Source organism: Musa acuminata, chromosome BXJ1-6 (assembly GCF_036884655.1).
Source record: "Musa acuminata AAA Group cultivar baxijiao chromosome BXJ1-6, Cavendish_Baxijiao_AAA, whole genome shotgun sequence".
NCBI lineage: Eukaryota > Viridiplantae > Streptophyta > Magnoliopsida > Zingiberales > Musaceae > Musa > Musa acuminata.
This window is the reverse complement of record NC_088332.1, coordinates 1,983,596-2,105,962: the sequence shown is the minus strand read 5'-3', so window position 1 is coordinate 2,105,962 and position 122,367 is coordinate 1,983,596. Positions and strand designations below refer to the sequence as shown.

The 122,367-nt window shown below is 40.6% G+C and overlaps 14 protein-coding genes and 1 pseudogene across 19 annotated transcripts; 11 read left to right on the top strand and 4 right to left on the bottom strand.

Moving 5' to 3' along the window:
- Positions 1-8,087: 8,087 nt before the first annotated feature.
- Positions 8,088-9,071, top strand: LOC103986557 (ethylene-responsive transcription factor 4). Its single transcript, XM_009404574.3, has one exon. The coding sequence runs from the start codon at positions 8,157-8,159 to the stop codon at positions 8,874-8,876; it is 720 nt and encodes a 239-aa protein (XP_009402849.2). The 5' UTR covers positions 8,088-8,156; the 3' UTR covers positions 8,877-9,071.
- Positions 9,072-10,513: 1,442 nt separating this feature from the next.
- Positions 10,514-11,813, bottom strand: LOC135677614 (ethylene-responsive transcription factor 12-like). The gene has a single exon (XM_065189979.1). The coding sequence runs from the start codon at positions 11,185-11,187 to the stop codon at positions 10,669-10,671; it is 519 nt and encodes a 172-aa protein (XP_065046051.1). The 5' UTR covers positions 11,188-11,813; the 3' UTR covers positions 10,514-10,668.
- Positions 11,814-13,809: 1,996 nt separating this feature from the next.
- On the bottom strand, positions 13,810-17,177 carry LOC135584468 (protein C2-DOMAIN ABA-RELATED 7-like). The gene is made up of 3 exons (XM_065189978.1): positions 16,957-17,177; positions 15,416-15,511; positions 13,810-14,263 (listed from the first exon to the last, which is right to left on the bottom strand). Exons 1-3 carry the CDS (start codon positions 17,065-17,067, stop codon positions 13,973-13,975), a joined length of 498 nt encoding a protein of 165 aa, XP_065046050.1. The 5' UTR covers positions 17,068-17,177; the 3' UTR covers positions 13,810-13,972.
- A 1,486-nt stretch (positions 17,178-18,663) lies between these two features.
- On the bottom strand, positions 18,664-26,982 carry LOC108953189 (uncharacterized; annotated as a pseudogene).
- Positions 19,530-21,129, top strand: LOC103986553 (pollen-specific leucine-rich repeat extensin-like protein 3). 2 transcript variants are annotated; one of them, XM_009404569.3, is made up of 3 exons: positions 19,530-19,669; positions 19,757-20,680; positions 20,990-21,129. In XM_009404569.3, exons 1-3 carry the CDS (start codon positions 19,582-19,584, stop codon positions 21,019-21,021), a joined length of 1,044 nt encoding a protein of 347 aa, XP_009402844.2. In that variant the 5' UTR covers positions 19,530-19,581; the 3' UTR covers positions 21,022-21,129. The 2 variants fall into 2 exon arrangements, with proteins under 2 accessions (XP_009402844.2, XP_018683480.2); XM_018827935.2 differs by lacking the exon at positions 20,990-21,129 and having other exon boundaries at positions 19,757-20,718.
- Positions 26,854-29,073, top strand: LOC135675571 (uncharacterized). Its single transcript, XM_065185850.1, has one exon. The coding sequence runs from the start codon at positions 27,024-27,026 to the stop codon at positions 28,887-28,889; it is 1,866 nt and encodes a 621-aa protein (XP_065041922.1). The 5' UTR covers positions 26,854-27,023; the 3' UTR covers positions 28,890-29,073.
- An 8,486-nt stretch (positions 29,074-37,559) lies between these two features.
- LOC135675570 (phosphoglycerate kinase, chloroplastic-like) lies at positions 37,560-41,077 on the top strand. The gene is made up of 6 exons (XM_065185849.1): positions 37,560-38,221; positions 39,142-39,219; positions 39,306-39,566; positions 39,787-40,104; positions 40,302-40,460; positions 40,607-41,077. The coding sequence occupies exons 1-6, from the start codon at positions 37,805-37,807 to the stop codon at positions 40,814-40,816; spliced, it is 1,443 nt and encodes a 480-aa protein (XP_065041921.1). The 5' UTR covers positions 37,560-37,804; the 3' UTR covers positions 40,817-41,077.
- A 1,046-nt stretch (positions 41,078-42,123) lies between these two features.
- On the top strand, positions 42,124-52,538 carry LOC103986550 (G-box-binding factor 1). 3 transcript variants are annotated; one of them, XM_065185846.1, is made up of 14 exons: positions 42,124-42,452; positions 42,534-42,901; positions 45,378-45,528; positions 45,614-45,798; positions 46,205-46,315; positions 46,417-47,335; positions 47,463-47,549; positions 47,683-47,822; positions 47,900-47,957; positions 48,280-48,325; positions 48,406-48,584; positions 48,837-48,914; positions 50,767-50,892; positions 52,018-52,538. In XM_065185846.1, the coding sequence occupies exons 6-14, from the start codon at positions 47,102-47,104 to the stop codon at positions 52,111-52,113; spliced, it is 1,044 nt and encodes a 347-aa protein (XP_065041918.1). In that variant the 5' UTR covers positions 42,124-42,452; positions 42,534-42,901; positions 45,378-45,528; positions 45,614-45,798; positions 46,205-46,315; positions 46,417-47,101; the 3' UTR covers positions 52,114-52,538. The 3 variants fall into 3 exon arrangements, with proteins under 3 accessions (XP_065041918.1, XP_065041919.1, XP_065041917.1); XM_065185847.1 differs by lacking the exon at positions 52,018-52,538 and adding an exon at positions 50,392-50,485 and having other exon boundaries at positions 47,662-47,822; XM_065185845.1 differs by having other exon boundaries at positions 42,126-42,452; positions 47,662-47,822.
- LOC135677928 (outer envelope pore protein 24, chloroplastic-like) lies at positions 42,300-46,285 on the top strand. The gene is made up of 4 exons (XM_065190334.1): positions 42,300-42,452; positions 42,548-42,703; positions 42,761-42,901; positions 46,205-46,285. Exons 1-4 carry the CDS (start codon positions 42,300-42,302, stop codon positions 46,283-46,285), a joined length of 531 nt encoding a protein of 176 aa, XP_065046406.1.
- Positions 52,539-53,739: 1,201 nt separating the features above from the next.
- Positions 53,740-55,153, top strand: LOC103986549 (remorin 4.1). The gene is made up of 4 exons (XM_009404566.3): positions 53,740-53,794; positions 53,842-53,939; positions 54,005-54,625; positions 54,728-55,153. Exons 1-4 carry the CDS (start codon positions 53,755-53,757, stop codon positions 54,917-54,919), a joined length of 951 nt encoding a protein of 316 aa, XP_009402841.2. The 5' UTR covers positions 53,740-53,754; the 3' UTR covers positions 54,920-55,153.
- Positions 55,154-56,394: 1,241 nt separating this feature from the next.
- Positions 56,395-62,199, top strand: LOC135675569 (inositol-phosphate phosphatase-like). Its single transcript, XM_065185844.1, has 12 exons — positions 56,395-56,583; positions 56,700-56,761; positions 56,868-56,918; positions 57,863-57,943; positions 58,044-58,147; positions 58,227-58,311; positions 58,917-58,971; positions 59,127-59,170; positions 61,394-61,462; positions 61,530-61,630; positions 61,705-61,761; positions 61,865-62,199. Exons 1-12 carry the CDS (start codon positions 56,505-56,507, stop codon positions 61,959-61,961), a joined length of 885 nt encoding a protein of 294 aa, XP_065041916.1. The 5' UTR covers positions 56,395-56,504; the 3' UTR covers positions 61,962-62,199.
- A 3,446-nt stretch (positions 62,200-65,645) lies between these two features.
- On the top strand, positions 65,646-77,005 carry LOC103986547 (DUF21 domain-containing protein At1g55930, chloroplastic). 3 transcript variants are annotated; one of them, XM_009404563.3, is made up of 14 exons: positions 65,646-66,288; positions 66,423-66,520; positions 66,629-66,722; positions 67,278-67,360; positions 67,472-67,570; positions 67,822-67,903; positions 68,898-69,037; positions 69,113-69,191; positions 69,297-69,360; positions 69,649-69,740; positions 72,142-72,207; positions 73,257-73,373; positions 75,017-75,193; positions 76,078-77,005. In XM_009404563.3, exons 1-14 carry the CDS (start codon positions 65,767-65,769, stop codon positions 76,357-76,359), a joined length of 1,995 nt encoding a protein of 664 aa, XP_009402838.2. In that variant the 5' UTR covers positions 65,646-65,766; the 3' UTR covers positions 76,360-77,005. The 3 variants fall into 3 exon arrangements, with proteins under 3 accessions (XP_009402838.2, XP_065041914.1, XP_065041915.1); XM_065185842.1 differs by lacking the exon at positions 66,423-66,520 and having other exon boundaries at positions 66,175-66,288; XM_065185843.1 differs by lacking the exon at positions 65,646-66,288 and having other exon boundaries at positions 66,433-66,534.
- Positions 77,006-80,474: 3,469 nt separating this feature from the next.
- Positions 80,475-92,364, top strand: LOC103986546 (transcriptional adapter ADA2). Its single transcript, XM_009404562.3, has 13 exons — positions 80,475-80,743; positions 84,277-84,332; positions 84,549-84,727; positions 87,326-87,391; positions 87,482-87,607; positions 87,713-87,788; positions 88,629-88,692; positions 88,781-88,836; positions 88,982-89,047; positions 89,311-89,530; positions 90,221-90,431; positions 91,208-91,552; positions 91,969-92,364. Exons 1-13 carry the CDS (start codon positions 80,691-80,693, stop codon positions 92,173-92,175), a joined length of 1,725 nt encoding a protein of 574 aa, XP_009402837.2. The 5' UTR covers positions 80,475-80,690; the 3' UTR covers positions 92,176-92,364.
- A 4,528-nt stretch (positions 92,365-96,892) lies between these two features.
- LOC135675568 (transcriptional regulator STERILE APETALA-like) lies at positions 96,893-106,424 on the bottom strand. The gene is made up of 2 exons (XM_065185841.1): positions 106,108-106,424; positions 96,893-99,285 (listed from the first exon to the last, which is right to left on the bottom strand). The coding sequence occupies exons 1-2, from the start codon at positions 106,363-106,365 to the stop codon at positions 98,152-98,154; spliced, it is 1,392 nt and encodes a 463-aa protein (XP_065041913.1). The 5' UTR covers positions 106,366-106,424; the 3' UTR covers positions 96,893-98,151.
- A 9,085-nt stretch (positions 106,425-115,509) lies between these two features.
- Positions 115,510-117,251, top strand: LOC135675567 (leucine-rich repeat extensin-like protein 3). Its single transcript, XM_065185840.1, has 3 exons — positions 115,510-115,666; positions 116,157-116,238; positions 116,361-117,251. Exons 1-3 carry the CDS (start codon positions 115,655-115,657, stop codon positions 117,062-117,064), a joined length of 798 nt encoding a protein of 265 aa, XP_065041912.1. The 5' UTR covers positions 115,510-115,654; the 3' UTR covers positions 117,065-117,251.
- The last annotated feature ends 5,116 nt before the right edge of the window (positions 117,252-122,367 follow it).

Sequence of the window (122,367 nt, the reverse complement as noted above, 5' to 3'; positions counted from 1 at the left end):
ACTCATTGGTATGACCTAGATGGTCCGGTGGTGGTTGTCGATTGGACCAGATATCAGTTGGTACGTACTGGTCCAACCGGTCTTTGATCCCTTATTCTGAACTTGTATAGGTGCTTGTTGTCATTATTATCTGTGCTTCTATAGGTGCACCCCTGTAAACAAGTTTGACTTGATGTAAGTAACCAAAATATCTTTGGTTTCGGATAATTATAAATCAGATCAGAAGTTATTCCATGTATCAACTCTTACATATCCAAAATATCTTCTCATCTTGCCATCTACTTCGACTGATCTTACTATTGCTGCTGAATGTTAGAAATTTGAAATGGGTTGATAAATATGCCAAGGTAGCATTTTTTTTTAATGTGCCTATAACATGTAATCAATTTTCTTAAAATACATTATTAAAAAATATAAAATTCACCTTTTTCTCATTAGGAGCCAAGAAAACCACAATAATCTCAGTTAAGTTTGAAAATTCTATATTTTCTCTCTTGGGAGTTGGTTTCTTGTTTGTAGTTAGTCCCCTTGGTGATGATTGGTGGTTCTTCGTCATTGTGAATTTCCCGTTCTTTCATCTAGATATTAGCAAAAAGCAGGGAGCTGAAGTCAGTTTCTTTCAGCCCCGAGTGATCATACATCAATTCAATGAATTTTTTGTGTCAAAGATGTTGAGGATGACAACCTTGACAACAATTGTCCATCTAGGTCACAAAACAAAATGACATCTGGAATAAGTGGTGAAGATGGCAGGTATGGACTGGATGAACACCATTTTCCACTTTGAAATACGTTTCCGATCCATGATTATTCTTAACAGTATAATGTTGAAGCTCATGGTAGTGGTGTCTGTTGATACTGTTACTGTCATGGATATTAAATTTATTAATGTCCATGAGGACAATTCTGCTGCAAAGAACATGAAGACTGATTCTAGTAGTAAGAAATCTGATGATTATGTGGAAAAGGAAGCATTGGATGTTTCACACCAAAAATGTTCGTCTCCAGAGAACTTGAATGTATTATGGTTGGGGATAATGCTATTTGTAATGCCTACTCCTTATGACCCTATTTAGAACTCATAGTTCACAATATGTTAGGTTGTTTCTATATATATCTTTCACTTACTTTTCCAATTTCAGGTTATCTGCATATCATATAATCATGTTATAATCCATTCTTCTTTTTCAGCCACAAAGGGGACTAAGGAGCTCATTACCTGGCACCGAGAATGAGAGTGTGAACAAAAAAGGCCTGCAGTAATATGCAATTTTTTTTGCTAGTGTTTGGTGCATCAAGGGAAATTCTTGTAAGTTTCTTCACGAGAAAGATGGGGTTGGCTGCACTTGTCAAGTTGCCAAGGAAGATTGGGCTACTAGTGGAGATTTCATTGATTGCAAGGTATCAGAATATCTTTCGCTGTGGAATTTCGTCTTAAAGATTAGTTGGAGGAAAACTTGCCAGTAGCATCCACGTAATTACCAGGTTCACCAGAAAAGTTTGAAAAAATAAGTGTATCTGCTTCACTTGGCTTGATAGACTTATCAAATGTGGAGAATTCAAGAAAATCAAATCTTCTTTTACAGAGGTCCCTTATCCGGACCTGTGGTGGGGAGATCCATGGACTAGCTCAGTTTAGGAATGATGATAACTTGCTTGCATCAAAGAACTCTTCTAAAGAACATTTTCAAGTTGATGTTTCATGCGGCAATAGGACATCTTATTCTGCAGTTGATAAGTCAAAGCAGAGGATGTTGATCCAAGAAGAAAACCAAAGAACTTATGGGCTAATACATTGTCTTGATTCTATCAATGGTAGTCACTCAGATAGTAGTTAATTTCTATCAAGACAGTACTCAAATGAAGGAAATATATACAAAAAAAATGACTGGTGTAGAGTTCAAGAACTTTGCCTTTCACAAAATACCTGTTATCTTCAGGATCTAATTATTTCTCTGGTGGATCATCTGCAGCCCCCAATGTCTATAAGGATATCAACAACACCTATTCTTTTGGAAAAAGTCCAGGTAACAGCAAAGTCATTTTCCACTTGATGATTCCTATAGTTCTGGTTTAACTAGTTCTGTCAGTTTTAGCTTTGACAATTCTCTTCATTCATTTTGGAGTACACCACGAATGGAATTGCTTCATTTATTTTCTGAAGCAGGGATAATGTTAACTTATGTCTCTCCACCATTTGGTGCTGAGCATGGTGATACCCATGGAACATCAAACGTTGGTTGAGGATTTGGTGGTGCTACATCTGGACAGCAAAATATTGCTGGGAATACTTTTAACCTTTTCTGAGCAAAAACCAGAACTTGAAAAAAATACTTGGGAGCCTTCTGTACCTTTTCATCACCAGTGATTAAATCATCCTCTGAAAGCCAATATGATCCACTTGTTGACAGCATTGGACCTCCCAAAGTGGGGATTTTAACTTCAGTTTCTCCAAGAGTGATTATGAACACTTATGTCAAGTCAACATGTTCTTGGTGATCATATACTAGGTTATATTGCTTCAGGGTATAATGTCAAGAAGTCTTTGAACTCTTCCGATCCAGGATATGAAGGCATGCTAGGTAAATCATGGCATGAATATTGTGGCTATTTTAATGGAATGGCTCCTCCTGATCGTACAACTGTTGATGAGGAAGGTCAGACAGACCTTAGTAGTAATACAAATCTTTCATACTGCTTTGGTGGATTTTGTGAAGGAAGAGTAGACAAAGGAGAAGACAAAGGAGAATACAAATATTTCATACAAATCTTGATGAGGAAGAGTAGACAAAGGAGAAGACGTTAAGGAATCAAAAGCAGTGAAAATTTTTCATACTGCTTTGGTGGATTTTGTGAAGGAATTGCTAAAGACAATTTGGAAGGAGGGTCACTCGAGTAGGGATGCTCATAAAATGATAGTCAAGAAGGCAGCTGAAAAGGTTCTAAATGCATTGCAACCCCATCATGTCCCAATTGATAGAGTTGATAAAGGATCATCTTTCGGCATCCAAACCAAATCTTTAAAAGGTTATGGAGGTCAGTTTCCCTAATTTGGATTGCAAAATTCTACTTCTTCACGGTATTCCTCAAGTTTCAACGTGTTCAACTATTTTACTTGCAGGGTTATGTAATCAATCTCTGTAGGACTTCAGTTTTGCACACAAATATCTGCTCATGTATCTAACCTAAATGTTTGGTGGGCCTACTTAAAAGTTAAAACTACTTCGTAAAAAGTTCTCCAAGATTATTGGCATGGTAAGCTTAACATATTTCACCGTGTGTTAATTACTTAAGTTCTCTGATGGATTCTCAAATTTGTGGGTTTAGTTGATTAATGTTAATCATAGCGGGTGATAATTTTAAAAGTTTATATTAGATTCTGACTTTGTTATCTAGACAATGGCCTAGAAGATGGTAGGTAATGACAGCCTTGTTTCTAGGGATAAATGATGTCAAATGGTAGGCATGATCGAGATGTTGTTATTCTATCTAAAAGTTCAAAAAAATTATTCATACGACTGTCATCTATACTATAGATTCTATAGCCTCCGAGTAGAATATCTCATACTTCTGTTAGCATTATTGTTTTTATGATGGAGTCAGTATTCTAATTTACTCCTTGACTGACATCAATAACATATCTTGTTCAAGAAAAAAAAGAAAAAAATTATCTTTGTTTCTTTATTAGTACTTTTAGATATAGTTTTTGCGATTTTATTTTCAATTGGCTTTGATGATAACACCTAAAACTACTATGTGGTAACCATCTGGTTTTCTGCTCATGTAAAAAAGATTACTAAGTAGTGGGTAAGTAACTACTAAGTGCTGGCTAAGTAGACCTTCCATGGGAATGACTTGGGTACTGCTACAGGTTCAAAGAAAGAGGCCTAGAAGATAATCATACTTGGCCATAAAGTTAGTGACTTGTTTTTTTCTGTTTATCTGTGTTTTGCAACAAAAGCAACAACACTGTAAGGCCTAACTTGTAGTCATTCATCAAGCGTCAATTTCTCCTAGATGCTTCTTTCAGTTGGAGTACATAGGCGGTAGAAGCAGAACCAGTTTTCTCCATCGATCTAGTGGTCCCAGCAGATCTTTTAGTTTCAATGCCGATGTATACAGCTGAAGCTTTGGAGTAAAGCATTTAGCGAAGGCAATGTTATAAAAGGTCGTCACAAAATGTGGGCGGTCACCTCATAGCACACATGGTATGTGAAAGCATATGATGCTGCATGTTTTTCAATTAGAAAAATTCAAAGTATTTGATTGGGTATAAATCAAGATAAGATCAAGCATAGATTGGTATTGGTCAATTGTATTCATGTAAAAGAAACATACATTTTTAGTGATCCGAAAACTTATTTAAGTGACAAATTATAAGAAAGAAGTTTGAAAAGATAATTGTTATATTATTATGAGGGCATGCCGGTACCATAAAAAATTATGTTATCCTTTAAAGATGGATAAATAATAGATTATTTACTAATCATGAGAAGATGGTTAAATAATTGTTATCCTTTACTAACCATGAGAAGATGGAGAAATGTGAGACCCAATGGGAGGCTTTTGCTCGGGGGTCTTAGTGAAAGCTAATTCCGGAAGTTACGAAGAATTCTTCGTATATTTCAATTAGTATCCTTGAGAAGAAAAATATTGGTATACACTGACATGATCACCTAGTATCCATGTGACTTTGGATTGGTACTGTAATATCTAATATGGATATGCATTTATTATACTTGGTCCCTCCATCATATAACATTCAGGATTGCTGTGCATCCAACTGATGGTTGTTAACCCTCACATCCAAAGTGCAGGACATGAAGGTCCACCACAGAAAAGCCACATGGAAAGAACATTTGAGCACCTATAACTTGCTGTGAATGGATTTCAATGTCTCGAGCTATCTATTTGCTTGCCTAAGAATTTTTGAACAGTTTGTTTTTCATTTCGTTGACCGACTCGTTCACCCTTTCGTTACCACTTGCCTAGGAATCTTCCAAAAAAGGTCCTTTTCCATTCAATTGACTGACTACAACCTAGCCTTAGAAATCGTCCCAATTAAACCACCTTGGTGTTCTCCATCGTCAACAACAGCAGTGCAAGATTGACGAGGATGGCTTCCAGAAGAGTGCATCGGGAAGGTTTGGAAGAGGCCAACACCAGAGAGTGGTTGATCACCCAGCTAGAGAAACCACTAAAGTAGAAAAGAATGTTTTTTCTCTCTCTCTTTTTTTTTTGTTTGTTTGTCTGGACATGTTTTAGTGCATGTATATGACTAATACATCAATGAGAAGGATGCTCAGAGAGGATTTCTCTGGGCAGGTTAGGCCACTTTATTGTCTGTGATTGTCACTGTCCATGACTCTAAGCTGCATCTGCCTTAGAACTGTCTTCGATGGATTTGCACTATATGCTATATCCTCACATGTAGACATTTGCTTTTACGAGGGAAGTAAATATGTTAAATGTTTTAAAAATGAACAAATGAATGATAATGATTTTGCATTGTGTGATTATGGTGTCATATTTGCTTGGTAAAGAAAAAAAAAACAAAATGGAAGTTAATTGATGAGAATCAAGATGAGGGGAACTCCTGTATCTCATCAATTTCTCTTTAGCTGCAAGCCTACTTCTGTATTTGCCATGTCAAGGCATGCCATGTCATGATTTCTTTTTTCTGTATCCAGGTGCAAGCCTGTCACTGGATAGCATTTCTTCTGTTAGTGATGGGGAGATATCATCTTGGTTTTTGTTACAGCTGAGCCCAGAACATGAACTACTCTCCGCAGCAGCAGCAGCAGCAGCAGCAGCTAACAGCAACTCGGGTTTGAATCCTGCAACTATACGTGCTTTTTGTTTTGGTGCATCATCCAATCTCCAAATTCCATGCATATTATTATTCTCTGCCTTGCATTTTTGTTGTTCAATCTGCAATTTCCCTTTCTTCAGTCATCTTTTTTGCAGACGTTAATGTTCTGGATCTTGTCTTTCCATTCTGTTGACTAGCCACATTTCTAGCTCGCTTTCGCCTACCCTTTCGAATGGTTCTAAATGCCAGTAGATTGCGAATGGTTCTAAATGCTAGAAAATAAAAATATTGAACTGTGTACAGTTGATTTCCTGTTCTGTTGGTATCATGTTTTTATCAAATTTATTCATAAAATAATGTAGGAAAAACCATAATTTAGGAGAGAAGGGTAAGGAACCTAATTTTCTTTCCTGTTTATAGGAAGCAACCAAACAGTCACAAACTCATCAAATGCAGCGTGCAAGCCACCTACCTGTAGTATTGTAGAACCGAACCAAAAAGAATCCAGTTTGACACACTACCAAGCCACCTCTGGCTGTGTTTGGAGTACCACCCCATACGAATGCCTCTTACCATCTCCGCCCGGGAATGCCCGGCGTGCCCACTCTTGGACGTCGCACGCATTGACCCACCCCTGTCATGTTTGGACCACATGCCGAGGGCGTGGTCCATGTTTTCCGTTATACGTAGCACCTGCCACGCCGGTCCCATTCCATTAGCTAGCTGCTTGGTAAATGAATTAGATTCCCTGAATCCGAAATGGAAGGCTGTGGTCCTCGCCCTTGTCTCAAGGCGTACATTTCTGGTGGGATTCAACTCCACTGCATCAATACATTAAGTCTTTAATCTCCATCAGGGCGGCTCCACCTAACACGTGGACCCCTTCCATTGGTGAATATCTTGCTTCTTTAGAAGTCAGCCCATTCTTAGAGGGGAGGGGAGGGGAGGGCAGGGCAGAGCAGAGCTAGAAATCTTCTCACTAGTGGGGAGACATCGACAGCAAACCAGATGGGGGAAAACAAAATTCAAATCAGAGGTCTGTCACCCGAACGACCTATCGGAACCTATCGCTATATAAATGGCACGAATTGTATCTACACTAAAGTGACTTGCGTCACAAAAGGGAGGGAGGGGTGGGGCGGTCGTCCTCCGGCACCGCATGCGTGCGGTACGGTACATGAGAGGATCGGAATTCAAATCAATGGTCCATCACAGACAACGACGAGCACGCAGTATGATCCGTGTGATGGTTGTCTGTCGATCACATCACATCGACCCACTTACGTAGATTGTGTGCAACAATGTCCGTCCGCATATACGTTGCGAGCGACGCGCCCCACCGCCAGCTACCCCCCCCCCCCCCCCCCACACACACCAGAAATCAATTGGCGGCACGTAAAGCCGTTCACACTCGCTGCGCCTTGCGCGTCAAGCAATCCTTCCCTCCTACCCCCGTCGTCACCCGCTTCTCTCTTTATTGCTGCCGTGTGATTATTGCAAGATCGAGTCCGTCCGCTCCCGATCGACTCTTGGACGCGTGGCGGTATCTCGCCGCCCCCGTCGTAGTTAAGCGTCGGTACCAAGGAGCTGTCCGGTTATCGTCCGTCCGTCGTGTGCGGTCGTACAAACACTCGGCCACGAGGAGTGCGGCCCATTGGTGCAGGACAGTGGGCGCCGACGTCAGAGGAGCGTGACCCGGTTCTGCTATCCGAGTACCGCAGCGAGGAAGCGGTCGATGCCGACAGATGGTGCGGGCCCGGACGAGGGGAGCAGCCGCGGTGACGCCGTAATCGCCGCCGTTCCTTCTGTCCGTAGTCGGCAGAGGCAACCAGCCGTTGCCTGTTTAACGGCTGTCAGTTAACGGAACGGAATGGGAGAAAAGCCGCTCACCCTGTCCTGACTGGGATACCTCTCGTCGCGCCACGTATCTCCTCATCAAAATCCACGAAAACACCATTAAATAGGCCACCGACCCAAAGCACACGAATACCCGGGTAAGGCCGTTTTGGACCGCGGGTCCCACGGATCTCGCGAAAAAGCGGTGAGGAACTTGGGGTTGTTAGTCTGGGTGGAGGTTTCCGTGCGTGTGTGTGTGTGTGGGAGGGGTGGGTTTGTGGGTGACGGGTGGGGGCGGCGCGCGGAGGACAGTCAAATCTCTGGTTGACTGGCCGGATCGTTCTGTTTCTCCGCTGCACCGTCCAAATCTCGCTGTAAATTGATGTGTGCACGCTATCCACCCGAGCTATAAAGTGTTTTTGTTGGAACGAGAAGGCCGAGCAATAAGAAAACAGAGAAAGTAGAGAGAGAAGACGGACTCCTTGCTGTGGCGCTACGAGAGAACCCGATGGCCGGCGGCGGTGGGAGGGCTGGCGGTGGAGGAAGAGCAGGGGGGAAGGAGACCCATTACCGAGGGGTGAGGAAGCGGCCTTGGGGGAGGTACGCTGCGGAGATACGAGACCCGGGGAAGAAGAGCCGGGTCTGGCTCGGGACCTTTGACACGGCCGAGGAGGCCGCGCGGGCATACGATGCCGCCGCCCGGCAGTTTCGTGGATCCAAGGCCAAGACCAACTTCCCCCGCCCGGAGGCGTACACCAGGCCGGGCCCGGCCGAAGTCGTCGCGATTGCGACCCCGGCGGCGGGTGGCGGCAGCCCCAGCAGCCAGAGCAGCACGGTGGAGTCCTCCAGCCGCGAGGTGCCGCCACTCGCGATCCCGCTCCCGCCCTCGCTCGACTTCGATCTCCTCCGCCGCCGCGTCGCGCGGTTCCCATTCCAGCCCTACCCCGCGGTCGCCGCCCCAGCCATGTCGGCATCCCGCCCGTGCTGCCTCTTCGACACAATCGTCGAATCCGAGAAGGCGTCGGCGGCGGTGTCCATGAACCGCCGCCGCTTTTGCCCGCCCATGATCATCGCCGATATGCACGCTCCAACGGCCAGCGGCGTTTTGAGCGATTCCGACTCCTCCTCCGTCGCCGACGTGCGCCTCAACCACCGCTTCCGGGGGCCGCACAAGATGCTGACGCTCGATTTAGATCTCAACCTGCCCCCTCCACCCGAGATCGCCTGATGTGCTTTCCTTGTCGCTCCATGCCTCATCCCACGCCTAGCTAAAACAGTTCTCTGATCGCCACTGTCGACGATTAAGAAGAGGCCGTAGCAGTTTGTTTTTTACGTCTATGTATCCCTCGGAAGATGAAAGCGGCGGTGTTGGAGAGAGAGATTTGTACAATAGTAAACCCTTAATTTCTTGGTTTTTCCCTTAGCTTGTTCTTGGTTTTTCCACTGAGGAGAAGGGTGTCATCAGTTCAGAGATTCCTATCTCGGTGTTGTTATCTCGCTCTCTCTTGTCCATTATGTTTACTATTGAAGAACAATTTATTAATGCTTTTGGTGTTATTATTATCGACGTCCACCGAGGAGGAAGAGCGTGGGTGCCTCTGTGTTAGCCGGCAGGCCTCTTGTCCCTTTCTTCGTCCGACCTCTTCCCATTCCTTTTTCTCGCGCAACCTTTTTTGCCTTTATTTTAAATATTTATCATTGCCTACCATTTCAACTACCTAGTGGTTAAAGGTAGAGCCCCGTGGGGCCGCTATTAACCCCAATCAGCCGGCGGGTAAGTCGGTGGGCAATTGTTTGAAGGGGGGGATGCAGGAGAAGGGTAACTGATCGTAGTAAGCGTGTTGACGACGCCTGTCCCCGGATCCACGAGCGGGGCCAGGACTGGCCGACCGACGTCCGTCGTCCTTCTGGTCCAAAAAGCGATCGCAACCCATCCCGGCCCGGTCTCCTCCCACTGGTACGGGGCGGCTACTGCTTGTGGAGGGGCCACAGCGGGCGGGTCGCTGGGCAGCGCACCGGAGAAACAGAAGAAGAAGAAGAAGAAAGAGATGGGTTTGGTCCACTTGATTTGCGCCGGAGAGGTGTGGTGGGGGTCCAACGGGACGTCGGCAGGCTGGGGGCCGCGGGGGAGGGTGGCAGGGTCCCCGCGTGCACTTACTCCAGGTTCACGCGCGGTGCCCCTCGCGCCCCGCTGCCTGGGTTTGTCGGGTCCTGGTGGACAGTCGGCACGCGCGCCACGGCCCGACCGACGCGCGTTTCTCCCAGCCGATTCCGTCCCAAGGAGATGAGGGCCCGGCTTGACCCAAGAAAAAGGTTGTAGAGCCCCCGCCGGGGATTGGGCCCGCGTTTTGCTACGTGAGCGGTGATGCAGGTTGTCAATCAATATGGCACCATCTTCTGCTCCCTGCCTGTCACTACGGGCCACGGCAATAGGCGATGACACCCACCCTTGGACGGATGGGCAGAGCCGAAACAATTAAGTGCCCTCTCCTTTCTTTGCTTCTTTTCCTCTGCATCACGGGCAACGGAGGACCCACTCGAGCTGCCGAGGCTGTCCTAAAGAAAGAGAGAACGCAAGGGGAACATCGAAGGAGGTGCATTAACTGCACCACCCTGTGGCCGCCGCACAAGTCTACCGTCCGCCGCTTCGCTGCCTTCTTTTCATTGAGAAGTCCAAAGCAAGCAAGCGCGCACAGACACACATGCTAATACGAACAACTGGACGTCCAAGACAATTATGAAATGAATAAAATAATAGTCCCAAAGCGTCGTGCTTTCCGCCATGAACGATCGTGTCTCGAGCTCAGCGGCCTCCATTATCAGTGGCAGCCTTTCTTTCGTAGCATGTAGCGTGGAGGAAAGAAATTGTTCGAAAAGAAGGTCTCTAATTACACGGTCGTCTGATCTTACATCTAAACAGAAATATGATTCCAGCGCAAGAGGTAGACGGGGGAAAACAACTTTGCGGGGGAGAGATGAGCAAAGAGTAGACGGAAGAGAACAGTAGTTAAAATAGCTGCTCAACCAATCAGCAGTGACGATGCCGGCGGCGGCTCGTTGAGATCGAGAAGCAAATCCCTCCCGACGTCCCGGAAGAGGGAGGCCGAGGACGACGCCGGCGTGTCTGGAGCTGCCGCGTTCCTCGCTTCCGGTGACGGAGTCTTGGCGGGGTCATAGAGTGCGAAACTGCCTAGGACTAGCGCCGTCGACGGCGGGGGTGGCGGAGAGGGAGGAACGGCCTGCGGTGGCGCGGGGACGAGCCAGCAGTGGCACGGGAGGTTGAGGTCGAGAGTGGCGGAAGGCGGGAGGTGCAGCGGCGGAGGGGCCGAGGTGTGGTGGTAGGGGAAGTTGGTCTTGGCCTTTGCGCCGCGCAGGGAGCGGGCGGCGCGATCGTAGGCGAGCGCGGCCTCCTCGGGGGTGTCGAACGTGCCGAGCCACACCCGGGTCTTCTTCCACGGGTCCCTTATCTCCGCCGCGTACCGCCCCCACGGCCTCTTCCGGACCCCTCTGTAATGATGCCCGTCTCCTCTCGATCCCATGTCGATTCTCCCTCTCTCGCTCTCTCTCTCTCTCTCTCTCTCTCTCTCTCTCTCTCTATTCCGTATCTTCTAGCCCAAAGAGACCGAGGAGGACGGGAGAGGAGGCGTGCTACTCTCCTTCAAAGAGACAACGAAAGAAAATGAGAGCGAGCCGCCGTCTGATTTGACGTGTCGCAGAGGGCGTCATGTGACTACTATTCTCGCCAACGCTCTCACACTACCAGCCACCAAATCCTGACGTCAGCCCTATACGCCTCTGCAGCCCTCTTCCCTCATGTACGGACTGTCGACGGCGCCTGACATGATTAATTTTTAGTCACCGCCTTTCTCTCTCTCCGTCCCCTCGCTGCCCACGCACAGCAAGTCTCTCTGAGCGTAGATAAAGCGGAAGGAATAAAGCCAGCAGGAGAGAGAGACAGAGGGGGAGTTATAGCAGACGAAAGGACGCAGTCGGGCCATCGGGCGGCGGCGTGTCGAGCGGTGGGTGGAGGGAGAGGTGGGGCGCTGCTGCCGCCTCTGACACCCCCACGTGGAGCGCATCGCTGCCGTGTCGTGGGGCGGGGAACAGCACGGTCACATGACGAGTGTGCGCGCGTGCACCCTCCTCCTCCCGTCCGCGCGAACGCAGTTAGGCGCGAGAGAGAGAGAGAGAGATGGAGGTGGCGTTTTTAACGACTCGCGGCAATGGCTTTGACAAAAACACCCCTTCCCTCCCTCATGCTCTACTTAATTGCCACAGTAGGGTCGTAGTAATGGTTGTCATCGTCGTGTTGTTGGGGGAGTGGGGGGCGGTTGCGGGTGCCTGCCGCCTCGTCTGTCCTCGTTGACGGTGGTGGGGCGCACCAACCGCAATAGTAAATGCCGTGGAGCGAGCCGGGGCAAACCCGTGAGGTGAGAGGGAGGGGAAGGCGCCCTCGGGAACGGCCGCACTGATGAGGTGCGTGACACGTAACGTGGTAGTACATCGGGCAGCGCGACATTTCTCTGGGACGCGGCAGGTGTTGTGTGTTGGCTGTGGGGGAGCTGATGGACTGAGAGAGACAAGACGCGGTGAGGAACGAATGGGGGCGGTTGTGAACGAGGGAGGAGGGCGAATGAGACGCACGCGTGTACGCCACGTGGAACCTGTATCGTGATGTACGTTGTCGCTGGCGATGACTGTGAGTACGCCACCACAATGATCTTGGCCGCTTGCTGCAGCAGCAGTAGTGGAATCTTCATCATCTATTGGCTAATTACATATCCGTATAGTTGGTTAAAGTTTCGATTCGTATATTTTAACAAATTATATTTATATCCTAATATTTATAAAAATAAAACGTCTAGATATATTTAATTTTATCGATAAAAATAAAAATATTAATTTTAACGTTCGATGGTGGATGACGATGTCGCTGGCGTCGATACTAACATAGTTGTCCGATCGTCTTTGACGATGATAAGGTTTGCTCTCACTATGATACCACCCGTCTCTATGAGGAGCCTCTATGAGGAGCGCACTATCAACCCCATCACCACCAACCTCATGTTATTATGCATCTGTGTATACGACGACATAGTTGTCAAATGGTTTTTTTGTCGTTCGATAACTATATCAACGTCGACGCAGAACGACGAAAAAGTTGCTATGCGAGAGATGGTGCCAGAATTAACGTAGCAGCAAGAAGAGCGATAGGAACTCCGACGACCTTAGTATCGAGTTGAGCCTGGAATTCACTCAATGGGTCATTAGTATAGTAGCCACCATCTTCGCCATAAACATCGTGACGATCACGACCATATGTGTCAACGTCGGTGCAAAGTGGTAATGAGGTTTGCGACACACTTCTCATAAAGGTGGGTGGCATCGCAATGCAGCAGCGAGAAGAGCGATAGAAGCTTCGATGACCTCAGCATCGAGTTGAGCTTGGAATTCGCTCAATGGGTCATTAGTAAGGCAACCACCATCTTTGGTGTAGACATCGTGACGACAACCACCATATGCGTTAACGTCGCCCCAGAGTGGCAAAGAGGTTGGTGACACGCTTCTCATAGATGTAGGTGGCATCGCAATGAAAGTGAACCTTATCGTCGTCGGAGACGACCATGCCAACGACATCGTCGTATGTCATTGAACATTAAAATGATATTTTGATAAAACTAACATTGTTAAGATAAATAACATACATATTTCACTTTTATAACTTTAATAAGAATGTGAATGTAACTTACCGATCAAAACACTAAAAGTAGTTAACTAGGAGTAATAATTAGCTCTCTAATCGAACCTTTTAAAATCTAAATCAAATATAAAATTTTAAGATAATTTTAAATCTAATTCAAATATCTTATCTTGTGTATGACACACGATAGAATGTCCAATTTAAAGGATCCACCTGTAACATAAACCATTGTCATAGAAATGTTGAACCACTAAACAACCAATTCTAGAGTGATGATTCGACGAAAACGATAGTAAGTATCCGAAAGCCCGCTGGTATCATGGAGTCAAACAAATCCATCGTGCCATGGTGGGATGACTTCCTACGCTGGACAATCAAAGTCAAAACTATAATGTTAAGAACACATCTGAATCTTTTAATATGTCAAACCCAAGCATTTATATTTAACCTTTTGAATAAATAATAAATAACAAACAAATATATAACGTGAAAAGAAAGTTGAGTTTAGCACGACTCGAGTCCTTATTGCGCATAAATCAGAAGGATAGTCTCGAGCTTCGAGAGAGAGGACAAATCCTGGATAACAATTGAAGAGGGAAGTGTAAACCTGCAGAAAACACATGCTAGAAATCTGGCGCGCAGGGAACGCTAAGCCACAGCAGCTGCAGCTCCACCTTGCCACTCTCCACGTTTCTGAGTTGAAGGACAACATCTTGAGCAATCGCACCATCTTTCGAAGTAATAGTGCTGTCTCCAGCTAGACAGTTTTGTTGACTTGGCCTCATAGTTTCAATCACGAAACCATTCGGAAGATCTGCCAAACCCATCTTGACAGCTTCCATGAATTGCTGTATATCCAACTCGGCATCGCCCATCTTATCATCTTGGGTTAACGTGTCTTTGTCATAAATTTCCTGCAAGTCCTTGTTAAAGAGATAAAATCGACTCGTAGACATGGTTTTGCAGTAGTCAATTCTTGCCAAAACATTAGAATAAATGTATAACAAAAATATCAGTTTCAATGCTTTATGAACAAAAATACACAATAAAAAACCCTCCATCAAAATGCTGAATATAAACATGGTTTCTTTCTGATATTTTTCTATTGCATTAGTGAAAATGAGAAAGAAAAGCATGATTCTAAGTTTTAATTATATGAAATTCTAAAAAAATTAATATTCCACCTTCGGGAAAATAGAAAGCATGATCTTTTTTCAGACCAAAGACTGGAAAATGAAACTATTGTTCTTTGGTGGGAGATTAGTACCACATAGTAAAATTTTCTAGGTCACTGATCTACCATATGATGACATCCGAACTACCAAGCTGGTTGGTTCGAGAAACCAATTTATGAACAAAGTTACCATGAGTCATAATAACCAGGACAGAATTTGCCAAAGTAGAAATAAAACAGAGTAGGGGTTACTAATCCTAAAACTAAATACTGCACCCATATGACAGTAATAGAGAAAATTGTTCGACCCAAGAAATATAATCTTAGTGTGATTCGTTCCTGGACTGCATGAATCATGCTGGCCATCCAAGACAGGCATTGCAGCATAGGAATCTGTCAGATAATGCCTACTGAGAAATTAAAGAAAAAAAGACTATTTGACAACTTGCTATTCATGCATATTGATTGCTTTAGATATGTGAACTTTGTGTAGTACAAGTGTAATCAATGCCTAAGGGACAACAAAGATGCTTTTGTTATCTAGAGAGATGACCTTAAAGATCAAGGTAAGGTCCATCACCCAAACATTCAAAGCTAATAAACCAAACAGTAAGAATTTAGGGACAGGTGACCTTACCATACAAAGCAAACTTGAGCAATTGATGATGGTGAAGCAACTAAATTTAATATGATAAGGAAGCATAATTAATATGTGCGGTGAGACTAGGGGGTTCTAAAATATGTAGGTTATATTTCTCAAATAATATAGATACAAATTATGTTCTTCATGTTGTTTGTTGCATGGTAAATGATCTCTTTGCTCAAAAGACTAAAAGTAGGAACATATTGATGCAATAGAGCAGCAGCATCTCAATGGCGAAGAAATACTTACAATCTTAAGTGGTTGAGTGGGATCTGAGACACAAAAGTTCAAGTCTTCATTCCACTCTGGATTCAGACTATTCTTTTTTACATTGGTCTTCAATTTCTACCCAAATAAAAGATAGCACAACAGAATCAGTTTCACGATATTGTACAAGGACTCAGGTATTTAATACAAATCAATTATTGCACTACTGATTAAAGCTGTACAAACAAAATTAATGTGTTTTTTAATGTAGATCGAGGTAGCAATACCACCATCTTTAGCGACGAAATTTCCATATGTAATGGCTAATTTATAGAGAATAAATCTAAATTTCTAACTCCCACACGACAATGGTTTGCATGAGCAATAGCCAATTTCTGGGCAATTGATTGTCCCACAAATCTAAATTCCTAACTTCCACATAACCATGGTTTGCATGAGCAATAGCCAATTTCTGAACAATTGATTCTCCCACTTGCTTTTCACTTTAGTGGTTTGAATACGTCCTACCACAAACAAGAGAGGACTGGGGTCTCCATTCACCTCATTCCACACTAAATAAATTTAACCCAGTTCATGAATTTGTGAACATTAAAAAAACCAAATGAAAAGAATCTATTTCCTTCTCTTTATAACAATGCTTGTAGTTAATGCCTGCATTCCAGTTGCTCATCCATAATGTATTTAGTTGAAAGATTAGTAACTAATCCGGAAAAGGAATAATGACTTCTCTTAAATCCTCTGCTTTGTTCCAAATTTAAATGGAGTATTTGGATGGCCATCCCATTTAATGAGTTAACAAGCACTTAAAACTCACCTGTCTGGATGCAACTCAATGCGCTTATGTAGATATGGGAGAAATCCAGAATCTTAAATGAACCTCAAAATGTAACCAAGAATTCGATGCTGTAATTTACATTAAAGAACCAATGTAACACGTCCGACATATCTGATACATGACCATGATTTTTCTCGTCTCATGTTTCTTCAAAGAAATTTTACTTTACTAGTACAGTCTTCGTAACAAGTAGAGGGATCCAACGGGTTGCAGAGCCCATTTTTGGACCACATTCCGATCTACTAGAATAATGACACCAAATAAACATCGGGGGCACCAATGAATTGGACACCAATAATTCAACGAACTTTTTCTGTCAACAGATGATCACGATCAGTTAAGTTGTTCGTATCAAGTTGGTGCATTGTCTAGGTTGATCGATGCATATCAATGGAGAGGGGAATCAGTGAATCCCTAGACAATGCAGCAATCAGAAGCTCTGCATTCAAGAGCCAATCGGGGGCAACTCACTCGTCCAACGTTACACTCCCTAACATCGGAGAAGCAACCAGCACAAAGAACGCATAGATTCATTCGACGTCCTTTCCTAACCTAGGTAGGTCTCAATAAATCAGAACCAAATCAATTGATCAAACGGTTGTGGGAGATGGGTAATTCAAAACTAGTACGAGGAGAATTTAATATCGAAAAGTAAAACGATCGAATCCTGCAGGAGAAGAAGCAATGTGGTATGGGAGGAATAAGGGGTTGAATGAGTGGTGATTACCTGATCGCCCATGAGGACGACGACGTAGGCGTCGCTATCTCCAGCATCACGCTTGGCGAGGTTGACGCCCCTCACTACCCTCACCCGGAGAAGCCCCGTCACGTTCTCCATTCCTTACTTGATCGCTGTGTTCTCTCTCGATCTCACTCGCTCGCAGAGGAAACACGACCCGAAAGAAACGAACTGAAACTGCCAGGCAGGCGCAACTGAAGGGGGCGATGGAAATCGTGCCGTGTATGTTCACGAATCAGATCGACTGGGTGGACGGCTAGGATCATCTACAGAGAGAGCAAGAGTGAGCACTGTGAGATTATTGGGTTTTGCTACCTTTTTTATACCTCTGGTGGATTTATTAAATTATTATTATTATTATTATTATTATTATTATTATTATTATTATTATATATACCTAAAAAAATTATTTTATATATATATATACCTCGCATGAGTTACCATCGTAGGCATGACAGACTTGTCTCTTTCCCATTCCATGGATGTTTCTTCTTCTTCTTCTTCTTCTTCTTCTCCGCCTTGCTATTGTCCTCTAAGATCAATGAAAATAACTCAAAGCTAGTTACATGGGCAATGATCTCTCGATAGATCCCATAACAGCCTCACGTCTCAACATCACGAAGGAGAGAATCCTACTTGCTCCATTGTACTCTTTGTTGAAGAAGGAAGGCCAGTTACTAGCTTTCTGAAATATTGACCATCTCATGGCGTACGAGACCGATCTTCTTCCCCAGAGTCTTTGCAGTGGTCCAAACACAATCGATCCCCCGAGGTTCATGTAATGGATAGGCCAAACACAGGGCCCCGCAATCGATGCGCTTCACTCTTGCCCGCTGCAACCGGGCAAAGGACGGGGGCCTCGTCTTTCTCCGGGTTATACAGGAACTCCAGCGACGACTCCCCAGGCCCGCTTGCACGTGCCAAGATCGTGAGCCATACATGGGCTGCTCTAGAATTAGCCCATAACTGAGCTGTGTCGGCCCGAATCCTTTTCGGTTTTGTTTCAGCATAGATTTGGGCTAAGATTGGCCCAGTAATACTATAATATAATCACAAGCTCAACCGAACGGGTTTGACGGATTATGATCGGATTCCGGACCAATATAGATCGGTGGCACCTAGAAATGTCTTTGTGTACATAACACTTGATGAATAATTCTCAAAGTATTGCTACAAGCCGATAAAACCTGGGTTTACAAGTGATAGGAAATCTACCGTTAGTTGACGTATGATTATCACGTGAGATCAAGTCATCGTCTACTCATCTATCTTCATCAAGATTCAAATCACGAAGAAAAGTATAATCTTTTTTATCCTTTATGATAAGAAAGATAATCACAAACTTTCTTATCTCCGACATTATAAACTTTCTTTTCCAGATATAACGACACATCTTAAACAAGAAAAAAAATAAATTTATCTTCTTTCTCAAATTACTCGAGTTCATATTTAGGAATTTTAAATTACTAACTTGAGTGTCGGAGGAATCGGATTAAAAAAATCTCTCCCAATTTTAATGCAAGTGTCATCTCGAAAGTGCAACACTTTCACCTTGATACTACAATACTTCCACCTATGAGCCATCTTTAGAGATATATAACCATGTCACACTAATTAAGACGTTAATAATGTTTTTTTCCTAATAATATGTATTCCAGGAATATGAGCATTAGAATTGTTAGGCAACAATGAGAATAGCAAAAAAACCACTTCAACAAAGTTATATTGAAGATTGACAGAGTTCATCTGCTCTACCAAAGAAAGACAAGTAAACAAAACTACATTTTGCCTAATTTTTTCCCTGAAATATCCTCATAAGTTTGGGTCTCAATGACCTGTTGGGTGGCAGCAAATGTAGTTTTCACTTTCATAGCTATGTATTATGATGTGAGCGACACAAATTTCTCTCGACCCTTTTCCTGTATCGTTTCAACCTTATCACAAGCTAAGCAATAGAGTAGGCTTTATCACATTCTGTCTCAGCATTGCGAGACTGACCCTCGAATTTGATGAGCAAACAGGGATCACATACCTCTAGATTATGTACACTGGATCTCAAACACACCATCACTAACAGTGGATTGATACCTTATCATGTGCTCCGAGTACGCTGAATCATTTGGTTGGTTTCCAATCCGTATAAGAAGATTAGAGTTCCATTGAGTAGGACGGAAGCAACAGAGAAAGGCCACGGGAGTTGTCCTTTGATTTGCTCCAGCGACAAGCAAGAACATATACCAAAACTGAGCATGGAGAAAGGAGGAGGAGGAGGTTGCCCGCACCAACATAACCAATCCTTACTGCCGCATCAGCAGCACATAAAACAAGTCCACCATCCCATCCTTTCCGAGACTCGGCATTTCTTTATCTCCCTCCAGAAGGCGGGTGGAGGCAAAAGCAACGCCGCTAAAGCTCGGTGCTCCACTTTATTGCCGGCCTCCTCTGCCACCCACCCCTCCCCCCCCTCCTCATCTCTCATGGCCACGACACTGCCATATATTGAAGCTGGCTATAACTACCCCGCTCTCGCTCTGATGCCTCATGAGCATAGCGCGCATCATCACCTAGGAGGAGAGAGCTTGGGTTCAACAGCCGAAGTAGGGCAAAGTTCTCATGGATCTTAGGAAAGAACTCCATGCTCTTGTTTGCCTTCTTCTCATCAATCAACTCTTTGCAGCAGCAACACTTGTCGTCCGATGTGGTGAGTACATTGCACTTCTTTTCCCCACTGCTGATAGTTATCTGCGAACGACAACACCATGATATTTGAATTGATGTTGCTGAGTAGAGGGTAGAAGCTTAAGGCAGTCCAAGGACTCGTACCTCCGTGATGCCGTTGCAGTGAAGCACCAAAGAAACCCACAGATGAAGGCTCTCAAACGCTTGGACACTCATTTTGCTTCCTCGGATCCCTTCTACTACGTTGGGTCGCCTGTCTCGTTGCCACCCTATGATGATGCCATGGGCCCATCCTCCTCTCCTGAAGACTACCCTCCCTTCTGCGTTTACCCTCCGTACACCCCACTTCCGCCGTCGACCACGCCGTCAACCCCCATTCCGATCATTCAGCCCCCACCACCTCCACCTGAAACCACCAACCCTCCGGTCCTCACCCCCAACCCGCCGGTGTACATTCCAGGCACACCGGAGGTCGTGCCGAGCCCACCGGGGGCGGTGCCGAATCCGCCAGAAGCTGTGCCAAGCCCACCGGGGACGGTGCCGAATCCGCCAGAATCTGTGCCGAGCCCGGCCACCAATGTCCCAAGCCCACCTGAATATGAGCCCAGCCCGCCAACTTACGTTCCGAGCCCAATTGGCTTCGTACCAAGCCAGCCGCCGCCGCCGAGCCTTGTCCCGAACCCACCGGTGTATGTGCCAAGCCCACCGGAGTTTGCGCCGGGGCCGCCTATTTTCCTTCCACCGGTGGTGTATCCGCCGCCGATCGCGCCGCCGTCTCCTGCGCAGGGGTCGCGGAGCATGTGGTGCGTCGCGAAGCCCACCGTGCCTGACCCGATCATCCAAGAAGCCATGAATTATGCTTGTGGATCAGGAGCAGACTGCGACTCCATTCTGCCCAATGGGTCCTGCTACCAGCCAGATACGTTGATAGCTCATGCCTCCTTCGCCTTCAATAGCTACTGGCAACGGACGAAGGTGGCCGGCGGGACGTGCGACTTCGGGGGGACTGCCATGCTTGTGACCAGAGATCCAAGTAAGTCTGCTCATGCATCGCTCAATCCCATTTGCTAATTCTTCTTGCATGCTCCTCAAACGTTGTTGGATCATTTTGATTGGATGAACAGTACAATATTAAATTGATTATTCGAAGAATAATCTCAGAGGTTGACAGCCCAATAGTAACTTTGACTTTAGTTTATGAATAACAGATTACTTTTTGTATTTTGTGTTGGAAGTAAAAGAAGATTGTGCAATCGATCATGAAAGGACTATGGAACATCAAAATTCTTTGAACCTTGTACAAAATCTCCCGGCTCGAGTTAATTTTCCTTATCTTCTACAGGTTATGATGGCTGTCATTTTATCATATACTAAGGATGTGGAAGATGCATACAAGAAGTCAATTGGAAGACGAACAAGAAAATGCAGTTATCCAGTCTTCTACAATTTTCTTTCAATTTGTTTATTTGTTAGCCATATAATTTTGTTTTTCCCATTTGGACTAGCATTTTTGGCTAGACATATATAGATTAGTGAGTGATGGAATAGCTTGTGAATCTGTGATGTCTGTGCATGAAATACTACCAACAGACTCCTTGATATTCTTGGTAATTAAATTGGCAATACTATATTTGTTTGCACCTGATTGCATGGATTTTTAGATCAGTTTCAGAACTTACCTTTGGCTTCTTTTTAGATCTGGTTCTATTGATCGCCCTTCAAACCCTCCGGAGGAATGCATGCGTAGTCGACAGCTCCTAATAAGAAGTAGATTATGTGTGTACGTCAAGTCATTCTCCAAAGGAACAGTTTATGGTAGAACAGACTACAAGTAAATTAGAAAGAACAATAAAACAAGACACCTTTAACGAATACAAGGTAATCTTATGTGGAAACGAACTAGATGGAGAACTCTTTCACGATACAGTAAAAAGATAGATGGAAAAACAATTGATAGAATAGAATATTCAGAAAAGAGATCCTGGGTAGACCTTTGCCAATAGAAAACACAAGTATTTGTTGGAGCTACTCTCCTTGTAATGCTACTAAAAGAAAGAAATAAAGAGAAAACCAAAGCTTTGCCTTGGTCTGGGAGCAACTCAAAAATCATTCTATAGTTTAACTATTAATGGAAAAGTAATATGAACACCAACAAATATAAGCACAGACACGTCTACTACAGAAATAGAGTCATTAGTCCCCACCAGTTCGACCATTGCTCTCCCAACACAAAGTGTTTGAATATTATCCGTTTTCAACCATACAGTATTTTGCTAAATATTAACAACTGCAAAGGACTCTATAACTGACACCAACTTTAACTGTAAAAGTTAAATAAGTTCCTCCGAATGAACTGGTGTTGCATCACATCATCATCGGTAACAATAGTAGAAAATAAGAAAGCCATTCGGCGACAACTAAAGTTCACTAGAAATTCCATCACCAAGAGTTCTGGTGAAAGCTGCTAGCATTTGCACAGGACTGACCAAAGCCGATGTTGATTATGGTGTTAACACGAGTGACAAACTGAGCAAAATGTTGTCGTATCCAAAAGAATAATTTTTGTGGCAATCTCATCATGGTTTCAGTGACTCAATATAGTGTCGCCAATTATCGTTTTAGTGACAATTAAAAGCCCTCATCAATTACTCTTAGGGGACAGAATTAGCAATCAGATATTTCTAGATCAGTGACACAGCAGGGCCATCACTGCTCTTTCCTGATAACCTATTGGATTAGCCATAGAATTATTTTCACTTCTTCTCATGACAATTCCAATCGGTCACAGAAGATGTCTTTTCGAGACAAGTGTTGAGAAAAGCAAGCATTAAATAGAGAATACACATGCAAAACTTCTAAAAACAGAATTTTACATCCTATGCTGCAACTTCTCAATTTTTTTAGGCTGTCACATTTAATATAAATTAAGAATATCTAGTTAATATGAAGTACTAATTGGTAACTATATCAATATCTAAAATTGCTACATCTATCATAATCGACCAACATAAACACGTAGGATCCAAAATAGACTGAACACCAGACAAAGATATTCAGCTTTCATAACCAAAAAGGGGGAGAATTCTGATTTACAATATAACATCATTCTTATAGAACAAAATCCAATTGAAATAGGTGATGGATAAAGGATCCTCATATGGATGACAAAACACAAACATGAAAATGAAATAGACTTACGGCAAAGCAAGGCTCCAGGATCTGCTGGATCTAGGTAAAAGGCAACACATGTGCCTTGGTGAAGAGGCACACATCTAATGATGTCCACCCCAATTTAGTCTCATATTGGATATAGAAGAATAACTGAGTTGGTTACAGGGCTAGATGGCTCTGCTACTACTGGCTTGAGCTTAACCATTTCAAATATGTGTTTCAAACTCATCAAAATAATAGGCTAGTCATTCCATCGACTCAAGTTTCTTAGTATTGAGCATGGTGGACTCAAGTAGGAACTGACTATCCGTGGATAGAGCTAGAGGTGCATCATAACATAAAATCACCAATTGACTAGTTCTCATGTGCACCATACACAGGTTTGAGGGTCTCAATGAGGATGTTAAGCCAAAATTAAAAAGATTAAATCATTCCAAGCTTAAACCTTATCAAATGTGGGAAAAGAATTGAGTTGGTTTATAGGGCTAGCAGGATCTACTCATCATCTTGAGCTTAATCATTGTGGAGTAGTGGTCCAGGCTCATTAAGTTAATGGGTGACCCATCAAGTCAGGTCATGCTAGAAGATTAATTAGATCAATCATCAAGATAAAATAGATGAAGATGAACAGACACTTGGGGTTCATTTTACGGGCTTTTCTTGGTTAGAATCAAAAGCAAAGACATTGGTTTTCTTCACTTCAGTTACCTAAGTCAACCATCAACAGATCTGTAAAACTTATTCTTGGTTAGAATCAGAAACAAATATGCTGGTTCTTTTCATTTTGGTTCCCTAAGTCCTCCATCAAACATATCTGCAAAGCTTTTACATGATGACCTACCTCCTTAGTTTCATTTTCTTCAATATCCACTTCATCAAGGTCATATAGCAAACACATTAGTCATTGTTGATTTTTTCCATAGCATATGTTTCTTGAGCTCCTATACATATTGGATGCTTGGTGCATAGTTTCAAACTTTGAAAGCCTCCTAAAGTATGCTAAGCCAAAAAATTGTCTCTTGTGGTTGATAATTTACAAAAATTATGCATAGCAAATCTCATGAATATAACAAGCAACAATGAAATGGTGGCCAAGAAAATAAAAAAAGTAGAATGAGGTGGAAGGAAAAAAGAGGAGGCAAAGAGGAAAGTAAAATAAAAAGAAAAGAAGATGAATTAAAGAGAATCATCAACAAGAACAAACTAAAGTGGGACAAAAACGGAAATAGAGAAATAATAAAATGAAAAAAACAGAGAGAAGGAATAACCGGAGGTCTTTAGAGGCCATCATGAAAGTGCAAAAAAGGAGAGGAAGAAAAGAAGAGAAATGGCGTAAGTAGGAATAAAAAAGAAGAGAACAAATGGAGAAAAGAGATAGGTGAAGATAGGTTATAGAACAAAGCAAGAGAATAAATGGGACTCAATTCATATTAACTACTTAATGATGGCTAATTACATATTACCCCTTGCAGTTAGCCACCTTTAGCATCTCGATCCCTACACTTTGAAAAGTTACATTGGCATCCCTATAGTTACAAAAGTGAAACATCTAAGGTTATTTACCCTAACGCCGTTGGTTTTACCAATGGAAAAACAAAAAACAAAGGATAAAATGATAATTTTAATGTTTCAATTAGTGGTGACGGAAGGCGTCGACGACGGCAGACGACGATGCCGCAGGCTGTTGTGGATGAGAAGAGTGACGATAAGAGGTGAGGACCGCTCAGTATCTCCGTCGACCCCGACGTAATTTTCAAACGACAACTGCAAGGGCCGCTCTACATCTGCGTTGACCCCAACACAATTGCCAAGCGACAACTGCATCTGCGTCGACGCCGACGCTGACACCGAGCAGCATTTGCATCGACGTTGTTCATGTGTCAACAACTATATTTACATTAACGCCAACAAAATTGCCGAGTGGTTCTTTTGTTGTTCTACATTTGCATCGGTCCTTTCGCCACTCGGCAACTACATTGACGCCGACGCAAATGCAGAGTAGCGAAACTATCACTCGATAATTGCGTCGACGTCAACGCAGATGCAGTTGTCGATGCATGAACGACATTGATGTAGATGCCACTCAACATCTGCATCGGTGGTCCTTTTGCCGCTCGACAACTGCGTAGACGCATAAACGATGTTGATGTAGATGCTGCTTAGCAACTGCGTCGATGCTGACACAGATGCAAAGCAACAAAATGGTAGCTCGACAACTACGTCAGCATTTGTGCAAATGCAGAGCATCTCTTACATAATCGCTCTTCTCATCCACAACAACCACCCACGGCCCCCAACGACGCTGTCATCTGCCACCATCAGCTGAAACGTTAAAATTATCTTTTTACCCTTTGTTTTCATATTTTCGTTAGTAAAACCAACAATGTTAGGATAAATGGACCCAGATGTTTCACCTTCGTAATTACAAGGATATCAATATAACTTTTTAAAATGTAGAGATCGGGATGCTAAAGGTAACTAACTACATTGGTAATTTGTAATTAACCCACTTAATGATCATATGCTATAACTTGAAAATAAGCTATCTTAATAAAGATTACATATTTTTGCATGTCATAATAAGAGGATTGTTACACAATATTGCATTCTTAAACAAGTAGTATTGAAATGGATTTAACAAGCAGCAATGTCTTGAGTAGCTTGAAACAAGAATCAACTAATATTAATAGAGAATATATAAAAGTGCATATTATTTTGGATACTTAGCTTATGAAAAAAATGGTATGATAAAAAATTGTATATAAAAAGATTTTGTCAAGCTATCAAGGAATTAAGTTATTTCTCAAGAAAATGCACATTAATTTATATCAGCTATTATAATAATACTGGCACACCAAAAGAACAGTCAACAATACCAAAATTAACAAAGAAAAAAATTCAAGGGCACAGAAATCACTTATATTTGAGGTCATCAATAACTGTAGTTTTTTAGCATGCTCTTTCATGCTTCCAGGATTGAGAATGGTTCACCAAGATATATTTCAATAGTAAAATAGCATCTGACATATCAAAATCACAAGTTACAGAAGAAACTAAAAGAGATATCGGGAGGTTTTTGAGGTTTGCATTTTAATCAGACCCCATCAGCAGCTAAATATGAATATTTTTCAATGAGAAACAAATACGAATATTTGCAGCTACAATTATAGCAAAGAATGCTGCAACTAGGACTTGAAAACCTTTCCTTTTTTACATTCATAAATTACATGACTCTATCATTTCAAATCAAGTTATTAAAGCAATGGTTGTTCCTCAAGAGGAAACGAAGAAGCAACAAAGATGAAGATAAAACGAGAACGAATAGTTACTTGTGCATACAACTTGTTGTTCACTCATAAGTTTTCCATCTGAATGGAACTCTTGAGCGGAACGTGCTCCCCCAGATAGCCACCCAGGTGATCATACAGTGCGCCCTTGTCGATCTGCTGGTGGTAGCAGCTCTTGCACACATAGAACACGCTTTGCACGAGCAGGCCGACAAGGCTGACCACAACGAGCACCGCGACAAGGGCACCACCGATGAGAACCTTGATGGACACGCTGGTGACTACGAGGCTGCCCTCCTCACGGAGGCCCTTGACGACGATGGCACGGAAGAGAGCGCCGATGAGGCCACAGGCACCAAGATAGTCGAAAACTAAGGCAGAGGCCATGCGGGCGCGGCCACGGAAGAGGTCGCGGCTCTTGGCCATCGCGGCGAGGTTGCAGAGGGGCTCAAGGACGGAGACTACACTGGCGAGGGGCCAAAGGGCGGAGATGTAGACGTGGACAGCGAGGAAAGCGAGGAGGACGAGGGTGAAGAGGAGAAAGAAGAACAGGGAGGGCGGGTCCTGAGGCTGGCTGAGGGACGGCGAGGGCGAGGGAAAGCAAGGCTGTAGAGGAGCATGAGGAGGGCGACCCAGAGGAAGGTGCGGAAGAGACGGGGGAAATGGGGCAGACGGCGGTGAGGGAACAGGAAAAGGATACGGGCTTCGCGGCGTAGAGGGATGCGACGATGAAGACGACGGCGGCGTTAGAGAGGAGGGAGAAGGTGAAGAGGAAGAGGAGGTAGGCGAACTGGTAGAGGAGGAGGAGGAGGAGCCATTCGGAGGCGAGGGAGTCGATCTTCTGCAACTGGAGGAGCCCACGCGGTTCTGAAGTTAATTGTTAACGGGTCGGGCTTGAACACGAATAGCAAATCTTAAATGAGGCCGGGTCGTAAGCAACACCAACTATTTAGGAGCCGACGCGGTTCTAATCCTCGAGAAAACCCAAAACCCTCGGTGATGCCTCCGCTCGTTTTGGTCCTCCCAAAGCCACCTTCCTCTCCATGTCCAACCTGCCACCAATGGACGGGCCTGCGGATAAGACCTTCCCTCTCTTCTTCACCCACCTTTCCCCTTCCCAAAGCCCAGACCTTGTCCTTGACCCCGTCCCCTATACGCGCCATCTCCCACCAATTCCCATCCCGACACCCCCTTCTCCTCCCCCGCCGCCCGATTCCCACCACCGTCGTCTCCGCCGGACGGAGCAAGAAGAAGCCCGGCGGTCCATCCCCCGGCCGCATCGAGGGAAGCGGCGAGGTCCGCCGCCAGGCCAAGGCCCGCGCCCGTCTCCGCAGCCGTCGCCTCGCAGAGAACCTCTTCTACCGCCGCAAACGTCGCGCGGCAGCCACCGGCAACCAGGCCGACTCCTTCACCGACGACGAGCTCCAGGCCATCGGCCTTGGCTACGACCGTGCTGTCCGCTTCATGTCCAAGGACGACCCCAACCTGCGCCACCCCTACGACTGGTACAAGTACGGCGAGTACGGGCCCTACTCCTGGCGCGGCATCGTCGTCGGCCCGCCTATCCGCGGCCGCTTCTCCGACGACCGTGTCACCCTCATCAGCGAGGTCCGTGACCACGAGGAGTGGGAGGAGATCGAGCAGTTCGACATGTCCACCGAATACTGCCGCCGCCTCGATCCCGCTGCTGGCCTGCGCTACTACTGGGTCTTCGTTCGCCACCCCAAGTGGCGCCCCACCGAGCTCCCCTGGCAGCAGTGGACGCTTGCTGCAGAGGTGGCCCTGGAGGCCGGCACCCAGCGGCTGGATAAGTGGAACCTCATGGGCCGGCTCGGCAACCGGGTGCGGTCCACGATCACCCAATGCGCCGCCTGGATGCGGCCGGACATCATCTACGTGAAGCGCCCCGTGTACCAGTGCCGGTTCGAGCCGCAGGACGACTTCTTCAAGCTGCTCGGACCGCTGCTTGACCCGAGCACCGAGAACGAATACCCCTGCGAGCTACGGCTGGAGGACGGCAGGGTCGAGGCCTGCACCTACTTCGGCGGGCTCTGCAAGATCGTTAAGAGCAGCCCCAAGGCTTATGTGGACGACGTCGTGAAGGCCTACCAGAAGTTAAGCGACGAGGAAAAATCTCGGTGCCTGGAGTTCCTGCTGACTAACCATCCCATGGAGCTCCTCCACCCCTACACCAAAGAATGGAAGGCCAAGCTCGAGGAGTTGGAGCTGGGCTGCGATGCACCTGACGACAGCGAGGACGAGAGTGACAGAAATGACGGGTCGCAAGTCACTGATTGGATCGAGGACGATGAGGAAAGCGACAACGAGCAAGAGGATGGAGTGATTGATGTGGAAGAAGAAGAAGAGGATGGTGCCGAGGAAGCAAGGACGAATCCGGAGGAGACACAGGAGTACTGGGATGATCAGTGGAAGAAGGCTGTTCGGAGCACCGATGAGATGGCGAAGTTAGTGAAGAGAAGCATCGAGTTATCAAACACGCACTACAAGAACCAGATGCTGGAAGAAGGGCAGCAGGGGAAGGAGATAACCGAGGGTGATGAGGACACCGTTGACGAGAACCTGGAGGAGAACAAAGAAGACTGGATTGAAGAAGAATTGAAAAATGCAGGATATACGGCATCAAAAAGGAGGGTCAGGAGCAAGATACCGCCGGAATTGTTTCTGAGAGCCTCGGTCCGGCCATTCACGTACCGAAATCTCGTGAAAGAAATTGTTCTGATGCGGCATGCCATCATCGACGGAGATATCACCGTTGGTGGATGAGATCCATATGCTCGTTCCAACTCGCTGATCTTAGTGCAAAAGAAAAAATAATTTAGACTGCTATCCATTTCATAAGGAAGGTTAAGATAAACCTCATGACTTACTCCGTTGTCTGAACACCCTTTGGCATTGTTGTCTTGCAGAGTTCCGACTTAGCCAGAAATGCAAAGTGGTTGCTGATTGACTGTGTGCGCCTCCATTATGGCCATTGCTTTGAGTTGTACTACTGAAGTGTTTCAGGAAAATCAATATATAAATTGGGAGATTGCATGCATGGAAAATAAATGGTGAGCAAGAGTAGGTATAACTACTGAAACATTTCCCTGTAAGTTAGTTTCCAAGCTAGTAACTGATGAACTGTGAAACGTTCAAGGAAAGCTTACAACTTGATATGATCATTGAAGGACAAAGACTGTGTAGAGAACGATCATATCTCATTGTTCTCAACAATTCAAGTGTCGTGCTACTTACATTGATGCCTCGGCCTTTTGTTTCACTAAGGCGTATCTTCTGATGCAGTGGTAGAGCAGCAGGGCCCTTAAATTGCATATTGTTCATCCAGAGCCCAATCTGATCATCTGAACATGTATCAAATCTATGTTCTAGGCTTGGCAAAAGGTAGGGGAGCTCTACATATACTAATGTTATGAAGCAAACCTTCGAGTAGGAGCGAGGATATCCATGTCAATGAAATGGATGCACAGCATCGTTTCCTCTATTTCCTGCTGTCGAAGCACTTAGTGAACGGATTCATCTGTTGGGTCCACTTTGACTTTAAAGGAAAGAACCAGCAAATTTTTATGCACTGGAGCAGCAACCAACCTAAAATTGTGGATGAACAAAAATAATTAAAATAAATATTGAATCATAACTCGTTAAAAATAGAACTATTTGATCATCTAACATTGAATCTAATCTTGCAAAAATATAGATTTCATCATGTACCTGTAAAACTGCTCCTCAAATTGAACTTGAGGAGCAACTTCAGTGTCACCCTTAGCAACCCTTTTTTGATGATTTCAGGATATTACATCAATTGTGCAGTATTTTTCAGATGAAAACTCTTGTAGAAATGTGTCATAAAGCTCGAGAATAAAATAATTTAATGGATTAAGATGTGAAACTATTAGCTAAGACGATAATTACTGTGTTCTGAATTAAGGAAACTCAAATTAAGGAGACTTCATTGAAGAATTGACATTACATAACATTACATGAAGGACATCAACCTGGTATAAAATGAGTTGTTGGGCACCAAAGGGCTTTTCAAGATTTCTTTTCAAAACTGAATGCTCACTTTAAGTAAAAAAAAAATGTCTCATTATTAATTGATCACCGAACAATATTATGTCGGACTATGAAGGTGCAGAAATAAATCATCTACAGAAGCTTGATTCCTATCTGACAATCCAAAAATGGTCACACTGGATTCTAACTGCAGCCTACCACTGGTCCTCAGAGATCTTGTTATTAATCAACAGGAAAGAAACTATGATTGATGACACTAATAAAAATTTGTCAATTCTTAGCAAACAATCATCTGTCAGAAAGAATATTAAACCCTTCAATGTGTCTGCCTTCAAGAAAATCATTTAAGACCAACAAAATGGAGGAACTGACAATCCAATGTCCTGCCAGGACTCATAACCTTGAACTGATAATCCACTGCAGGATAAACGTTGAGTGATTGATAACAAAAATACTTGCTGACAGGTAATGGTCCATCCTGAAGAGCAAAACAAAGATCCAAGGAAATGATTGTTCATGAAATGTCAAATAACAGACAACAGAAATCCCTAAAGATTTAATGTCTACTATTTTCATATTGTGCCAATATCCACAGCTTTGATGTAGCATTCGCTGCTATCCACCTTGTCAAATTTATCAAACAACAGGATTCCTGGCATGGTTTAGCTCAAGCAAAAGATATATTTTAGTCTTGTCCAGGATTGGGTTAGACATTAGTGTCCAAAAGACAGAGAAGTTCACCTGTAAACCAAAGGAATTGTAAATTTTATGGAGTGGGTGTAGGTTTTATCCCAAACCTGTCTCATATCACAATTGGGTTTTCCTACATGTTGACCTGGGTCAAATCAGGTCAGTAGTCAACCTCAAAAGGTATATTATACTTTTGCAAATAGAGTTTCAGATAAACTTGAACTTGATCGGTTAAGTTGGCTAGTAGAGCTCAAATTTATATATCTTCTTTGCAAAAGTGTTAGTTTCTGTCTTTGCAGAAGGGTCAGAGAACCCAGAGTACGACCTCATACGAAATCAATTTATCAATTTGTCAATAGTCAGGTTTGATCAAACAGACTGAACCAATTGAATGTAGAATCAACTTAAACAAATAAAGTTTGTATTGATCAATAATAAAATCACTATGTCCTGATTTTTTTTTAACATAAACTTTTCAATGAATATTTAAATACATCACAAATAGTAATACCCAAAAGAGAGTAGCAGTTATTGATTTAGTATAATCATGATATTAGATTATTCTCCTAAAACTAATTCTAGTAACAAATGGAGCCTTAGCTATCAAGTATTTAATTACTGCAAGGCAAACTGAAACAAAGTTACAAGTGAAATTTCATTTAGTCATAGTTCTTCGATCTCTTTTTTCTCTTGTTCACCATACTTTCATTTCCTTAATTATGCATCTACCATTTGCCGCAAATTCATCTCAACATCTGTTATATCAAGTTACTTATGATAGAACGGATCAAATACTCTACTAGAAATCGAAGCTACTAATATGTACTGGATAATGGGAGCTAATATGACATACACCAAAAAGAATGTGATCAAGCACGACTATTGTAGGGCCACTTATATATTATCCTTTGTGGTTAAACCTCCTTAGCGTCTCGATCCTTAGACCTAAAAAATTTACATTAGAATCCATATAATTATGAAAGTGAAATATTTAGCTCCATTTATCCTAACGTCATCGGTTTTATCAACTGAAACATGAAAATAATGGACAAAAAAATAATTTTAATATTTCAGTTGGTGGCGACGGATGACGACGCCATTAGGGGCTACAGGTGTGGATGAGGAAAGCGATGACGAGAGGTAAGGGCCACTCTGCATTTGCGTCGACACCAATGCAATTGTCGAGCAACTCTTTCACTGCTTTACATCTGCGTCGACGTCGTCGCATATACAAAACGACCTTCACCTCTTGCTACCGCTCTTCTCATCCACAACAGCCACGCATGGCCCCCAACAGTGTCGTTGTCCGCCACCATCAACGTCATCCGCCACCACCAACTTAGATGTTGAAATTATCTTTTTGCCCATTATTTTCATGCTTCCATCGGTAAAAATCGACGACATTAGGGTAAATGGAGTTAGATGTTTTATTTTCATAACTATAGAAATTTCAATATAAATTTTTTAAGCCTAGAGACTGAAATGTTAAGGAGGTCTAATTACAAGGGATAATATCTAATTAGCCTATTGTTATGGTATCCATATTTGTGAGAACATGCATTTAGAGCACCTGATGCTGCAGGGACTGAGACTAGATAAGTGCACCAAAAAAAAGGGCTTAAATAACTACATTGCAATAAAGACAACTACACTGCAATAAGAGAGGCATTAAAAGTTGCCTATCCAAGAGAAGCAGCACTAATTAATAAAGCTGCCCGAGGAGTTTGTCATATTGTCATATATAATGTGATTGCGACCAACAAAGTGTCTCCCTCCTTGCCAAAAAAAAAACAGTGTCTCGCATATATTTTTCATGGACAAATTGTGTGCCACAGTAGGACTCTGTCATAAGATCTTAGGAAATTCTGACCATGTATAAGGTCTCAGTATCCATTAGATACCTCTCGACAACCTTGACCGACAAACTTCGCCCATAAGGGGCCAGGAGGGAATGTAATCCTTCCGAATCTCAGCATCTCAACAATTAGCCACTTATCCAAGTGAGTTCGAAAACTAGCCAATCATAACAAAACCTTTTGTAACAAAAACTAGTACTAACCAAGTTGAACAAATTACATGGTATAAGGGAAAAAAATATACAAACTCATGCAAAAACTATAGTTTGTACGAGTTCAGAGGGGGAAATTAAGATTACCATCCAATGAATAATAATTGAAGATGAAAAATAAATAATAATTCAGGTCAAGAAAGAAGTCGATCACCATCTAATGCACTCACTTGTTCCACATCAAGAACCCCGGCGCCAACTTAGATCTGTAACGGTCCACCGCCTCCCGGGCCTTCTTGGCAGCAATCCGGGCTCGCTCGCTCGGCGGACTTGGAAATTGCCGCTCTTAAGATCGAACCCTGTCTCCTTGAGGTGCTCCCCCGAAACCGAAAACGCACCGCGGCTGAGGGAGTCGGAGAAATCCTCCGACGTTAACCTCGCCGACCCGTCTCCGGCTCTCGGGGGGAAGCTAGGAGGATCGTCGGTTCTTTGAGAGCGCTGCCATCTTAAACGGCGGATTGGAGAGCCGTAGGAAGCCGAGGAAAAAGAGGCCGTGAGGGTTCGAAAAAGGAAGGCGGTAGAGGAGACGGAGATGGGCGACGAATGAGCTCGAGGCCGCACGCTCGAGATTCGGAGGGCGACGACGTAGGCGATGAGTTTGGGGTCAATTAATGAGGTTTATTGATAAATTTTAATTTAGAACCTCCAACATTCTTCATATTATAATTAGATTTATATTTCGGCAAAACAATATTCTTCCACTGAATTATCGCGCCTAACTTACCAATAAACCATTTCGAAAATTAGCAAAAAGATCCTTTTAATTTCGTGTACATATTATCAGACCATAACACTTTTTTTGCTCGATGGCTTTCTGTTTGTTTTGGATCTCATAAAATACATTTATTTAAGTTGTTAGGACATGATACAAAGGTAATTTCTTTAGAAAATATTTATATTTCAGGTATTTCTCAAACAAAATATGGTATTTTGGTTTTTTCCAATCAATACCTTTCATTCGGAAACTATCCAACCTTTTTTCGATTAATTATAAATTATTCATTATAGTTAACTATGATTAATATCCGGATCCTTATATTTAAAAATATAACATTAGAGTCCAAATATTTAATCCCAATTCTTCTTATATCATTAATTTCATCGATGAAAAAAATAACGTGTTGTCACTTCAAACAAAACGCCAAAGGATAAAAGCATAATTTTATTATTTTTTAAATTATTAAATTTATATCCACTTCTCACTCGAACCGATTTCTCTTCCTCTCCTTTGATCTACTTACCCGTCGCTCGCCCACCACACATGCTTGACTTGCAATGCTCACCGTCATCGCACCTGCACCACTCATCGTCGCTGCACCTGCTTGACCACCACTCCTACATTGCTCGACCGTCGCCACACTTGCACCGCTCATCACCGTCACATTGGACCCAGCTCGCCCACCGCACTCGCTCGATCGATTCTAAAGTGGAGATGCACAAGCAATAAGCTTCTCTAACAATAACGAAATCATCGTCGGCCAGGGCGAGGATGACGGGGCGATGGGTGAGCAGGGTCCAATGTGGCAACGATCGAGTGAGTATAGTGCAACGGGGTCGAGCGGTATAAGAGAGTACGAACACGAGTCGTCAACAAAGAAGTCATGAGGGTAAGGTCATTAGTTAATAGCTTGAGTTTTTAAAAAGTATCAAAGTAAAGGATATAAGTAGAGCTACCTATGTTAATAATAGCATTCTTTACTCGAGTGTTAGTCATACACACAAAAACTACCAAGGTATTATTATGATTTGGGTTAAGATACGCCATCTCTTCCTCAAAGGTTATCTCCAGGTCATCATTTGTCCTCGAGTAATTTTCAGTGGTAAACTCGAGCATAAGCCTTACGACTCGAGTTGTCTCACCTTAAGGTGGGTCCACCAATGATAATATTAATCTATCTCTCCACCGACCCCTAAGGTCGGGGTGAGAGTTCTCGATGTTTTCGCACGAACCGCCCGAGGTATCCTCAACATATGAGTTCTTCAATCTACTCTTTCAAATCACGACAATCCTTTATATCATGGTCATAATCCTGATAGAGCTGGTAGTATTCGAACTCGTATCTTTTCGCCAATGGAGTCTTCATCGAGTGAGGGCCTTTTAAGAGCCATTCACTTTTGTCTATAGGAAAACTTTAGTTAATAGACATTCAAGAGGGTTAGCTCAGACCTTAGGCGAGGTAACTCGAGTCAATCGTTCCTCCTTTATAAGTGTTTCCTTTTTCTCTTGCTTGAGTTTTAGAAAGCATTACTGCTAATGGTCTCGAGCACACATTCCTAAGAAAGTGAAGTTTGAACTCTCTCGTAAGCTAGGCAAAAGTGCAAATGGAAAATGACTTTATGAGGGAATAACATTCTTGTGCTGAGCCTCTTAACGTGGTCAGAAAGGTGCGGCACATCAAAATATCTAAAGTGTCATACAATAATATTTAGGCACATAAAGCTGCAATATGCTCTATCGGATTGACATTGTCATCAAATGCCTCCAATGATATGAGGTGAAAGTTCATTGGATTTGGTTCCTCTTGAATTTTCTAGGTGAATGACCACTGACCCAAGGTGAGGTCGACCAATGCTTCTCCTTTGGATTGTTAAAACTCTTATCACATCTCCTCTGAGCGTCGGTCAATTTATCGTAATTGGGTTTGTAAGATATCCTCTATTGAATTTACCGATTAGATCTCGGATTCAAGTAAGGTAGAGTAGTGGTGTAGTCTAATAAATTCTATGATTAGAAGAAGAAGTGCCCCCATCGGTCGGTGGTTCGATGGGCCTCGATAGCTCGTGGGATGTCAACACCATGTTGGGTGGGGGAACCTCAATGGATGATGATCATGGTTGACCCGATGATTGCAACTGAGCTAGTGGCATCGCCTGTTGGGCTAATTGGGGCAAAAATGGAGCGACAGCTTGTATCATGCTTATTAGCATCTGTACTTACTAGATGAGATTCAAGAACACCTTAGTTAAGATGAATAAGTAGCTCAAGATCACTCTCGGGGGCAAGAAGCCCGAGACATTGAACATACGCTAATGTCACATCGACGTGTGCGTCAATGTTGATGCATCAACGTGTGGAAAGGATAGTTGTTGCTTCCCCAAGTGAAAGTACTAGATGTTAGGGGTAAAGCCTCCTCGTTGAAGCATTCGTTAAGAGGGTTAGTGGACAAACATTCTTATGACATCGGAGTCTCCTTTTAGTTTCAAATATATTAGGGAAAAAGTTATTGATGTCCTTATCAGCCCGATGCAATCCAGGCTCGTATGCATAGGATGCCCGAGGTATTTCCTAGGTGGAAATACCGAGCTCTCAATGTGCCACATATATGAAGATCGAGGTGAGAGATGTTTCCCAACCCAGTCCCTCAAATGCTAAATTTATTAACCAAAATTTGACAGATGTGAGTCGTAAAAAACAGTCTAGTCCCCTCTAAATAACTTCTATGAAAGCTTTCATTCAAGTTATCCTTCTATTAGATTAATAATTTTTGAATAATGAGAATAGTGAAATTATTTTTTATCCCTTTTTTATGTCATTCCTATATGTGAAAATATGTATTTTATCTTCCATCGATAAAATTGATGGCGTGAGGAGAAATAAAATAAAATTTTATTTTTATAATTATAATGATATTAATATTTTTTTAAGTCTAAAGATTAAAATATTAAAGATAATTAACTATCAAAGATAATATATAATTAGCTCGTTTTAAAAAGAAATGAGGTTAATATAAAATCGTTGACGTGAGAAGAAATAAGATTAAAAGTTTTACATGTCAATATAATTTTTTGAAGTATATAAATTGAGATATTAAAGATGATTAATTATAAATAATAATGTATAATTAACCCGTTTTATAGGGTCACCTCTTATATGTCGGATAAATGAGATAAGGTATGGATGAGGTGTGCTGAGGTGTGCATGATTGCACACGTTCTATTTCCCTCGTCTATATAAAATCGGAATACAAAACCGTTGGAGTACTACAATCTACATGACCTAGAAATTTAGGCACTTAATTTATTTATAAGCTTACCTTGAGATGAGATGCAGATATTAAATATGCAAATGCAATCGAGTCGAATTTTTTTACACAAATTATAATACATATAATTAATTATTTAATTGATTCATCCAGCATGAGTTGGATCTATTTAGATGAGAATCATGATAACCAAAAATAGCTAATGACAATTGTGATGGTCATAATTAATTATTAATTTTAACCTCTATAGTTAAATAATGGGCGCTCATCTTCTTGAAAATTTAAATGCGTTAAAATTGAAATTTTAATAATCCAATTATAGAATTTAATATAATATACTTCTTTCTCCAATTATATAGGTCACTCTACCTTTAACATCCATCTAAAACATTCGCTTGATCAAATTTAGGAGGAATACATAAAAATGTAAATTGGAGTTTCAATGGCATATAAAACATATAGTTGATGGTAAATGTAGAACCACTAACTTTTGAGGAAATATGTGTATATATAAATATGTATGCAAATTTATTTTTATTGGATTTAGTTACTATTAAAAATACAATTTCGGAGGTTTAAAATAAGAAATGTTACGCAATAAACCCTATTATATTGTGGAGGTTTATGATTTATGTAATAGAATATTAGAAGGGAAGCCATGCTAAATTGAGTCCACGACTTCGTCATCTCCACCTTCCTTTCTCCCACCCCACGCCACAAACGAAGCCCAAATCTTCTCATCGAACCCCCTCGCTCTCCACCGCTCTTCAGCGATAAGAAAAATCCACGAATCCCCGCTTCTGCTCCACATCACATTCCCCCTCCTCCTTACTTTTTAATCCATCACTCGTGTCTCCGCGACCTCCTTGCTTGGCTTCTCTCTCTCTCTCTCTCTCGCTCTCGCCTTTGCGAAGAGTTTACGATCCATGGCTTCCACCGCCGCCACCTCCTTCTCCCTCCTCCCAACCTCCTCCCGCAGGCGGTCGACGACGGCGGCGGCGCTACTCTCCGGCGCGGTAGCCCTCCGTTCGCCGCTTCGGCGGCTGGGTTTCGCCGGGGCCGCGGCCGACCCGCTTCTGGCGGCTCACGTGGCGGCGAAGATCAGGTCCGTGGCCGGGAGGAGCGGGAAGGGGTCGCGCGGGGTGGCGTCCATGGTCAAGAAGAGCGTGGGGGACCTCACCGCCGCCGACCTCAAGGGGAAGAAGGTATTCGTCCGGGCGGATCTGAACGTTCCCCTCGACGAGAACCGCAACATCACCGACGACACCAGGATCCGGGCGGCCGTGCCCACCATCAAGCACTTGATCAGCAATGGGGCCAAAGTCATCCTCTCCAGTCATCTGGTGAGATGTTCCCGTTCTCGGTCAACTCATTTGTTTCTTGATTATTCGGAATTATGTCATTGGCCGCTTGATATAGTGATTGCCCAGAATATGGTACTTCATATGATCATTTAGTCTTTGATCTTCTTCGATGTTATGGCCTCAGTTATCCAACTTGTTATGCATGGCACGAATTGCCCTTTGGTCCTCTACCCTTGTTAGGATATCAGATTTTGCATCATTCAGTTTTCTGCAAACATACTACCACGACAGCAATGGGAACTATAATGCCCATTACTTCTCTTCAGTATTACTACAATCCACAAAGCATTTTTGTATTTCTATATCAAATTAATCTGAAAGGACAGAATTTACTAGGAAACTGCAGATTTTTTTTCTTGGTTCTCTTATATTTGTGATGAAACTAATATAATTTTTTTATTATCCTCCCCCCTCAATTCATACATTTTATCCACATGAGAAATATATATGGTTGCTTTTTGCTTATTCTTTCGGATATAGTGTAGGCTTTATGCATGAGATACTTGATTAAGTTTCTGCCTTTGCACTGTGGACTAAATTTGTCCTCGTACCTGGAGATATAGTAAATTATGCCAATTAACTGTCGCTTTTGAAGTTTCTGGTGTATTATTTAAGCTTCCATCTGTTTTGAAAATTTTTCGACAGTGTGGTAATCCATGTAGACATATTTGTAAGTCTATGGTTTCAGTTAAATACCTAACTTTTATAGGTATGAAATGTGACAAAAGCATACAACTTTAAGTTGATTGCAAAGATTCTGGTTATGGCTATCTTTTTTGTGATATATGTATCACAATGCATTTTGGACTTTGATAGATAATGCTTTAATTTGTATTTTGTTCTTCAATTAGCTACAACCATTGACTCTGAACTCACATTTTTGTTATCTGCCAAATCAGGGACGCCCGAAGGGTGTCACACCAAAATTCAGTTTGAACCCAATTGTGCCTAGGCTTTCTGAACTACTTGGAATCAAGGTATGTTCATGTTTTAACTTGTATGTTTATGTGAAGTGCATAATTGTAGTGTCTTGTTTTACTATGAATTCCTTTATGACAAACAGGTTGAGAAAGCAGATGATTGTATTGGACCAGAAGTTGAAAAATTGGTTAATGCTCTACCTGAAGGTAGCGTTCTACTTCTTGAAAATGTTAGATTTTATAAAGAGGAAGAGAAAAATGATCCTGAATTCGCAAAGAAGCTTGCAGCACTAACTGACCTTTATGTGAATGATGCTTTTGGAACGGCCCATAGAGCACATGCATCAACAGAGGGTGTCACCAAGTTCCTGAAGCCCTCCGTCGCTGGTTTTCTTTTGCAAAAGGTGACTATAGACATTAATACCAAATTGTCAGGCATGTGTACTTAGGAGACCTATATATTTTCTTTGGAAGTCCTGTATACGCTGATATGATTTTGAATTCTGCAGTTCTGTACTTTAATTAATGCGTGTTGCTCTAGATTTGCAGACTTCAAATGGTTACCATTTTTTATACTTGTTGTATGTTTGTTTTCCTAACCTTGATTCTTCCATGTAATTGTAGGAACTTGATTATCTTGTTGGTGCTGTTTCAACCCCCAAGAGACCGTTTGCAGCTATTGTAGGTGGCTCAAAAGTATCATCTAAGATTGGGGTGATTGAATCACTGTTGGAGAAGTGTGATATCCTTCTTCTCGGTGGCGGGATGATATTCACATTTTACAAAGCACAAGGTTTCTCAGTGGGTTCTTCTTTGGTAGAAGACGACAAACTTGAGCTTGCATCATCACTTCTTGCAAAAGCCAAAGCGAAGGGCGTGTCTCTTTTGTTACCAACTGATGTCATTATTGCAGATAAATTTGCAGCTGATGCAGAGAGCAAGGTTTGCTAATTTAATATCTTCATTAAAATTCATAACTGGCCTTAGGAAACTATCGATTATCACACATCTCATGTAGTCTAAACTTAAAGTTCTCACTATAATGGTTTGTGGATTTCAAGTTAACAGCTTCAACTATATTTTACTAGTGAAGAAAACAACAACAATTGGTGATGAAGGAATGACGATTCTGTTTGCAGGTTGTGCCAGCGTCTGAAATCCCTGATGGTTGGATGGGGTTGGACATTGGACCGGATTCAGTTAAGACATTTAGTGATGCATTGGATACAACCAAGACCATTATTTGGAACGGTCCCATGGGAGTTTTTGAGTTTGACAAGTTTGCTGTGGGAACTGAGGTAAATGATAATTTGTCTTCTACTCAATATGGTTTGACCGATGTAGGTTTTAAATTATTGATAATGTTGAATAAAGTTTCTATAACTTTGCATTTAACACTTATACACCTATAAAGAAAGCTTGGCTGATTGTGTTGACATGGCAGTCAATTGCAAAGAAGTTGGCAGAGCTCAGCGGGAAGGGGGTGACGACGATCATTGGAGGTGGAGACTCTGTTGCTGCAGTCGAGAAAGTTGGAGTTGCTGATGTGATGAGTCACATATCAACTGGTGGTGGAGCTAGCTTGGAGTTGTTGGAAGGCAAGGAGCTTCCAGGAGTTGTTGCTTTGGATGAAGCAGTTGCTGTAGCTGTATGAGACTAAACTTTGTTACCAGAGGTGCTGGCTTATGTTTCCCAATAATAATTGTCAATGTGATGATCTCTTTCACCTCTATTTCGCCCAAAAGAGGATGGATAGAGATTTAAGAGTTTGCCGCTGTCAAGTTCCTGGGATCACTCATAATAAGTGCATTCCACCCTGTTGTAGTTCATTTTTTATTCATTGAGATTGTCACAAAGTATGGCAAAACGAAACGTTCTTGTTTCGAGTGGGTCAAAGATGCCGTGTAGTTTGTTATGCCTATTGCCTGATTTTGCAATCTTTTCTCTGTTGCATGATATCCTTTACGGTTACAATATTGAATGCTCGATCAAAATCGTTTGTTTGGAAAAATACAGTTCACCGAATTGCTTTAGTTATCATAAAGGGATTAGTTATAAATCGTCAACACCGATGTAGTTGCCTATCGATGAAAGAATCGTTTGACACTTGTATCGATGGTTTTTTCGTTGCTTGACAACTACATCAACGAAGTCGGGGTAGATGGTGTTAACTATTGAGGCATTTAGGACGAAGATGGTGGCTACCTTGTTGTTGACTCATTGGACGGATTGCTCGACCCGAAGTCAGGATTGCCAAAGCTTCTATCGCTCCTCTCATTACTGTGTTAGTTTTGACATGAGCATGAAAAAGAGGAGATGAGGGGCTCGTTGGAGGAGTTTTATTCTACACGATTGTTATCGATAAAAAGAAATGCTTTGAAAGGTTGGTAGGCAAGCAGTTATCGAGCTCTCGATGGACATCGTCATACTCGTCGTCAACGTAGTTATCGAGCAGTCCTCATCTCTTATCGTCGTTCTCTTCATTCACGATAGCCACCATCATTTTTTATCATTGTTCTCTTCATTCACAATAGCCACCCACAGCTTTCAACGACATCGTCGTCCGTTATCATCGATGTTGTTTGTCACAATTAACTAAAATATTAAAATTATTTTTTTACTCTTCGTTTTTATGTTTTTTTGAAAAAATTGATGATGTTAGGATAATTAAATCTAAATATTTTACTTTTATAACTATAGAAATATCAATATAATTTTTTAAGTAAAAGTATCGAGAAATTAAAGATAACTAACTGCACAGATAATCTATAATTAGTCGTATCGCATTTTTGAGTTTACGATTATTTTTAATCAACGTTGAGTCATTTGTATTTACTGTAGTATTATGACCAAAGAGTGCGCGGTTAACATTTCTACACCAAAAAAATCTGTGGCGTTATGCCGCACGTTTCGATACATATCTTCGCTCTCATTCTGCGCAAACCTTGAAAACTATGGGTGACGATAAATAGATAAGTAGAAGAGGCCATCGACGCACACGAAGACTCACAAAGCGCGCTTCTCTCCTGCCCCCATGTTGTAGCTTATCAGCCGGCGGACTCCACATAGCAACCTCCCCTCTCTCCGTCTCTCCTTATCCCAAACCCTCGGAGAGGAGTAGGAGTTCGAGAGGAGTGATGAAGGCTACGCTGAAGGGCCGATACGAGGTGAACGAGAGCGCCATCGATGCCGGCGACGTCCGCCTCAAGGCCTCCATATCCGATGCCACCTTTGTCCTCTCCCTCGAGAAGCCCGGCGCATTCATCCTCGACTGCCACCTTCCCACCAAGGTCCATCTACCAGTCCATTCATTCCATACCTTGATCGATTTATCGACCGCTTAATCCTTTCTCCCTTCCCTTCGTCTTTAGATGTTCGGTTCCAGTTCATGAATTCAATCCGGCTGATGGAGAATACGGTGAATCTGACCTACACCCACGCGCCGAGGGACAACCGGGCGGCCCTCGATGGTTCCGTTGCCCTTGATTTCTCCAACAAGGTCTCCGTCAGCTACTCCTTCGGCACTCCTGGCGCCTGCAAGGTCAAGTACGTCTACGCACACGGGGAGCTGCGGCGGACTGTGCTGGAACCCTGCTAGGACGTGTCCAAGAACGCCTGGGACTTCGCCCTCACCAGGAAGTTCGAGGGGGAAGACTCCCTCGAGGCCACCTACTACACCACCAACAAGAATCTCGGCATCGAATGGAGCAAGGACTCCATTGTCAACGGCTGCTTCAAGGTAATCCACGATCACCCCTGCCAAAATTCTTCTCCTTCTCGATTTGGAGAAACATATCAGTGGAATGTGTGTAGATAACTAGTTAAGAGTAAAGGCGTATTCAAGAGTAGAATGGGATATGCAGTTGGATCACAAATGAAGATGATCTCTTCTCATATGTACTTTTCTAGAAATAGCCTATTGATTCTGCCCTTTTTTTTTACCAGTCAGTTTCTCACTTGTGATTATAAACAGTGTTTTAAGTAGATTATAAGCTGCATAAAGCATACATCAACTCACCGAACATGATTTACATGGACAAAATAAGCTAAAGCCAGCATCCACACAATTCGAGAAGTTTTTTCTTGTTCATCAAGAAAAGGCAAGTAAAAATGAGCATCTAGACTATTAATTCTTAACAATGTTAGACCGTGTATACCTATCTAAATTCACCTTGTTTTGATGGTTCTAGATTGTTAATAAAATTTGTATGTTGTTAAAATTGCTTAACTTCACACCTGCTTGGTACTTTTTTTTCTTCATTTTTAGATCTCATAAATATCACACATCATGTTTAATTTAGCTGGTATTCAATTTGGTCCTATCATTTTCGTTTTTTGGTCGGTATGCTTGAGGCCTCAATCCTTTGGGTAAGGTAATAGCTCAATTATTGAATACATGAATCTACCTATAGGAATTGAACTGCTATCCTATTGGAGGAGCAATGCTCCAAATCATGATGGACCCATAATCCCTCTATCATGTTTCCTTTTGTGATGCTTCCTTTCTTGGCCTGAAAAGCATATAGTTGTACTGATTTATCCTCTTTTCAATTCATTGATTAGATTGAGATTGGTAACTTCTATACTTTTCTGCCTAATACTCAAATGGCAAGCTAATAGTGAGTACAGATCTGCTCAATGGATGCTTTTGTTTACATTTGTTATCAAGGAAGCCTTTTACATTGATTTTGCTATACCCTGTAAATTGGGATCTCTGCTTTCTGAGGCTCCTTGTGAATTGTCTATGTTGTTTATAAGTTGGTTTCATAATTTAAACAGCATGGGTCTCTTTGGACAACATTAGATAATAATAATAATACTGATGAAATCTTGGTCTAATTTGTTATTTGTGTTAGATGGTTCAGATTTCTTTATTGATATGTTCACAAACAATTTTAGCTTTTCTGAGTACAACTTCCAGCTAGAGCATTGATCCTACAGGTAAATTGTTTCTTATTCTAGTGTTTTTAAATTTAACTCAAAGAAATCTATTGTGAAATGGTAGGTGTAAACTGTCTACGGAACAACTTATTGAAAATTTGTCACATAATTGCTTTTACATGGAATACTTCCTGAATTGGTACACTTTTAAAGGATTGATCACCTATAGCATCAAACTTTCAAGTTATATTAATGTACAAAGTTCAGACCATCATTTCTATTACTAGCATAATCATTCACGAAATGACAAACTCAAAGTGCACTTGATGAACTATGATTTGGTTCTTAAGCTATCATGTTCTTAACATATGTTACACCATAGTGTTCTTGTGACTTTCTATGGTCTTGGACTCCAACAGTGCAACTTCTTTTGTTTGTTTGTCCATCTGTAATGCTTTTTATTATTTTAATATCTTTTCTGAACCACTGGTTGCAGAAAGGGTCAAGGCTGTTTTCCATGGATTTATTTGTCATAGTTGATCGAATGCTGAAAAAGAAATGCAAAATTAGTAGATCATTTTCAGACTGATATTGAGTTACCAGCTACAAAGGCTGCAAGTCAGACCGTGGGAGAAAGCTTGAGTTAGATTCAAGTAACTAACATAGAACAAACATGTCGATAGACTTCCCTAGGATATGAGTATTAAAATGGCTCAAAAACAACTCATGGAGACATGAAATTTCTTGGATTTTATGAAGAAAATTATGGTGACATTTAGAATGGCTTGAGGCTAAATGGGTTGACCTTTCACCTGATGATGGATATTTGGTGTCTGAATTAAGTTAGGATTCAATTGGGTCTTTGATTATTAAGGTTTATTCTAGATGGGCTTAGATTCTTTTCATTCGATTGTTGGTTTTTCAGGTTTGATCTGCTTAGAGGTGACCTGGTTATATAGGTAATAACTCTGATTCCATTATCTATATCTGAGATCTGAACCCCACAGAGTGCATATCCTTGTCAGCCAAATGTCTCTTCACAAGTAGTTGGAGAAAATGTAGCTGACCATTAGAAGAAGGGTCCTAAATTACTCAAGAAACCAGAAGGAAGATTTAGAAGAAGAAACACCAAAAATAAAATAGGGAAGTGGTCTACTGTGGTCTAATTTCTTGGGATGTTTTAAGCTGTATATAATGGTAGAAAATATTTTGATGAATTTATCAAGTTTGCTGATCAAGTAAAAGTCGATTGGTCACATGGAAGCAACTAAAGTTTTTCTATCAAGTCCAAGTCTACTTTTCTTTTTCATCTAATTGGCTTCAATTTGGATCAGGTACAAAAGCATGACAGACATCTGCACCGACAATTGTTCAATCTACAGCCAACCAGATTGGTGCTTAAAGTGCCATGAGACCATTATGTTATATGGTTAGTAGAATGGATTTTGATGAATTTGTCAGCTTTGGTGATCAAGTAAAAGTCAGGTTGGTCACATTGGAAGCAATTAAAGTTTTTATCAACTCTTAGTCTACTTCTGTTATTCATCTAATTGGCATCAATTTGGGTCAGATGCAAAATCTGCATGATACAGGTCTGCACTGACAATTGCTCAATCTACAGCCGAGCGAGAGTGCCTTGACCTCTCAGCGAACTGGCTACACCACCACGTGGCCCTTAGACATGCACGGGTGAGCGCATCGTCATGAAGGCGACAGATTGGCATTTATACTGCCATGAGATCATTATATTATATGGTAAACTTCTTTAGTTGTAACGATATCAAGTATCTTGATAATTTGCTGCCCTTGTAGTTTCATGTACCTCTTGGAATCCTACCATGCTTTTATCTTTATAGTGTATTGTTCAATTTAACTAGTCTTCAGCTCAATTTTCATTTTGATGATTGTTGAATCATATCTTATCTTACAAACTAGAAGCTCCTTGTTCATCAAATAATCATCACCTCTGAATTTTCATGGTTTCTTTTTTCTGCTTCTTAAAAGGTTAGTGTAAAATTAACAATATGTTAGTCATTTAATCCACTTATCTCTCTGTTAGTGTCGCACCGCCATTCTCTTTATTGTATAACAGATATCTTGTTCTTTTAATTTGCATGTGAAATGCCATTTTGCTGGTCTCATGATTGATTTTGCTGTGCAGATATCTGCAACTGTCAATTTAGCAGAGCTACAAAAAGTTCCAAAGTTGATTGCTAAGAGTACGTGGAATTACGAGATGTAATATGATTCTTTTACTTGGATGAAATATTGGGTATGTTGATCAAACAATTATTTTCGTTCCATCTTGATAGCTTTTTCTAATTTCCTCTTGAATTATTAATTATTCACTGATTATGTCGTAAATACATGAAGGTATTGTCGTAAATACATGTACATCAATCGAGGGGAAGAACGACTCGGCGGCAGGTACGCATATATTCCATCAGTTCACGCTCATTCCCACTCCATCTCCATTTTCTTTCCCTCTGTTTCCAAATCGAGCAGTGTCGTAAGTACACGCAATAAAACACGCGCTTTCCTTACGCCTACAAGAATAGAGACAAACGTTTCCCACCCGTTTCTCTTGCTTCATCGGCCCGTCCCGCCCTCGCGGGAGTTGCGGCCAATGAGAAGGGCCTCTTTCCTGTTTGGTGCCTTAGCGGTGACAGATTGAACGGGACCCTCAACGCTGCCTGTTTTTGACGTGCCCCTCAGAGGTGATGTCAAGTCCAGTGGAACCTGACCGGCGTTTGGGTCCCACGCGTCGTCTCGAGGGCGCTTACTTCCATTTAAGCAGCAATTTCCAGTTCTAACGCCGCACTCGTTGACACGTCATCGAGTATGATATTCCCGTAACGATTGGGTGTAAAGTTGTTTTGGCTCTTTGTGGATGCCTTCTATCCCCGCGTCGGACACACTCTTAAATGAAACCCTAGCTCAGATCTCTCTCTCACGTCGTTGCCAAGTCAAGCTCCTACTCGCCACCGTCTCGCCCCTCCTCCCGCTCTGCATCGCTGCTCGTGTGGTGTCCACGTGTCGCGATTAAAGCTTACCCTCAATGCCCATGGGTTCGCCCAAGGAAAAGAGGACGACGGGCGCCAGCTCCGCCTCCACCTCCTCCAAGGCCCCACGAGAGGCGGCGCCGCCGGCGACTGCACTGGTCCCCCCCGAATGGTCCGCCTCCTTTCAGGCATTCTACGACCGGGGAGCCGCCGCTGCCGCCGTGATGCCTCAGGCTTTCTATTCCCCGTCACCCATCGCAACCGCGCAGCCTGTCGTTTGGGGAGCTCAGGTTCGTTGCTTAATCTTTCTCGGTGCGTGGGTTGGTGGGGGTTGCACAGGAAAAAGTTTATCTGCAGATTAAATATCAATTATTTACGTATTTTTTCGTGGTTGTTTTGGGGTAATTATATATCCAGCAAGTGATGCCGCCCTACGGCAGTCCGATTGCTTACGCTTCGTTCTATCCGCAAGGGGGGTTTTATGCTCAACCTCCGATAAACGCGGTAAACCTATCTCGAGTGTCTTTCCTTAACCCTTTTTTGTCGTTACCCCTTGTTGTCAAATTAAAATTGGGTTCGTGACGGAGGATATTTTTTCGTGCTGATGACTTCTTAGGGCGTGGCTTTTCGAACCCAGGAAATTGAAGGGAGGCCGACAGAGGCGAAGGACAATCAGCCGACGAGCAAGAGGACTTCCAAAATTTTAGAGGGATCACCAGGAAAATCAGGGAATGATGGTAAAGGGGCCTCTGGTGCTGGTGAGAATGCCTCGCAGAGGTCAGCTTTGCTAGCTGAACTCGTGCTAGTTGTATAGTTTGTTGAATTTTTTATTAACTATCTGATCTTGTGGGCAGTGATGACAGTGAAACAGAGGGGTCATCAGATACTAAAGAAGACGATGACCAACCAAAGGTAAGCAAATCTCTCAGTTTTATTGTGGTTGTTATCTTGTTGATTGTTGACCGGTCACCTCATTGGTGGTGACACTAAGAAACATATAGGTTCTTTCCAAATTTGCACCACTTGATGGACAAATTCTTTAGGCAATGTTACATGCTGACATATGTGGCTGATTTTTCTTTTTGTTTATGTGTCAGTATGTTTCTCTTGTGGTTGAGTACAGCTCTAGCTTGGTTTCTTATCAATAATCTTTCTATTTGGGTTCTTTGTTTGTTGTAAGTGTGTGGAGTACTTCACTCATTTTTCTTAACACTAAGCTTTCTCGAATATTTAGGAACATTCCCCAAACAGAAAAAGAAGTTATGGAAATACAACTGAAGGTAAGTTCTGTGGTAGATGACTATTGTCTTCATCAATTGGCAACTCTGCGATGATTCTCATTCCTACAGGTTTTGCTCAGGTGAAGGTTCTCATTCCTTTGACACTGCTGGTAATAGCGGTACTGCTGGAAGAGTGCGGACTGCCAAAAAGCTTCCAGTCTCAGCCCCAGGACGAGCAGCATTGCCTGGTCCTCCAACTAATTTGAATATCGGGATGGACTTTTGGGGTGCTTCCCCTGCTGGATCTGTACCTAGAAAGGTGGGGTCTAGTGCCTTGAATTCTGGACCAGTAATGATAGGCCGGAGCAGGTCATGCATGAACAGCAGTGGATCTAGCAAATGACTAGTCTATTACATCATGGACAATGTCTCATGCTTGATTTAACTGCATATCTGAAGTATCTAGCATCCAGCAAAAATTGTCACCTAAATGATTATCCTCTCTTTCCTTTCCTTTTGGTTTTTTTTTTTTTTTTTTTTTCAATTTTCACTGATCAGTAGTATGTTGCAGGACGAACGTGACCTGAGGCGGGAGAGAAGAAAACAGTCTAATCGGGAGTCTGCCAGGAGGTCAAGGTTAAGGAAGCAGGTATGCTTTAGGCAACTTAAACATCATTTTATGTACTGAAAAAAGAAAATGAATCACTTCTTTGTTTTTTTAATCTTAATTTTTATTTCCTAGTTTCCTGCTAAGGTGAACAAGAGGGTTTGACTGGCTTGCTTATGTGGAAAGTACAACATACATTTTCACTAAGTGACATATCAGGGCTTGCTTAAGTGGAAAATATACGACAAATGTTTTTTACTTATTGACTTGTCAGGAGAGCACATCTTGATGGCCTTGATGTGCTTCAGGTAGCCAAGATTATAATTTGTTGACAACGAAACTGATATGCTTGTATGTTTTATTAATTTTTAACAGAATAATGGAGGGTTTCATCTCCCTCCAAGATAATTACTTGGGCTAAGTGCTTGGGTCATAAAGGGTAGAGAAATTATAACTATGGTCATTCTGTTAGATTAGGTTAGGGTTTTATTTTTTTTGGCTCATCATTTTTATTCTTTTCACCCCTTCTTTCTACCATTTTCTGGCTGCTTGTTTAGAGAAAGAAAATAATACTGCTAAAACTCTTTGTAGGGAGATTCAGAAAATGCTTCCAATTGTTTTGATTGTATAGCAGATAAAGCTTCATATCATCTATTTTTCTTATCCTTTTTATGTTCTTGATATTCAGACATTATTTCCATTACGTGGTATACATTATGGTTGGTTATTGTTCCAGTCAACATGGTCATATTGTTATTTTCTTATTGTAGACCTGGTTCTTTGCAAAATATTTAACAACTGGCATGTGTAGATAAGTTTGTATTTTTTATAACATTGTCTTTATTCTTCTGACTCAATTTCATAATGTTATTTTGTCTCTGATTCTTTAAATCTTTTTTTATTTATAAAGCCTACTTTGTACCTATATTTTTTTAATCTTGGTTCAAAGTTGCATAAACCTTTTTGGTTATGTGATATGTTGCTCTCTGATGTTTTCTCTGTCAATGGTTTTTCAGTAGAAGTCCATGTTCATGTTTGTTCTAGTGAAGTTTGATGCAAGTTGTCATATACCTAATGCAATCCTCCTCTCAGCTAGTGCTCCGTTCTCTAAAATTGCGATATGTTAAGAATTACCATTATATATGTTACAGCATTTATGCCCCAAAAACAAAAAGGTCCATTTCTTTCACTGATCATAACTTTTAGATTGGTCAATGTCCAAGTATAACATACATGTCAATGCATTTATACTTACCTGCAACTGTTTGTTTGAGTGGTTCTAAGAGTTTTAGTAGTTCCACTCTTATGGTTGTCAATGCTTACCACTTAATTGTTCAACTGTTAGGATAATATATGGGATAAAGCTGTATTAGTTCAATAAGATGCATCTGTTTCTATTCAACAATTCTAAAAACTACTCCCGTTTACAATGTAGTGAAATTTGGCTTAGTAACTAAGCCCATTAGTTTTCAGTTCTGGACTTTTGATTCTTTATTTTTCCTAATATCTTTGGTTTTAGATGTTGGATAGAGCCCATTATGCGTTTTACTCGGTTGTTGAGTATCATCTCTGTTATAACTGTCAATAACGATTCAAAGGGGACTTTTACACAGGTAATGCTCTTCTTTAGACTATTGTTGAGGTATATTAACATGATGTTGATATAATAACTTGATATATGGACTCTCTGTGCAGCTTCACTTTGAGATTTTTTCTTTTTTTCATGATTCAGTAGTTGTTCTTTAGTTTCTTTGGTCGCTGTATGGTCATATTTAGGTGGTTTGTACTGAAAACAGTGTTTTGTTCTTTTTCTTTAACCTTGGAGTGAGATGGGTGCATGATGTTGTAATCATCTGAATACTAATCTCTTTTTTTTATCATCCTCCTTTGTCAGCAAGAATGTGAAGAGTTGGCAAGGAGAGTGACTGATTTGAACAATGAGAACAGCGCACTCAGAGTAGAACTTGAAAACCTCCAGAAATTGTGTGGGGAACTGGAAGCTGAAAATAAATCAATCACGGTTAGTGGTTTTATTATTGGTAGTGTATATGTGAATAAGACTGTCATTTTACCTGTTGACCTGGAATAGACCCAAATATCATCCAGACATGTCATATACCTGTCAGGTATAATCTAAATTGTTTATAATTGTTAATCCGGGACACGTTTGCTACATAATACATATATCCTGTATCAGTCCTATGGACCAATCATGGCCTCCAAAAAGAGTTGGGCATCTTTTTGATAGTATATTTTTTAAGTATATCAGATTATAGTCTCCTACGTATCATTTAAAATTCAATTCTTATGTTCTTGATCAGGCATTTTACAAGTAAAAAAAATTTATATAATGTGCAATGTGGATGTAATAATCATTTGTTGTTCTGTGCCAACAATTAACATGTGGGGGTGGGACTGACACTATCCCATACACAATCTTAGTAACAGTCTTTGTGACCAGAATATGGCACGTGCATAAGTGATTCTTTCCGTATACAACATAATGTGCAATCTTTTTTCTTTCTACGTGCATGTGTGTTGGTTCATCTATTCTTTAATTGTTAAGACTTTTGGAGGCTCTAATCTAACTAGCATTCCTTCAGTCCCATGGTAATATTATTTTGGGTATGCATAAATTTTTTGTTATTATACAAGTATCAAATAAAGCCTGTTGCTCATGAAGAATTAGGTCTCATTGGGTTGTTCTGTATTTAACTCAACCCCATATATACCCTTTCTCTACAATCAGCTTTTGTTATTGTAAAGTTGATTTTACTAGTAATTCTTATTTTAATTATTTTTCGACCAATATGACTGCGGCTCTGTGCTTCCTTTTTAAGCTTCAATAAGCAACGTGTATTATCATGGTCATGGAGAAATTTTCAGTATGCAAGCCTTATGGTTGCATGGTATTGAGCGATTATGGCTTGTTGGCGCATTAATTAAATCTATTTGTAATCTACGATTATTTTTGTGAGCCGTTGCCGTATATGTTGGCCCAAAAATCCCTATCATGGTTTTCTTTTTCTTCCTTATTTTTAAAATGATATGGTGCTTGTGTTAGAAATACATTTAATCTTTTTAACTTCTCTCTATGTTGTGTATATTGCTTTTAATACAGCTTTGAAATTCTTTACTGGAACAGGGAGATTTGAAACAAAGATACGGGCCTGAATTCTTATCTGAATTGAGCAGCAGCATTGACGTATCAAAGCTGCAATCAGATGTTGCCAGCAGTTGACCCTTTTTCATCAAAGTCAAACTAATTCTAACTTGTTATACGAGGCTTCCAAGGTAGCCTTTGCCTTGTTCCACGACCACTCCACTGGCCTTGGGCTCTCGACACTTTTAGTTGATGGAGAGGGTCTGCATAGCTGGATGTATACTTAAAGATCAAATTAAGTAGTTTTATGCCATCTTTTTCCTTCTCGATGAACCAGTTTCAGATTGGCCTTTGGAGTGAGCTACATTAGATATTTAATAACTGGTGTTGCTGGTGTGAAAGATTACGGAGGATAGAAACAGCTCAATTGATGCTCTAACTGTCTTAATATAGTCAAAAGTCTGATATTGATTTTTCTTATAGTGTAAATTGACTTGAATTATAGCCACAGTGTGTCAATATTATTACGCAAAAGATTGATGGTTGTGCCTGATTTATCTTGACGCCCATAGACTCTTGTTGCTTTGCAATTTCAGATCGATATCTCTGAGTTTTGGATGTATCATAGTCTCGATCTTTTCCGTGCTGCTTCAGTCACTACTCTACTGTGCTAAACTCTTCTGCAAATGTGAATATGATCCTCGGTTTCTGGGTTCTCCTTTAGCATTTGGGTGTCATGTAGAGCAAACAAAAGCCCACAGTGTTTCTTATGTTTTGATTGTGACAGTTATCGAGATGACTATATCAATTTAACTGCAAAAGGAGAACCCACTCATGAAGTATGCACGGGATAACGATCTAAGCAGAGGTGGCAAGTAAAATAACCACTAGTGTGTTCCAAGTGTCGCGCAGACCAAGTGATGATCACGGACAGAGTAGAATTCCACCTGAGAGATGTGATGCAGACCACACAGGTACGTCGTAATTCTCAGTCGCAAACTCGCAAACTGGTCAAAGTGTGACAAATCAATAGGAACGTAGTAATTCTCAGTCGCAAATCCGCAAACTGGCCAAAGTGTGTAACGTGATAAGTCAATAGTACCACTGACGGTGATGGCAAGCGATTAAACCTTCTACTCGGTGCCACTCCACGCCAAGTCGTGTCAATGCTTCCTACAGATGGCAGCGAGGTGGCCCTCTCGAGTATGTCACAAGGGAAACGTGTGACAAGTACGTCTCCCGAGTCGGTGTACACGTATTCGCACTGCACTCGTTGTTTATTATTTCCGACGTTAACACCGCACGCACACGAAGCGCACATCACATCGAACCCCTACCCAGGTGGTCCAGAACTATTGGGTCTGCAACAAACGGACGAGAGGAGGAAGAAGAAGAGATAAGCGATCCCTACTTCGTTGTCGCGAGCCATGTGGCTTTCTGTCACGGTGGGGGCGGTGGAGCGTCGTGCGCCGTGGGGCTGCTTCCGGAGACGAGAGGTAGGTGTGCGCGTCCGAGTGCCCCGTTTCGACAGCCATGGCGTCACATCCCACCGCCCTTCCCCGGCGAACGCAGCACCACCCCCCTTGCGTGCACGACCTGCCCTGGTCCACACGCGCGCACGCACGTACAGAATGGGAGGGGAAAGACACAGTTATTGCAGTCAATTAAGGAGAGGGATCCAATAAATGAATCGTCGGCCCACTGCAGCTAATTAAGGATGAGTACTGATTCCACCGACAACGCAGTGATCGTAAAAGTAATTATAGCAGACGAACGTCGATGTGTCCAATGAACAAGACAATGTCATTGAGCTCCTCAGGTAAGTCTTCCATGGTATATATATATATATATATATATATGCTTCAGTACCTTCGCTGCAGGAAGCATGCAGTTGGTTGATTCGACGCCATAAATCAACGGCTCCACTGGTCGTCTCCCAACAAAGAGGCTACGGGAATCTAATGGTTGCTCAGCCACGACTTATCCACCCGCTATTCCTATACTTCCTACTGATCTCTTCCCTCTGCAGGATCCTGACTTGGACATGTTGAATGATCATAGGCACCGCGCTTCCGCAGCTGCTGCTGAGCATGAAGAACGCCCCAGCGACAGCGCCGAATTCCGCGACATCCACGCGTTAACACCCCCTTCCCACCCCAGCCGCGGCCGCCGGAGAGAGCTCTGGGAGGGCGGCAGCCACCGATCATCCTCCCTCTCCATAGGGAGCGACGCCGCCAGCGAGGGCTTCACGACCATGAGCAGGGAGTTCAACGCCATGGTCGTTGCCGGTTCCACCATGCCGAACGACGGTGGTAACGGCGGCAACGTCGACGACGGGCCTCAGAACCAGCTCGCTAGGATCGGGGAAGACGAGCTGGAGGAGACTAACCCGCTGGCTATCGTCCCCGACAACAACCCCTTCCCGTCCCCCCGTCGCCCTCCGCCTGAGATCGACTCTGCCGCCTCCAGTTCGGCCGACGAGGTCCGGGTGCATCTGGTGAAGAAGGAAGAGGTAGACTCGAAGATATCGGCGTGGCAGACCGCGGAGGTCGCCAAGATCAACAACCGCTTCAAGCGCGAGGAGGCGATCATCAACGGGTGGGAGAGCGAGCAGGTCGAGAAAGCCACGGCTCGGTTGAAGAAGATCGAGGTATGCCATCAATCACCAACCCTGATCACGTTCTGCTGCTGAATCGATCGAGATCACGCAGCTCTCAGCCGACCCCATGCTTCCTTTTTCTTGCATGAACAGAGGAAACTGGATGAGCAGCGGGCGAGGGCAATGGAGAAGATGCAGAACGACGTGGCAAAAGCGCACCAGAAGGCGGCGGAGAAGCGGGCGTCGGCGGAGGCCAAGAGGGGAACCAAGGTCGCCAAGGCATTTGAACTGGCCAACTTTTTGAGAGCTGTGGGAAGAGCTCCATCCAAACGCTCCTTCTTCTAGTTCTGATCACATCGCAGCACTGTTTCTCCCTTATCCTCCTCATGTTTGGCGTTGGATTGTAAGCTTTGAAGACTTCCAGATGGAGACTGTTCCAGTTCTGTGCATGAAGTTGTTGCCATCAGATAGATAAACAGAGTGAGAATTGAAGTCTAGAGGCTGATTTGTGCGTTGTAATATAAAGTCATATACTCATGCAGCTTAAATGAGATCGTTGTTGATCAAGTTTGTTCATCAGATATCTGAATTCCTTGGCAGTCAAGCTCAGGTGTATGCACGAACAAGGTGTGGTGGATTCTGCTGTTTCTTTCCTGTTGTTTGCCCAAATCCAAAGAGGCTGTCGACAGGGAAGAAGGGGGTGAGGACAGAGGACAAGATGCTGCTCTCGCCACCTATCGACTGCAGTCCCTGCATCAGAGGGTGTTGCAGAGAGAATGATGAACTGGCTGTGGCATGGAAACGAGGGTGAAGGGAAAGCCATGGACATTAATTGAAGGCAGAGCTCCACCTCCACAAATGAACATTCATGTGGGGAAGGAGATCATCAGCAAGCAGAATCTTGCGGGCATCACTAGAATTGTCTTTAATACGATTATTTGGACCAATTTAAGAAGGTCATATTGAAACAAGTAACAAATTTAGCTTAGATCAAGATTGGAAATTAGATCTTTGAAGTGTGTGGGAGGAGTTCACAGCACCCAATTCCCACATTTCATGATGGGTGATTCAGCTGTACGTCAGGATCATGTGCTGCAGCACATGGCTGAGATGAGCAACGATGATAGCAGCGATTGTTACATTAATTTTGTAGGCAAAGAACCGAATTATCATTATTCGGTGTGCATGCATCCATGACGATGAACGCAATACGAACTTATCAGGTACTTTATGGGGATTAGATTACCCATTCGATATCTGTTCCACGAAATGATGCACAGGACACGTGGCTTCAATCGTTACACGTTTATGGGGACTCTTGGGCGCGTGAGATTGTTCGGGAGATCGGGCATATACTTAATTTGCATCAAGATTGGTAAGTTCTGGTCTGGAAGTGGGTTGGACGGCCGAGATGGGTCGAGACCTCGCGTGCGAACAGGCGACGGGATGGGTCGAGGAGGGCATATGCTTGGGAGGTGGGTGGGAATTATGCTGCGAACACGGTCCGCAGGAATCATGCGATGGAAAAAGGCGTCATAAAGAATCATGCCCCACGAAAACGACGTGTCGAGTTGCCTGCCGTCCGACAACCGAAGCACTCGGAGCAGGCCCAGCGCGTTGGTTGTCCGATCGACGACAGGGTCCGGCTTCCTTCACGTCATAAAGTCCGTTAGGCTCGAGCGGGGCCCGGTCGATCTCTGACGGAAAAAACTGTTCGCTGTTTGAACATGAGCAGGAGGATGCCTGGACGAGGCCTCTCTAGTGGGCCCCAGCGGAAACGTGAGGTCGTGAAAGCTGGACGCTCTTTGACGCGTCACAGCCGAGCCGGACGGATCTCCAACACAGCACGGGAATATGCGCCGCCACCCTCCCTTCCGGTTCCTCTCTCGTCGTCGCGTTTCTTTATTTGAGGCCATTCACATCGAAGTAAATGGTATCGCTTCCTTCTCGCTGCTTTAGTTTCTCGCAGGCGAAGGCACAAAACGACTCAACAATGGGCGAGAGCAACGGTGCGCATCCCACGCCCTAATCCCACCCCTCTCCCCCTTCTTTTTCTTGAATCTTGGACGTCGTCGATCCTCTCTTCTGACGCATCGCTTTACTTTGTTCTTGATTGGATTTGCAGACGGTTCGATCCTCGCGGAGTTCCTCGCTGTGGCGGTGGACGCCGCAAAGAGCGCCGGGGAGGTGATCGATCCCAAGAACCCTCGATCGGCCCGTGGTTTTTCGTATCATCGTCTCCTGTCCGTGTCGTAGATATTTAATCTTTCTCTCTTCGGGAATTCTTGATCAGGTCATTCGCAAGGGGTTCTACCAGACGAAGCATGTGGAGCACAAAGGCCAGGTGCTTTCTCTTTTTCATCTTAGTCCTCTCCAAGGGCACAACGAACAAACGCAATAAAGAATTGCTTGGATGTGCAATAATCGTGGATGCTGCAATCGAACTTACGAGAATGTGTGGGAAAATTGGTTCCCACCTATTTACGGGTCATTTGCCCATTGTCCATCAACAAAGTCTCGTCATGCAAGGAAATCCAAGACCGCAAGTAGGATACGAGATCCATTTAGCTTCTTCAAGTCCACAACCTACAAAAGGGGCCTAGTCGCAGAAGATAGGGATTGAATCCTGGACCTTCTCATGGGGGAGAGATGCTCCACCATTCACCATCCAATGGCGATAAAATTTGTGTATCAGTTTTTAGCATTTCGGTCTATTCTGATGTGGGAGCTAGGTAACAGAAACCCACGGAGAGAAAAAACCAAGAACATGTTACGCAAATTAAAATGCAGGTGGACAATATGACACCTAACCAAAGCGTTCATGCAAAATGTTATTTCATCTTTGTGCATGTCCCTAGTGTTTGGGACCAATTGCATTGCCATCTTGCATATAAATTTACATGGATACATATAGTGATGTAGAAACATGCATACGCATATGGAGATTCATACTTTCATTTCTAAGGCAAGTCAACCTCTTTTGCCTCCCAAGTAGAACCCCTTGACCCAAGCCCCATTACATCCTTGAAACAGTATGTAACACGTTGAAAAATCCAAGATTCAGAGATTACATCACAGAAAAACTTCTGCCTAAATCGTTTGATTATTTTGAAGGAGAATTCTGTTTGGGTGTCAAGAATCTTATGGTAACTACTGGTGTCTGATTCTTGAATAATATGTGGAACTGGGTCTGTCAATCGTCAGCCAGGATTGAAACATTTAACTTCACAAATCTTGCATGTGCTTGTAGGAGTCTGAAATGATGATGAAACCATTGGTTCAATGCAGGTGGATTTGGTTACTGAAACGGATAAGGCGTGTGAAGAGCTCATCTTCAATCACCTTAAAAAGCACTACCCAGATCACAAGGTATATCTCATGTGTGTTTGCATTATTAAAAGCACCCTGTTTCCTTTCCTTTTGGGACCAAGTGGAACATCATGGCACATGATTATTTCCTGTTGTCCAGTTCATAGGTGAAGAAACATCTGCTGCCTTTGGTACCGCTGAGCTAACTGATGAGCCTACCTGGATTGTTGATCCACTTGATGGAACCACTAATTTTGTCCATGGGTAATATTTGAAGCAGCATAGCTATTGATCGTCTCTCATTATCGCTTGTTTTCTTTCTTTTGACAGTAATTACCTGCAGGTTCCCCTTTGTCTGTGTATCCATTGGTCTTGCTATTGGAAAGGTTCCTACTGTTGGTGTTGTTTACAATCCAATAATTGGTGAGGTATGTCATTTTGCACTAAAACTTGAATAAAAGAGAAGAAGAAAGGAAGAAATTATTTTGTTTTGCTTATTAAGTTAGTGACACCCTGCTTGTGATATTTGTTGTTGTTATTTTTCATCAATATAATGGATAGACGTATGATGTTTGTCCAACAACATTGTTATAGTTAGGGTTCAAGATCTTCAGATGAGATGCACATTTTCCCTTTTTAGATGTGAATGAAACAAAAAGCAGGCCTTTTCTTTTATTTTTGAAATCATGTAGCTAGCATATAACCTTACATAACTACTATTAGGGAAGCAATATAGACAAATCACATAGTTGCTAAGACCTGCGACTAAAAATTTATTGAGTCTTGTTACCTGATATGTCTTTGCAAAGTGTTGAATGCATTATTAACACTATATCATGTCTTGTCACTAGCATGTCAGACTTTAAAATTTCTGACATATTTTTATTAGGCTTGTACAACTAATTTCATAATCCCCAAATGCCTTGATCATATCTATCAGACACTGGACACGAAGAATAGTTGTAAACTTTGCATCTACTACGCCTCTAACAGGAGAACATGTAAAATAACTTGTATCTGTAATTATATGTAGCTGTTTACTGGAGTTCGTGGACAAGGTGCTTTCCTCAATGGAAATCCTATAAAAGGTATATCTCAATTTTTGGTTTGGAACCTTCAAAAGCTGGCTTGATTTATTGCTATCATAGCCTTTGTTTTTCCAGATTTGAGGAATACTAAACCTTAAACGAAATATACCATATTTGATATTGAGTTGTGAAGCTAAAGAATCTGATTTTTGCAGCTTCATCTCAAAGTGAACTTTTGAAGGCTCTCCTTGTGACGGAGGTATGTAATGCTTGTATGATCTTACTTGTATTGTATCCTTCAGCAATGGAATATATGTTTGTAGCTACTCTGAAAATGCATACCTTTTGTTGCTTATGTACACATTTTCTGGCAAACCTTGTTTCCACCAATGGTTGATGCCAGGTTCTGATGTGAACTAGGATAAATAATCATCTTTCTCATGGCCGAGAACAGAGCAACACACTAAGAAGTAGCTAAGAAGACAGAAGGGAAATTGTTTTGGCTGAGTGTAAAATGTCTATTAACTATTTAATTATTAGTGTCACTAGGCAATATTTGGTTCAACATGCATCCTAAACTTCTCCAACTCCTCAACATTGTTTTCTTTTTTATGACTAGAAAGCAAATCAAATGATCCTTACATATTGATTACTGGACAAGTAATGCTCAGATCTCAAGTTGGAACTATTATCAATGTGGGTTTACTGCACGGGAAACTGTCTGAACTATATAGTAGGTGCTTCGATTGTTTCCCTTTTTCTGTTCAGAGATCATCAAGCAAATTATTTACGACAAATTATCCGCTACAATCAAACTAGTGTTGGCATGGAAGGAAACTAGGAGATGATAAGGTTAAATCAGTAACTTCAAAATTTTTGTCTAGGAATAGTTAGTGAATTGAAATTTATAAAGCTCCTTAAGTAGATGGATGAATGAGAAAATTATCATCTGTACAAGGTGCAAACTACTATTGAAAATAAATTTGGCATTTCGATCACCAAATTGCCAGGAGGTTCATCTTAACACCAATTGCAGCTACTTTGTTTATTTGTTAATCATTTAAAATTCTTCAGTTTATGTTTGGAAATTTAATTTCTAGATACGAGAATAATTCAGGTTAGTGTTTTAAGACTTACATACTGTTAGAACTGATTACTTTTGAAGTTGAATTGTTGGAGACAAAAGAAATTAGAGTTTTTTTAAGGAACAAGAATACAAATCTGTTATGTTTAAAGAATGACCGGATGCAATGATTTTGAGTAACGTTTATTTAGGGCAGCCTGGCTGCCGGAACTTGTTATGGTGGAACAAATGCAAGGGCATGTTAGTAACTGCTCGTTCACACAGTTTAATAACTTGATAAATAATTCTGAATACAGCTCTTATATCATTGGTACATATTGATTGCTCATCGACATTATGGCATAATGCTAGTGGTGATGAATAATTTTAATTAGAATATTAAGTAATGAACAAGTTTTTGAAATTCGATGAGAAAACAAATGACGCCCAGGTGTCTGAGCATTATTGATATATGTTTTAGTTCATTGCATGGGAAAAGATGTCCCAAAAGATATATTACAGTTATCTAAAAGGAAGAACGTTTTAGGTTTTGGTGAGAGAAGGATGTACTACTTGATAGGAGTCAGGTGATAGAACAAATAAACCTCCTACATAATGAGCTTCTGGGTCATGCTCAACTGCTTTGCAAATATTCTACATGGTAATAGGGCTGAAAACCAACATACATATAGAATGTGTTTAGAAAAGTTCATATAGTTTTGCGTGAAATGATCTATTTCATGAAAAAAGTTTGGTCTGCCTGCTACTTTCACTCCTGTGATTGTTATTATCTAAGTCAGTTGCTTTGGTGAATCATGAAGCTAACTACGTTTTTGTTCATTGCATTCCATAACATGGCCCAATGAAGTAGATGATATCATGCTCATGCCAGTCAGCTGATGTGCCATAGTATACAATGTTTTTCGGTACCATACTTTCATATTATATCTGCAAATTAAGTGTGAAATGTGTCCTTATATGTTATGCTTATACCATACATTTATATTTTTTGTCCTTTTCCAACTTGATAGGATGATAAAAATCAAACTGATGCCGTGTGTCTACTGAAACATAAAAAAATGTATTAGATCATCTGATATGTGGGTCCAGAGATCTTAAAAGTAACAATCCATTCTTTTCTGTTCTTTTGAGTTTTGATTATATATGATGTGTGTATGTATTTTCTGTCACTTCTCCTATTGTCTCTCTTACAGGTAAGATTTTGTTGGACAATTCATGATCACTAGCTATGACATATTAGATTGTAAAAATTTAATGGCATGGGTTTACTTGTGACAATTTAAGCTTATAATGTTGGGTGTTCTTTCACCTAGTAGTTGATAAGTTGTGTATCGTATACTATAATCATGTAACTATTTTGCTCGTGCAATTTGATGGACAAGACCAACAACTTTGCAGGTTGGTACGAAGCGTGATAAATCAACTGTTGATGCGACAACTAACAGAATCAATAACTTACTTTCCAAGGTAAATGCCATTTATTCTAGATGTATCTGGTGAATAGTACAATTCATTCAATTTTTTTGTTACTCAGGTAAGGTCTCTTAGGATGTGTGGTTCTCTTGCTTTGAACCTTTGTGGGATTGCGTGTGGGAGGCTTGATCTGTGCTACGAGATTGGATTTGGTGGCCCATGGTATTCACTGCAATAATCAAAGCATTACAAATTGATGTTAAACAAAATTTTGTTTGATCAATTTCTACCCACAGGGATGTGGCAGCCGGAGCTGTAATTGTTCATGAAGCTGGTGGATTAGTGTTCGACCCGTAAGCACTTCAAAAACTCATACAGAACCGCCCTCAACTTATTTATTGTTCATCGGCTTGGTGTAAGTTAAGCTGAGTTGTTCTTTTTTTATGTCTACGTCAGATCTGGTGGGGATTTCGACCTCATGTCTTGCAGGGTGGCAGCTTCAAACCGCCATCTGAAGGATGCATTCATCCTAGTACTAACGGAAACCGAGTAGGATCACTTTTACTTTACTGAAGAGGCTGCAAAATCTCCATGTCTCGAAGCAAGAGTTTAGAGAAGTCAGGCAATAGGATGCCATTTTTTTCAGACAACTCTGTCGTACCTGCAGAGATAAAATGTTCAATTAATGATTGATCATTACAGCAAATCAGCATATAAATTTGTAGGTTCAACTAATACCATGTAAAAGATCTATGACATTGCCACAATGATCATGGCTTTTGGACGACGTACGTTTGGACTTATGATGACACGATAATTGATGTCTGGTTGTGTATTGAGTCGGCAAGTGATGGGGAAGAGTAGCCTCGACGCAATCGCCAACATTTCTTTGATGCAGATTTATATAAGATATATAGCTACATTAAATTTTATTTACTTTCTTTATATTTTCAAAATTCACTTAAAATTTGCATCTAATTTGTGCTTTTGTGCCTCCCCAAAACACACCGGAGTCCAAAAGCTGGCATGCTTCTTCCTGGATGAGTATATTGTTTCTAAATAAATATAAATTATAAATATACAAAATTATAATCATATTTTTGTAAAAAAAATTAATATTAAAAATTAAAATCAAATAGTTATAGATCGAAGTTTAGGTGTGTATAAAATTTTTATTTGATCAAAAAGTATATTATCATTTCATTCGAAAGTAACAGCAATATTGATTTATAATATTAGAGAAGAGAGTTCTTTTATTATCTTTAGTGGTTTAACAATTAAGTTAATCTTATCAAGTCCCGAGATAAAATAATTTTACAACAATAAAACTTGATTTGTGGCTTGAAAGTGGACTACCTATTGCTAAAGCAATTTATAATTATCATAAATTTATTTTGAGAATACAATAAATAATTACTTTACGCTTTTTCAAGAAATTATTTTTTCAATTAAAGTGGACTACCTATTGCTAAAGCAATTTATAAAATTGAATATTTCATTATTTTAAGTTAATCTGATGTCCTATTTATGAGCATGTAAACTTTAATCCCATATATATATATATATATATATATATATATATATATATATATATATATATATATATATCTTTCTTTATAGCTTTCTAAGGTGTCTAGATTTTTCTATTATTTATCCAACATTTAAATTACAAAAATAATATATGGTCTCGTATACAAATAATAGATTTTCAATTATGCATATATAAAGAATATTTCTAAGTCATTCTTAAGGTACCACTAGAATCTTTCAACTCTACTAACAAGTATATCTAATTGAATTTCTATAAGACTCAGATCAATATATCCTTTCGTCATAGTAATCCTTAAGATCTATCCTTAAATATTTTAATACCAATAGTATAAGCTGTATTATTCATGTTAACTATATTAAAATTTTTAGTGTATATTAACCAGGGATAAGAGGGGTATTTATAGGCCTTGATTCAAACTTGAAGCCTAAAAATATCTCAACCCGGGTTTCCTAGGTATGGGCGGTACCATCGCCTATGCTAGGCGGTACCACCACTAGTGTCAGTCTGACATTGACACTGCACTGGACGGTACCATTGCCCAGACTGGTGGTACCATTGCTTGGCACTGGGCCATTGGGTAGTACCACCACCCAAATTGGCGGTACCATCGCCTAGCACTCTGCTAGGGGCGGTACCACCACCTAGACTAGCGATACTACTGTTTGACATAGTCTCGAAGATTGTGCCATGATGATGCCATCTCTTGGGTCATTATTTGGACATTTCATTGGGCCTAACACAGTCTTTACATGGGCCAAACTAGCCCATAATTGGGTTGACCCAAATCCAATCCCAATTATATGCTAACTACGAAATCTAAGACATTTCCTAAGCTAAACAAGTCTGTAAGTCTAGTTTCTTCCGGTGAGCTTCCGGTGAACTTCCGACGATCTCTCGGTAATGTTCCAACGGACTCTCGGCAAGCTCCTGGACTTCATGACGATCTTCTTGGCGAGTTCTGACGAGCTTCTATGGCAAGCTTCGAGACTTTTCGGTTTGTTCCGACAGAACTTCCGACGAACTCTCGAACTCCCAACGAAATCATGTTTTTGACTCCGGGACTTCATTTTGCTTTATGCATTACTATCGTAGTTAATCCTGCATATGTAAAAACACATTTCGATCTAGACAATTAATACTAAGCATAAATCATATTGTCCGGCATGTGATTAGTCCCTCGACACTTCGTCTGATTCTTCGGCGCATCGTCCTCTCTTGTAGCTTATTGCCTAATTGGCCAGTTGACTCCGCAACTTCGATATCCTTGGCGCAATATCCACTCTTCTTGGCCCGATGCCCGAATCCATAGCCCAAAGCCTTCTGTCGATACGTTAACCGATCCTTCGGCTCGACGTCCAATCTTTTGATATGTTTTCCTTCGGCCCAACATGATTCTTCCTGCTTTAATTGTCTCATCTTGATCAAAGCATTCCGCGTCACTCAAAATACAGATTAAATCATAAATACTTATCAATTGGTTTCATCATTAAAATTTGAGATTCAATAATTATATCATATATTGAGTCTCTAGGAAATTCTATCTATTTATAGGAGTTAGAGAGTGTAGGATAAGTAATTATAAGAGTCCCTCCTATCAAAATAATTTTATAATGAATTCTACTATAGTTGCACTTCCTTTCACATATGCTAATTATAATTATGATAAAACATAAATCATATCTTATATGAAAAAATAAATATTATTTTATAATTTTAAATATATATATATATGAATAACTATACAAATAATTAAGAACAATAATTAAAATTTAATTATCACAAGTAAATTTTTTATCAATATGTCTTATGTCTTATGAGAAAACTATAAAATAAAATCATAATTTACATATTTTTTAATTATATAAATGATCTAAATGGGTCAATTAATCTGATTTAATTCAACATCTCAAAATTGATCCAAAATTTGACTACCTAGATTAGATTGAGTGGCCAAATCAACCGGGATCAGCCAAAAATCTAATTTTAAAACATATAGATAAAAAATTAGGTTTATGTCATAATTTGATTAAAGTAGGTCAAAAGGATTAGGATTTTTCCACCCATTAAAAGATTATTTTACCATTCTAAATTCTTTTAATTCCAATCAATGTCCCCTTAACAATTCTACCTTATAGCCATCACTCGTGTTATTGGCCTGAACTCCCTTTGTAATCGATCGATGACCTTTACGATCATCACGTAGTCACTTAGTGACCCCATCCTTTAATGTCTTATTGACATCGGTCGTGCCTAGCAAATGTCACCATTGCTTTTGTCACTTTTGCCTATCCCTTCTTTACCTATCACGCCTTTCCTTTGTTTCGTGTGGCGAAAGTCTTACGATCCAAGTGAGGAAGAGTATCAAACCAAGGCCACAAAGATTTTACGATGAGAGTAGGCGACAAAAAAATAGTGTGCACGATACAATAGAAAAAGATAAATAATATTCATGTGGCGAAGGCAATAAATGAGGAAAAAAAAGGGGGGGGGGGGGGGGGGGGAAAGGGAAGAGATAGACATTTACAACACTAAAAAAAAAGAAAAAAAAAAAGAAGGATGTTAGCGTTTTGTACTCGGATCCTTTGTTATTTATTTTTTGAGGAAAAAAAACCCTGATAGAATGATGGAAACACTGTAAAGAAATAAAAACAAAATCCAAGAAGAAACAATAGAAACACTCTTTATTTTTCTGCCCCACCGATGATAAAAAGAACGGAAGCGCAACTCCATCCGACACCAAACCTTGTTTGTTTCGAGGGCAACGCCGTCTTGCTTGATCTTGAACTCCCCACGAAACCCGTTCGCGATGGATCTGGCAGCGCGCAAGACGTTCGTCCTCCTTCGGCCTCCCATGCTGTTCGCTGGCAAAGCCTCGTCCGTGCACGAATCCCGTCGTGCTTGTTTGAGCGTCCCCGCGCCTATCTGTGCCCTAGGAGCACCGTCGCGTGGCTTCCTCTCCCTCTCCGCGCGAGGCCACCTGAATTCATGTCTCCCAGCTTCTTTTGGCGTCCATGCCCTTCCGACATCGGTCATTTCTTCCTGTCCGCCCGATGAGAAGATACGAGATGGATTCCGCCTCGTTCTCGTCGCGATTGCATGCTGGGTGTTCGTGGTAAGGTGTCAAAGGGCTTTTGCGGCCGAAGGCACTGTGGATGCTGCGAAAGGGGTCTTGACATCAGGAAGAACGAGTCTTAGTAGAGCCTGGCCGAAACTGCTGCAGATTCTTCATGTGCTCAGGGAACAAGGGTTGATTTTGACGGCGCTTCTGGGTTTGTCGGCGTTCTTTTCTATGGCAGAGACGGCCATCACTACATTGTGGCCGTGGAAGGTGCCTACTGCCCTTTACATGCCCACTTGTCGGGTCCAATTCTTGAATTCTTCTTTTGGCATTATTTCTAGTTCTGCTTGGAATAAAAATGCATGAGATAAAGTCTCTTTTGGCTTAATGGCTTTATTCATCAGGTTCGCGAATTAGCTGAAAAGGAACCTGAGAATGGTGTCTTCAGAATGCTTCGTACTGATGTCACTCGTTTTCTCACTACAATTCTTATAGGCACAACGTATAAATTTGTTTGTTAAGTGATTGTTTCCCTTCGTTTCCTGCTATGATTTAATTGTTATCATTCAGCTTCTAAAGTATTCCCTGTGCTGTTGTTATGTGTGATCAGCGTGGTCAATATTGGTGCTACAGCGCTTGTTACTGAAGCAACAACTGCAATTTTTGGGGAAGCTGGTGTTAGTGCAGCAACAGCAGTTATGACGGTAGGCACTGGTCCCTTTAATGATAAAACTGCTTTGCAAAATTACACTATTCTGCATGATTACATCATATACGGTCCAGACTCATGTGACTGGGAAAAGTCTTGATGATGTCATTCTAGATATACACAATTATCTCGGCTGGTTCAATGTATCAGAACATATACCGATTACAACCATATTCTGAGCTTTTGTTGCTACCATTTTCCTTGTTATTCAGGAACTACCTTAGGTGCATCACTATGATTGCTGTATAAGTACAAAATTATTTGCCATTTGTATGCAGATTGAGTGTTAGTTAAAAGATTTCAGATGTATGTTATGTTTCAGAGCATAGCTAATCAAAGATCCAGTTATGTGTACAATAAAATGGTAATTGACCGAACAATTTTCTGTACATATCTAGGGCCAATAAAAATAACTAGAAGTACTTAATTTAGAAAGTCATATTTTGCTTTATAAGGGGCCTGTTCTTGTATACTTGGGATTTATTAGTTGGAGCTGTTTTATAAACTTTTTTGTGATCCTTAACCCCACTACATATCTAAATTATTGCAGGTTGCTATTTTGCTGCTTACAGAAATCACTCCAAAAAGTGTGGCTGTTCATAATGCCACAGAGGTCGCTAGGTTTGTCGTAAGGTGGGTTGTCGACTGATGCTTTAATAATTAGAGTGGAATCATCATATGCTTGATATGATAATCTAACAAGGCTGCTGATCAGAGTTTAGCTTGTGATGCCAATTAGATCAGGCCAGTTGCATGGCTTTCTTTAGTCTTATATCCTGTTGGAAGAGTTGTTACCTTTTTGTCGATGGGAATTCTGAAGCTGCTGGGCCTGAAAGGGAGAAGGTAGGGTGTACATTGAGTCTCTAAATTCATGCTTAGTCCTTTTACTTCACATCGTGTTTGATCAATTTTCATGCACATTTTCATTTCATCTGTTGATTAAAGAGTTGTTCATGTTTTGGGCCAAAAATTTTCAGCTCATTTTAAAAGTTCACTACTTTAAGCATTTTGGTAAAAGTAGTTTGATTTTTCGTATATAGGCAGTGTTGTGCAAGGGTTTCTTTGGTTCTTATCATTGTTGTTTGTCCATGTAGTGAACCATATGTCACTGAAGATGAATTGAAATTGATGTTACGAGGGGCAGAACTGAGCGGGGCAATAGAGGAGGAAGAACAGGTGAGAGAAATTCAGAAAATTTTGATTCGTTGTCTCTCTCTGACTCTGTCCTATATTTTTTTACTCTTTTATAATCAAGTAACATTCATTTTGTTGCCAGGGTTGTTTCATGTGATTGAACAAAAATTGCCTTTTTGTGGCATGGGGATGCTAATACAATTTAGCATATAACAAGGCAAAAATTGGCTAAGGTGTACATCAACATGACACATAGATCTTTCTATCATTTAATGTTCTGACCTATATTGACCTGTGCCAGTAGGTATAGAAACCCATCCATACTATGAGTGTTAGTAGTTTTCAAGGGCAAATGATGCTAACTTATTTTCTTTAAAATGGTTCGAAATACATAAAGATTGTCTGAATTATCTACAAGATCATAGTTTCTGAAAAGTGTTTCTTTTGCAATATCCCAGCAACAAAATCCAAACACCTAGTTAGAAGATACATACAGGAGTTATCCTGTCAGTTTGTCTTCCTATGAGACTAGGAAAATGATACTTTCGAATCAGAAATGATAATGCTAAATTGCTGTAACACTTTGAAGAAAAATACTTTTATTTTCCTTGTCGCACTGTCAGGCACCTTTAGATTACCAGCCATCTTATTCTTATTCTGTTCATGCTTCTTGTCAATAAGTGCTCATACTTAGATGCACCTACGTCATCAAATTGAGTTGAAAGAACTTTAACACTTGATGTCAGTATGTCACAGTTGATTGACATGCCTGATATGACAATCTGATAATGTTTCAATTGAATTCTACTGGATATTTGTCATGATGATCTTTGAATGTTTCTAATGAATCTAATGTAGCCTTAGTTTTATGGTTTCTACGTGTAATCAGAACAAATGAACAGCCATCAGCTTTGGGACTGATGGCGCAATGATAAGGGAATATGAAAGTAGATCCATTATTATTATTATTATTATTATTATTATTATTATTTGCTTTATGTGGAGTGGATAACTAAATGCTATTGTTTTTGAACAGGACATGATTGAAAATGTTCTAGAGATAAAAGACACACATGTTCGGGAAGTGATGACACCACTTGTAGATGTAGTTGCAATTGATGGTAGTGCAACACTTATTGATTTTCAGAAATTATGGGAGACTCATCAATATTCAAGGTATAGTATATTAGATTTAACATGAATCAAATATACAAACTGGTTTCTTATTAGATATTAATAATAACTTTTCAGAGTACCTGTATTTGAGGAGCGCATAGATAATATCGTAGGAGTTGCATATGCCATGGACATGCTTGAATATGTTGAGAGGGTGGGTTCTACTTTACGACAATTCAATATTTTACGATCAATATGCCATTTAATTCTCTCATGGTACTGCTTTTTATTGATCAATCTGTCTCTTCTGCTTTTAAAGGTCGAGAAGCTTAAAGAAATCACTGTGAGAGAAATTGCTCGCATGCCAACATATTTTGTGCCAGGTAATCTAAACTAGTGAAATGGTTTTTGGGAATTGGAGTAATAATTTGTGGTTGTGCATTAGTTAGCCTGCCATTAGATTGTTAGTCAAATCTCTTTATGAGAGTAAGCTTTCTCTGTTCTTCAGTTGCTTAATTATTTAGTGGAACATTTATGTTTTTATCTGGTTTGTAACTCTAGAATCCTCCTGCTTTGATCTTTCTTCTGTTGTTGTTTTAATAAACTGTGTTTGTGTGTTTGGAATTCTGGCACACTAACTGCAGAGCATTCTTTCTTTTATTACAATGCAGATTTGATGTCTGTCTGGAACCTGCTGAGGGAGTTCCGCATAAGGCAGGTTCACATGGCTGTAGTCCTGAACGAATATGGTGGAACTGTTGGTGTAGGTTCAGCTGAAGCTCAATACTAATTGTTTGAGTATTTTATTAGTGTTCACTTAACAGTTATCTTTTAGTGGTTGGCTTTATCCCATTCTCTTATGCATATCCTCACATTTTCTGTGTGCTTTTGCAACCTTATTTTATAGCTTCTGGCAATTTTTCTTCATTTTGATTGTATTTTGGTTCACTATGGCAAAGGCTAATGACCATATCTTCTCTATAATGGGTCATAAGATAATAGAATTGAGAAAATATATGCAACTTTTTTTGGTCCAACATCTTATCTAGCATATTGGTACTTGATATAGTATGGTACTGATAAAATACCATCTTGAGAGAACATTATGGGGTTGATACAATCTTTGTCAGTCATTAACTGTATTGACATATCTACTAGTCTGTTCCATATTGAATCAGTATCTAAAATTCAATTGCTGCTCCTCAAGTCAAAGGGCCATTTTTATGAACCATTTATGTTCTTTTTATTTAGGGAAATTCGGAATTGCATACTTCATTCAGTATACATACAACTCTTACTGTGGTATTAGAGAACAAAATTAAATTTATAATTTATTTATATTTTATGTAAAAGATTTTGAACAAGGAATCAGAAGTAGAAATAGCTGATCATCAATTTCTAGACAAGATTTGATAATAAAAGGTTAGAAAAACTATTTTATTGCTCGACTCACTTCAATAATGAGAGAAGCTAAAGCTACTTTGACTAACTCTTATCTGGAGTAGGTTTGACCTCTTTTTTGCTTGTTCACAATGTTTTAAAATGCTAATATAGCATAGTTAGTAAGATGTTACTTTTCCTACCAAATTTGATTATGTAGAAAGCACTTACATCATGTAGATATTCAAGGTGTTGCATGATGTACGCATGCTATGCAACTTATGTGGCTGCATATGCTACATTATGGTTCATATGAATATATTTAAACAATGCAATAACTGTGAACTGGGAAAGCAGATATTAGTCATGTTTAAACTATTATCATTTGATTATATGCTATGACTAAATCTAGAATCTATGGGATGTCTCACTTATTTAAATAATTATTCAAGTGACAAGTTGCAAGAAATGGATAGAAGTCCAAGAAATTTATATTATATTGTCATGGATTCTTATTATTATATAGAATTATAGTAGCAACATAAATTAGAGCAAGAAGGCTGAAAAAATGACATGTATAACAACATTTATCATGTTTATGCAAACTATACATGTGACCTCATCTACTTCAGAGGCAGTATATTTTGCATGTGCAATAATACCACATATTGATGCTGCATGCCTTATCAAAGGATATGACGGATCCACATATGTTGTGCGTTAGACTGCTTCTGGCAGTGCTGAGACTGACATGTATTAAGTATTTCTAACAATAGGTTGTTCCTATGAGAATAAGATGCCTCGGATTATAGGCTTCATTCATTATTACATTGCTCTATTTATAACAATCATGTTGACATTTGCTTATAAATTAAATATTTTAGTTGAAAATATATGAAAATACATAAATCAACTAAGCCTTCAACAATTTCCCAATTAGATTTATGTAAAGGCTGTCTCCTTCATTGCTAAACATCTTATCAAAGATAAATCATGTATGTCCTGATAAAAGTTTTGATAATTTACCTTGTAATCCTAAGAATAACACAGAAACCTTTTTATTCAGCTTTTGTTTCTCCAATTACGAAACCTACATCTTTCCCTGAGTTCACTTATTATGAGAAATTGAGAATGCATTTGGAAGCAACATGTATGAGTAGGAATAGCTCTTATAGATAGTTGAACACAATAGAGATATTGGTCGAAGTCCCACCAACTAGGAAGTTCACACCAACCTTAAAATGAAATTCTCATGCCTCAAACCATTAAAATCATAAAGGAAAATTATAAAATATGAGAACAACTAAATCAAGTTTAGAAACCCAGAAAAAAAAAAGAAAAACTATAAAAGTCTCTGTGCACCTAAGGTTTCTGGATAATATGGTTGGCAGAGGTGCATGCAGCTATGGGGCATTCCCCATGGGATATGGGTGTATCCAATGGGCTTCCATGTGCAGGAGTGTTTGTCTTGCTAGACTGAACAGTTAAAAGGATGCAAAATGAGATGAATATGTTGGATGATGGGTGCATCTGAGAAAGGAGTCAATATGCTGACAGAATATTTTACTTCTGGCATCTTTTTATGAGCCATACCTCGATTAATACTGTGAAAGAAATTAGTTGAGGACAGAAATCTAAACAGGCTCATATCTTGTTGAGCAAAACTATGTGCTGTTTATGTTTATGTTATTTGATACTTGTATATACTTGGAATGCTTTAGGAGCTTCAGTCATGATTTTATAGTTCTATCTATTCTCATTTATGAAAAACTTAAATTGGACAGATTGTAACACTGGAAGATGTTGTTGAAGAAATTGTTGGTGAAATATTTGATGAAAATGACTCAAAGGTAAACTGTTGAAACCTTCATTTTCTAGTGTTTTTTCCCCATGGAGATAGTTTATATTTGAATAAGGTTTCTGAGTTTGTGGAAACATTATAATGAACATTATCAGCCTAAAGTTTCTTGTTTATTTTTTTTTCCTCTTGGCAATTATTATCTCAGCTATACACATCTGAAACACTAATCACCTTCATGTGTTTTTTAATGCTTTCTTGTTTGGCTACATGGATTAAGTTTTTTTGTTGTGACAAAGGATCATGATGAAAGGTTTTGTGTGCATGCTGCTTCCACATATCACATGCATCTATTACATGTCATGCATTCCATGACATGACACGTACCAGCTAGTCTGCATGCCTTGTTTTCACACTTGCATGACCCTGCACACAAATTTTCTATGTGCTGGCTCTCGATGTATAATGGTAACTACCATGGTGAATCCACACCATATTGCATGGGTACAAATACATTATTGGTTCAAATCATTCTTGGTGTCCCGCTTCTGTGGCAACATATGATATTGTCATGCTGCAATACCTCAGCTCTCTTTGCTCATATCTTCCATTTCTGAATGTTGTGAATTGTACAATACATTAATTATTGACTATTCTGGTTCCAGTTATCCTTTAGAATTATGGACTTCTCATTTTTACTGTCATGCAACTGTTTGGGTTAGTATTTAGCTTATAATTTAGTGCTCTAGCCTCTAGGTCCATGTACTTGTTGCTCTCGTTTATGATCAGAACTATTCATTCAACTTACAAGTTAATGTCAGATAAACGGAGTAAAAAGATAGGAGAAGCATAATTTTTGAAATTTCTCCTTCATGTCAATATATGAATTGTTGTTTAGTCTTTGTAGAGCCTATACTTTAAACTAGAGTATTATATGTTCGATAATGTTGGAATGTCAGGACCTAAAACTTTGACAGATGTGATAACATTATGTTCTGTGATCTCTTTTTCAGTGAAAAAATTGTACAGAGATTGTCCATGTAACAAGTGTCCTATATTTTTCTAATAATTTTTTTCTTAGCTACTTCTTGTTTAATGCAGGAGGAAATTCAGCGTAAAACTGGATACATAGTGTTGCGAGATGATGGAACATTTGATGTTGATGCAAATACATCAATTGACCAGCTTTCTGAAGAACTAAATGTTAAAATTCCAGAGGTTGGTAATATTTAATCTTGCCAAGAAATAAGATATTTGGTTCTGCAGCATACTATTTCAAATGAGAAACCATTGATCGCCATCCTCACAGGAGGTTAAGAATAAGGTTACTTTGCTATTTGCCCTTTGATTCCATATAACTTTCTCTTCAATGTGATATAACTAAAATTTTGAAAGAGAGAGGAAACTGATAAATGGAGGAAATGAAGTTAAGGGTGAGTAAACCATAGAGTCCAAATTCGAATGGCATTGTCTTGCTTGTTTATTTATTTAGTTGTTTAACTAAAGTTATATATTGTGTAAATTCAAAACAAAAATACATTGTTTTTCAGTATGGAATTTAAGATTTGGCTGAAATGTATCATTTGGACAAGAAGTCTTTAATATGAAAGGGACTTAGCGAGATTCAGGCAGCTGGATTGGTACATGTTGATTAGTTAATACGCCTGCCACAACTCTGTCAAAGAGGTGACCATAGAAGTGTAGGACTATGATGTTGTTTTACCCAAAACAATTTTGAGATTGATAGGCTTCTCCTTCTTCATTGTAGTGCTGTTGCAACATTAACATTTTAATTTTCATTTTGTCCTCAAATATTCAACTTATGCCTGCCACGACTCTGTCAACGAGGTGACCATGGAAGTGTAGCACTATGAGGTTTTTTTCACCTAAAACAATTTTGAGATTGATAGGCTTCTCCTTTTTCATTTTAGTGCTGTTGGAACATTAACATTTTAGTTTTCATTTCGTCCTCAAATCTTCAATTTTATGGAGGGCTTGCTTTTAGTTAATAGTGTTAACGAACTTCCATGGTTCATTTACCATGTTAGTAGGATTAAGTCAAGTAGCTTATTTGTGAGGACCTTTAAGAATACGAAAGTAAATAATAAAGTATCACGTGCTTGAAAAATGTGATTAATGCTATTGTTTTGATAAGATTTTGCTTGCCCTTTGAAGACTATATGCAATAAATAGCTCTGTGCTCATGAAACTAGTCAATAGTGTAATGTTATGTGAAACTTAACATATATATTAGCATAAACGGGAGGTACAAAAAATTAAAAAAAGGTTGTTGACTGAATTGATTTCTTAGTATGTTCTTGTTGTCATGTATCTTGCCTCAAACAGTTGGTATACTATAGCTTCATGTTGTCATACTCTATAAACAACATATATCATATGTTTTAAAAATTTAAGTTGAATTTTGCTTTGAAAATTTTATTTAAAATGTTTATGATTGAAGAATATTCTATGAAGTAAAATTGAGCAGATTTTGATTGCAATATAACCAACTACAATTGAGCATGATTATGAAGAAGATATTGGATGCATGGTATCCCACGAAGAGTCTGTTCTTTCCAAAATACCAGTTTATGTTTCCACACAGCAGAAACTATTGTATCTTATATAATAGTGTTAGTGAAAAGAGTGATGGATGAATTGAATTGGATTAGTACTCCATCTCGTCAAGGAAAATAAAAGCAAGGCTGAAGTTATTATGAGATGAAGAAGTGTATTCTTCCCTAAATATTCCAAATAGTTTACACATATATAAATACACATTCTTTTAAGGAAACTAAATACATAAATTTTCTGTGTGCGTATGAACTATTAAAGATGCCATATCCTCTTTGATCTTTCAGGGTCATCAGTATGAAACAGTATCTGGTTTTGTCTGTGAAACCTTTGGATATATTCCAGAAGAGGGCGGGAAGATTATAGTGGTACTTGAGAAGGCGAATCAAGAAGAAGAAAGTGAAAATGCTGAAACATCACCTGATAACCAAGATGAAGAGAGGCATCAAACTTTTGAACTGGAGGTACGTCTGGGATACTTTGTCGAACAAATACTATACTCTTCATGTTCCTTGAAATCTCAATGATTGTTGATACTCATATTTTCATCCTACTTGAACTCTCTATAAGTCCTCATAGAAGCAAACATATTGTGGAATACACATTTGAGAATCCAAAAATTACCAGCAAGGGCACAATGGTAGGCCCTACATGAAAATACTGTTGACTCTCCATTTACCACATAGACACTGATCAGTCACTTTAGGAAACTATTGTGTTTCATGTTGTTACTGATGATAGTCATAGCCAAGGGAAAGCATCTTGTGCATGGCTAATCCACGGAGACAGCCAACTGAACAGGCTTACTGCGATATTCTTCCTCTTATGATGTTTTCCTCCTTTTTCTGCTCTTTTATGTCTCATTTCACATGCTGTATCCTCTTTTGCATTTGCTGTTGATGTGATCAATAAACTGTTTTCAGTTTGGTTTTGGATCCAACATCCCATGTTTGATTGTATTTGATCTTAAAGACTTTACTGTATCCTCATATGAAACAATAATACATCACGTATTCCTATCCACTTAGTGTTCACAAGTAGTTCTTTATCATGTTGAAGTTCATTATCTAATTGACTCCTTTTGGTATGTCAGGATGCCCTGACTCATTATTGATTACCGTTATTGAGGTTTGATCTATATATATTGTAAAAGAAGCAGAGGCCTTCAGTCTACTCTAGTTTATTTACGTGATTTTAGATAATTTTTTTGCTCATTAATTTGTTGAACTCTAGAATCTTTTTCTTATCTTGGTTTTTAAGGGATGATTTTGTTACATAAAAACATAGACATGTTTTCAGAGCTCCCCCTATAAATTTTGCTGTTTCTGATGTTGTGAACTACATGCAGGTACTTGAAGCTAATGAAAGAAAGGTTGGCTTAGTACGATTTATACCAATAGACAACGAGGGTGAGGAAGACTTGGATAACAAGGGTGTGAACCGAGTGGTTTCTAAAAAGGTGATTAAACAGAAGAAGCAGACGGTCACTAAACCAGAAAAGTGTGACGAGGAAATTGAAGAGAGTCTTGAAGATGGGTGTTCGCAACAGACAATTTTACTACAGGAGCAATTCCAGAGTGATGGTTCCATAAGTCATGCCATTGATGAGAAAGTAGATAACCATGATTGAAGTATATGATAGCTGCACTTCATCCCTGATGCTTCCAGTTGATAAAACAGAGAAAAAAAGGGAAAAAAGAATGCCCCAAAGAGAGAGAGAGAGAGAGCCAGGAAAAAAGATGGTTTGCTAGACAAGCTACTAGGATCACTTTACAGGTGAAGAGAAGTGTCAACTTCTGTTTCATTGGACGTCACAGAGGCTTGCATGTTAACACTATTGGACCACAATCCTAACGACAGCGAGATCTCGAATGACTGGAGTCCAGCACAGTTGACATGGTACTCACTCTGAAGGGATGGCGAACTGCATAGAGACCTGGAAGGATGTTTCAGATCATGGTGGAAGAACCACTTGAGTTGTTCAGCTTCGGCAGTCAGCTGCAGGATCTGCCTCTCCTTCCTCATCTCCTTGATTTGCTGGAGACGCCTGAACCTCTCTTGCAGCAGTTCTATGGATGAGCAGAGGACTGTATCATCATTGTTCTGCCTTCCCATGGATCAACCAAAAGTGGTTCCACAATGGCGATGGGTCAGTTGTGTTATAATGGGATTGTATTCTTTTGGGGTTTCACTGGGCGTCTGAAGAGCTGTGTATGTATTTATAGGGATCAGAAGTTGTCTTCTTCCTTTTCATCTATTGTTATGTTTCCTTTGCACTTGGTTGTTTCTGGACGAATGCTAAAGAGAGAGGTGAATGGGGCATCGGAGGTGCAAAGTCCAAGAAGGCAAGGCTTTTGTGGCTTTCTAAGAATTGGGTTTGGTTAAATCTGGATATAGGCAAAAAGGACCTCTGAAAGGGGAACAGGGTTGGGAGATGAGTCCAAAGACTGGTGGATTTAGCATTTGGAGGTGCTTTCACGAGGGAATAACAGGTAATAAGATGACCATATCATGCCTGCCATGCAGGAGATGTTACTTTTAGTTAGTGGCTTGTAGGCGTGCTCTTGCCAGTGTCAAAGGTAAGTAGTACCCACTTCCAGACATCGTTATTTATGTCTTCCGGCTTCCATGCATTTAAATTTGAATGGTTTGGTTGAGGCTCGATGATCCCTCTGATGTTGCAGGTTGCGTTCGTATCCCCAGGTGGGATTGTATCTTTCTTTTATATGCCAAAGCCGCCAGGTTATTGCGAGGGGGAGGGGAAGTGGGTGGGGGAAAGCGGTGGGTTAGGAGAGCATAATTTTTGGGTCTAATGATGTCGCCTGTAAAGGAGAGGCGCTGACTGCTGCTTTTCTGATTTCATGCCACGTCTTTTCTCCCACTTTTTTCTTGTCTCGAGTAATTGGATGGGACTGGGCATGATCCATCCTCCGAGCTCGTTTGCCTTGTTAGTGGACTGTTGAGGTTAAAAAAGAAGACGTGCTTTTTCTTCTCAGCCTGCCTGCCTCCATTCTTATCCATATAGCTAATCTCAAATAATTTTTTTTTCTTTTTTTATTTCTTAAGGGGAGAAACGGGCTTTGTTTGGTGGGCATGATGACACATTTCATCCTTTGGTTGGAGAGATTCTGAGCATTTCATCCTAGGGTTGCAAAGTCCAATTATATATCAAATTTATCATGTTAGAAAGTGTCATAAAGGGTGCTAGCTAATGGTGGAAGGTGTCATGACCCAAGTCTTGTGGAGATAAATCAGATGCGAATAATGTATTCGAAAGATCATATAGCTAGCTAGCTAGCTACTTTTGAATCTGAACATCTGATTAATAATACTAAGATGAAGTATTAAAAAAAAAAAAAAACCATCAGATGAAAAATATCATATGAAACTTGGAAAAAAAAGAAGAATACGTGATATTTAATAAAAATAACAATGTTCACTCCTTACTCATCATGTTAAAGAGAAGATCTGGAGTTAGACTTATCTATTGTGTTGTCTAATCTGGCTTTGATATATCTTGTACATCAGATTCTCCTGCAGTTTTTGGCATCAGAGCATACGAGAGCAGGTGCCTCTCTTGACGTGCAGGCTCTCACCAGTAATTTAATCGATCGACGATGGAGATATAAACGTAGACAGGCAAACGCAGTTCGAGGCCTTTCATCAGATACTGGTACACCATCATGAACAATGACATTAATTTAATCGATCAACGATGAAGATATAAAAGTATACATGCAGACGCTGGTCCAGGCCTCTCGTCAGATACTAACTATTACACCATCATGAACAACGACAACGAGGTGAAGAAGACTACACGATCCGACTAGTACAGGATTGCATCCTCGGCAAAGTTGATTTTTGTAGTACATTCTACGACACTTCAAAGTTTTGTAGTACATTCTACAAAAAAATACTCGGTCCGTAGGCTATATATATATATATGTCAAAAATATATCGAGCCTTAAAATATAGTTGATTTATTTTTCTTTAGCAAGAGAAAATTACCTAAACGATTTTGGGATATTAGAGTTAAATAGTAGAAAGTCTGATGATGGCCTATGTTATTATACAAATTGTTTGATAATGTCATGTCATGTTGCTAATCTGATCAATATTGTTGTGAATTATTGAACATATGTTTTTATTATGATTTATTATATGTGGTTTTGATGATTCCCACTTGTGTGTGAATTCAAGATACTTTATTTATGAAATATGATATTTTAAATTGAATATGTTATTAAGTGTAACATGAGTGTATTCCAAGTATAGCAAGAGTAATTTTCCTTGAACCTATTTAAACTTTTCTATAACTATTCTGATATGATTCTAATCAGTTTACTATTACTTTTCCTAATTGTTTTTTAATTTAGGGTGACTAATTGTCTAAATATGATACTTTTGGTTGAAATTGTAATACTAGTGTGACTCAGTAATTTTCACTAAACTTATCAAAACTCCTCTATAAATATCATAATATGATTTTATTATGTTTAGTATTTTTCTTAATTTTTTTTAACTTTAGAATGATTATTTATCTAAATAAAGAATTTGTGTTTTGAATTAGTGATTGAGTGTAACTAAAGAAATTTTCATCAAACCTATTGAAACTCCCCTATAAATATCTTAATATGATTCTAGTATGTATAATATTATTTTTCCTAATTTCTTTTAATTTTTAGATATTTTTTGTCTAAGTATGAGATTTATGTTTTAAAAATATGATCGAGTGTAACGAGAGTACAACCGAAGAAAGTTTATCGAATCTATTTAAACTTGTATATTACTATCCTAATATGATTTTAATATTATTTTATTATTCTAAAAGTTAAATTATTCAAAGATGTATTTCATTTTGAGCGATATTATTATTTCATTTAGGGTGGTACCATTGTTATTGGGTAGTGTTACAATATTATCGAGTGTAACACTGTTATTGGAAGGTGACAATGACCTTTTACATCATTGGCGATGTCGATAGTTATCGCGACCATTAATATTCGTTAGGATGGTGATGACGAACTCCTATCTCACCGGTGAAGGTCATCACACGACCATCGAAGCCCAACGAGAAGGCAATGACATTTTTGTTACCGATGGTGACCATGAGCAGTAGCAAGAAAGTCGATAATGACGAATGAAGTTTGATGGTATAATTTGAGAGAAAAACAAGGATCAATTTAGGCCTAAATTAAATAATTAATTTTTTTAAATCGACCTGTTCATATCATACAAATTAGTTCAACCCAATAATTTTAGAATCAAACAGGAAAATAGATATCTATTATGAAAAAAAGAATGCCCCTTAGTTAAAAACAAAAATGGGGCATCATATGATAGAACGTCATTATTGAGAGTTTTTTGAGTAAATTATTCATATATATATATATATATATTAAATTTGATGTTCTCTCCAATTGTCACAGATTTTATATAAGGGCCTACATATATTACAATGGTTTATGCTTGGAGAAATGCACTTTATTTCAACCTCAAATACGTACGGTTGTGATTTTGCCATAATAACCAGTCTTTATTTGCTCATACGCCCCTCTCGATGTATTAATTTGCGTTTACAACCTCGTAACGCACGTTATTGTGTTTGTTCGCTTAGACACCCATTAGAATTTATTTATTTGTGTATACAGCCCCATAACCCGTACGAAGTTCTTTTTGATATATACCCCTCGATTTGAGTATATTTGTGTATACACACCCTCACGTCATATGTAAATGTGATGTACCAAAGAATCGGAGCCGGCGTGTCCCCAAGTCAAGGGGTACTCCGTCAGATCGCTCGCTCGACGCCGATCACCGCCCCGGGTGGATGCCCGTACGCCGACGAAGAGGAGGCCCCTTTCCTTCTTTAAATGCCAGAGGGCTATCGCCCCGTATTTCGCCTCTCCCCGCCTCCGTGATTAGGGTTTTGTAGCGTCTCCTCCCGGCCTCCCAGCGGCGATGGGGCGCTCCCGCGCCGTGGCCAACTCCGGCGACGACGACACCAGTCATAGGTAAGATGACCCTTCTCCATCGTAGGTAATTCTTTGATATCTTCTTTCTACGAAATTACCTCCGTCTAAATCATGCTCGTGGTATCTTTTTCTTCTTTCTTTGATGATTTATTAAAAAAATTGATGGGATTAGGTCGTCTCGTGCCGTTTATGATCACTTTCTTAGGTTAAAATTCAGTTCTGAATAAAAATATAAATAAAGAAAAGGAAAGCGGCGGAAAAAAAGGAAGCGATGGGTAGAAAGGTGGTAGTGGAGCCAGCTGTGCCGTAATTTGTATTCAGATTGCTCACTTCTTATGCTTGCGCTGATAGACATTTGGACGAGATCCTTTAAACATGTTACTTGGTATGGAGTTAAATATAGTATAAACGGGAAGAAGGTATTAGTGCATACAAGACTCATGCCAGTACAAATTGATATATGAACTCGTAATGTCTGTAACAATTATCAGAGAGATAAAAAAGTAAAAAAAGCTAAACATAATTGTATTTAGGTGAATCTGTGACTTGGTTCACTGTAAGCAAAAGCACTATGCAGTGCCCTCAGTGTACAGACTACAATTAAGAGGGATGACAAGTTGAAGGGTACCTAAACAGTGCAACATACATTTAGGAAATTGAGCTCTTGGCCTTCCTATTTGTTTGTGACCCATGCGCTAGAGGATAATTGGAAGTGAGGAGGCAGAAAGGAAAAATAAATCCAAAGTTTGGTCACTTTTAATCAATTAGTTAAGTTGGAAGTCCCACCATTGCTTATACATATGCTGTATTTCTCCTTGTGCATTTCAGTATCTCCAATTAAATCATGTAACTATGAGGTTATGCAAGAAGGCTACAGAGAGGCTGGTGGATAGCTGGAAACATGGTTTATTAACGCCCTAATCAAGTACACCAGAAATAATATATGGCAAATGTCTTGATATCTAATTCTATAAGAATACATCTAGAATTGAGAAGATAGTAATTTAATGGGGATTTAACATCATACACAATAGCGAATATTTGAATAGTATGATAATACAGGTAAAAGAAAGAAACTTATTAAAGCACCTACTACAAAATCACAGAGAGAGAGAGAGAGAGAGAGAGAGAGAGAGAGAGAGAGAGAGAGAGAGAGAGAGACTAGGTGCCCTCTGAGATTTTAAAGCACCTACAACTAGAATACATGAAAATGATGATCTAAACAAATTTACATGTGAATGGTGATTTTAAACCAAGATATATTTTAAAGCACATTTTACATGAGAATGATGATCTAAACAAATTCATCTAATTCATTACTTGTGGTTGGAAGGCTTCAAGATGAAGAACTAGAATATGGCTATGTATTTGTACAAGATACAAATATCAAGATTCATTAATAAGTGTGTTGATTTATCATAAGTGCGTTGATTTATCTTGTGTGCTTTGCTTGACAAGGTACAACTTAAGTTTTGTTAATGAGTGAGACATAATATGCATGACATTTTAGTTATGGCTGACAAGATAATTCAACATAATGTGGTATTAAAAGAAAGGCTAGGATATGGCCATTTGAAGATTGTTGATTATTTGTTGCCAAAGGTTCTTAAGAATTAAAATATAACATTTCTCAAGTGACAAAAACATCATAAAATACCCCAACATTTTTATTTATATATGTTTAATTTATCATGTAAAAGTTATGCTCTTTACACTCTTTTCTATATATCGGGGATTGTGATCCATTTGTGCACTATGCTATTGTAATAAACTTTTAGAAGTTATTGACATAGTACAGAGTTGGGTGGTGGGTTAATGAAGCTTCTGTGACATGATATTGGTTTTGTATGTGCAAGGATAGCAAATGCATTTATTAAATAATAATTGAGAGATTGTACATGAAACATGGAGGATTAGAAATGTGGTGAGAAAGAAATAAATGTTAGAAACAAGGAGAACATAAAGAAGATAAATAAGCAGAGGGCCAAGAAACCATAAAAAGTATCTTCTCCATTGGTAATCAATGTGCTAGTATGAATTTTATATAAACATGAACTTTTTTTTAGAGAGAGAGAGAAAGAGAGTGACTCAAAATTGAAATTTACGTAATGGCTACCACTTTCATAAATTAGTCTTGATGAACATAACTTTTCTTTGTAAAACCCATGTTCCATGAAAACCTATATAAAGTGACGAAACTACTAATCATTGAATAACTCTTTTGTCCAACCTCTCTCTGAAATAGTTTTCTTAATCAATGGTCTTGATTCATCTATTAGTATTGATGTCTATTCACTTGGCATAGGAAAACATTGGTCATGTGTTGACGGGTGAAAACCAATCATATTGCTAAGAGCATTTTGGCAGATCCTTGTCATAAGTTTTTAATTCTATTTGAATGAACTGATTCCTTTGTATAGTGGTTGATATCCCAACTTATGCACATAATCATTAATTCTACTTAAAATAAGGCTCCAAAACCATTACTAAGATCATCCAAGAATAATGATTATTGAAATATGAAACAAGCCACTTGAAGAGTTATGGATTTTATTAGGATCGGATGACCAAAATTGCTTGTTAAAGGTTTTAACTAGGGATCAAGGTAAGTTGGATTGTTCCTTACATTTTGGGGGTAAACAAGCAGGATTTTCCAAATTCAGAAAAGAAAAAGAAAAGTTGATCTTACACAAAATGGGATGAAAGTTGGACACATGGTTAGTGGAGGGAGGATGGATTGCAGACGTATTTTAAGCAGTATTTGGAAGGTAAAAAGAGTTCCTTTTTTTGTCACTTTTTTATAATTTGAGTATTGTCTTGCTCATTATTGCGGATATTCTATAAGGCAACCATATAACTTTATGCCTTTGCATATGCACATTACATGTTAGACTAAAATGTTCAGTGAGGACTTTGTTTTTTTAAATATTCAAGTAAGTACTATGTCAGACATATATTATCAATTTGAGAGAATAAACATTCAACAATAATTAATGTTCTTATTGGGAGTTCTATTCAAATTTGATATTGTAATTGTAATAACTAGGAATGATTTTGTGTTTATAAGAAATAGTTTAAGATATTGACAGATGGCAGATACAACTGCTAATGTCAATGTCAGTGCATGTTATTATGCAGCCATCCAGCATATCAAGGCCAGGCAGCCCTTATGTAAAGTACTAACATGACTGATTTCCTTTTTTATTTTATTTTGGGAAGTAGGAACGTTGGTTTTTGAATGATTATCTGAATTAGAGTTTTGAGGTCAGTTTCTGCAGATTATTGTGGTTTCATATCTTGTCTTTTTTTATTATGTTGGGAACACAGTAGATAAACAAGGTTTGGATCATAACTCTCATCTTATTGATATTGTTAGTGGTTTCTTGAAACTGTCATCAAGTAACTATAGTAGAAACTCTTTATACATATCATTGTATATTCTATGATGAAACTTCTTCATGGGCTTATTGTTGTTGAATGCCTATATGGATGTGCCAGTGAACATGTGTTATTATATATGATCATACCCTTTTTCTTGCATTGTTGAATTTATGACAGGATTCCTTGTGCAGGTCAAAGAGGAGGAGGGTTGCTGCAAGTGGAGAAGCTTTGGGAAATATAGAAGCAGGTATGCTGATGTTGTGTGTTTCTGAATTGTCAGAAACTTTTTTATAGTGATTCTTCCCTTTTAGATAGAGATGAAGTCATGTAATTCACCTTTCATCAAAAGGAAAAGGAATTATTTCCTTTTCCATCAGGTTATGGTGTTCTGGTGAAACACTTATTCAGCTCCCTTTCTTTCATGAACTCAATCTCATGGTAGCTCTCATGACTGATGAGGCAGGTTCAGGAACAAGTGAAGGGAAGAAGGCTTTATATCACTGCAACTATTGCAACAAGGACATTTCTGGAAAGATTCGCATCAAATGCACAAAATGTGCAGACTTTGATCTGTGTGTGGAGTGCTTCTCTGTTGGTGCTGAGGTCACTCCACACAAGAGCAACCATCCCTACAGAGTCATGGTTTGCACAATTACTTGGATTTAATTCATAGATTTTTCATGATCTTTTACTGCTGGATAGTATGTTAAAAGAATAATCACTTCTTTGACGTGAACTCTTTCATATTATTTAGGTTCAATTTCTAGAAAAGAAGCAATTTGCAGGCTTTTTCTTTTCATTACCATTTTTATCCCAAGGTGCAAAACAGTTTGACAAGTGGTTGTCTCCTTGGAAATTGAGGAGTCTGTTACAGAAGGGGATTTTATTTTGCTATCATGGAGTGAACCACTTCATTAAGTGGTATGTAAGATTTGATGTAAATTCCATTTGGAGTGTACATTGTCGATTCCAAGAGCAGAAACAGTGATATTTAAAATGACATCTTGGACTCAGTGATTGAAAAAGGCGCTCGGGCGCTCACCTAGGCGCTCGGGCGAGGCGAGGCCCAAGCGCCTCGCTAATGTCCCAGGCGGCGCACTTCAAACAGGCGCCGCCTGGGTGCTCGCCCGAGCCCAGGCGCTGGGCGCTTCGGGCAAGCGCCTGGGTAAACCAAGTGACCGAACCAGGATTTTAGGTCTGGTTCGGTTGTTAGTTGGTTCAATCGAACCAACTAAACCGATATAACCCTTACCCAACCCTAACCCGTTGCCGCTACCGCTCCCGATCCCGATCTCGCTGCTCGTCGCTACTGCTCCCGCTGCTCGCCGTTGTCGCTGCTCGCGCCTCCCGCGAGCCCTCCCGCTGCTCGCGCCTCCCGTTGCTCGTGCCTCCCGCGAGCCCTCCCGCTGCTCGCGCCTCCCGCGAGTCTTCCCGCTGCTCGCGACTCCCGCGAGCCCTCCCGCTCCCTTTCCCGCTGCCGCCGCCGCCACTGCTTCCTCGTTTCTCCGTCAGGCTCAGTATACAGTATACTCTTAATATTAAGTTTATTTGAATTTTGAAATGATTAATTTTCAATACTATTAATAGATTAATAATATATTATCTTGATTTTAATGTTGTTAATTTTTATTTATTTGAAATTATTGCTAGGTTTCAACATAAATGACTTTGATGTAAAATTTTATTGTTTTGAATTTTGAAACTTTTTGTTAATGTGACATTGTGATTTTGTATATTAGATTTTCTTAATTTAATAGCATATTTTTATTTAAAATTTTAAATAATTATATTTATTAATTATATTATATATTTTTATATTTTAGCGTCTCGCTTCGCTCGGGCGAGCGCCTAGGCGAGTGCCTAGCACCTTGGGCGTTTTTGGACCTTGGCGTCTTTTGGCACCTAGCATTTTTTAAATCACTGCTTGGACTTTAGAACTTCAACATGTGAATTTAAGTGCCAATATAATAAACACCCTCTTAGAGGCAGTGGTTGGTAAGGTACATTGTTATAAATTATAATACAATAGTAATGTTTTAAAAGACTGAACATAGCTGGAGTTATCAGTCATCAGGTTACCTTGATATTTATTTATTTGGATTTCAGCTAGCTGGCATTACACAGTTACACTAGTCTCTCCTTTTCAGAAGACATGTAAACATACACATTATTGTTTTCAGCTTATTAATTATCATGACAAGCCAGCCTCTCTACGGTCACATCTTGTTTATATCTATAATCAGATTTGTGTTATCTTATTTTTAAATCTTCTGATTTGAGATTCTTTTAGTAGGATCTGATTGCCATATCCGACATATATATATTGCAATGCAGCTACCTTAATGAGTTATTGCTTAGTTTTCTTGAACTTTTGGAATTTTAGACTTATCCTGTATTTATAAATCTTATTTTACTTCTCAAAGTGTCAAAATGCTTGTTGACCAGCAAGTTTTTTTTTCACATTCCTAGTTCTTACTCTGTTATGTATTAACCACCAGTCGTCAACAACATTGATTTTTTTTGTATTATGGTGATCAGTTGATAAGTTCTTCATTTCATGCAAAATTTTCATGTCACTCTTTATGTTTACCTTTTTGTGCAACTCTCTTTAATTTGAAAAATCCTATAGCATTATAATCAAGCAACTGAAAATGGCTAATTGACTTCTTTGATAGATCACAGTTAATGGATATCAAGTATCACCTCATCTCAATTACGATACTAACACCGACCGTTGCTTACTGGGCAGCACTGGCAGGAGCCCATCTCTTTGCATTGGGTTGCCCAATTTTTCATTGCCTACTCCATGGTCACACTCCTTGTCTTCTTTGTGAAATAGGACCATGATATACTTTAAGTATGATTGTGTAGCCTCCCAGTATTTTGGAGAAGAGGACGGGTTGGGGGGGGGGGTAGGGGGGAGGAAATGGGGTTGTAAGTTCAAGTGTTCCTTATTTTTCCTGTCCCTTTGTCTTAGAAGAAAATAAAATTAGCTATGAGAAGTCCACTTGACATTTGTCAGGAAAAAAAAGAACAAATACTCATCATTTAAGAAGTTCCCATCAATTTGAGTTCCTACTCTTAATGTTGATTTCATATTGAAGTAAATCTTTCCAGATGGACACTTTTATTTGAAGTAAACGCTTCTACTCATTTTCTACAGAGCTTTTTTCCATTTTTGACGTATCCAAAAATAATGGTATATCTTCTCTGATATATGCTAGCTATGTCTTTCGACAGGACAACTTGTCTTTTCCTCTAATCTGTCCAGATTGGAATGCGGATGAGGAAATATTACTTTTAGAGGTACTACCATTTTTTGTCTACCTGAAAATTTCAGAACTAGGGGTTCTTGAGCCTTATTAACTTATTGATAATTTGTTGGGTTATCTTTAGGGGATTGAGATGTATGGACTTGGCAACTGGACGGAAGTTGCTGAGCATGTTGGTACCAAGAGCAAGGCACAGTGCATTGACCATTATACCACATCATACTTGAACTCCCCTTGCTATCCTCTTCCAGTATTATATCTGTCCCAGATTAGTGTTGTTCTTATCTTCATATTTGATACTCTTTTTATACCATCAAAACTCTCATGTTCATTTGCATGTGGAATCACACTTCAGGATATGTCTCGTGTTAATGGTAAAAACAGAAAGGAACTTCTTGCTATGGCTAAAGTACAGGTTGAGGGCAAGAAAGGTCAGTTATTTTTTTTAATGAATTAGTTATACTAAACCTGCATGAATAATGATTTTGCCTGTTCTTTGACTGATCAAGGTCTATATGACCATGTTTTCCATGAAGAGTAGAGTTTTTGTTTAAAGCTTTAAATTCAAATCTTGTCGTTTAGTGACCATAAAAGTTCCCTGATGAGTGTTCTGGTTATTGCTTTGTTTTGTGAAGAATGGAAAGTACTTTGTTACTTTGTAACCACATCAATAAACAGCCTAACTATTAATTTCTTGTTTCTTATCTGGTAATTCACCAACTATAAACATGTTCTTAGCAATCATGTTGACAATAAACATAATCTGTGTCTGAAACTATCTACAGAAAGATGCTAACTTATGTTTTTTTCTCTAGAATGTAGTTATATGTGTATATATTTTAAATTAAAAAATTGTGTGAAATCAGGGAAATCATCAAGTTCAATCCCTGAACTAACTTCGAGGGAAGCCCAACTATTCAACTTGTACAAAACTAGGGTCCAATACATGGTTATACATGGTTGCATATTTTGCTAGATTGATCTAGTCTGTTTGTTGTCAACTGTGCATATAATCACATACTTGGTGGTGAGTTTGAATAACTATAATGTCAATGTCCATTGCACATGGAATCACAAACTTGGCACTGACTTTTGATAACTGTAGATGTCAACCTCTTTAAGCACCTTCATTCTAGACATTAATATGATATCCATGTCCTTGTAGGTCAATTTTATGAAATCCAGTATCCATGTATTTGATTAGTATCATTAATGGGACTTTCACATATACTTATCTGAATGTTCAATGGGTCTATGCCTTTGTGCTGCAGGTTCTTCATTGCTTGGTGATGTCACACCAAAGGAAGAGTCTCCATTCTCACCTGCAAGAGTCAAGTATGTCTGAAAGAAGACCTTTTCTTTTTATTATTAAAAGTACACCTTTTATGAGGCTTCTTTTTTTTTTTCCTTTGCATGATGACAGGGTTGAAGATATAGGTGAAGGTGCAGCTAACCAGTCACCCTCAAATTTAGCTGCAGGTAATTGAGTCTTTGTTTTAGTAGGCTTTTTGTTGTTCTTTGTTTTAGGAGCCTAAACATGCTTGAATGCAAATATGTTTCGCATCTGGTATTACTGCCATCGGTGCTGACATGTTGATTGGATTATTTTTCTTTTCTTTTGCAGGTGCAAGTAAGGTGACTTCGAACACGGGGAAATTCAAGGATAATCCTGACGGACCTAAAGTTGAAGGTTGCATATTAGCTCAGCGTGCATGTTACTCATGAGTTTGTTTGAAATCATTGTTTTGGTTTTTACCTTAGACTAACAATCCTTGGTATTCTACTGTTCTTTGAAAAGATAATTTTAGTTCGAGCAAGACATATCTTAAGCCCCTAAAAGTTTTTGCCATCTATCCATTTGAAGTTGTCCAGATAACAGCTTTAGTTACTACTTTTATTAGTTCCAACTTTTTTTGCTTAATATGCTCTGAAAATGACATTTTCAATTGGCAGACTCTTATTTGGATAGAACTATTGGTGTAAAAAAGCCTAAATGTTCAGGAGAAGAAGGACCTTCTATAACTGAGAGTGGCTATAATCCCAAGAGGCAAGAATTTGATCCAGAATATGACAATGATGCAGAGCAGGCATTGGCTGATATGGAGTTCAAGGAAAATGACACTGAAACTGAACGTGAACTGAAGCTGCGGGTACTCCGTATTTATTTATCTAGGTGTGTTACCTAGTTATAGCATTTACTGGTTTATATGATTTATAATTAATTAGATGAAATGTTTCTATAGATTAAGACAGACATGATAATTCTCAGGAGTTATTTAATAAGTTTTAAGAACTAAATGTGTCTGTTAGTGGTGGAATAACATTTTAATAATTACATAATAATGGATTTATTTAGAGATTCACAAACTATAAACTATGAGCCTTCTGGTGTAACTTTGTGAGGGAGTGATTGAATATAAAGGTGAGTCTGAAAATTTTTTCAAAGTTTGTTTAATTTATGACATGAGGCCTATTAGAAAGTAAACAACAAAATGAAGTGAAAGAAAAGACATGCCAGTGATTCTTTAAAAAGCTGAGAAAGATAAACATGCATTCGCTCTCTCTTATATGGAGATATTTGGCTAGAAACTGATGTCAATATTTTTAGCTTGGTTGTAATGGTTTATTACATTTCATTGTAATAAGCTATGACTTGGTTTGTCTCGGAAAGTATGTATACCTTACCTCTTTGTCCTGATTTTACTTGAGATATGACATTGTACTTTGTGCATTACATTACATAAAGCAATTGCCTTTAAACTCTGTTGAAATATCTTTTTGTATGACACTTTGCAATGCTCAAGGAAATTAATAATAATATTTTATTTATAAGAACTTTAAATGTAATTTTGCTTTCTTATAGGCTTGATGAGAGGAAGCGAAGAAAGGATTTCATACTAGAAAGGAATTTACTTTATCCTAACCCATTGGAAAAGGAGCTTTCGAGCGAAGACAGAGAGTTATATAACCGTTTCAAGGTCTTTATGCGCTTTCTTTCTCAAGAAGAACATGAGAACTTAGTTAAGAGTGTCATTGAGGAGCGCAAAATTCGAAGAAGAATTCAAGAGCTTCAGGTGAAATACCTTTTTTGTGGTTAAGTCACTGTTGATTGCTTTTTGTTAAAACTCTTTGCTTCAGAATTTGTTCTGTGGAAAATAGTTTTGGCCAATTGAAACAAGTCTTTATGGAATTATGGTTTATTACTTTATTTAAAGAAACACAAGGAAATATGTATAACTTCTGATCCTAGAGATCCCATACCATGACCAAAATATAGTAACCCTTAGTTTCTCATCTACACCTCTAGTTTTTTTGGATGTCATTTCTCCATGGTAGGCAATCTAGTCAGTGAGGATCACATGGCTTCAGATTTATACAGCGGATCATCAAATGACATGTCTATGCCTTTCCAAATAAAACAAAAGTCCTTTGAGTTAGTCTGTTATTGTCGCTCAGTGATCTATTATCATCTTCCTTTGAGCTTTCTCCATTTTAACTGTTGAACATCCAAATCTGACCTTACATTAGGTTAAAAGCAGGATAGTACCATTGTCTGGACACAGAGAAATTAATCCTGTGCCTCTTTGATTAGCAGAGTTTTAAAGAAGATGAAAGGATATATGTTAAATTATGTTTTAACTTTTTAGAAGATAAATATATAAATTTTTTTAAAGATAACTAAGTTCCATGCCTTGTGGTACTTAGCTTATCTTGAAAGTAAGAGTCATACCCCAAAACCATGGATCATGGACTGTTTTTCTGGAAACATGTTGCTGAGTATACCATCGTTGTAACTATTTTGTATTGATCACATGATTTTGATTATGAATACTCTACCCTAAACTCTCAGGAATGTCGAGCTGCTGGTTGCCGCACCCTGGCTGAAGCAAAAGCTTACACTGAGCAGAAGCGGAAAAGGGAACCGGAGGTGGGTGCACAAAACTCCAAGGAAAACACACAGATTTTGTCAGGTGGTAAAGTGGCACAAAAGGCAAACTGGCCTCTCAACAGAGAAAAAGGAGACAATGATGGAAGCCCAAGAAACACCACTGATAACCATAAAATAAAAGGCAGCACTGGGTTTGATTCTAGTGGCAAGGATTCGCCTTCAACAACTACCGGACAAGTTTCTGTGAGATCATTTGATGAATGGGATATCACTGGACTCCCTGGAACAGAATTTCTCAGCGAAACTGTAAGATCAACTTTCTTGATTTAATTAGAAGCACAATAGCTTATTCTTCAGTTCTTGAGAGCTAGTTTTGTAGGTATAAATTTTGGTAGCTTGAACAGGAAGATTACAACTAGTATCTTTCCCAAAACATAAGCTACTTGCAGTTGCAGTTAATGTGCTTCTAACTATGGCTTATAGCGAGTCCTTCAGAGATCACTTGATGCAGGCCACTTCTAGAACCTATGCAAATTTTTTTCCTGGAAGAGGATAACTAACGTCTCTCCTAAAACCTATGCAAATGATGCGCTATAGTTTAGCATGCCAACGTTCTAGCTTCTAAAACCAAGTGCACATGGTGTTGAATAGTTGTTCCATTCTTATTCCTGCATATAAATTCTCCATTTTACCCTGTTCTCACTATGTTTTTGTGTTTGCAGGAGCAAGATTTCTGCTGCCAAAATAGATTGCTGCCCAGTCATTATCTCAAAATGCAGGAGACATTGGTGCAGGAGATATACAAGGGCAACATCATCAACAAATCTGATGCCCATGGTTTGTTCAAGGTTGACCCAGTAAAAGTGGATAAGGTATATGATATAGTAAAGAGAAAGTTGGGCCAGCAAGAAGAATCTACTACCGTGTAGTTTTCTTCTAGCACATGCTACTGGGATTTGAGTTGCTTCTGAAATATGTTTAGTCTTGAAAAGCTTTGAAGCTGATACTTGTATCACGTGTAACGAAATCGCGTCCATGACCCCGAAATGTGCTGGGTCAGAAGAACAATAATGTGTACCTTAAAGTGATCATGATAATTATTTTTCGTTGTACATTCATTGCGAGGGACACTTTTGAGCTATTCCCTACAATACTCTTAGCAATGTGCTGCAGCAGCTGTCTTGATGCGTAGTTTTGTTTCATCCTTCCCAAAATCTTTGTATGAATGATTATTATGTTGCTTGTGCACATCCTGGTTTCTATTGGCAATCAAGGCATTTAGACCTTCACCATGATCACGTGTTGTTGCATGAACACCTTAATCATCCTCTTCGTGTAGATGTTCCGAGTTAATTCCCAAACCCAACCCCTAGGTTGTCAACCTTTATATTTGATCGACTGGGGGGATCTTTTTTAATGATCTTAATGTTTCCCCTTGGCATTTTGTCCATAGGGACAACAAAGGTGGGGACAAGCTCGAATGACCTCTCGTGGATTGTTGTTCACGGAGGTCGACAAGGTCGGCCTAAATAACCTTCCGTAGACCGTTGCCCATAAGAGCTAACAAACCATAACCACCCCCACGTTGTTGCCTAATGGAGAGTGATTCGGCCCTTCTCTTCTATGTTAGCACCTTTGGGGTGAGTAGTTGGTAGAAGGGGGTTGGTTGTCAAAATATTCACTATCATTTATACCCTTGTGAAGATGTGATCCAGGGCTTTGTTCTAGGAGTTTCGCAGTTGAACTCTAAAATCGTTCTTTTTTTCTTAGAGTGGGTCGGACCATCTCGAGCCTGATTAGTCTAGGGCCTCCACTGTAGTAGATCTAGTGGTGTGGGTTGGGTTTTTCGACTTATACATATCGAGCACTTTTGGCTTTGTACTTCCATCGTAGTAGGTTTATCTTGGTGCAGATTGAGTTTTTTCAATTCACACCTCGGGCCCTTTTAACTTTTCACCTCTATCTTAGTGGAATTATCTTAGCGTCGATTAGGTTTTCCCGACTCACATGCCCCCAGTGCTTTTAGGTTTATTCCTCCGCTCGTAGTAGATTTATCTTAGTGCAGGTTGGGTTTTCCTAACTCACGCCTTGAGCACATTTGGCTTGGGGTCTCTGTCATGGTGGATTCCCATGTTCCTTCTCTGTCATAGTGGATCTTCGGTCTTCCCGTCATGGCGAGCTTCAAATCTCTTTTCCACCATGGAGGATTCTCATTCCTTCTTTGTTATAGTGAACTTGAGTTTTCCTACTATAGGAGGCTTCAAGTCTTCTCTCATACGTGGTGGATTTCTTGTCCTTTCTCCATTGTAACGAATCTTGGGTCTCCCTGGAGGCCCTAAAGTCTTCTACGGAGCTATGGTGAATTTTTTGTCCCTTCTCTATCATAGTGGATCTTGAGTCTCCCTACAGTGGCGGACTTTGAGTCTTCTCTTTCCCATGATGGATTTCATGTCCCTTTTCCGTCGTAGTAGATTCCCATGTCCTTTCTCTACTATAATGAATCTCGAATCTCTTTGTCATGACGGGCCTCAAGTCTTCTCTCCATCATGGTGGATTTATTGTCCCTTCTCTATCAGTAGATCTCGAGTCTCCCTACTATGGCAGGCTTTGAGTCTTCTTTCTATCGTGGTGGATTCTATATTCCTTTTTTGTCATAGCGAATCTTGGGTCTCCTGTCCATGACAAGTTTCAAGTTTTCTCTCTATCATGGCGAATTCATTATCTTTTCTTTGCTGTAACAAATCTCGAGTCTTCCCATTATAGCGAGCTTCAAATCTTCTTTCTATCATAGTAGATTCCATATCCCTTGATCATAGTAGATCTCAAGTCTTCCAATAATGGCGAATTTTGGAGCCTCACTCCCCATGATATATTTTATGGCTTGTCATGGTAGATTTTGAGGCTCATTCCACTATAGTATATCTCGAAACATTATTTCCTCATGTCTTACCAAAGGGGCCACCTGTCTCGATCATGGGAGGAGAGAGATCGGTAGCTCCGGTGGACTTCGATGTCTCTCCCATTATGGTAAGCTTTGGGCTTTCTCGTTGTCGGATCCCCTTAACGTTTATTTCAAAGGGGCCACTTGTCTCGATCATGGGAGGAGAGAGATCGGTAGCTCTGCCTTAAATCCCTCACCCGCTAAGGAGTAAGACTCATTCCCACCTATGACTCCAGAGTCTAAATCCTTTAGGATCTTAAGAGCTTCTAGTTTCGCTCCCTTAGGATCTTTGAAGGATAGTTCCCCCAATCATTTTGGAAGGGCAATTTGATCTTTGGTCCCTACTTCTCAGCATTGATCTTGCTCGTATGTCTCGGGTTATGATGTCTCTCCTTTCTTGCACTAGTTCTTCTAAGTCTTCTAGTTGTCTATCTGTTGAGGTTCATGCTCCGTCTTTGGGTAGTCTGAGGGCGGAGCAAATCAGGTCATCTACTTTAGAGGGTGCATTTCCTGAAAATCGAAGGACTCTTTGAGACCTGGAATCCATGAGGAGTTCTCATAACTATGATTCAATGGTGAGCGCACCCCTCTTGGATTGCCTATGATCTTACTAATGTATCCCTACTAATTTCGAGCTACATGCTCCTAGAATTGGTCAATGCCCCTTCGACTTGGTTCCAGGGGCTTTATGCTTATCCTGCGATGCCCTCGATGTAGGGCTCCGTCTTTCACTCCATTTGGTAATAGTGTCTTGTCTCTAATGGTGAAGAATTTTGCCTTCTCAGATAGCTTCTAATTTATGGTGTTATCTTATAGTATTCATCGAGGAGTGCTAATGCATTAACATTGTCCTGACCCACACTTCATCTCTAGCTTTCGATTATACAAAGGGTGAAGTGGTTACTACTTAGCCACCCATGGAGGCTTCAAGGTGAGTGACACCCATTTGAATAACAAAGCTTCGAAGGAACACTATGTTTTTATGAGCCGGGTCTGAATACTCTCTCATAGACTATTGTCCACAAAGGCCAACATGGCTAGCCTGAATGACGTTACGTGGACTATTATTCACGAGAGTTGACAAACCATAACCACCCTATGTCATTACCTAGTAGAGAGTGATTCGACTCTTTTCTTTCATGTTAATACCTATGCAGAAATTAGTTAGTGAATGGAGGTTGGTTGTCAAAATATTCCTTATCAATGTTTAACCTTTATAGCTAGTTTTTTTTTTTTTTTTTGTGATTTACATGTAAAAGCTCCCCTTTTGGATTTTTTCCCAGATGGTTTCTAATTTTTAGTTTTCTCATTTAGTACCCTTAATTTTCTCTAATACTCTAAATGCATATTTTTGTCATCCATGTCTCTTTCTCCTTTTATTGTAGTGGTTGCACTCGGGATTGAAGGGGCCGGATACTATGACAATGTTCTTCTTCTCATCGTAGACGATAGACTGGATCTTGAATCGCTCTCAAGTAGATGAATTTCACGCAAGACACAAGGACGCCATAAGTACGACCGTGAGCTGGATAGAAGCATGACAGTGGTGGAGAGAGAAATCGATGCATGCATGCTTATGCTTATGCTTACTTTGGAGCTTGCACAGAGCCTTCTTAATCTTCTTGGAGCCCTCAAGAAGTCATCTATTGAATCTATCGATTGGGTCTCTGATTCTAGTAGGATTGGACTCTAATGCAATAGTGCACTGATCAGGGAGCAAGATGCCCCTTTGCTGGTAGTTCAATGGGTTGGGAGAACCCTAACGAATCCAAGTACTAGCGATGGTTATGACATCGACTTCGGTTACGATGACAACATAGTCTGTGGAGCTAGTTGGGGCAAGAGCAAGGCGATCGTTTGCATTATGCTCATGAGCATCTACACTTGTTATGTGAGGTTCAAGAATTTTTTGATGGAGACAACTAAGAGCCCCACATTCATCCCTGAAGGTGAGAATTTTGGATCATTGAACAGGCACCAATAGCACCTAGTGTCTGAGTGGAGGTGGATTTATCCACCTAGGGAAAAGAGGACAACTGCCCGCCTCGCGTAAATGTGCTATGGGATGGGGGTAGAGCTTCCTCATTGGAGTGCTCGTTGAGAGGATTCATGAGTGGACATTCTTACGACATTTAGGGCTCTCTTTCTAATACCAAAATGTTGAGGGCAAGTGTCATCAACGGTTGAGTCAACTCGACTTAGTCTTAACCCAAAGGTGTAGAGATATCCGAGGAACCGTCATGGTGACCTTGGTGCAGCTGAGGTGGCTTCGAGGTGGTCTTCACATAACTCCGACTTATCCAAGGCTATCTTAAGGTCGACCTAAGGTGGAATCTGGCTTCTCAGTAGATTCCTACACAAAGACTAACGTCGGGAGGAGTTTCTCAACCTAGCCTCTCTAACGCTCGAGTTAGTTCGAGAGGTTATATGGGGTATGAGATGTTTTTGGAAAAATGTTCGACCCTTTGGCTAGCACCGAGGATCAGCTTTTATACCTAATCAACTAAGGGGATCCTCTATAACAATCTCAGTATCCCCCACTTAGCATTTTATCTATGGGGGTGATAAAGGGAGAGGGACATGTATGAATACTCTTTCGTAGACTATTATCCACAAAAGCCAACATGGCTAGCCTGAATGACCTTACGTGGACTATTGTTCCGAGAGTTGACAAGCCATAACCACCCTATGTCATTACCCGGTAGAGAGTGATTCGATTCTTTTCTTTCATGTTAATACCTATACAGAAATTAGTTAGTGAATGGAGGATGGCTATCAAAATATTCCCTATCAATGTTAAACCTTTATAGTTAGTTTTTTTTTTTTTGTGATTTACATGTAAACGCTCCCCTTTTGGATTTTTTCCCGAAAAGTTTCTAATTTTTAGTTTTCTCATTTAGTACCCTTAATTTTCTCTAATACTCTAAATACATATTTTTGTCATCCATGTCTCTTTCTCCCTTAGTCGCATATTTTGCATTGTCTCAAAACCATCTCATGAAAATACAACAAGATGAAAGGAGGAGACAACCATGATGAATTCAAAGTGATAAGATAAAAGTATTGAGACCTAATGAAGAGAAAGAGATCGATCAAGGCAAAAGCAATAAAATTGAAACGACGACTATGACAAGATAAAAACGATGAGACAAGGATAATGAGATAGAAGCGATAACTAAAAGATAATCACAATAAGATGAAAGCAATAGAACATCACAAAAAAAAAAAGAGACAATCACAATAAAATAAAAACGATAGGGCTGAAAGTAATAGAACCTCACAAAAAAAAAAAAAAAAAAAAGAAACAATCACAATAAAATAAAAACCATGGGGCAAAGGCGATAGGACGAATACGTCTATACTAGGATGAAAGCAATAGGACAAAGATAAAACAGAGGAAGTAATAACAAAAGACATTTATGATATCAAAAAAATATATGACAGAAAACTAAAAATATAAAATATTATTTAAAAATACAAAAAGAAAAATCACTTTTTTTTGCTGCCCAGCTTTAATATTAAATAGCAACCTGATATTTTCCAAGTCAAATTCTGTTTTTTTTTCTTTTTTTACCAAAATTTACCAAATCCAAGTCCCGCAGCTACAAGAAGAGAAACGAGTGCAGTATAAGAAAAGTGAAGTCAATCAGAGTCTTGAAGAGATGCATCTCCTAAACCAATACTCGGCGAACAATTATGCAGCAACCCCAAAAATCCCAGCACACACTGGGAGCCATCTTCAACCCTAATCACCATCACCAAGAGACCACACCATCTTTGCCTCCCCCTCCCCATCCCCATTTCTTCTCCGATTCCTCTCTCTACATTCTTGCAGTCCTGCCTGTGGTGGCCATCACAGTACGATACCACCTGGCCTCCCCCAAGCCTGAGCAACAACACAAACATTAGCCATGGCCAGTTCTCTATCTACATCAACCAGACTCCTGTGCTTGGGTTCCTCCCCCTACAAGGCTCCAAAATCCCACAGGTGCAACCCGGTCTCGTCAGCCCAAGCAGCCACGTAACGATCGCCGGCCACCGACGCGGCTGCCTCTCCTATCCGCTCCCTGAAGCTGTATAAGTACTCCCTCGTGGTTGCGTCCCACACGCGTACTCCGCCATGGGCGGAGCACACCACCGCGTAACCCCAGTTCATGCACCCTTGCACACCCGCCGCACCCTGCTGCCGTCCCTCCGCCCTCCTCACCGTGCTGAACCTGCAAATCTCCTGCAACCTCGGCACCTCCCACACCTTCGCCAGTCCTCGCGTGTCCACGGCCATTACCCGGCCCTCGCTCGCGTCCACCGAGTCCACCACCACGCCGTGCCGGAGCTGAAGCTGGTTCAGGATCGTACCGGTGTCGTCGAGGTCCATGACCTCCATGGTCGAAGCTGTGCACCCCACCACGAATCCCGGCTCCACGATCTTCGCGCGGCCGACCACCGGACTCGACAAGTCGGTGAGCATGTGCCATCCCAGGATGGCGTCGGAGTCCGTCAAGGTTCCGCCCACGAACACCAGCTGCTCGGTGGCGGCGTCCCAGACGCGCCACGACCGGCCGGGAACGCCGGCCAACAAGCCAACCCACCACCGCGAGTTCCCGGTGAAGTCCACCAACGTCCCGTCCTCCATCAGGTTCCCGACGTGGGCTCGCCGGACGGAACCGGAGGCGCCGAGGCTCGCCATGTGGACGTCTCCGTCCTGGGAAGCGAAGGCGAGGCGGTCGTCGGCGAGGAGGACGATGCCCGAGATGGCCTGAGAGAAGCGGCCGAGGCGGTCGCGATGAGGGTCAGCCGAGTAGGTGGCGAGCGCCCGTCCGGAAGGGAGATCGAACAGGCGAACCGAGCCGTCAACGAAGCCGGCGGCGAGGTGGTGGTCGGAGAGGGCGAGACGGCGGCAGGAGATGACGGCATCGGAAGGAGGGAGCAAGTGAGAGTGCGCGGAGCGGCGGGCCCGGAAGTTAGCGGCGGTGCGGTGGAGGCGGATGAACTCGTCCCGCCAGGACGGGAGCGCGCGACGCCGGCGGGACCACACGCGGCGGCAGAGATCTTTCCACAGGAGCTCCGACCGGGAAACGCTTCTCCACGAGGAGCAGACCTGCAATCGAATCCACCATCAGCATCGACACCCATAAAATATAACTTAGACTCGAGGGCTTCAGTAAGATTTCGATCAGAATCTTCGCATGCATCGTATGGATTGCACTACGTATAACAACTTCAATACACAGATCGGACAGAATCCGACATGAAATATGCCGTAGCAATGGCAAGTATAAAATGACTGGAATCAATTACAAGTTCCTGCAAGTTCTTGCAGGAACCGAGTGCTACGAAACTGATGGTGCAATAAAAGCTCTTGAGGAACGGAGTGCTACGAATCTGGTCGTGCAATAAAAGCTCAGCCTTCGCGGAACTGGTTGTGCAATGAAAGCTCGCATTGCTTGTGCGTGCCACTCCAAATTCCCTGACATCGACAAATAATGGCATTAATGACTCTTTTCTCTTGCTTCTTTCTCGCTCATCCTTTTCTTCTGTCGGTAATGGATTTGGGCGGGGCAAAGAAGGAAAAAAGATTATTTTCTAATGCTCCTTTCTCGCTCTTCCTTGGCTTCTCAAGGTAATGGATTTGGGTGGGGCAAAGAAGGAAAGGAAGATTCTTTTCTATTGCTTCTTTCCAATCGGCAATGGATTTGGTTGGGGCAAAGAAGGAAAAGAAGATGAGATTTCATTGTCAAGAACTCATAGGTCAACCTCCATCGAAAGGTAAGGCCACTACAGGATACCAGAAACTCAAGAATGACAGCAAAATTAAGAAGAAGATTTACGAGTAGCACTCACATGATCGCACCGCGTTGCATGCATTAGCATTGGCAAATGCTACACCTTCAACCTCAACAAGAATGATCAGAATGTAATTAAGACCATTTGCAAATGCCCAAAATCAAGAAAAATAAAGCTTTTGCTCCCTTTATTTACTGAATTTGCATAATTATAATTTATCATAAATTTGGCAATCAAGATGTAAATGACTGCAAATTACAAGCAATCTGAATCTCATAACACGATCAATCAGGATTAGAACAACCAATATCACATTGAAATTGGTAATCCAGAAGCCTAGTCATCTCACACAGAAATCATAATCCAGATGCCAAGTAGAGGCAAAGTTCCTGAAGCATTTGGTAAGATATGTTCTAGTCTTTCCATGTAAGTCATTATCTAAGAATGATGCCTAATCTTTCATAAAATAATGCCTTGTCAAGATGATAAGCGGAATAGTCTTCTAAAGGATGTACATTATCATCAATTTGCATGGCACATACTAGATATTAGAGAGCAAAAAAGGGTAATAATATCTTGCATACAACTAAGGTAATAAAGAACTAATAAGTTCCACAAGCATGTGTCTTGTAGCAGTTAATCCTCCACTTAATCGCTGAAAATGAGATTCTACTTTGCTTGAGGGGACATGTAAAATATCAAGACTGGATTAACAAGCTATACAATTAGGAGGATCTCACATTGTATGTGTATTTCATGTAGAGATGACAGGGAAAGCTAACCAAACTAATCCAAATCCTAATAAATTGGAAGAATTGGCAAATCGCACATGCATTTTGATCGAGAATTACGGAATTGCAATCAAATGTGATCACATCAATCAACCAACTGTTATTGAACAAAGGATAATAATGTCTTGCCGACAAGTAAGGTAATAAAGAACTAATAAGTTTCACAAGCATGTATATGAACGTAACCAAGTCTTGTAGCAGTTAATCCTCCACTTAATCACTGAAAATGAGATTCTGATTTGCATGATATTAAAAATGGATTAAGAAACTATACGATAAGGGGGATTTCACAAGTTATCCATATTTAATGTAGTTATGGCAAGAGATGGTGGTGAAAGTTAGCCAAACTAATCCAAATCCTAATAAATTGGCAGAATTGGCAAGTTGCATTTTGATCGAGCAATTTCAAAATTGTCAGCAAATGCCATCACAACAATCAACCAATTGTTATAAAACAAAGAGGGTGAAAGCCATAAGTTTGAGATGAAAAATAGTTGGATAAAAGATCATCGAAATACATGTATAGAATGCACTATGTACCACCAAAACACATGTTAGTTATAAGTTATGATTGCTAATTAATCCACCCCACATGAAGTCAAAAGAAAGTTACTTTGAAACAACTTCCTTGAGTAATTATCCCATGTTGCAAAAAAAATAAATGGAACCCTTAACGAAGCCTGACATAGTATAGTAGATCGAAAAGTAAGTTTACATTTTTAACTACTTATACGCCGTCTGTATCATACACTAATTTAGCATTGGAATGATTGTGATAACAGTAACATAAAAAATCATACAGGTCACGTTTCTATATGATTTTCATGCTTGTATACAGCAAATTTATTGCTTAACCCAAAAATCATATCGATCCAAAAAGTAACACAACATATAAAGCTGGATTTTGGCCAACTCAAAGACCTGATACTGTTGACAATTGATCATCAAGTGATTTGAACAAAATGTTTTACCCTTAAGATATAAGAATTTCTAGCATTAATATAGTCATATCACTCTTCTTGCGCTACATCATTGTTTGTGTTATTTGATTATTAATTTTAGTTTAGAATTATTTTCAGAACGCTACACCAACACCTTTATTAAGTCCACTATTCTTGCAAATATCTCTTCTCTCGTTATAGAATGATTACCCCCCTTAAATATGAGAAATACTCTTTCTAGTCTAAAGAGATTATTTGCAAACTGCTTAACTCATCATAACTCCAGTAATGCTTCATTGAATCATGATCCATCGCATTAATCCTTCAGCATTAAACAAAAACGATTTTACCACTGAATAAATTTCCAGTCCAAATGGTTTAGAAACCTAACCTTCATTATGTTTCTCGAAATTCCAAAATACAAGAACATAATGAGAAATATTAGATTCCACTGACAAAATTTATATCAAATGCATAATATTCACAGAATTGCCAAAACAGTATGGTCCAGAAAATATCCATTTGGGGAACAGAACACTTTGGCTTCATAATCATAAACCAACAATGAATCAGAGTCACGCAATGGTACATGAAATGTCTTTAATAACGAAGGGTGAAAAAATTGGGTTTTACAGGTAAGAAATATAAAAGGGAAGACATCAAAAAGTACATTTCAAGAAAGGATATTAAGAGGAGACAGTGAAAAGGGCTATATATTTTTTTACCATCAACAGAACCTTCCAGTACAAACAAACCATAAATTCCCCACTGACCAGAAATAATCAACCATTAAGACCTATTTTCATAGAGAATCTAAAAAGCTATTGCTTCTACATCATAAATTTACAACTCAAGGATACAAAATTCACAACAAACAAAAGAATGAATCAAAAAAGTTATTACTAAGTAAAAAAGGATGTGACAGTTCAGGTAAACAACATATCAGTACACATTGCAGGCATTTTTGGTAACTACAGCTGAACTTAATAGAGAAAGTACTGGACCATCTAACACCCTATGGACAAATGTAGCAAATTGTTAACAGTTCAAACTGAACAACTTTAGACAAAAAAAGAAAGGGTGCAATGTATTACAGTAACTGTAGTTATCCGAGACTATTGCTCCAACTCAAAATTTAGCAAAAGCTGGCAACACCAGAAGAGAAACATATGACCTTTACTAGCCAGAAAGCTGGTAACAAAGAACAACCTTCAGTAGAAGATAAACTAGATTTGCATACCTTGGTGGATAACTCTTGTAAGTTAGATTATGCATCTAATGTTTGCTGAGTTTGCGAGCTTAATGAACACCTCGAGTTATGGGGTGATAACAAATGCATTTTCCGGCCTTTTAAATGCTATATCACAGTAAGAACACATCAGAGATCCTCTATAAGATCATGCACACCTCCCTAGATCTCCTAACATACCAAGAAAAATTCCATCAAACTCGCAATAAAAAAAAAGGAAAGGCTTACGGCGATGTACTTCCGTGGTGCATTCAAGTGATGCTGAGCCTCACTCAACAGCACACCCATTAAACCAGCAGATCCTCTGCCTCAACTCCATAAAAGGTCAAGAAGCGGAGCTCGTGGTTCGAAGGCCGAGATCAGCAATTAAATAAGATGGCCATCGAGGCAGCAGGTGTAGCAGCAGCTTTAAGACCTTTCTTCGTTCGTACCGTAGGAAAGAGAAGGCCAACGACAGGCCAAAGACAAACAAGGGAAGGCATCAAAAGCTTCAATTAACGAAGAATCCACGAGAGGCATCGATCTGTTACTGTTATAATAGGATCCCGTGAATCCCTCTGCGACGACGCACAACTGCGTGTCACGCCTAAGAGATCAGGGCGCGTCTTCCTGAGGTGTGTGGTAATCTCCCATGTGATTTGGCTTTGTTTTAGAGGTATATCGTCCCTAAAACAAAGCTGCAGCTAATAAAAATAAGGCCACAAAAGGAGCAGCATTCGGCCTTTCTATTGTCACCTTTAAACCATACCAAAATGACGTACTGCTCCCGGACTTACTGTTCCCGCAATCCTCACAGCGATCTCGACAATGTACGAGCTTCGTACGCTCGAAAATCGCATTCAGGGTGGCTCGTCGCATCGTTCAGAGATGGTGTTTGATGCTTGCTCCGTCCCCCCTTACTGGACGTGGAGCTCCATTAGCATGCATGCCTAAGAAAGTCTGAGAGCACTAGACGAGCCACCCTTCAACCCATCCAAAAATGGTGGATGTACCCCCGCCCGTGAACAGTAATAGGACATGTATGGCGAGACCCACCAAAAGGTTGGCTTTGGTGGTGCAGTCACGAAAGGAAGCAGGACTGCAGGTGGCATGGCGAGACCTGTGCGAGATACTGAGATTTGATTGACCCTTTTTCTCTCTCTCCTCTCCCCTCTCTCTCTCCTCTCAATTCTCTCTGTGTAGAGTACTTTGAATCTGATTTTGCTTTGGCTGGATACTTACATCCCATCAACAAAAAGCAAGAGCTGCTACACGACAACCTTCCTCGACGTTGGACTTTGCAGTAAGACCATGTGCGTCGAGAGCTGCCGGGACTTCGAATAAGCTTTGGCAGTACGGAACGACGACACTGTTACCTCCCCCCAGCATTTGACCTCCGTGTAAAGCTATAATAGAACCCAACACATTTTAACAGAACAAGCAGGAAGATAAGAGAGGAAGAGTCACGTACAGTCTTCGAACGCGAAGCAGGCACGAGGGGAACAATAACAATGTATAGGCCTGATGCAAAGGGAGCTTATAGAACCCACGTATTGAAATCGCATGATGAAGAGAAATGCATATATGATGGTTCTAAGAATAAGGCGTGCATGTGCTGGGAAAGAGCTGTCAGCGGCAGAGAGAGCAGCTGAGGTAGACAATGTTCCTTCCCTGACCGTGGAGGACAAGATGGGGATTCCAGTGGGGAAGGGCTGGTGCAGCCTATGGCCCCTCGGTCTGAGGAAGGACACAGAGAGACTGAGAGAGAGAGAGAGAGAGAGGAGCCAGGTCGAGCGCGGTGAGGGAAGAAGGAGCCGAACCCAAGTCGTCGAAAGCAGCGAAGCTTTCGTCTGCCCATGCAACAAAAAGCACAGGCTGTGCTGCTTCTTTCCCCCACACTTTCATTTCCAAGGAACGCCATAAAAAAACACTCCCTCTACCAACACCTTCACTCGCCCACCTACCATTAATTAAACGCAAACAACATTCCTAGCTACGGCTGAAACCCAAGGATTGAGAGAGAACCCTCCCATTTGAACCCGTCATCACGGCAGAGGTTCCTAACTGCCCTTGTCTTCCTCGTCGTCTAATAACACCATCATACATTACATTTTGATGCAGAAGGAGGGGGGCCATACTCCACAGTGTTTGAAAAGAGAGTGTGTGTTGGTATCCTTCCCCTCTCCCCAATAAAAAAGGACCAAAAACGGAACTGAAAGGGACGCGCGTCTGGTGACGGCGCCTGCGCTTCCTCTCTGCCTTCGCCTATCCCATCCCATCCGCAGTGCGCCAACCCCGAGCTCGCCCCTCTCTTTTTGTTCCTTTCCGAGAGAGATGGAGAGAGAGCGAGAGCGAGAGAGAGAGAGAGAGAGAGAGAGAGAGAGTTAAGCCGAACGTGAGTGAGTGAATAAAGCAACGACAAGGATGGATCGAGGGGAGTTAAAACGGGCGCAGCGCGAAGCGAGGGTCAAAAGAACAGAGCATCACACGCCTCCTCCCACCACTGGCTCTTTGCTCAGACCCCCCGTCAGGAATAGATATAGGTTGCACGAAAGAGAGAAATAATGAAGTTGACAGAGGCGAATGGTCAGCAGAATCGTGTTTAAAGTCCCAAAGGATGTCCGCTGCTAACAGCAAACAGTGCGGCAAAAGCCAGCCATCCGGCTGCCTACGAATGTGGGGTGAGAGAGAGAGGCACTAGCGCCGGCGAAGCGCAGCTGGCTATGGAGACAATGGTCAAAAAAGAGAGTAGCAGTAAGAAGAAGAGTCTTCTTCTTACTGCCGCAGCACACACAGGGGTGTGACTGTACACAATAAATATAAACCAAACGAATAAAATACGCACAGAAGAAAGGAGAAATGACCGAAACGAAGGACTAATCCGAAGAACACCTATACGTGGAGGCATTCTACCGAATGCTCTCCTTGCAGGATAGCAGGTCTATTGCCCAACCTATCATTCCAATGTTGTTTCATGTTGCAGTCATGATTACTATCATGGTGCATCCGTGGTCTCATTGTTCCAAAATCATAGAAGAAAGCCCACTGATGCATGATCTTGATGATAACTAATGTGAAACTGTGGCTATGTAAGAAACGAAGCAGATCGAGAAACTGATGTATTCTTCTGTTGGGGGATACGGCAATAAGATGTATAAAGAAAGAGAAGAAAGAACCTGGAACACGGAGACGACGGCAGGAGCGGCGGCCAACCTCCCGGCGGAGCGCGCGGCGTCGACGGCGACCTGGGCGGCAACCGCCTCGACGAAGTGCTCCGGCCAGACCGCGTCGGCGGACCTCAGCCGCGACGATGAGGGATCCCCGGCACGGCGGCGGCCGAGGCCAACACCGGTGCGTGTTCGAGCGGCCGCGGCGTCCTCCCCGCCCTCCTCCTCGCCTCCCCTTCCCCGTCGCTCCGGCGGCGAGCTCGACATCGGTGCAAGAGCAGATCGAATGGGAGGGAGGGAATTGAAGGAGAGAAGGCGAAGAGGGGGCGCAAGAAGAGGCGGGGGGGGGAAGGGATGGGGGTTTAGTAGTGCACAAAACGCGGGGTTTTATAGGCATGATCGTATTTTTTTTGTTTTGTTTTTGGATTCTGTTACTAATCCGTGGTCTCGTTTTTTCGTTCATTTATATAATGCTCATTACCAATATAACACGTTATATATTTATCGGTGATATATATCGTGACGCTGCGCTACAAAGTAATTTGGCGTTACATAGGTTTCGGGGATTTTGTTCATTTTGTTGTTTCTTTTTATTTATTTTTTGGAGCCACGATGAACGGCAAACTCGATATCCCCTACGAGGAATCTTTTATTTCCTTCAAAATATCAACCTCCCCCCTCCCCCAACCCAACACATAAAAAACAGTTTCAGTGAGGTAGCACACGTGCCGCTTGGTATGTGCGTGGGTAAAGTGGGCCCGGTCTGTGGCCCACCAAGTGCATGCTGTAATGGGCCTCCGTGATCTGTCGTTGGTAGAAACTGTTGATAGATTCTATACATACAATACGTGGACTCATAATCCATTAAAAAGTACAAAAATAAAAAAGATGGATAAATAAAGTTAAAGAATGGTGATTGTTTATGGGAAGATAGTACGGTGGGGGTCTTGATCAACTACAAAATGATATTATTTTTTAAGCCAAATCACTATTAACAATGTTGAAGATTTTAAGAAGGTAACCTCATCATGTCAGGCCAATCCAAGACAAATGCTATCTCCATACATATATAAAAGGCTTTAAGAATTCTAATTTGTGGGTTCAGGAGCTGCCACACAGAGGAGAAAGTGGGATGGGTTCTATTGCCACCGGAATGGAACAACATCGGGAGGAGCACTGTTATCGAGGGCATGGAGGGAAGGACGTCGGCATCACACCGCTGGTGGTCCGGTAAGTGACCGCACAGGGAATTAATCTACTGTATTTAATGGACGCCCGATTGCGCGTAGTCTCCTCTCTCTCTCTCTCTCTCTCTCTCTCTCTCTCTCTCTCTCTCTTCCTGCGCCACTTTTACAGTCATATATAGGAACATTGTCACGGTTATTTCTGATCTACCAAGTCCTCTCTCGCTCTCTCGCTCACTTCCTCCTCCATTTCTTACTGTTATGGGAACTTCCAGATCAGGTTTCCTCTCTCTCTCTCGCCGCGTGTAATGCTGTCGCAGCGTGGCCCCATGTATGTGCATGGTCCGATACTTAAACGCGATCAGAGAGGTTGGTCAGAGTGTTTTCTTCAGTAACATACGTCGTAGAAGTCAGTCATGGTACGTGGGGAACGACAGGTCGGAGTAGGACTGCGGGGGGCCGGGGTGATAGAAGATAAGATTTCCCCAATTATATGAGGAAATCTCTCTATTCTGTTTATTCTGTTGAGGAAAATCCTTCCTCCTAATCTGTATAAATAGAAGAGGGAACATGTTAATAGATTCAAGCTAAAGCTATTTCATTTCTACAATAAAGCTTCTTCAATTATTGTTCTTATCTTCTATTATTTCTATCATGGTATCAGAGCCGCTTGCCTAGAGCAAGCTCTCTTCTCGCTGCCAATTCATCATTGGTGTTGCTACTCTGCGCCATCGTCCGTTCCTTTCCGCTACGGCATCTCTAGTGCTGCTCATCAGCACTGTCCCATCTTTCTTCCTCGTTGTAGCTATTTTCCTTCCTCTTTTGCTACAGCTTCCTCTTCTACTACAGCTTCCTCCTCTGTTGCAGTTTCCTCCTTTGCTATAATAGCAACACTGCAACATTGCTGTAGATTTCTTCTCTACCGTCGCAGCCGTCGTAATCGCAACCACGACCAACGTCGTTGAGGAAAGAGAAGCCTCGCTCTTGCCTTCAGCCAGCGACCAACGTCGCTGAGGAAAGTGAAGCTTCACCCTTCGGCTAGCGATCAATGCCGTTGCAATCCTAAGAGGCTCCGTGGTCAATCCTCATCTTCCTCACCACGGTAGTCTTCGCTGATCTGTCAACATTCGGCAGACTTAAGGAGAATGAAGGGAACACCTGTGCCATCACAGCAACAGCAATCACAGCAGCGATCTACACTTATCTTACTCATGAAGCCTCTCGCTTGTAAACCATTCTTTGCATCGATCCAAGATTGGTATCCTTATTAGGAGCACCATCTTGCGGGGGCATGATAGAAGATAAGATTTCCCCAACTTGATAGAGGATAAGATTTCCCCAATTATATGAGGAAATCTCTCTATTCTGTTTATTCTGTTGAGGGAAATCCTTTCTCCTAATCTCTATAAATAGGAGAGGGAATATGTTAATAGATTAAAGCTAAAGCCATTTCATTTCTACAATAAAGCTTCTTCAATTATTGTTCTTATCTTCTATTGGCATATCAACGAAGACTATCATGGTATCAGATTGGCCAGCGACCAACGTCGCTGAGAAAAGCGAAGCTTCGCCCTTGTCTTCGGCCAGCGACCAACGCTGCTGCAGCCACATTCCTGAGAGGCTTCAAGGCCAATCCTCATCTTCCTCACCACGATAGTCTTCGTTGATATGCCAATAGTCGGCGGACTTAAGGAGAACGAAGAGCGGATGTAAGGAGAACGAAGGGAATGCCTGTGCCCTCACAGCAACAGCAATCGAACGCCTGTGCCCTCACAGCAATAGCAATCGCAACAACAACAACGATCTGCTCTTGCTCTACTCACGAAGCTTCTTGCTTTAAACCATTCTTTGCTTCGATCCAAGATTGGTATCATTGTTAGGAGCACCATCTTGCGGGGGCATGATAGAAGATAAGATTTCCCCAATTATATGAGGAAATCTCTCTATTCTGTTTATTCTGTTGAGGAAAATCCTTCCTCCTAATCTGTATAAATAGAAGAGGGAACATGTTAATAGATTCAAGCTAAAGCTATTTCATTTCTACAATAAAGCTTCTTCAATTATTGTTCTTATCTTCTATTATTTCTATCACGGGGAGCATTACGTAGCTGGGCAGGGAGGGTAGCAAGGAAGAAGGTGATTTGTACTGCGTACCAGCCGTCACTGTCGCCCAGGTGCAACATCACATTAAGTCTCCAGCCAATGAAGCTTGACCTCGCCTCCTCTCCCCCGTATATATCTCCTCATGTATGCATACATATGTCTCTCACGCAGCAGATTCATATCAGCACCATATCCCTGCCGTCTCTCGGATCTCCGGATCCTGTCTAGTCCTTTATTCTTCGTTGTCTCACTGACCGTATAGAGAGAGAAAGGCGACGTCGTTGTCGCGGTCGTAAGTGGCCGTGAATTGGCAGCAGGGGATGCGGCGACGCCATGTGACAGTCTCGGGGTTCCAACACCGACGAAGTCCGATGCTTGTGAACCAGCAGCCCATTGGATTGACTGATCAGGGCAGCACCTATAGAAGCTAAGATGCGTTGAGCTTTTGAAGCTCAATCCAGATGACTGAAGACTTAAACGTTGACTGGGCACATATCGAACTAAAGAAGAAAGTAAGCTCGCTAGCTATCGATCGACGCACATGCATATTAACTGAACAAGAATACAAACATTTCATACCCAGGCTGAAGAACTGGAGGATATGTTAAGGAGTAGCAACAGTTGCAGCTTTCCTTTTTGTTTTCCTTGCGTTCACTGCCTACGAATGCACCTTCTTCGGTTCACTTCACTGGCACCTTAATCCAGCCATTGGCAAAGGCAAGACCTGCGGTCCGCCATTACCAGCCTTAGAATCATGCTTCCGTAAGCCAAAAAACCAAATGACATCTACAGTAGTTAGGATCTGCTACATATTCTATAGAGAAAAAAAAATGGCAGATCAACTGTTGATTAAGGAGTTTCCTTTTCTTCTTTAGAAGTAATTTAAATGGCGACTAGCGAGATAATATCACTAAGCCATTAGTAAACTCGTAAACTGCTCTTCATCCGGAATCGAATTGAAATGCAGGCCTTTTAACGAAGAAACAAGAGGAGACAATGTTTACTGGGCTGGTTCTTCTTCCCTGGTCACAAACTTCTCTTAGCAGGCTTTGCGTCTCCCATTTGCTCCGCCTGCATCGACCACACATCTAGCAGTTTGAAGTCTTTCTGGTGACGAAGAGCGTACATGAATAGTACTGTACCAATCTGGTGCCTAGCTGCGCATGGATTTTGCCTGGTTTGATGGTTCTACTTGCAGTCGAAACACAAGGGTAAGAAAAGCGAGTGAATGTTTTCGGTCCTTCAAAACCATCGCCAACGGTGGGATGGTGAGAGTCGCTTTAGCCATTTCTTAAATCATCATTCTTTAAAAATATATTTTCTTTTAAAACTAGATTATATGTTAATATGTCAAGTAATTATTCTTCATCTTTCTCAACTTTTATAGAATCTAACATTTAAGTTGAATCTAGAACAAGCAAGAGCACATGGGATTGAAAAAAATTTTGATGATGATTTTGTCTCTTATATGATAGAAGATATATCAAGTTTATTTCAAGAAGCTATATGCTCTCTTAATGCTTCTTTCTACAAAGAGATGATAAACAATGAAATGGATTAGGGCAGATGGTACAATTAAAAAGTATAAGGCTAGTTTTGTTTATCATTATTTTTTATTAAAAAAAATTAACATTGATTATTTTAACATTTATGTGTCTGTAGTACGAATTACTATCACTCAGAGTCCTACTTGCTTTTTCTTTCATCCGTAAATTTTTTATTCATCAAATGGATATTAAGACTATCTTTCTATGTAGAGAACTAAAAAAATAAACATATATGAACTAACCCGAAGGATTTGTATGCAAGTTGATTTGATCTGACTCAAGCAAAAAAATTTTGATTTTATAATTTTATCTTTTAGATTTTACATTAATGGATATGATAAAATGATAGAGAATAAATTATGTAATTCTCTATATTTATGTTAATAATTTCCTAGTTCTTGCTTCAAATTTAGATCTAATCTTGGATTAAATTAATTTTTATCATTTTAATATGAAAAATGTTAGTAAAGGTGACATCATCTTAGGAATGAAATTTCAAAAATCTTCTAATTCTATATTATTATCTTAATCTCATTATACTAAAAAATTAGATATTCTAATTGTCATTTGTTTCCACTCCTTAAAATCAAAATGTTCATTTTGTTAAAAATGCTAATAATCTTGTAAATCAAGAAAAATACACTTAAATCATTGAATCTCTTATTTTAGCAAATATGACTAAACCCGGTATTTGTTATGTTATATTCAAACTTATAAGATATGTTAAGAGTACTTTTGATTATTGACTTAACTTTGTAGGATATTTTTGGTTGTTGAAAGTTATAGTAACGTTAATTGGATTTTCGATTCTTTAGATATTAAATCTATATATGGATATATATTTTTTCTTGGTAGAAGTGCTATCTTGACAACCAAGTAAACTATCATTGTCAAAAAACTATAGAAGTTGAGCTTGTAATACTTAACACCATTTATATTGAAATAGATGGCTTAAGAACTTAATTTCTACTCTTTCTATGATCTCAAACACTACTCCTATTTTTATTTATTGTGATTGCAAAGTTGTAACAATTTTTTATAAAAAAAATTATAAATACTAAAATGAGTAGACACATTAAGATTAGATAAAAATCTATTAGATGGTTAGATTCATATTCTCTTATTTCTATATTTTATATTAAAATTAATTATTATCTAGCTAATTATCTTACTAAAGTTTTAAATAGAACTAAAGTTTTGGTGCCATCAAGAGATATGAGTATTTACCTAAAATACGCTTTCTAGTAGTTAGTAATGACAAGTTGATTAGTCGACTAAAAAGTATAATGGTTAATACTTTAGTATACATAGATATGGAGTTTATCTCTAACCTCATCGCTATAGTGATTTGGGATTATAATGGTACCTGACTTCTTCCAGTAAATTTGAATCGTCTTTCGTAAGGACCGAAAGCTCTCATCTCCTTCTTCTCCTCGATATGTAGACCTTCTCATACTGTTTCCAGTTGATTTGGGATTCTACTTTCCATTCTTGGAGGAGTCCATTTATACTTAACATGAAGAGTCACAAATAAAGGAATAGTGATGCATCGCGACTACTTGTATACACCAAATGTTTGGAATCAAAAGCATCTGTTTGATTCATTCAAGGAAATCATCACTGTCCTTTTTCTAGCAGTTTCATATGGTAGGTTATATTAAGGGATTTTAGGTTTTTCTTTATCCTCTTTAGTCTTATGAAAAATCTTTAATTAGTTTTAATGATTATCAATCGGAATAATATATTGAGATCGATAAGTGTTTTGGGATTCCTCAAGCTACATCCTAATCCTAATACGATAAGGAATGTTAATACAGAAAATAGTTCTGGTGAAGAAAAAAAACTCTAGTAATTATGATTTGGTTCTTTTATAAATATCTCGTGTATCTTTTAAGTTTTGATCAGAAGAGAACGAGATGTACTGAACACTATTGGGCTCTTGAATTTTTCTTTTATAATATCTAGAAAAGATAAATAAATTCTTCGTAATTTATATGAGAGAGTCTATAAGAAGAAAGTTATGCTTGAGTGAGGGATAATTGAAGATCTCGTAATTGATATCATATGATGAAGAATTTAATTTTTCTTTATGGATATAAGCTAGATTTACCAAATCACATTATATTTTACATTGAATAATGCTTTTTAACTTGTTGATATTTGAGTATTCTTTTGATTTTAAAATTTTCCTCTCATTCTCCAATAAGTAATATAATATAAGAGCTTAAAAGAGATTGTGGTTAGAGATTCAACAAGAATATATGACAAAAGGAGCATGAAATAAAAGTATTTCTCTTTAAAACGTATAGAAGTAAATAAAATACTCATTGAGAAAAAGATTATTGGGATTAACAAGTATTTGAGATTCCTAAATCTAATGTCCTAATGGGATAAGGAATAGTTCTAGTCTTGGTAGGGGAGAGTAAGATATAAAGAATACTCCTAGTGCTCTTTGATTTCTCTATAAAGTGTGTAGAGATGATGCTTTCTATGATTCTTAGAAAGAACAAGGAGAGAAAATAATATAAATTCTTCAAAATTTATATGAGAGGATTTCTTTGTGGATACAGTCAGTGCCTGTTATACATGTTGAGTGAGCAACAAAGTGTGTGTGTCACCATTCATCACGAGAAGTAATCGATCCAGCTACGTGGACATAGAGAATCGAAAACACCCACTGAGACGAAAGAGGTCTCTTCTTCCATGTCTCAAATTAAACTGGCATGATTCAGTTGATTCCTGTCGCCTCGATGAGTAGCAAACCGAGGAAGTGTGGTTTCCATATCATTGCCAAATCATGGACGGACGCAAAGGTTAGATAGATGAATCTTGAAGACTGTACTATGAATCCGCTTCACCGCAAGCTAACCAATATTACCGATATTAACAGAGACAGGTAATCCAATTAAATCAAATCAATTGTGAAGTTACTGATATTAACATAGCAACAAAGATAGGTCACATAGTTAAAGGTGTTCCGATGGGTTTGTCGAGACATAACGTTGGCAATGCTGATGGTTTTCAGCTTGACTCGTAAGGATTAACAAACAATACCATTTCTGCTTATATTTTCGATGAGTTCCATTTTGGAACAATATCATCGTCATCCATAATGGTTAATAGTAAAACCATAAAGTCATTTATGTTTGATCTCAAACGCTATTTCTTTTGTTTTTATTCATTAAGATTGCAAAGCTGCATTAGATTTTTATAAAGATAAATTTATAAATACTAAAATGAATAGAGGCATAAAGATTAGATAAAAATATATTAGTTGACTAGATTCTCATTATCTTATTTTTTATATATTAAAATTATTTATTATCTAGTTGATTGTCTTTCTAAAAATTTAAATAGGACTAATGTTCTAGTGTTATCGAGAGAGATAGATAAATCTTTGCTTCAAATGAATCTATCTTCCGATCCGATGGTGAAAGTCTAACCTCTTCGATAAAAGATCCCTCGGAGATATTCAATGTTCTCAATGATTTTTGGTTTTCGTTTATGTACATTCAAAAGAGTCTTCTTCTTCTTTATTCACATAAAAGCGTCTTTGCTGCTCTCGATCACTATCATTGGTGTGTAAAGGAACAAGATTTTGTGCTTGGAAAGCTTAGCTAGAAAGCGACGCCTACAATTTTGTGTTTGTAGAGCCATGATTTTTGTTGTTGCTTGATGAGTCATTCAGCACAGGCCTTTCCCCTTTCTTGTCCTTTGGTATATTGGTTTGCAACGATCGACGTCTCATCGAGACAAAAGCAAGTTAAATTTAGTTCTGTGCAACACCGAAAGCCAGTGAAAAAGCATGCCGAATTGGAGGCTTTGTGTCATCGATCATCCTTCATTTTTTTTAGAAAGACAGCAACGGTTCTATTGAATTTTATGATCGTGTGGGTTTTTGGTGAGGACTTTCGAGACCGGAAATCTATGAGCTGATGATGATATCTCTCGAGCTAGCGGAAGGTGGTTCCCCACTTTTCTTGTGATGAAGTTTAGAAGCTGCCTCGGGATGCAGTCAGTCAGTCAACCATTCAGGTGATTTCCGTATCCATACAAGGTTTATGCGTTGACTTTGGTGCCCAAACAAAAGAGAGACATCTCGATCGAAGCTGAAGCCCTCCTCTCACATAAAAGGTGTGTGCAGTTTGCATGGTAAGGCTCGCCGACAGAAAGAATGGTTTACACCGATCATTAGAGCTTTTCTGCTATGGGTTTGTACCGTAACCTCAAGGAGAAATGATAGGCCTACTGCTGATTGCCAACCAATGGCTGCTTAGGTGCCCGGCCAACCAATGGCTGCTGAAATGGTACAAGGCGAGTGATCCCATGAAACATGTTAATCCTGCAATTTTAGATTTTTGTTGCCATATTCTCAAGTATCTCATTTTATATTCCAAGCTTTATATCGAGATTTTACATTTTGACTGGAATTCTGCAGAGGAGGCTACCGAATCAAACACGAGCAGCCAAAGCGAAGGTAATAGTTGCATGAGCCATGCTTCAAACACACCCATGAAGCCAGGGAGGAGTCGGTGGCTGTACGTCGAAAAGTTTATCGTCTTGATACGTGTTCCTGTCCGGGTGGCTTATGACCTTAGTGCACTTTGGGTTATCAGTTACATCTATAAAGAGAAAGAGAGAGAGAGAGAGAGAGAGAGAGACTTCTCCCATCCTCCTCCTCCTCCTCCTCCTCTACCCTTGGTTGGAATCTCAACATAAGCCATGGCAGAGAAGGTACATCGATTATTCCCTCCTCCTCCTCCCTCCCTCCCTCCCTTCTGATGCCTCCACATGTATACTCTGCTAAATTACATTTGCTCTTTTGTATCCAACGTAAATTCTGCGTGTCGGGAAAAAAGATGTGATTCTTTCGGGATCGACTCCGTGCTGCATTTTTGTTTCGCGAGTTATTTAGACGTATCTTTCCTTTGGTTTGCATTTTGTTCGCTGAAATTGGTTTGAAGGACGAACTTTTTGGCACCGGTTCAGCTTTTTGTTAACTTGTTGGTTCCATAAATTATTTGTTCTTTGCATGTTGGATCATCGACATGCTTGGTAGACCATCACTTGTTTGTCCCATCACAAATCGAGTTCTGCTGATTCAAATTCCGAATCGCAATTTCGCTTTCACTAAAATCATACCCGTCCATGTTGTCTTCCTTGTTGAACTCGAGATATATATCTCACCTGGCAGCACTTTTATTGCCGTTGTTTATCATCGTAGATCTCCACAGTAATCATAAAGGTCGATCTGGACTGCTGCCTTTGCTCCAAGAAGATCAAGAAGGCTCTGTGCAAGCTCCAAAGTAAGCATAAGCATAAGCATGCATGCCTCTCGATTTCTCTCTCCACCACTGTCATGCTTCTATCCAGCTCACGGTCGTACTTATGGCGTCCTTGTGTCTTGCGTGGAATTCATCTACTTGAGAGCGATTCAAGATCCAGTCTATCGTCTACGACGAGAAGAAGAACACTGTCCTAGTCTCCGGCCCCTTCAATCCCGAGTGCCTTATCAAGAAGCTCTGCTGCCTGGCCTGCAAGGTGATCAAAGACATCCAGATCAAGCCGGACGACCCGCCACCACCACCTCCTCCTCCTCCTCCTCCGCCACCTGAACCGGCCCCTCCTCCACCCGAACCGGCTCCTCCCCCACCAGAACCGGCACCGCCTCCACCTGAACCGGCCCCGCCGCCGCCCGCCCCCGAACCGCCAGCGCCAGCACCTGAACCGTCTCCAGCGCCCGCGCCCGCGCCTGCACCTGAACCTGAACCGGCACCAGCGCCAGCGCCAGCGCCCGCTCCCGATCCACCACCGCCTAAGCCTGAACCGGCTCCACCGAAGCCAGAGCCGGCCCCACTGGCGCCGCCGCCCGAGGTACTGGTGAAGCTGCCCCTGTGGGCGTTCCCGGCCCCGGTGTGGCCGGTCTGTTGCTACCAGCCGTGTCCCTGCTACGAGCCGCGCCACGGGTGCTGCCGCTGCTGCTCCTGCGGCCAGGTAAGCGACGGTGCACCGCCGCCAGCCGCAGTACCGCCGCCGCCGGCCATCTACTACGGTCGCCCTCCGTGTTACGAAGCAGACGGCTACAAGATCGTGTGCGAGGAGGAGCCCTACTATGGCTGCTTCATCATGTAATTCCCTTCACATATATACGTTCCCATCCTGCGTTCTTCTCAGTCGTCGCACGATGTTGAACCATGATAATAGATGGTGATACATAAAAGGGTGGGGGGGGTGAATAATGATGATGATTTCATCCTCCTATATGTTTAATATTGTAAGAACGCTTAAATAATGTTGAAGCATTTCCCATCTTTATCGATCGAGGATATCAAAATAGTTGGTGCTCTGCGATGTGCTCGCCTCGTAGCCTTTTGTCATGAATGATGCGCCGGCGGGGAAGATCCACCGATTGCGGCTCCTCTGTCTCGATCAAGACGGGGGCGATTGTAAGAAATCTCAGGATGGTGCTACCGGAGCGACGGGTGGGTCCCACCGGGAATTCCTGGAACAATGCCTGCTCGACCTTTTCCTTTCTTTTGTTCTCTTTTCTAGGTAGCATGAGGAGGATGGGATGGAGATGTGTCGCCTACCACCACGGTGATGACGGTGGCGATGGCGACGCTGGTGGTTGTATGCGTTGCCTCGGCTCCATTGTCGTCGTCTCCTTTGCCCGCTGTGGGACCGAGGCGGATGAGGAGGTCGCGGCCCAGGAGCCATGTGCTGCGTGCGGATAAAGCTGGACTTCCATACGCCCAAGCTTTTGCGCTGGCAGACAAAACGACGGGTCGCTTCTCCGGCCTGGTTGCACCACCAAGTTTGCCTCTCTCATCAAGATGGCAATGTGATGGTGTAGCACTCGGCCACGTCTCTCGAGTATTATTATCATTACGCACACCGGGTGGGACCCTGTGGACGTGGACGAGCAGGAGACGTAGAATTCTATGGATGAGGATCGAGGAGGATCTTGTCACCCACAGTTTGATGATGGGTTTCCGTATCGGTTCTCAGCTTCCTCGAGGGTTACTTCAAAATTACGATGAGAGCTTGGTAGAGCGATTCTCTATGCGAGCAATTTGGCATCCGGGCATTTCAATAACGCATGAATTGCATATAGTCATCTGATGTATGTGACTTTACGTTAACAAGCGATCTGACGTTATCCGAGTGATGAAAATAACAATATTTTAATTCTTCGTATTAGAGCAATTTAGAACCCTTCGCCTGCGCTTAAACTTTTCCCGACATTTTCGATCGATTAGAACTCCGAGATGCGGGATGGCAGCCGAAGGCCTCTTCGATTTCGCTTCTTCGAGACGTTCTCGCGGGGCCACCTCTGCTTCCTCGATTCCCGTAGCTTCCAGAGAAAGGTCGTTGATTGATCCGATCGATCCATTCCTCTGCGCTTGCGGCACGCTCGTAGCCGAGTTCTTGGCGTCTATTTGGGTTTCAAGTTGGAGACGTTCGATGTCCTAGGGTTTCAAGAATCGCGAGATCGACGGCCTTCTGCAGGGATCTCGGGGCCGTGAAAGATGATCTTGCCTTGAGGTGAGTGCTCCCTTTTGTAATCTTTATGCTCGATGATGGAGAGCGGCATTTTCTTCTCCCTCGTGAACATGGAAAGTTGTGCTGCTTGGGAAAACGATCGCCCGTCGGTGGGACAGCTCAAGTTGCCGAAACCGACAATGGAAGAAATTGCCCCAACGATCATCCATCTTTTAGCAAACCTGGTCAAGGACCACAGAGATCGTCCTTTATGTGCACGATTGCTCCCTGTAGCTCCAGGTGGTTCTAAGCATCCTCGCCGAGGCGAAGGGAATCAACGGATCTCCAGACCGAGACTGAAAGGATCATCTAGGGAATCCAGTTCTGCCCGGTCAAGCTGATCTTGGGTGAATAAGTGCAACAGAACGGGTGGCCGATACTGAAAGCCACCTGTGACCAAAGCTCATTTCGTTGAAGCCTCACCGGTGGTGGCCGCTGAATACAGTGGGATGTCATGGAGGAGCCCGAGGAATTCGCTGGTCATATTCTATTCGGTGAAGAGGACCATTCTATGTTATTTAAACGCTTACTGAAAACTAAAGTTGGTATAGGAGTGAAGCCCATGAAATGCCCTTAGCATTATACTTACAAGTTGGTGCCCTCTGATGTGAGCTCTAAGGTCTTTGCTGGTTACTGAGAAGATTGGCAATGTGGGTTATTCCCTTAATTGGAGTGTTTGAGTGAAGATCCATGGGGAGGAGGAGTTTTGTTCGTTTGATGAATATAATTAGCACACTACAATTTGGACTACTGTTTACTTCTATCTTTGCAAGAAATTTATTATTTTTATTCTTCTTGTGCAAGTTAAATATGGTCTTCTTATTCCTTTTGGTCTTTGGTGAGGGGTCATTTTTGTTGTGCAAATGTTTATGCAATATTGAGTTGGATACGAATTTGGTTGTGATCATAATCTGGTTAGCATACATGTAAGCTAGAGTCTTTAAGAAGTTGAGGGACTATGAGCTAGAAGCAGATTGTCTGCTTCTCTTTATATCGTATTAGCTATCTTACTGTCTACTCTCTTGTATAATTTGGTTCTCCCAAACTTTGTCCCATGTCGAATAGCTACTTTTCTTCCTTTGTTCTCATTGTTTTATAAGCCATTAACTTTTGTTTTCTCTACAGATAATAAGGGAGCATGAGTTTCTTCAGGACAGGTTACCTTGAAAGCATTTTAAAGAAAGGAAAACAAAATTACTAATCCTTACAGCTCAATGCTTGTTGAGAACTGGTCGGTCCACAGGTAAATGTCCAATGAATTTGTTATTTAATATTTTCACAAGAAACTTGAAATGCACCCATAAATGAGTGTTATCCATATGCTCAAATGCAGGTGTTAGATATAAGGGCCTAAGAGATTTGATCCTGTGTATGCTTTGCTTGAAAGACAGAACTGCTTTTGATGATAAGTTCAATTTTATGACTGACAATAGAATGGAGGCATCAAACATACCGTAAATATGGAATTATAAATTTTAGATTAACTTAATATTGCGTCTTTATTCTTGTTTCATTTGTCAGTTGGAATAAGCTTCTCTCCTGATTCAGTTTACTGCTTCTATCAGTATAATGATATCCTAATGTTGAATGTGTAAACAACACTCATCTACTAGTTTTGGAGGTTCACACAATAACTTGTAGATTGTCCAATAAAAATTATCGTATTTTTATAAACAACTGCTTTCATTTTTGGGTTGTCTTATGAGAAAGTGACTTATCATGTATATTTAATATTGTCATGAATCTTTGACTTGTGAAATTATTGCCAAAAGATTACTACATTCTGCGAGGATTTCTGCGTGAAAAGAAGCTCGAGTCTTATAAGATAGCATTTTCCTTACCACACAAAAGGAAGGGCACATTCTGGCTTGCACAAAGTGAAAATGTGAGGAGCTAGATACTCCACGTACCTAAAGGGTGACTTTATTCTATCTGATCTCCTCTACAGAAGAAAACAGTGATTCACTAATATGCAGTCATGTCAAAAGTGACAATCTGTTCTGAGCTCATGTTGGATAGAATCTAGGCACTTTCTCATCTGGTTTCTTCCATCCAACCAGGATAGAACTGTCTTCAGCTCTTGTGGTTCTTCTGTCTACACTAGGCGAGATGTTTGTCAGTTCATCTCATGACTCATGGGTTACAAGCTGATCTACCTCTTCAACGAGACAGTTGCTTTTAGATCATATAAAGATACGAGAGCAACATTCTGTTCTGCGCTATTGTTGGATAGAATCTAGGTGCTTTTTCATCTGGTTCTTCCATCTAACCAGGAAAGAATTGCCTCTGGTTTTCAGCTATTGTGGTTTCTGTCTACTCTACGAGAGATGTTTGACGGTTCATCTTATTTCTCATGGATTACAAGCCAATCTACCTCTTCAACATGATACGGTTGCTTTTGTGATGATCATATAAAGACATGAGAGCAAGATGGGACAAATTGTGTTGGCCCAAACTCCAAAGAATGGTGGAATTGTTGCCCTTTTGATTGTTTCCCCCTGTTGTTTTCTGCACTTGAAGTGCCTTCCTGCTGCATCTGGTTTCCAATACTGTATTGCATTCATGTGTTTTTAAGACAAACATTACTCTTATTGATTTTGTTTTTATGAAAACCATATGCTACTGTAATTCATAGATTGTTAGATTTATGGATTAATTTTCTCTTTTCATGTAATTTTGCTGATGCTTGAAATTTGATACCAGATGAGGCCTTATTTTTGCTTTTGCTTATACTATCTATGTGTTCGATGACATCAAGTTGTATGCAAAGAGAAATGGTTGAGAAGCATGTAATCTGTTTCCTAAGTTGAAAAAAAGGTCATGATGTAATATATATATTTTTTTTTTTGTATTTCAGGTCAACCTTCAGAGAGTCAGATTTGGAGTTGGAGCTCAGTAGTTCTTTCCAGTAGAAATTGATGCAAATTGATCTCTCTTCGTTGCTGGATCAAACTTTCAATCTCAGATTAGTATTGTTTACTGAGTTCAATTAGAAAATATTACCATTTTCTGGGAGGAAGTTGGTTTTTTTTTTTCCTTTTTCTTTTATATATCTGCATGCATAATATAATATATATTTGACAGAGCCACAAATGTTGACATGGAATGATCGATCAGATGAGGCTGATACTGATGTCTGCAGTCGAATTCTTGCAAGCATTGTTGTAGCAGCTAAAATGAAGTACACGGAGGGACGACATAATTGTGGAATTGAAGTCCCCATCTCACGAGAGCAGAGCAGAGCTAAGTGGTTACGAGACAACGACAACGCCACATGGTGGTCCGTTGCGTGAAATTTCCTCCTCCCTCCTTGAGAAAAGGTTGCGTCCTCCTTGCTTCGACGTCATCGATGTGGATGGCTCAATCATGTCACTCCCATTGTAAGTGGTCTTCTCTCCTTTCCTCGAGCAAATGCATTTCCTAGTAAAACTCGATCTATCTTTTTGGTCTTGTACCCCCAAAACGGCGTCGGCCGTGCTTTTAGCTACCTGACTTATTGGACGGATGTTAGTGGAAGAGACGAATAACATGGCCGGTGCTGCTTTGGCCCGTATAGTTAGTTTTCTTCGGATTCTCTCGAATTCATTTCTCTAACATTTTGTTTCTAACATCTCGAGCCTTGGTGATTAATGATCTTAAAGGTTAAGGAATCTGTTGTGAGTATATGTATAATAATTTATAATATTTCAAGATTAAAATGAAAAATAAAAAGGTCCACTTGATTGATGAGAACATGATACATCTTCATACAGCTTGGAAGAGGAGCCCTACTGTCGCTATTCATTCACTACCTAACGTGCTAGCGTGTTGCCTTATCCAAGTCAACAATCTTGTAGGTCGTAAAATACTGCGCTGGGGAAGTAACAAGAAATGACAGTAAATGCGAGAATATA

Excerpts from the sequence above, each read along its gene's own strand:
- LOC135675570 (XM_065185849.1), top strand. The coding sequence starts at position 37,805 with ATGGCTTCCACCGCCGCCACCTCCTTCTCCCTCCTCCCAACCTCCTCC. Across the intron at positions 39,220-39,305 it reads CTGAACTACTTGGAATCAAG|GTTGAGAAAGCAGATGATTG; the intron begins GTATGTTCATGT and ends TATGACAAACAG. Across the intron at positions 40,461-40,606 it reads AGTTTGCTGTGGGAACTGAG|TCAATTGCAAAGAAGTTGGC; the intron begins GTAAATGATAAT and ends TTGACATGGCAG.
- LOC103986547 (XM_009404563.3), top strand. The coding sequence starts at position 65,767 with ATGGATCTGGCAGCGCGCAAGACGTTCGTCCTCCTTCGGCCTCCCATG. Across the intron at positions 66,723-67,277 it reads CAGCAACAGCAGTTATGACG|GTTGCTATTTTGCTGCTTAC; the intron begins GTAGGCACTGGT and ends AAATTATTGCAG. Across the intron at positions 75,194-76,077 it reads ATCAAACTTTTGAACTGGAG|GTACTTGAAGCTAATGAAAG; the intron begins GTACGTCTGGGA and ends AACTACATGCAG.
- LOC103986557 (XM_009404574.3), top strand. The coding sequence starts at position 8,157 with ATGGCCGGCGGCGGTGGGAGGGCTGGCGGTGGAGGAAGAGCAGGGGGG.
- LOC103986550 (XM_065185845.1), top strand. The coding sequence starts at position 47,102 with ATGCCCATGGGTTCGCCCAAGGAAAAGAGGACGACGGGCGCCAGCTCC. Across the intron at positions 47,336-47,462 it reads CTGTCGTTTGGGGAGCTCAG|CAAGTGATGCCGCCCTACGG; the intron begins GTTCGTTGCTTA and ends TTATATATCCAG. Across the intron at positions 47,550-47,661 it reads CTCAACCTCCGATAAACGCG|GGCGTGGCTTTTCGAACCCA; the intron begins GTAAACCTATCT and ends ATGACTTCTTAG.
- LOC135675569 (XM_065185844.1), top strand. The coding sequence starts at position 56,505 with ATGGTATCGCTTCCTTCTCGCTGCTTTAGTTTCTCGCAGGCGAAGGCA. Across the intron at positions 56,919-57,862 it reads ATGTGGAGCACAAAGGCCAG|GTGGATTTGGTTACTGAAAC; the intron begins GTGCTTTCTCTT and ends GGTTCAATGCAG. Across the intron at positions 58,972-59,126 it reads CAATGGAAATCCTATAAAAG|CTTCATCTCAAAGTGAACTT; the intron begins GTATATCTCAAT and ends TGATTTTTGCAG.
- LOC103986549 (XM_009404566.3), top strand. The coding sequence starts at position 53,755 with ATGTGTCCAATGAACAAGACAATGTCATTGAGCTCCTCAG. Across the intron at positions 53,795-53,841 it reads AATGTCATTGAGCTCCTCAG|TACCTTCGCTGCAGGAAGCA; the intron begins GTAAGTCTTCCA and ends TATATGCTTCAG. Across the intron at positions 54,626-54,727 it reads CTCGGTTGAAGAAGATCGAG|AGGAAACTGGATGAGCAGCG; the intron begins GTATGCCATCAA and ends TTGCATGAACAG.
- LOC135675567 (XM_065185840.1), top strand. Across the intron at positions 116,239-116,360 it reads GGCTCTGTGCAAGCTCCAAA|AGCGATTCAAGATCCAGTCT; the intron begins GTAAGCATAAGC and ends CATCTACTTGAG.
- LOC103986553 (XM_018827935.2), top strand. The coding sequence starts at position 19,582 with ATGGATCTTAGGAAAGAACTCCATGCTCTTGTTTGCCTTCTTCTCATC. Across the intron at positions 19,670-19,756 it reads AACACTTGTCGTCCGATGTG|AGGGTAGAAGCTTAAGGCAG; the intron begins GTGAGTACATTG and ends GTTGCTGAGTAG.
- LOC135677614 (XM_065189979.1), bottom strand. The coding sequence starts at position 11,187 with ATGGGATCGAGAGGAGACGGGCATCATTACAGAGGGGTCCGGAAGAGG.
- LOC135677928 (XM_065190334.1), top strand. The coding sequence starts at position 42,300 with ATGAAGGCTACGCTGAAGGGCCGATACGAGGTGAACGAGAGCGCCATC. Across the intron at positions 42,704-42,760 it reads GCACTCCTGGCGCCTGCAAG|GACGTGTCCAAGAACGCCTG; the intron begins GTCAAGTACGTC and ends GAACCCTGCTAG. Across the intron at positions 42,902-46,204 it reads TTGTCAACGGCTGCTTCAAG|ATATCTGCAACTGTCAATTT; the intron begins GTAATCCACGAT and ends TTTGCTGTGCAG.
- LOC135584468 (XM_065189978.1), bottom strand. The coding sequence starts at position 17,067 with ATGGAGAACGTGACGGGGCTTCTCCGGGTGAGGGTAGTGAGGGGCGTC. Across the intron at positions 15,512-16,956 it reads TCGTCCTCATGGGCGATCAG|AAATTGAAGACCAATGTAAA; the intron begins GTAATCACCACT and ends TTATTTGGGTAG. Across the intron at positions 14,264-15,415 it reads CCACTCAACCACTTAAGATT|GAAATTTATGACAAAGACAC; the intron begins GTAAGTATTTCT and ends AAGGACTTGCAG.
- LOC135675568 (XM_065185841.1), bottom strand. The coding sequence starts at position 106,365 with ATGTCGAGCTCGCCGCCGGAGCGACGGGGAAGGGGAGGCGAGGAGGAG. Across the intron at positions 99,286-106,107 it reads CCGTCGTCTCCGTGTTCCAG|GTCTGCTCCTCGTGGAGAAG; the intron begins GTTCTTTCTTCT and ends ATTCGATTGCAG.
- LOC135675571 (XM_065185850.1), top strand. The coding sequence starts at position 27,024 with ATGAGGCCGGGTCGTAAGCAACACCAACTATTTAGGAGCCGACGCGGT.
- LOC103986546 (XM_009404562.3), top strand. The coding sequence starts at position 80,691 with ATGGGGCGCTCCCGCGCCGTGGCCAACTCCGGCGACGACGACACCAGT. Across the intron at positions 87,789-88,628 it reads ACAGGTTGAGGGCAAGAAAG|GTTCTTCATTGCTTGGTGAT; the intron begins GTCAGTTATTTT and ends TTTGTGCTGCAG. Across the intron at positions 88,693-88,780 it reads TTCTCACCTGCAAGAGTCAA|GGTTGAAGATATAGGTGAAG; the intron begins GTATGTCTGAAA and ends GCATGATGACAG.